Here is a 143,546-nt window from a genome sequence, read left to right on the forward strand (position 1 = left end):
TTTTTCTTTAATTTTTTTTATTTATTCAATTTCAAGTGATCTTTTTTTTAATATATGAAATTTATTGTCAAATTGGTTTCCATACAACACCCAGTGCTCATCCCAAAAGATGCCCTCTTCAATACCCATCACCTACCCTCCCCTCCCTCCCATCTCCCATCAACCCTGTTTGTTCTCAGTTTTTAAGAGTCTCTTATGCTTTGGCTCTCTCCCCCTCTAACCTCTTTTTTTTTTTCTTCCCCTCCTCCATGGGTTTCTGTTAAGTTTCTCAGGATCCACATAAGAGTGAAAACATATGGTATCTGTCTTTCTCTGGATGGCTTATTTCACTTAGCAGCACACTCTCCAGTTCCATCGTCGTGGGAACGTCTAAAGGCCAGTCACCAATCGGCTGCCGGGGTAGCGGGCATGGCCCCAGCGCGCTCCTGCCCACGATGTCCCGCCTCCCGGAGGAGCTATCCCAGCCCCAAACAACCCTGAAGGCCTGGCCAGGGCATAGCGATTGGTGGGCGGCAGGGACCCCCGTGAATTGGGGTTGGCAGCCCGTCTCTAGTCCCTGGGCCTCTGGAAGAATGAGGCACCTCACTAGTTGCTCCTATTCGTGCTGAAGCCCAGGTCAGGGCTGGAGGTGATTCAGGTCCCCTGGCCTCAGGGTCAAGGGATCTCAGCTTTCTGGAAAGTGTCTCTGGGAGGCACAGGGACCCGCTTTATGTCCCACCTTTCTTTCCAGCTCCAGAGACTCAGGAGAATCTGCCTCCGCTTATGTTCCTGTGTCCAGGGACACACAAGGACCCACCACTCGATGGTCTTTACGTTCCCGCACCCTGGGACTCACAGGGACCTGCCACCCCTTCCATTTCTGTGTCCAGGGACACACAGGACCATGCCACGTGATGGTGTTTCCATTCCCGGGTCCAGGGACGCACAGAGATCAGCCTCCAATTCCATCCCTGGGTCCATGGGTGCACTGGGACCCGCCATGCAATGGTCTTTCCATTCACACGACCAGGTACCCACAGGGACCTTCCATTCCTGTGTCCAGAAATACACAGCAACCAGCCACACGACTGTCGTTCCATTCCTGCACATAAGGACACACAAGGACCAGCCATCCCCTTCCATTCCTTTGTTTAGGGACCCACAGGGACCCGCCGTGCAAGTTCTTTTATTGTCTCACCCAGGGACACACAGGACTCTGCCTCCCCATGTGTGCCTGTGTCCAGGGAACGGTATTGCCTTCACCCGCCAAGAGAACCACGGAGACGCGAATCCGTTCCATTCCTGTGTCGAGCAACGCAGAAGGATGCGTCACCAAAGGCTGATCGGTCACACGCACTGGGCCCCACAGCAACCTGCCTCCACTTCCATTCTCGTGGCCCGGAGGACACAGGTACCCGTTCGCCACATCCTTTCCATTTCCTCACTTCTTGGAAGCCAGGGACCTGCTGAAATTTCCAGTCCTGCTTCCCTGGATGGGACGTCCCTGGAGGGCCCACGGATGCCTTTCTCTTCCCGCCCTCAGGGACTCCCAGGGACCTGCATCTCCCACTCTTCCTGTGCCCAGCGATGCACAGGCGACACCTGCCATGAGATGGTGTATTAATTTCCCTGTCAAGGGACCAGCGGGACCTGCCGCCCCATCCATCCCTGTTTCCATGGCACACAGGAACACACGAAGCCCAAGTTTTGTCACTTGGTGAGCGCGAGCATGGTTGGGGACCAGCCTTCCCTTCCATTTCTTTGTCTAGAGGTGCACAGGGACCTGCCACGACATGGCCATTCCATTCCTGCACCCAGGGAAGCACAGGGACCTGCCACCCTTCCCTTTCTATTTCTGAGACGCACAGGGATCGGGTACACAAAAATCCATCCAAGTGCAGCACACAGGGATGCACACCCACAGACTGTCCTCTGCTTCCTTTCTGGTATCCAGGGGGACACAGGGGCCGGGCGCTTGATGATCATTCCATTCCCGCGCCCGGGTCCCCACTGGGGATCTGCCTCCCCTTCCATTCCTGTGTCCAGGGACACACAGGAACTCACCACAGGGCGGTCTTTTCATTTCGCACCCAGGGGCGCAAGGATCCTGCCTCCTGTCACATTCCTGGGTCGAGGGACACAAGGGGCTTCGCCACGCATTGGCCCTTCCATCCCTGCGCCCAAGGACGCACAGGGACCCTGTGCTGCCTCTCCCATTCCTATGTCCCTGGATGCAAAAGACCGGCCACGCGATGCTCTTTCTATTCCTCTGCTTTTGGACTCACACTGACTTGCACTCCCGCGTCCAGGAGGCCGATGGACATGCCCCCGTGGCGCTCTTTTCCTTCCCAAGCAGGGACGCACAAGGCGGCGCCCACCAGAAACAGCCTCCCTTTGAATGTCTTAGTGCAGGCACCGGAAAGGACCCCCCTGGCCCGGTTTCTCCATTTCCGCACCCAGGGACGCGCAGGAATCTACCGCCACTTGCATTTCTGTTTCCGAGGCACAAGCGATCCAAGCCTCAAAAGTTTTTATTGTTGTTGTTGTCTACCCCAGCCCAGCGATGGAACAGGAACAGGCTCTCCTTCCATTCCTGTGTCCAGGGATGAATCCAGGGAGGCCAGGCGAAGGTCATCCCATTCCCGTGCCCAGAGACGTACAAGGACCTGTCTCCACGTGGATTCCTGTGTTCCAAGAACGCACAGGGACCCACCCCGCGACGGTCTCTCCCTTCCCGCACCACGGGATCCACAGGAACCTGCCTCAACTTCCATTCACGTGGCCAGGGAGGCACAGGGCCCTGCTGCCACTTCCCTTACTGGTTCCCTGGATGCAGCGGGAGCGGCCAAGCATCGCCTTTCTCTTCCCGCGCTCAGGGTCTGGGGACCTGCATCACCTACTCTTCCGGTTTCCAGTGAGGAACAGGTGTGTTCCTTCCCGAACACTCCGGGAACAGCCTTCCTTTGAATGCCTTTGTTCAGGGTCTTGCAGGGACCCGCTCTGGCCTGGTCTCTCCATTCCCTCGCCCAGAGACGTGCAGGAATCTACCTGCACTTGTATTCGTGTTTCAGAGGCACAGGGGGACACAAGCTGCTAAGGTTTTTTTTGTTTTTTGTTTTTCGTTTTTCTTCCCCAGCCTGGCGACGGAAGGGAAGCAGGCTCTCCTTCCATTCCTGTGTACGGATGAATCAGGGTGGCTATGTGATGGGCATCCCATTCCCGTGCCCAGGGATGTAGCGGCACCTGCCTCCACGTGGATTGCTCCTATGCTAGGCCTGCCAGTCTGTTTTTTCCTTTCTTGCGTCAGACATGCATGTAGAGACGGTGACTTTCTCCCACAGGGACTCTTGATGTCTGACTCCCAGGTAGCTATCCCTGCCTCTAATTTGGATGCGGGGAAGGAGAGTAGGGCAAGAATATAACCAGCCTCCTACTCGCTACTTGGAGAACACAAATAGAGTTGGAAAGCAAGAGGAAAAATGTGGAAACTGGGCTCTGAGGTGATGAGAAGAGGGAGACCAAGCTATGTGAGAAAGAAAGAAAAACATTCACAGCTTCATTGCAAATTGTTGAGAGCTCACTTGGAAAAACATGGAGGTGGGTTTTTATTCACCGAGTAAACATCCAACGAGCACCTTTTGTGAGCCAGGCATTGGCTGTCGAGCAATGAATAAAACGTGATCCTTGCCATCAATAGACTGAGAGGTCCCACCAACTGAATAGTTGATGGAATTCGGTCTCTTAAGTACATCAGCAGTACTACCAAGTATTAACCATCCATCTTGAATTACGTAGCAACAAGTAGAAAGTTTCATAAAATTAAATCAAAGTAGCAATAGCCTCTACAAAGAATTCTGGAAGCAAAGAAGGTAAGATTTTTTGTGTGGGTTTAATGTGGAGGGGCTGACAAGAGCTGGGTGTTCAGCTCTTTAAAGCATTTTCAGCTTTCTACCTGAGCCAGGTTCTGGGCTAAGTATTGAGGATGAAAACGCTGGATAGAACACATTTACTCATAATAAAAGAGTGCACAAGAGAATGGAAGCAGACATGTCAACTAGCAAACGTATCTTATAAAATGTGTTCAAAATTTGACCACAGAATGTTACTGGAGCACAAAGGACATACTTAAAGCAAACTTGGAAGAAGGAAAGGGTTTCCCAAAAGACATGATGGCCCTTCAAGTGAGTTTCAGATGGTGCTGAAAAGGAGTTTATTAGGTTTTATAAAAGGGAGTGAACAATGAGGGGAGACATTTAGAAAGAAAGAATAGTTCTTGGACAAGGCAGAGATTTTCAACAATTGTCTTAGGGAGTTTCATGTGTCCAGAAGATATAAATACTTGCGGGTATGTGGAAAAAGATGAAGTCAGAGAAGAAGGCAGAGGCCAGGTCAGGAAATATCTTGTGCCCTAAACTAAGGCCATTGAACTTCATGCTGAAAGCATTGGAGATCTCTTGAAGAATTTTCAACAAAGACCATTTTCATAACTGTACCCTGTTCTACTCTGAAAATCAGGGTATAGGATGGGTTGGGAGAGGCCAGAGCAGACATAAAGAAATAAGAAGGCTAGAGTAGACACATGCTCTTTGTCCAACATCCTGGTCATCAAAATACCAGCCCTCTCCCATCCTAATATCCTTCTCAGCCCACATGACTCAGGTGGGGGCTCATATGCTTTCTTTCAACCTCAAGAATGGACAAGTGACCAGAGGCGTGAACAATCAAAATACCTCTTTATCATCTTACCCCTGCTCACTCTAGCCAGTCATTGGTCTGGGGTTGGGCCTGTAGCACAACCCAAATGATAAAACAGATTTTGCTGAAGCCATCAAAAAGGATGTTTTGCTCTTTTTTGGAAAGGCTAACGAAAAGGCTCATGTAGCCTTAGGGCTGCCAGTGACCATCTTCTGACTATGGAGAGCTGCTGCTGGAGACAAAGGGTGGGAAATAGAGTCCTGGCAACACTATATGAACCTTTGCATCCAGGAAAGCCTGAAAACATTTCTACTCTTCTGACTTCTCAGTTACATAAGCCAATAGATAATAATAATAATAATAATAATAATAATAATAATTCTTTTCATTTTTTGCTTAAGTTAGTTGGAGTCCAACTTCTTGGACTGAAAACCCAGAGTCCTGATTAATACCAGGTCTATCACAGTAATTCAGACCAAAAATAGAATTAAAATAATGCCACAGTGGATGAAGAGGGAAAAGAGACATAAGAAAAAAAGTAAGGAAGCATCATCTATAGGCTCTGGTGGTTGATTACATAGTGGGTGTGGAGAGGTAAGAGTCTTTGATAATGTCATACTTATTGGCTTGGAACACTGTGTGGCTAGTGGTGATGTCCAATGAGAAAGTGAACGTAGGTGGGAAAACAGGTTTCAGATGAAAAATAGTAAGTTCACTCTTGGATATGTTTATGGAGATGAGGGTCGGACTTGGGCTCTAGATTTAGGAGTGGTAGATAGTGGTAGATAGAGCCATCATTGTGAATATGTTAAGCCAGAGAGAATAAAGAGAGCAAAAAAGATCACTTTTCAGTGAAAAGAGAATGTCAAGGACACAGCCTAAGTGGATGACTGTTACATGATGGCACGCAGAGGAAAAGGAACCACAAAGGAGACTGAGGATAAGACACTGGAGAGGTTGTGTGACAACCAGGTCATGTGCCTCAAGAACTTTGACAGCAATTGAAGGAGTAAGAGTTTCAAGAGTGAAATTCTGTTCAATAGACTCTGTACTAAAAAAAAAAAAGAAGTGACTTATTTTCACTTCTGATTTCTAAAGTGCTTACAAATGATGTCCTTAACAATTAGCAAAATTTGAATGAACTGTATGTAAATCATAACCTTTTCTTATACTCCACTGAAAATTAAGGTTGCCGGGCAAACTGCCACCCTAACATCTAGGGACAGGCCAGGACAGACAATCACAGCCAGGGACAGTTTGCCTGGAGCCCAAGCCACTGGAGCCATAAACTGGTACGAACACTCAGCAGGTAACTTTGACACGTTACTGAGTCTGAGTAGGACTAGCAGGACAGTGAGGGATACTTGGGGGCTGCAGTCTTAGGAGGGTCATCACACTTTCAGGAGTTTTACCTCCAGAACCCGCCCCCCCCCCCCCCCGCCGCAAGTTTTCACAGGAAGACATAAGGAAAACTCAGGTTTCTGATAGACTAGGCTGGCGGTAGCATTGAACATTTTGAAAGACAGGCAGTACTTTCTCCATGACAGAGTTCCCCTATTCAGCAGGGGAAAACACTTTACCAGAGTTTTGCCATACCTGAGACCAGGGAAATTACTCAATTCTACCCCCTCTAGACTTTCAGCCTTAACTAAAAGGAGGGAAAAAAATTCTGAGACACACCAGTGAAGGTCACAGTCCAGGGACAGGGCCTACTAAAAGATAGATATTTAACATAATATTATAGAACAATTGGATTCCCCCTGCATCACACCACCACAGTAACAGGGTCTAGAATGATAGCAGTGGACTATTATACTGTTATACTGCAGTGCAAAGAGCTGTAAGGCCCAGATTCTTATTTAAGAAGGAATTTTTAGGGGCACCTGGGTGGCTCAGTCGGTTAAGCGTCCGACTTCAGCTCAGGTCATGATCTCACGGCTCGTGGGTTCGAGCCCTGTGTTGGGCTCTGTGCCGACAGCTCGGAGCCTGGATCCTGCTTCGGATTCTGTGTCTCCCTCTCTCTCTGGCCCTCCCCCACTCACACTCTGTCTCTCAAAAATGAATATACATTAAAAACTAAAACAAAAAGAAGGAATTTTTAGGGACGACCAAAGACCACAGGAGAGTTACAAATAAGGATGCTGGAAGAAATTGAAACCTTGGCACTTACAGCTAGACAACTAGAACAAGCACTAAACAAAGCCCAACTCCAAGGCAGATTGATAACACCTTACACCAAAGGCCTACTTCCTTAGCTCCTATTATCCAGTATATCATTCCAGCTTTCAATAAAAATGACAATGTATGAGACAAGGCAACAATATGCAGTCTGAGGAGACAAAGCAAACATCAGAACAACATTCAGACATGGTATAGATTTTAGAATCATCAAACAGGGAATTTAAAATAACTGTGATTAATATGTTAAGGGCTGGGGCGCCTGGGTGGCTCAGTTGGTTGAGCGTCTGACATCGGCTCAGGTCATGATCTCATGGCTCGTGGGTTCGAGCCCCGCGTCGGGCTCTGTGCTGACAGCTCAGAGCCCGGAGGCTGCTTCGGATTCTGTGTCTTCCTCTCTCTCTGCCCCTCCCCCTCTCTGTCTCTCTCTCTTCCTCCAAAAAAATATGTTAAGGGCTATAATGTGAAAAAGCATAGGCAATGGGCAAGAACAGACAGGTAGAATACAGAAGAGTGACATCAGCAAAAATAGTAGAGTAGGGAATTTGAAGGGTCTGTCCCTTCACAGAAACACCAGAAAATGGGCAAATACTATCTGAATTAACTTTGTCAGACTCTAGGAAATAAAGTTTTCTAGCAACCAAGTGAATGCGGAAAAAAGAAAAAAAAAAACAAAGAAAACTGAGGATAGGAGAACTCTGTGGCATTTTGACTGAGCCTCAGCCCACTCCCCTCCCCTCTGTGACAATAGTCCTGAAGACAATAAGCTGGCATTCCTGGTGTGGGTACCCTGTTCTGAGGGAGCAGAGGAGATCTTGTTCCCAAGGAATTGTATTTGTCTACTTTAACCTGTCTGGGGTTTCCCTGAGGACCGATGCAAGGTGCTTGCTTTTTTTTTTTTTTTTTTTTTACCTAACTCCAAACTCTCTGGTGGTGACAGAGTAGCTGGATAAGGACAAAGAGAATAAGAACCTTGAAAGCAGCAAGAAAGCGAGGGCACCTGGGTGGCTCAGTCAGTTAAGCATCCAACTCTTCTTTTTTAATTTTTTTTTACATTTATTTTTGACATACAGAGAGACAGAGTGCAAGCGGGGGAGAGGCAGGGAGAGAGGGAGGCACAGAATCCGAAGCAGGTTCCAGACTCTGAGCTGTCAGCACAGAGCCCTATGCGGGCTCGAACCCACGAGCCGTGAGATCGTGTCCTGAGCTGAAGTTGGTCACCCAACCAACTGAGCCACCCAGGCACCCCTAAGCATCCAACTCTTGATCTTGGCTCAGGTCATGACCACACGGCTCATGGCATCGAGCCCTGTGTTGGGCTCTGTGCTGGGATTCTCTCTCTCCTTCTCTTTTTGCCCCTCCCCCACTCATTTTAGGCCCAAAGACAAAAATAGGTTTAAAGTGAAAGGATGGAAAAGATATTCCATGCAAATTGTAATCAAGAGACCTGAGGTGGCTATGCTAGTATTAGGCAAAATAGATTTTAATCAAAACATGTTACGTATTGATAAAAGAGTCACATTATCAAGAATTAATACAATTATAGACATATTCACACCTTACAAGAGAGTCCCAAAATATATGAAGCAATGTTTGATAAACTAAAAGGAAGAAATGGGTTTACAATTGTCAAAAACTTCACTTCTCACTTTCAGTACTGGATAGAACACCCAGACAGATCAATAAGGAAATAGAAAACTCGAACAACACTATAAATCAACTTGACCTAGCAGACATATATTCCACCCCCAAACAGTGGAACATACATTTTCACGTGCACATGGACTATTCTCTGGATAGATTATATGTTAGGTCGCAAGTGCGTAGCCCACTTTTTGAGTTATTAGCTTTTTGCTGTTGAGTTGTAGGAGTTCCTTATATATTTTGAACATCAACCCCTTATCAGATATATGCTTCACAAACATTTTCTCTCATTCCATAGGTTGCCTTTTAACTCTGTTGATTCCTTTGCTGTGCGGAAGCTTTTTAGTCTGATATAGTCCCACTTCTCTATTTTGGCTTTTGTGGCCTGTGCTTTTAGTGTAATAGTATGAAAGCATGGCCAAGACCAATGTCATGAAGCGTTCCCTCCTATGTTTTCTTCTAGGAGTTTTATTTTAAGTCTTCCATTTGTCTTGAGTCCATTTTGAGTTGACTGTTGTTATACAAGATGTAGGGTCGGATTTAATTCTTTTGCATGTGGATACCCAGTTTTGCCAGTTCCATTTGTTGAAGAGATTATTACTTCCCCATAGCAAATTCGTGGCACCCTTGTCAAAAATCAATTGACCATATATACATGGACTTATTTCCAGGCTCTCTATTCTGTTCCACTGGTCTATATGTCTACTTTTATGCCAGTACCATACTGTTTTGACCAGCTTTGTAATATATTTTGAAATAAGGAAGAATTATGCCTCCAGTTTTGTCCTTTTTTCCTCAAGATTGACTTGGCTATTCATTGTCTCTTGTGGTTCTATATGAATTTTAGAATTGGTTTTTTTCTATTTCTATTTTTAAAAAGTCAGTGGGACTTTGACAGGATTGCGCTGAACCTATGGATTGCTTTGGGAAATATGGACATTTAAACAATGTTAAGTCTTCTGATCCATGAACATGGGGTGTCTTTCCATTTGTTTGGGTTTTTAATTTCTTTCATCAGTGTTTTGTAGAAAATGGGCTAAGAACTTGAACAGACATTTCTCCAAAGAAGACATACAAATAGAACAACAGATATATGGGGAAAAAATGCTCAAAATTATTAATCATCAAGGAAATGTAAATCAAAACCACAATGAGGTATCACCTCACACCTGTCAGAATGGCTATTATTTAAAAAAAAAAAGACAACAAGGGTTGGCAAAGATGTGGAGACATTGGAACCCTTGTATACTGTTGGTGGGAGTGCAAAATAGTACAGTCGTTATGGAAAATAGTATGGAGGTCTCTCAAAAAATTAAAAATAGAACTATCAGATGATCCAGTAATCCCACTTCTGAGTATTTATCCACAGTTGCTGCAATCAGGGTCTCAAGGAGCTATTTGCACTCCCATGTTCATTGAAGTACAATTCACAACAGCCAAGATATGGAAACAACCTAAATGTTCCTTGATAGATGAATAAAGAAAATGTGGTATATACATGCAATGGAATATTATCCAGCATTAAGAAAAGAAGGGCGCTCACTTCGGCAGCACATATACTAAAACTGGACCTATACAGAGAAGATGAGCATGGTCCCTGCACAAGGATGACACACAATTTGCAAACTCTTCCCAAGAGTTTCTCAAGAAATGCCACGCAAAAAAAAAAAAAAAAAAAAAATTCTGCAAAATGGGACAACATGGATGAACCTTGAGGACATTATGCTAAATCAAGTAAGGTAGTCACAAAAAGTCAAATGCCATACTATTCCACTTATATGAGGTACCTAAAATAGTCAAATTCATAGAATCAGAGTGGAATGGTGGTTGCCTGGGGCTGGGGGGAGGGGGAAACAGGGAGTTGCTAAGCGATGGGCATCAAGTTTCAGTTAAGCAAGATGAGTAAGTTCTAGAGATCCACTGTACAACGCTGTACTTATAGTCAACAATAATGTAACATCCACTTCACAATTTTAAAGGGTAGGTCTCATATTCAGCATTTTGCTAAAATAAAATTTAATTTAATTTTTTTTAATGTTTTTATTTATTTTTGAGACAGAGAAAGACAGAGCATGAGCAGGGGAGGGGCAGAGAGAGAGGGAGACACAGAATCTGAAGCAGGCTCCAGGCTCCGAGCTGTCAGCACAGAGCCGGACGCGGGGCTCAAACTCACACACCGCGAGGTCATGACCTGAGCCGAAGTCCGACACTCAACCGACTGAGCCACCCAGGCGCCCCAATAAAATTTAACTTAATTTTTAAATTAAGCCCCAGTAAATTTTAAATGATTGATATGACAAAATATTTTCTCTGACCACAACAAAATGAAGCTGTAAGTCAGTAACAGAAGGAAAACTGGAAAATTAACAAATACATGGAAATTAAATAACACCCTCTTAAAAACACTGATTCAGAGAAGAAAGCAGAAAGGAAATGAGATGTATGAAATTAAAATCACAACATGACAAAACTTATGAGATGTAGCAAAGAAATTCAGAGCTGTAAATACATTAAATAAGAAGAAATATCTCAAATCAATAACTTAACTTTACACTTTAAGAAACAAAAAAAAAAAGATCTAACTAAATACAAAGCTAGTAGAATGAAATAAATAATAAATATTGGCTGGGTGGGTGGGTGGCTCAGTTGGTTGAGCGTCCAACTTCGGCCCAGGTCATGATCCTGCGCTTTGTAGGTTCAAGCCCCACATTGGGCTCTGTGCTGACCACCTGGAGCCTGCTTCAGATTCTGTGTCTCCCCCTCTCTCTGCCCCTCCCCCGGTCTGTCTGTCTCCCAAAAATAAACATTAAAAAAAATTTTAAATAATACATATTGGAGTGAAGATAGAGAATAGAAAAATATTACAGTGAATCAACAAAACAAAAAGGTAACTCTTTGAAAAGACCAACAAAGTTGACAAACATTTACCTAGAGTAACAAAGAAAAAAAAGGAGGAAAGATTCCAATCAGAAATGAAAGTGGCAACCTTACATAAATATAAAGGATTATAAGAAAATACTATGAATAACTGCACACCAACAAATTAGGCAACTGAGATGAAATGGACAACACTGTACTGGAAGTTCTGGCCAGAGCGATGAGACAAATGAACAAACCAAAAAGTCCTCATATTGGAATGGGAAAAGTAAAACTATATTCACAGGTTCCATGATCTTAATGTAGAAAACCCTAAAGAATTCACACACAAACTACTAGAGCTAATAAACAAATTCATCAAAGTTGCAGGATAAAATATCAACATGCAACAATCAGTTGTATTCTTATATAGGAGTAATGAACAATGTGAAAAGGAAGTTAATAAAATATATTTACAGTAATAGCAAAAGGAATGAAATACATTGGACCAAATTAAGCCAAGGAGGCACAAAAGTTGAAACAAATACTACAAAACATTACTGAAAGAAATGTTAAAACACCTAGCGGGAGAACCTGGGTGGCTCAGTTGGTTAAGCGTCCAACTGTTTTTTTTTTTTTGTTAAGTTTTATTTATTTTTGAGAGAGAGAGAGAGCATGAGCAGGGGAGGGGCAGAGAGAGAGGGGGACAGAGGATCCAAAGTGGGTTCCACACTGACAGCAGCAAGCTCGATGTGGGGCTCAAACTCATGAACCGCGAGATCATGACCTGAGCTGAAGTCAGATGCTCTACTGACTGAGCCACCCAGGTGCCCCATTGTCTAACTCTTGATTTCAGCTCAGGTCACGATCAAGCCCTATGTTGGGTTCTGTGAAGACATCCTACGTTTATGGACTGAAAGACTTATTGCTAAAGTGGCAATACTACACAAAACAATCTATAAAATTCAGTACAATCTCTATCAAATGTCCAACAGCCTTTTATGCAGAAACAGAAAAACCAACCCTAAAATTGATATAAAATTGCAAGGCATCCCGAATAGCCAGAACAACGTTGAAAGAGAGGGAAAATGTTGGTAGATTTCTACTTTCTGATTTCAAAATTTATTAGAATCAAAACAGTGTGGTACTGGCATAAGGCTATATACAGACAAATGGAATAGAATTGTGAGTCTAGAAATAAGCCCATACGTTTACAGTCAACTGATTTTTGACAAAGGTGCAAGATCGTTCAGTGAGGAAAAATTGGCTCTTCAAAAAAATAATGCTGAGACAATTGGATATCCACATGAAAAAGTATGAAGTTGAACCCCTACCTTACATTATACACAAAAATTAATTCAAAATGGACTAAAGACCTAAGTGCTCAAAGAGCTAAATGATCGAGGAGTTAAAACTTTAAAATTCTGAGGAAAACACAGGTCAAATCTTCATGACCTTGAGTATGGCAGTAGTTTTTAAAAGATGACACCAAAAGTATAAGCAACAAAAGGAAAAATAAATAACTTGGACTTCAGTAAAAGTAAAAACTTTTGTGCATCCAGAAAGAGATGCATTTCTCCAGAATGGGAGAAAATATTTGCAAACCATATAAATGATAAGGGCCAATTATCCAGAATATACAAAGAACTATTACTATTCAACTATAAAAAGACAAACCACCCAATTAACAAATGGGCAAAGGGCTCAAACAGACATTTCTTCAAAGAATATATACATATGGCCAACAAGCACATGAAAAGATACTCAACATTATTAGTCATTGGGGAAATGCAAGTAAAAGCCACAAAACCTCACACCCACTAGGATAGCTATAATTAAAAACAATGGAAATTAACAAGTCTTGGTGAGGCTGTGGAGAAATTGGAACGCTTGTACATTCTGGTAGGAACGTAAAATGGGGCAGTTGTGGAAAACCATTTGGAGGTTCCTCAAAAAGTCAAAAAATACAATTACCAAATGACCCAGGTGTATACTCTACCCCAAGGTGTATACCTGAAAGAATTGGTATTTTCAATTATTTTGAAAACAGCCATCCAAACAAATACTCGTTCATGAATTTTCATAGAGCACTATTCACAAAGCCAAAAGATGAAAATAACCTAAATGTCCTTCAGTGGAAGAATGAATAAACAAAATATGGTATATCTATTCAATGGAACATAATTCAGCCTAAAAAGGAATCAACTGATACATGCTACAACGTGGGTGGACCTCACAAACAAGTGTACAATTAAGTAGCATTTAGTACCTTCACTATGTTGTGCATTCATCACATCTGCTTTGAAAACATTCTCATTACCCCAAAGGAGACGCCCATCCTCCCCAGCCTCTGGCAACCACTAATCTGTTTTCTGTCTCTATGGATTTACCTATACTGAATATTTCACATAAATGGAACCATATAGTATATGAGCTTCAGTGCCTGGTCAGCATATTGTTTCTTGAGGTTTGTCCACGTCGTAGCATGTATCAATATTTCATTCCCTTTTCTGGCCAAAGAATTATCCACTGAATGGATATACCACCTCTTGGGTATGAAGTCAATTCCAGATGAATTTTATATCTAAATATATAAGGTAAAATAATATGACTTGTAAATGAAAACATAGAAAAATATCTGCATGACCTTGGCGTAGGTGATTTTTTCCTAACCAAGACTCCAACAGCACTAATGATAAAGGAAAATACCAATGAACTGGAAGACATTACAACTGGCAACTCTTCTTCAACGGACATCATTAAGTGAGTGAAACAGCAAGCCACAGAGTGGGAGAAGACATCTGCAGCACATGTATCCAACAAAGGATTCAAATTCAGAATCAAACACATCAGTAGCAAAAAAAGAACCCAATAGAAATACGGGCAAGAGACTTAACAGGCACTTTGCAAAAAAAAAAAAAAAAAGTATATTCAAATATTCACTGACCATGTATTCTACATAGGAAAAGGTGCTCATCTTAATTGATCATCAAGGAAATGCATATTAAAACCATAATCCTACTACTCACCAGGATGGCTGAAATGAAAGAGCCAGCCAATTTCAAAAAAAGTTGAGAAGGACAAGGGACAAGTGAACCCCTCATACACCACCAGGGGGAATGCAGATTGTACATTTTGAAAAACATTTTGGCAGTATCTAAAGAAGGTGAACGTATATAAACCCTATGACCCAACCATCCCACTCCTAATGTGCTGGTAATGATCTTTTTCTTGATCTGGGTGGTGGTTACAAAGCCATGCATTTAGTGAGAATTCATTGAGCTATACACTTAATAGTTGAGCATTTTTCTGTTTGTGCATCATGCTTCAATAAATTTCTTTTAGAATACATACAAAGAGGTGGGAAATGTCCTATAACCATGAGGCTCTAAGTGTTAATGTGTTTCTTTTGATTATTATTATTAAACACTATTGATTAAACAAATATATTATAAATTTGGGCGCTTATAAACAAAACATGCTTATTGAATATCCCACTCCTAATGGTACAAATGAATTTCTTGAAATTAGTTCATATCATGAATGAATATTAGTTATCTCCCGAATGAGATCTGGCTCATCACCAATTATATCTCTATTTCCCATTTTCCAGAGATGATATGTCAGTGAGCACAGGCAGAATCTTGTTATAGCAGGGTCGCTCAAAACTTTTAAATTTCCTTTAGAGTTATATGGCTTAAATCAAATACTGAACTATCACCAATTTTTTCCCAATGATCTATCAGCTGATCAATTAATTAATAAATCCTTCTTCTGGGACGCCTGGGTGGATCAGTCAGTTAAGCATCCAACTTCAGCTCAGGTCATGATCTTGCGGTTTGTGAGTTTGAGCCCCGCATCGGGCTCTGTGCTGACAGCTCAGAGCTTGGACCTGCTTTGGATTGTGTGTCTTTCTCTCTCGCTCTGCCCCTCCCCTACTTGCGCTCTCTCTCCCTTGCTCAAAAATAAATAAACATTAAAAAAATTTTAATTAAAAAAAATAAATTCTTCAATTCTGTCTAAAAGAAAAAACCCAGGAAACTATTTGATATGCAGGATTCCCTACCTAGTCATTCGTCATTCAGTTCCCCAGGCAGGATGGTTTAAAGCCTCTTTGGCTCCTCGGATGCCTTAAACCCTGGGGCAACACACCATGGCAAGATCAGAGCAGGTAGGAGTGGAGGCTGGGTGGTGATGAAGGCGAGGTGGGGAGGGAGAACCTCCCTCAGAGTTTTCCTCAGGATCAGTTTTAGGAAGAAGAACGTATGGAACCAAGGACTTGGAAATAGTTGCCTTTAAAGCTATTCATGTCCAATCTCCCTTGGACAGTCTTTACGCAGCCCTGCCAGGCATGAGCGAACCTTGGTCCCTAAAGGACCCCTCAGAAGCAGCTCCCCAAGACTGCATCTCTAGGAGGCCTCTCTGGGTCTCGGGCACTCAGCCTGCCACTGATCTGCAGGCCTCAGTGAGGGTGCAGGGTCTCCCTTACTACACTAATTGTCCAGTTCACCTCTGAAGTGCTGGGTGGTTTTTGCTCCCACCCATGTCCTGCATGAGGAAGGAGTTAGAGCACTCAGAGAAAGGCGAATCTCCCTAGGGAGAACCAGGCCGCTGTGCTTCCCTGTTAATCCTTTCGGGTTGCTCCATGACTTCTGCCAAGGTCGGCTGTCAGCGTGGACCCGCATGCCAGATGGGCGGAGTTGCAAAGGGGCTGGCAGGCAGGCAGGACAGTGGAGGAGACAGCACCAGGGAGGAAGAAAACCAGTTAGCAGAGATGCCTCTGAGGTGTTTCCGTCAAATCCACTCCCAGAGGTCACCAGATCCCAGAGGTCCTTGCAGTGCAGCCAGCTTCATGGTGACCGATGTGGGCCCATGTCCAGAGAGCCGGCAAGGAGGCCAGGCACGCTGGCAGTCCCAGAGACTGAAATACACAGGGAAATCAGGGAGACAGGATGGAATCCTCAAAACTCAGGGAACACGGAGAGTCTTTTCGGCCACACTTAATTTTTGGTAGTGATTTGCCAATTACATGAGAGTAAAGTGCATATTAAGTTCACATTTAACCCTAAACTGGTCAGCCCCATATGTTCAGGGAGTTTATATGGATATCCAGTCCTGGGCGAGCCTTTGCTAGTTACTGAGGTTCTAAGACCATCTCTGGCCACAGGAGAAAGTACTCAAGAGGTATTCTAAGACAGCAGTTCTCAAAGGGGGAATGCTGGAAAATCAGCATCATGCGGTAACTTGTTAGAAATGCCCGTTTTCTGGCCCACTCCAGGCCAACTGAGGTAGAAACTCTGGGGGTGGAGCCCAGCAATTGCTGTTCTAACAAAATCTGGGTTTTAAAGGCTGTTCTAAGAGGAAAGTCAGTATGGAGTGAGTTTGGAGAGCCAAAGAAGGAAGATGTGATATGCCATCGAAGGAAGGATTAGGACAGGCCGGGAGGCAATACTGGGAGCTAAAAGCAAGGAATAATTGAAGGCGCATTGGCAGCTTGACCCAGCACCGGATCTGTGAGCTGGGGGACAGGAAAGAAAGTTGGCTGTCACGGAGCCAGATGAACGGCCTAGAAAACCAAGGAGGGAACAGGACATAAAGGATGTGGGAACTGGGGGCTACCAAAACCTCGATGGAAGAGTGACTTGGTGACCACGGTCGTGGAGGAAAATTAATGAATGTGTAGCACAGAAATAAGGAGGTGGGTTGTTTTGAGGAGAGGCGGCCTCTCCAGGAACATGCCCCCCATGTCCAGCTTTCCTGTGACTCTCCTACAAGTCCCAGACCCCTTTGGGCTTGAGACTGGGTAGAAGGGGGACAGTTCCCTGGTCCTAGTCTGTGTACAGGGACAAGACATACTTTTGGAGGCCTGGCACCCTCTGTTAACAGGGCAGCTCTTTCTTAAGGAGCTCAAAAGTGGAACTTCCCGGCTGAGGGGTTATCTTGAGAGAAAAGGGTTTGGAGCCCTCCAAGAACAAAACAGATCATGGCTGAGAAGGGATTCCTCGCTCCACAGGAAACAGCTAAGAGGTTTAAGAACAACACTTCCCGAGTGGCACCTGGGTGGCTCAGTTGGTTAAGCGTCCAACTTCACCTCAGGTCATGATCTCACAGTTTGTGAGTTCGAGCCCCACGGCTCTGTGGGGGCTGTCAGGCTCTGTGCTGACAGCTCGGAGCCTGGAGCCTGCTTCAGACTCTGTGTCTCCCTCTCTCTCTACCTCTCCCCTGCTCACGCTCTGTGTCTGTCTCTCAATAATAAATAAACTTTAAAAAAAAATTAAAGAGTGACACTTCCAGAGAAGCCATTGCCAGGAGTTGAATATATCATGTCTGGAGAGAGACCAAGAGTTCCAAGGCCTGGGTGTTGGGAGACTATTTCAATTCCTCCCTCTGCCACAAGGGCCCTGGGAAGGAAAACCCCCTAAGCTCCAATTGAATCTTCTGCAAAATAAGAAGCATGGTCTCCTCGGCTTCCAAGGGCCTCTTCAGCCCTGGTAACTGGAGAAAGTAGGGGATACGGCTTTAAGCGATTACAGCAGTAATTGCGGAGGGACCCCAACAGGCTCTTGGGTAGAGGCCATGTCACTGTTTGCTGAGGGGGGAGAAGGTAAAGGCCTGAGTCCTACATGAACAGGCCTGAGTCCTACATGAACTGGCCTGAACCCAGTCAGCCAGGAAGCCCAACTTCTAAACCCTGTCCCACAACCGCAGGGACAAGAACGTCCTTTCTTCCTGGAGCCCTTGTATTCAAAGGGCAGCAGAGTCCGAATTCAGAACCAGGAATCAATTCTCTTCCTGTTTCTGCCCATTTGCACCTAAAGGCCTGCCTGCCACTTGCCTTCAATAACTGATCTCTAAAACAGGACCCATGTTTCCTGGTTTTGACCTCTCCTGGGGATGCCAGCACAGACGAGGACCTCCAAGATGAGCTTTCAAGCTAACAGGTTTTATAACAGATTTTGGCAACTTGATGAACATGGAGGCCTTATGCTGACTCATTTTCAGGAATTTTGAGGAATCTCTTAAATGGGCAGTAACTGCTTGCTCCATTGATACAGCACTTCCTTCAATTTTTGAGTCAATCTCCTCTTTCTAAATGCTACATTAATAAAGGTCCTTTGAACAGTGATACAACAGTAGGTGTCCAGGATGGTACCAAACACATTCACACAGTGACTGCCCTCTGCAAAAAGTTGAATTTCCCCTTAATTCCAAGGGCACAATCTCAGATGGTTCTGGAAGGGATGGTGGGGCAGTCTCCAAGCCTTCAGGAACATGATGGGATTATTTCCTTCCAAATCACCTTCTCTGGCCTTAGTGCTTGCATTCGTTTCAGTGGCCATTCCAGTCACTTCCTTCCTTTCCCATCAGTTTGAGGATACACCTAATAGTGTAAATACTGTCCACAAATAGTCCACCCCTAGCCATCACCTCCCCTCCCCGCTCTGCAGGTATCTCAAATTGGGGGCATCTAGTCTATTTTGATTCTGTTACTCATTAGCAATATATCTAGCTGAATGGGGACATTAGTTTATTGTTTCCCAATGACTAGAGAGAAGTATCTCTAGAAAGGAATGTCATACCAGGCTACCCTTCTGACCACCACTAGCAGACTTATAAAACAGCTGGGAATGAAGGAAACACCATTAATTAATTAAGAATGCTTAAAAGCTGGATAAGTAGACAAAATTGATTTTCTTTTTAAAATAACTACTTGGGGGGGGGGGGGGCGCCTGGGTGGCTCAGTCGGTTGGGCGTCCGACTTCAGCTCAGGTCACGATCTCACAGTCCGTGGGTTCGAGCCCCACGTCGGGCTCTGTGCTGACAGCTCAGAGCCTGGAGCCTGTTTCGGATTCTGTGTCTCCCTCTTTCTCTGACCCTCCCCTGTTCATGCTGTCTCAAAAATAAATAAATGTTAAAAAAAAATTTTAAATAACTACTTGGAAAGAGCACCTGGGTGGCTCAATCGGTTGAGCGTCCGACTTTGGCTCAGGTCACGATCTCATAGTTCGTGAGTTTGAGCCCCGCGTTGGGCTCTGTGCTGACAGCTCAAAGCCAGGAGCCTGGAACCTGGGGCCTGATTTGGATTCTGTGTCTCCCTCTCTCTCCGCCCCTCCCCCACTCCCGCTCGCTCTCTCTCTCTCTCAAATAAACTTTAAAAAATGTTTAAAAACATTTTAAAAAATGTTCAAAATTACCAGCTGAAAGACAAAGGAAAAATGTTCCAAATGTTTGTGGAACACCCACTGTGGCCCATCAGTGTGAGGCATGTTCACATCTCATTTAATCCTCACAGCTGCCCTGAGAGTACATAATTATTATCTCCACTTCGCAAACCTGATAGCAGGCTCAGAGGGGTCTCTTGATGGAAAAAATCTCTGGAGATATCTATTCCAAAAAAGTGACTGACTGCCATCTCTGGGTGATTCGGTAACAATGGAGTTTTAATGTTTAATACGAAACAACATTCCATTTTATTAAAAGGTAAAATGTTATGAAATAATAAATATGTAGGAGCCTCGGCCAACATCTTAAACTAGGATCTGACATAGCCATAATGCCCTGTCTTCCAACTTCCCTGCCCTTCCCTTGACATCACATGGTCTTCTCAGGAGATAAGCCCTGGGGCTGATGGGGAAGGAAGAGAAACCACCAACCTCAAAAACCAGGTTCCATCTGACCTGGCTCTCACTGGGGCCATCACTCTAAGCCACAGGCCTTCTTTTGCTCTGACATGTCTCCCTCCAGGTATCCAAGGTGCACTAAGGCTATGAAGGCCACAGGGCTCACCTTGCCATTCTCAGTAAATCACTTTATAAAATGTCCAGACTTTCCTGCAGAGCATCCAAAGTGTATGGGGTCGTGGCTAAGCTTCCATAAAAATGGGCTTCCCTCTAGGCCCTGGAGCAGTGTGGCACCAATCTGAAAGCTTCTAGTTCACACAGTGAAAAGTCAAAAAAAAAAGGCCATTTACCACGGCCCTGGGCTTTCCACAAAGAGACAAATTAAGGGATGAGGGCCCAGACTGCCTCCATCATCGTTTCATTCTATGTACCTCAATGCTGAGAGGAGCGGCAGGAGAGATATCAAGTGCTTGCAAGGTCCCTAGGTCTGTGCTGGCATTAAGGCCTTCCCCTGCAGCTTGGGATGCCGTGACAGAAAACACTGTGGCGGCGAGGGCTCAGTGGGGAGGCTGCTGGAACGGGGGCACTTTCCTGTTGCAGAATAAAGTTCCCTCAGCCCTGGGCTTGGTTGTTCCTGTCGACAGAATGCTAGCCACAGAAACTCTGTCCGGCTTAATAATTTTCTCTGAGCTCCCTTCGGAGGACCTGAATACTCTTCTTTTCCACCTCTCCCGAGAGAGGATGAGAGTAGGACCCAAGACTCTCACATATTTGCTGAGCACCCGATACTTGCAGAATTTAGATCACAGAGGGTGGGGAAGCTGGGTAACCAGACAGATACACAGAGAGAGAGAGAGGAGTAGGTAACTATAGGTATTTGATAGCTATATTTCCACTCGTTTATTTAGCAAGTACTCATTGTGTATCAGTCTCGTGCCAGGCGCTGAAGATACGATGCTGAACGAGAGAGACAGCTTAGACTCCTTTCTGTGACGTATGGCGTGTACCCCTCCAAAATGTCCCGTTGGTGACAAATTCTTTATCGTGGGTGCCTCACAGTTTTACGCTCTTCCATCGTCTCTGGGGTCAAGGGCCGTACGGTGATTTTCTTCAGACCGGAGACCCTGGACAGGCTTCCCTTCTCCTGTGGAGCTTCTGGTGTCTGAGGAGGCTTGACCGCCTGCTGAAGCTTCTCCGGCATACGCTGCAGGTATACGGCTGCTCACCCGTGTGGGTTCTCTGGTGTTTAATAAGGTGAGAGTTCTGAATGAATCTCTTCCCACATTCGTAACATTTAAAGGGCTTCTCCCCTGTGTGAATTCTTAGGTGTGTGTGTAGATTTGTATTGTGACTGAAGCTTTTGCCACACCATGAGCATCTGTAGGGTTTTATTCCTTGGTGTGCCATTAAGTGCTTATTAAGATCTGAACTCCATCTAAACCTCTTATCACACTGTTGACATTTGTAGGGTTTCTCTTCAGTGTGTATTCTCTGGTGCTTAATAAGGTCAGAGCTAACCCTGAAGCTTTTCTCACATTCCTGACACTTAAAAGGTTTCTCTCCTGCATGGCCTTTCCCATGAAGATCCATTTGTTTTGGAAGCTCTTGTTTACAAGTTGAAAGTTTCTTTCTTTTCCTCCCTAGGAAAGCTCGATGCCGTTTCCGCAGCCTACGTGTAGCACCGTGATTTTCTTTGCCTGTTGTTTTCTGGGCAACTTTCATTCTGGCCTTTCTTAACACTTTGCGTCCTGACGCTTGTATTTCTAATGCAGAAACAGATATAGGTTGGTCATTTCCAGTGTCATTTTTGAGCTTTAACCCTGTTGGAATAAACAGAAGAGTCAGCCATCTGTGTCCCAGAACAAGAAAACTATAGGCATGGAGAGAAAAATCTATGATGACTGCTTTTTCAAAAACACGGGAACAAGTGATTCCTGGTCCGATACGGGCAAATGGCATAGACGCATTTCCTCCGGATCCTCCTGGCTAGGCACAATAACGAACCAGTTAAAGAATGCAAGCCACAACCAACAGAGAGTTCTAAAAGATGCTAAAAAGAATGCAAAATGGTTTGGGCTCCCAGGACTAGCAGAGTAACACAGCAGAGTGTCTTACGTCCCCACACCCACCGGAAGATGGCAACCCTGATCTAGTGTTTTCCCACCGTCAACCTAGCAACAGAAGGCTGCCTGGATAGGCTTATCCCTGCACCGGTCTGAATGGGAAGCCTGCCAACATCAGAACCCCAGCTAGGAGACTCCAAAGTGGGCAGGCAGAACTAGCAAGAGGCACCTAGCCACAGTGGCCTGGCCCAGAAAGCCTCTTCATCCCTGAGGGTCTGAGATTCCCCTTTTCCCACAGAGAGGCACTCTGTCCTCCGAAATACCTTCCTCCCCCACAAGCAACACCAGCAGGCACACATGGGAGCCCTGGCAGGAACACGAAAACCAAGGAAACCACAATAACACTGTGAAGCCTCTGAAAATTAAACTGTCACTGGAAGCATAACCCACAAAAGCAGCAAAGAACCTATGTGCTAAACTAAAATAGGGGGACTGCTCATTAAATTAAAATATTGAAATGTGACCCAGACTCTCCTAACGTAATAGATAAAATGATCAGGATACAATCAAAAATCACCCGTTGGAGCAAGAACAAAAAAAAAAAAAAAATCACAACTTCTCACAACAGTGACAAGAGGCAATCTGACAAAAATGGAATCAGACCAGAAATCAAAAACAGAAAGAGGAAAATCTAAAAATATGTGGAAATGAAATAATACACGTCTGAAAGTTCTGTGGTTCAAAGAGAAAGTCTCCAAGAAAATGTAAAAAGACACAGTCGAATGAAAATGAAATTATAATATATTAAAATACGTGGCACTCAGAGGAAAAGGCATAGCCCTAAGCACTTCCAACACTAAAGGAGAAAGGTCTCCAATCAATACTCTGGGTTTCCACCTCAACAGACTAGAGAAAAAAACTAAAGTAAACCCAAAGCAAGTTGAAAAAGGAAATAATAAAGATCGGAGCAAAAGTCACCACCATAGGGCTTGTTCTTCAAAGCCATTGGTAAAATTGAGAAACCTCTATCACAACTGACAAAAATAAAAGGAGAGGGAACCCAAATCACCAATGTCAGGAAGGAAATCGGGTCCATCACTACACATTCTGCAGCAACTAAAACGATGGTAAGAAAATACCATAAACAGCCTTATATTCGTGTCTTTTAAAAGTTGGGAAAAAATGAAGCAGTTCCTCAAAACCACAAACTAGACCAACCAACACGAAATAGATCATCTGAACAGCACCATCACCAGTACAAAGTGAATTCATAGTTGAACTAGGTCTCCTCCAAATCCAGGCCCATATGGTGTTACTGGAGGGTTCTACCAAATATTTATAGAATTAACACCAATGTCATACAATTTCTTCCAGAAAAGAGGAGGAAATACTACCCAACTCTTTTTATAAGGCCAGTATTACCCTGACAGCAAAATCATATCAAGTCAGTACTAAAAAAGAAACTACAGACTAACATCCCCCGTGAACTTAAATGCAAAAATCCTGAACAGAATATTGGCAAACTGAATACAAAAATATGTAAGCATTATATACCATGATCAAGAAGGATTTATTGCAAGTAGGCAAAACTGGCTCAACATGTGAAATCAATCAACATAACATACCATATCAACAAGCATTTAAGGATCATACTCCTATCAACGGACACAGAAAAGTATTTGACAAATCCCCCCATCCATTCATGATAAAAACACTAAGTTAGGAATTGTATTGACTTGATAAAAGAGTATGAACAACAAAAAAAACCATACTAACATTAACAGGTGATGGTGAAAGACTTAATGTTTCCAAAAGACTGGGGACAAGGCAAGGGTGTCTACTCTTCCCACTTTTATTCAACACAGCAGGAAGTTGGAGCTATTCCAACTAAGGCAAGAAAAAGTTAAGGCAAGAAAAAGAAATCAAAAGGCACTGCGGATAATGTGATGACCTAGGTATAAGAATCTCAAGGGATCTACAAAATAACTCTTAGAAATAATAACTGAGTTAGTAGGGTCGCAGAAGACAAGATCAAAATACACAATCAGTGGCATCCCTGTATGAAGAGAGTGCAAGAAACCAAAATTAAAAACAATACCATCTCCAAATACTCCAGTGAAAATGAAATGCTTTGGCACGTACTTCACACAACATTCAGAGGATCTGTGCACTGAAAATTACAGAAAGTTGATGAAAGAAATCAAAGACCTAAATAAATAGAGACTATGTTCACTGATCAAAAAAAATGTCAACATAGTAAAGATACCAATCCTCCTCAAACTAATACGTAGGTTTAATGTAATTTCTAGCAAAATCCCAACAAAGTTTCTTGTAGACATTGATAAGCTTACTCTGAAATTTACGTGGAAAGACATAGGCCCTAAAAGGGCTAAAATAAAATTTTATTTTACAAACAAGAATAAAGGGGGAAGAATCCGTCTACTTGACAGATATTAAGTCTTTTGTATCATATAGCTACAGTTACCAAGACAGTACACTGTTGGCAGAGGAACAGACAAAGAGCTCAACGGAACAGAATAGATACATACAAATATACCCAACTGATCTTTGAGAAAAGTGCAAAGACAATTCAGTGGAGGATCTAGGGTTAGTCAGAGTTCTAGCTTTGACACCAAAAATACAACGTATAAAAGGAAAAAATGAGAAATTGGTCCTCATGGGGCGGCTGGCTGGTTCAGTTGGTGGAGCATGTGACTGTTGATCTCAAGGCCATGAGGAGGAGCCCCATGTTGAGTGTAGAGATTACTTAAATAAATAAAAAGTCTTTAAAAAGTCGGTCCTCATTGGGGCACCTGGGTGGCTCAGTCAGTTAAGCGTCCGACTTCGGTTCAGGTCATGATCTCATGGTCTGTGGGTTTGAGCCCCAGGTCGGGCTCTGTGCGAACAGCTCGGAGCCTGGAGCCTGCTTCGGATTCTGTGTCTCCCCCCTCTCTGCCCCTCCCTGCTCATGCTCTGTCTGTCTCTCTCTCTCTCAAAAATAAACATTAAGTAACATTTTTTTAAATAAAAACTTGGTCCTCATCAAAATGAAAAACTTTTGCTCTATAGAAGCCCCTAGGAAGAAGATTGAAAAGACATTATACAGACTGGGAGAAACTATTTACAATCTGCATATTCAACAAAGCGCTAGAATCTATAATATATAAAACACTCTCGGGGCACCTAGGTAGCTCAGTCAGTTGGGCATGACTCTTCATTTCGGCTCAGGTCTTGGTCCCAGGGTTTATGGGGTCAAGTCCCTAGTCAGTGGTGTTGGGCTCTGTACTGACAGCGCAGAGCCTGCTTGGGATTCTCTCTCTGCCCCTCCCCATTCACGCAGACCTGCACACACTCTCTCTCAAAATAAATAAACATTTAAAAAAAAACACTTTGTTTACAGGGGCGCATGGGGGGCTCAGTTGGTTAAGTGTCCAACTTGGGTTCAAGTCATGATCTCACAGTTCACGAGTTTGAGCCCCACATCGGGCTCTCTGCTATCAGCACAGAGCCCACTTCTCTCTCTGCCCCTCCCCTGCGCACATGCATGTTCTCTCTCTCTCTCTCTCTCAAAAATAAACAAACATTAAAAAAAGACTTTGTTCATAAAAATATATATGTGTATATATATATATATATATATATATATATATAAAACTCTCAAAACTCAACAATTAAAAAAGAATCCAATTAAAATACGGGTAAAAGACATTTCACTGAAGAGAATACACAGATGGCAAAAAAGCACATGAAAATCTATAAAACATCGCTGGCCACTAGGGAAATGCAAACCCCAAACCACAATGAGAGAACACTACATACCTATCAGAATGGCAAAAATAAAATGGAGACAAACCAAACACTGGCAAGGATAAGGAGAATCTAGATCACTCATTCATTGCTGGTGGGGAATGTGAAATGCTACAGCCACCACAGGGAAACAGTCGGGCACATTCTTGTGAAATTAAATATGTAATTGCCATATGAACCAGCAATTGCACTGTTAAGACATTTACTCCAGAGACATGCAAACGTATCTCTGTAAAACATCCTGTACATAAATGCTCATGACAGCTTCATTCACAATAGGCAAAAAATGAAGACTGCAAAGATATCTTTTCAATGATGAATGGTTAAACAAACCGCGTTCTCTCAGTATCATGGTGTGCTACTCAGTAGTGTTAAAAAAAAAAAAAAAGCAACTATGATACACACAACAATTTAGATCAATTTCCGGGGATTTATTCTGAATGAAAAAAGCTAATGCCGAAGAGTCACACACTTTATGATTCTATTCATATGACATTTTGAGATGGCAAAATTTTAGAAATGTGGAACGGATCAACAGTTGGCATGGGTCAGTGATGGGGTGAGATGTAGGAGACAAGTGTGTGTGGCTCTAAAAGGGCAACAAGAAGGTCCTTGTGGTGGGGCGCCTGGGTGGCTCAGTCAGTTAAGCATCCAACTCTTGATCTAGGCTCAGGTCATGGGCTCAAGGTTCTTGGGGTATGAGTCCCAGCCTCTGTCAGTGCAGAGCCTGCTTGGGATTCTCTCTCTCCCTCTCTCTCTGCCCCTCCCCCTGGCTTGTGCATACGCGCTTGCGTGCTCTCTCTCTCAAAATAAACTTTTTTTTAAAAAAAAGAAAGGCCTTTGTGGTAATGTAACTGTCCAGTATCTTGACTGCAGCGGTGAATATGCAAACTTACACTTGTAATAAAACTTTCAGAACTAAATACACACACAAATCAACACAAACTGAAAATATGAAGGTCAGAAGACTATATCAATATCAACATCCTGGTTGTAATATCATATGATACTGTTGCAAAAGTTATCATTGAGGGAAACTGGGTAAAGTGTCTGTACACAGCTTCTCTTTGTATTACACTTTAAATCTGCATGTGAATCTACAATTATCTTAGTAAGAAGTTCCGTTAAAAATACACAGGAGTAGGGGCACCTGGGTGGCTCGGTCGGTTAAGTGTCCGACTTCGGCTCAGGTCATGATCTCACGGTCCGTGAGTTCGAGCCCCACGTCGGGCTCTGTGCTGACAGCTCAGAGCCTGGAGCCTGTTTCGGATTCTGTGTCTCCCTCTCTCTCTGCCCCTCCCCTCTTAATGCTCTGTCTCTCTCTGTCTCAAAAATAAATAAACGTTAAAAAAAAATTTTTTTAAAAAATACACAGGAGTAGAATCTTGGGATATTAATCTCCTGTAAAGGTTCTTATCAAAGAACATTTCTCCCCTTCCCATGTATATACTTACCTGCAGGAGACCCTCCAAGATTGTCCTTGAACTCTTGGGGACCCTGGGTCTGCAATTTTCCCCACTGTTCTAAACAGATTACTTCAAGTTTAGGGGGTTAACAATAATGTTCTGAGAAGAAAACCTTGAGGTCATGGACTACTATCATAATGCCAGATTACTTTCAGGGAGAGTGAATGACTCTTTCATACTTTCATTTACTCCAGGTATTTAAATGGGCAGAATCTTAGACTCAGTACCTTCTTTCTAGTCTCCTATGGTTGTAAGTAGACACACAAGGAGGAAGCTGAGAAGGAAGCGCCAGGCGCGCACGTGAAGCAGTATGGGGAAGGGAAGTCCCATGCTGCTGAAGCAGACACGGTCAGGGATGATGGCAGCTTAGACCAGGACGGTGAGAGCAGAAGACGGGGAGACATGACTGTAGTCAGGATCTATTTGGAATGATCCGGATATGTCTTTCCTTTCCCCCACACCATCCAGTTGAGACCCAAGCAGCTACTGGAACACTGGGACTCCCCCATAGGAGATGATTTTCCACAAACTGCGGCCAGATCACTCAACTTCCACACAAAGGAAAGGAAGAATCTTTACCTAGAGAGATGACAGTCTCGTAGTTTTCCTGCATGACATCATTGTAAAGGATCTTCTGAGCAGGGTCCAGTAATTTCCACTCTTCCTCAGAAAAAGACACGGCCACATCTTCAAATGTCAACAAGCTCTAAAGAAAAGAATGGGTTTGGGTTCAGTACTTGCCACTATAGAAGCCGCCCTTTCACTCATTTCTGAATTACACAGCAGGCCAGTCACCAAAGAAGAGTATTAAGATTTAGAGGGAAAAAGGTGAGATGGCAGGAAAGGAAAAAGCCAGAGATCGGGAAGCAGCGTGGGCAGGGCCCAGTCGCCACCGTGCCCAGCCTAGTTACCTAGAGGTGAACATCCGAGGCTAACACGCCTCAGAGCACCCGCCGAGCACTGTGGGTCATGGGCAGCAGAGAAAAGCACAGACAAGGCCATGTTCAGGCTGCCTGAGAAAGCTGGAAAGTACAGCTCACCTGGAACTCAGGCAAGATGAGCTCAGACGCCATCTTCCAGTTTGGGGTGCTTTTCTGCTCAGAAAAGGCTAGAATCTGTTGAGCAGGCAGCGCTGTGGATGGAAAAGAGCCAGAGAAAATTTCTCTCTTTTAGGTTCACAAATACCCTGAGTTGATTTCTACACCACAGAACATCAGGAGTCCTTCAGTAAAGATGGCTCACCTTCACAAGTGTGTGTGTGGTGCCAGAGTGGCCTTCTCCTTGTCAATAAGAACCAAATATCCACCGCTCCAAAGAACCGGTTCCCCGGTTCACTGTTCCCCCAGATTTCATGAGAGAACTTGACAAAAGGAAAGCCATTATGTTTTTTTTCCCTCTCACCAAACACATCGTTTACTGGGGTGGGCAAGAATTCGAGGTGGTTGAAAACGAAAGGCCTGGGTCCTCTAGTGCAGATGGTGTGTCTCATACTGTGTTTCTTTCCGGTGCGCCACTCTTCCCCCCGCCCCCCCGTTCTGTCATGACAATCTATTTCTGACCCCAGTTTCTTCCCTGACATAAGACGTGTGAGATGATCCCTCCGTCCCTGTTCCGTCTTCTCTCCTCTCAAATTTCTAAGGAGCAAGGTCCACGCCATCAATACCGGGGTTCTGTGGTTTGGACATTTCTGTACGCCAAGCTGACCCTCACCGCCGCCCACCGTTAGCCTACTGTACTCCCAACTTGAGAGACGTCCGAACAGCCGGCCCGGCTGGGCACCTGGCAAATTCCCATGACGTTCCAGCTGAACCGGTTACCGTCACAGCTCCCAGGAGAAGAGAATTATTATGAAGCTCCTCACCTCTTTCATATACAGGCTGGGTTTCTTTGTGAGTATTCCAGCCCAGCTGTTCCTGTAGTACCCGGTATGTATTCCAACATTCTTTCTGGAACACACCCATTGGTTGGGGCTCTGCGGGCTTCCACTTAAAGCCTGGGGCCACTGCTGTTCCTCCCAAGGGCACTGCCTCCTTTCCCCGATCATGGGCTGTGACCTAGAAATAATCCCCATCCTCATTAGCACAGAACTTACTTTTGGTTTCGGGGTGGTGGCGGAGGGATGAACAAAAGAGCCCAGATTCAGGAAAGGGCGTGGCACTCAAGGAAGTAACAAAAAACCTAAAGCGATATTGCGTCACCATTTCCTCCCAGAGAACCATATACATCTTTGGGGGAAATTAGTGTAACATGAAATGAGCTGTGACTGCTGCCAGCCTCCAGCCACACAGGCCACGAGCAGGGTGGGGGCAGGCTGCCTTCACGAGCTTGCTTTCTGGACATGGATCCTCATCCAAGGGCATTTCTATCTTCTGAGTTTTTCTCTAAATAATAATGAGTTGGATTAAAAAAAAAAAAGATTCTCAGATTTTTTCCAATCCTCTCATGGCCAGGGAAGGATGTCATGGAGAAAGGGGATGCGGGAGAGGAAAAACCGGGGGAAAATTTGGACTCTAACCTCCCTCCGTAGGATCCAGTTTAGAGAGACACCAAAAATAGACCCTGCCTTGTGTTCCTCAAGGCGGGCTCCCCATGGAAAGGAAGGGTGCTGCCTTCTCCCGAGGGCATATCCTGATTCCCCACTCCCCAGCAAGGCCAAGGGTAGACCACTAAGGGAGAGTGACGGAAGGTCTTTTCTTCTGGCCCAGAGATACGTGCACCCACCAGACAGGGCACTACCCTTCAGCATCCTGATTCTGTCCACTCCCCTGTTGGCATTGTCCCTTTTTTTTTTTTTTTTTTTAGTCATTTTTCTTCTTTCTGGATCCTTGTTTCACTTTTTCCTTTCCATTTCTCCTCTTCCTTCAGTCCTCCCAGAGCTGATTGATACTTCTATTAACCACCCTCTCTCTCCTTTGCTAAGTGCTATGCATTTTTCCCCCGGATTTTTCCTCCTTTGCCTACTCGGTCTTGCCTTTTATTTCTCTGCCTTCACGAACTCAAGTCCTCTCTCCTTGGCCATGCCAGACTAGGCCCACCAACTCTAGTTCACCCCGGCCCGAAAAAGGGCAAAAGGCATTTCTTTTTTCTAAGGCCCAGAAAGATGGCCAGAACTCTGAAACCTGCCGTCTGTGACTGCTGCCCGCCTGTGACTCCAGACCCTGCCTAGCTGTCCTAAAGGAACAGAAGAGTGGCCTAATCCACCCCATTCCCCCCCCTAGATATATCCACCTTTACCCTATTTTATTGTACATGTAAGGAATCCTCTCACCTCATCACTTATTCCACCAGGTTCCCTCTGAAAGCGCTCTACCAGGGCCACAGCCTCCTTGATGCTCTGTGGATGATACTTCTGCACCCAGCTCTGGGTGCTCCTGGGCAGAATGGTCAGGAACTGCTCTAACACCAGCAGTTCCAAGATCTGCTCCTTCGAGTGGATCTCTGGCCTCAGCCACTGGTGGCATAATTCCTGAAGCTGGCTGACAGCTTCGTGCGGCCCAGGTGCTTCATGGTAATAGAAGCTCCGGAAGTGCTGGTGAGCGCTCTCGGGACCAAGACTGTCCATTCGTGGGCTGGATTTCTTCCTCTCACCAGAGCGTTCTTTCACGGACTCCTTAGTCTCCCATAAAGCCTCCATGTGGGGGTACAAGCATGCCTTCACCTCTAGATGTCTCATCATCATCTGCTCTAGGAACAGTTTTACTCCTATGTGTGACATCCTCCTGGGGCCTTGGACAACTGAGGCCTTGTCAGGTTTGGTATAAAACCAATGAGCGGATCTTCTCAAGGGCACTGAAGGAGGGGAGAAAAGAAGTACGTGTCAAGAAGAAAGCCACATGGCACACATTTACTTGCCATTTACGGTTATAAGAGAAGAATGAACAGAAAAGAACCTGTCCAATCTCCCTTTTAAAATCACCCGCCACGTATTAGAACACTCATGATCACAGATTACTTCAGGATGCACATTTCTCTCTTTTTTTCTCTTACTCAGCTTTGACACAAAGCAAGGCTCAGAAAAAGCAAATGTCAACTGATAACTTTCCTTTTTGAAAAAAAAATTTTTTAATGTTTATTTTTGAGAGACAGAGACAGAGCGCGAGCAGGGGAGGGGCAGAGACAGGGAGACACAGAATTGGAAGCAGGCTCCAGGCTCAGCTGTCAGCACAGAGCCGGACACGGGGCTCGAACCCACAAACCGCGAGATCACGACCTGAGCTGAAGTCAGACGCTCAACCGACTGAGCCACCCAAGCGCCCCAATAACTTTCCTTGTTTTGTTAAAGGTCGAGGAAAGGCTGGTGGGTGAAAATATTGGCACCCACTCGCTAAAAAGAGCTTTGAGAGTAGCCAATAGTTAATCTGTGTGCTTCCTGTCCTATCTTCACAAACAGGGCATGTCCAAGTTTCTCTAAACGTTAACAAATCATCCCAGTCTTTTGTCTTTAGTTAGGTGGAAACAACTTCTTTGCCCCTTCATCCTCTTAGAAGACTGAAACCTTTACTTCGTGGAACATTTGATATTCTCCTTCCCGTTGTATTAATACTGGCAGGAGAACTGAGACAACCCTATCAGAAAGAAGTAAAGCATTTAGGGGAAAAAAATAACCTTACTCCCCTCAGCAAATACCCCCAACTGAGCAACCAGATGTCAACATTTTGGGGGGTACTTTTTGGGAAGACTTAAGGGCACGGTGCAATTCTGGACCTGTGTATTCGTTTTTTGCTTACTTTACCGGAAAGCCAAGTCGGCCCTGTTTACTAAATACAATGTCGGCTTGTAAACATAGAAAAAGAAAGGGTGATGATTAAGGCTCTTCTGAGACAGGAAGGGTCCTAGTAAAGGTAGCCCTTCTCTTGACTTTACATTTCCTCAGGGTCAGGGTCGTATAGATCTTTAAGTAGGGCTAAGGGTGGCCTTGAGAGACCGATTTTCCCCGAGGTATGCCAGCAGAAACAACAAAGTTCTTTTGAGGATGCCACGGGCATTCAAACAAAAGCTTGGTTCCCTGCTGCCTATCCAGGCTCAGAGGGTACGGGGGGGGGGGGGGGGGGGGGCGCCTCCTCTATTTCTGTTACTAGAAGCTAACGTCTTTGAGGCTGGGATGCCCCTTCCTCCGGCGACCCAACCACCAGCCGGCGGAAACGCGGAAGTCTCGCGGAGCGCAGCGCAGACACCGCTGCACCACCCCCACCACGAGTCCGAGACGTCCTCGGGCCCGACCGCAAACGCGCCCCGGAGCGCTCCGCGGGTGGCCGGCCCCCAAAGGTGCCCGGGGAGCATCCCTGGGTTGCACGCGCACCTGGGGGACAAAGAGGTTGCCTGCGGAGGCGGGACGCGGCGGCCGGAGCCCGAGGACCGGCCGGGCCGAGCCGCCGCGGGGCTGGGACCAAGCGGCGCGCGCCGCGGGAGGCTGCCGGCCCCGCCCCTGCTCGTCGCCGGGGGGCGGGGGGGAGGGGGCTGCCACTGGCACGTGCCGCCCCGCAGCGCCGGGAGCGCGCCGGACCGAATCCCAGGGGCGACGCGGCTTCTCCATTACCTCCGCCCAGCTCTGGCTTCCGCGGACGCCACTTCCCTCTTCCTCGGCTCGGCTGCAAGGTCGACAGGCCTCCCCGCCGCCCTAGGGGAGGAGGCGCCCGCTTCCCGCTCCTCTCCGGGCCTGGAGAGTGGAGCTCCGAGCTCCGGAGCGCGGGGCCCTGGGAGGACCGGTCCCCCACTTGATCCCTCTAGCTCCCTGACCCCGTACCCTGACTCGCCATTTTGGGCTCTGTGGACCGGGCCCAACCGGAAAAGAAAGGATGCGCTTCCGGTGGCTTTGTGACAGCCACGCCCAGCCATCCCCCCTCTCTCTACCTGGCGCCGCCGGGCGGGAACCGAGCCGCTGGTCCTTCCCACCCGAGGCGGGAGCCGGCCGTCTGCTCCGGCTCATCCCCGGGCGCGAACACGCCTTCTCCAAGCCGGCTGGAGGCCTAGGGGAGCCCCGTAAGCTGTTCGTCGCCTGGGAGCCGTGTAGCCTACTGACTCCAGGTGCCGCGATCTTGTGGCCCTGATCGCCAAGCGCAGATCGTGCCTGGTCTCGTTCTGGCGGCCGGCAGCCCTTTCTACTAGAAACTCCCCAGTGAGGGCCACCGCCCCGAAAGTCGTCCCTAGACCTGTCCTGAGCCTCCTGAGATGTAGGACGTGACGTCCTCAGGGTCACATAGATTGCCAGCGGCTGATTTTAGACAAGAATTTAGGTCTTGCTGCTTCATCGCATGCTTTTTCTTTTTCTTTTTTAATTTTTTAATGTTTTTATTTATTTTTGAGAGAGACAGAATGTGAGCAAGGGAGGGACAGAGAGAGAGAGAGAGAACGACACAGAATCTGAAGAGGCTCCAGACTCTGAGCTGTCAGCACAGAGCCCGACGCGGGGCTTTAACTCATAAGCCGTGAGATCAGGACCTGAGCCGAAGTCTGACGCTTAACCCACTGAGCCACCCAGGCGCCCCACCGCATGCTTTTTCTACGGCATTATGCTTCTCTGTACGACAGGACCCTCGTTTCATTTGTGTATCTCCTGTAATGTTCAGCATAGTCCTCTGGATAAGTCATCTTTCTAAGAATCTGTATCTTGGGTTGTCAGTATCCACATTATCAGTGTTTACCTAGCGTTGAGCCGTTTGGACGAAAACTGTCACTGTGAATCAATAGAGGGGAAACTGTAGCTCAGTAGGGCAGTGAGGATGAAACTGACATCTTTTGAAAGTCACTGCCAGTAACTACTCCGGCAGGCAAAAAAGAGACCTGCGTGCCTAGGAGAAAAATAACACCTATGCAAAAGCAGATGAGACTCAAGCCAAGGTCAACCCCCATTTGAAAAACAAAGCTGCCCCAAAAGCGTGCTAGAGGAGACAGTGCCATTATCTGTGATATATAACCCTAGTAAATATGTTTGCCTCAGCAGAGAAACCATTTTAGAATGGTTCTTTCAAAGCTATGTTCCTGAAGTCAGGCATTCTCACCTAATGTTTTTTGACAATGAAGAAGTCAAGGCATTGTTACTTGTGAACAATTCCTGGGCTTACCCTTCAAATTGAATCACTCACTAACCTATGGGGGCAGTTAGATGAAAGACATTTTCTTTTTCTTTCTTTGTTTTTTTAAATCGTAAGTTTTTAAACCATATGGGGTTTATATATTAATCTGCACAAAATTATTCCTTGTAATTGTCTTCAATAGAAATTATCTGTAGATTAACAGCCATTTAGAATGACTATAGAAATAAGTATAATGCTCTCTTCAACCTACTATGGTTTGTATGCTTCAAAGAGAAGAATCTTATTTAAAAGTACTACGGGGCGCCTGGGTGGCTCAGTAAGGTAAGTGTCCGACCTCAGCTCAGGTCACGATCTCACGGTTCAGTCGTGGGTTTGAGCCCCGCGTCGGGCTCTGTGCTGACAGCTCGGAGCCTGGAGCCTGGAGCCTGGAGCCTGGAGCCTGGAGCCTGGAGCCTGGAGCGGGGAGCCTGCTTCAGATTCTGTGTCTCCTTCTCTCTCTCTCTGCTCCTCTCCTGCTCGCACTCTGTCTGTGTCTCTCAAAATAAATAAACTTCAAAAAAATAAAAATAAATAAAAGGACTATAGACTCCAGGAAGACAAGTTGTAATTTACTTAAAATACATTTCATTACATATTGTTAATATTATTAATAGGAAAACCATACATTGAGCCATGTTCTCTTTTATAAAACTGCAAAATTAAAGGTTTCTAATTAACCCCTAACACCTAGATGTCATTTATAGTTAAATTTTGGCCGATATGTTTGAAACACTAAAAGAGAAACTATGTAAAATCTATAAGTCATTTTCCTTCCCTTAAACACTTCAACCTTGATTCACCCAAGGAATCAAGGTATGATCCTTAACTGGAAACAACTTGAAGAAAGTCATAATTTTGAATAAGATTGCAATGAGCAAGACAAGGAAAAGGAGTTTCCAGAATTAAAATCCACAACACAAAAATGTGATTTTTAACTGGGCCAAGAGTTGAGATGAAGTGAAACAAATAACTATAGCAGCTTCCTAAGAAATCTTTATAGAAAAGAAACTGAATAGGGTCTGAAAGGCTTTGAAGAGGACAGTTGTAGATAAATTCTTGAGAAATGTGGAGAATTAGAAGCCAACTTGGAAAAAGATAGGATGTGGCTAAATGGGAATGAAGACTACAAAGGCAGTTGTCCAGTAAAGACAGACTAATGAAAAACAGACTCCAGAATTTCGAGTATCTACTGTAAGACAGTGGACTATCTCCTTGATTTTGTTGACACTACAAATGAATTCCAAAGGTTTCATTTTGCGCTGAAGGAGATGCAACAAGCAGTAACAAAAAACAAAACAGTTGTGGGGCATCTGGGTGGCTCAGTCTGTTGAGCCTCCAACTCTTGATTTTGGCTCAGGTCATGAACCCAGGGTTGTGGGATCGAGCCCTGAGTCAGGCTCTGTGCTGAGTGTGGAGCCTGCTTGAGATTCTCTCTCTCTCCCTCTCTCAAAATAAAATACATCTTTTAAAAAATGGTTGCAGAGGGGTGCTTGGGTGGTTCAGTCGGTTAAGCATCCAACTTCAACTCAGGTCATGATCTCGTGGTTTGTGAGTTCCAGCCCCGCGTCGGGCTCTGTGCTGACAGCTCAGAGCCTGGAGCCTGCTTCGGATTCTGTGTCTCCCTCTCTCTGCCCCTCCCCCACTCATGCTCACTCTCTCTCTCTCTGTCAAAAATAAATAAACATTAAAAAAAATTTTTAATGGTTGCAGAGTAGATTCCGTTCTAAAATTGGTAACTTTTGAAACTGAGGCCTGACAATATTAATGAGCTATTAAACATGACTTAGACTTCTGGTTCTAGTAATTAGATTTTGTAACAGCTTTACTGTGCTATATCTCACAAATCATACAATGCACCCATTTAAAATATGCTAAAAGTCAGTAGTCTTTAGTATATTCACGGAGTCGTACCACCAACGTGGAAAGTGATTACAGAATATTTACATCACCCCAAAGAGAAACACCAAACCCTCAACCTATAACTCCTCATTTCTTGTAATTCTCTTCCACCAACCAGAGCAACCAATGATCTATTTTCTGTCCATATACATTTACCTATTCTGGATGTTTCATATAAATGGAATCATGCAACATGTGGCCTTTTCTGTCTAGCTTCTTTCATTATGCCTGACATTTTCAGGCTTTATCCATTTTGTAGCATATATCAGTACTCCATTGTATTTTACTGTTGAATGATTTTGTATAGCTATGCTATACCATTGTATGGATATATCACAGGGTATGAATATATACACTGAAGTGTCCAGGAAAAAGAAGATGCCTTTAAATTTTTCATACTTTCTCCTTTTACTTCGTGTTTCAAAATGTGGTATATCCATACAATGGTATGGATAAACAAAATGGACCAGTTAAAGGTTATTGGGGTCTTTCCCTACCTTTTAGCTACTATACCTAATGTTGTTAGGAACATTCATGTACAAATTTTTGTTTGGACATATGTTTTCATATCTTTTGCATATATATGTAAAGGCATGATCGCTGGATCATATGGTAACTCTATGTTTAACCCTTTGAGGAATTGCCAGACTGTTTAGCAAAGGGGATACACCATTTTACATTCCCACCAGTAGTGTATGAGTGTTCTAAATTCTCCACATCCTCACTAACACTTGTTATAATCTGTCTCTTCTATTATACTCATCACAGTACTGTGACATAGTACCTCCCTGTGGTTTTGATGTGCGTTTTGCTGATAGGTAATGACATTGAGCATATCTGCATGTGCTTACTGGCCATTTGTATAAGGATATTAATGTTAACTACAAGATTTATCAACTATTTTATGGGTGTGATATGAGCAAATTTTCAACAGCCATTACCTAACATTAACTTCCCTAGGTCATTCCTACCTGCCTCCCTTCTATGTACCTGTGTCAGGCAAGAGGCGATCTTAAACCTTTCTTCTTGTAGAAGAAATGCATATAATCCCTTCTTTGTAAAGACTTACATGATCACAAGGAAATGAGTCTTCTTTTCCAGAATGGAAGTCAATTTTTATTCAAAAGTGCTTGTAAGCTAGATTGAAGGATAAAGGAATAATGCTTCAAAACAAACGTTTTTCCTTTCACTGATCTTGATCTTGATATGCTTGAGCTCCTGGGGAGACAGAAAAGTTAGAAATTCTGTTAGTGCTAACAAATTTGCTAGTTGGTTTTCTTATAACACATATTTAAGACTTAACCGTTTCAGGCACTTGCAAAACATCTAGATAAACCGTGGCTCCTAAGCAGTGGTGGTGATTTCGCACATTCCAAAAGCATATAAATTGATACAGCGATTCCACTGTCAGCTCTGAAATCTTTCTCAAAAGGACGCTAACTCTGGGCACTGGTGCGGCTCAGTGGGTTGAGTGACTCTTGATTTCAGCTCAGATCATGATCTCACAGTCATGAGATTGAGCCTCACGTTGGGCTCTGTACTGAGTGTGGAGCCTGTATAGGATTCTCTGCCTCCCTCTCTCCCTGCCCCTCCCCTGAGGATCCTGACTTTAAATCCTCAAATTTCTTATTACGATGTTTAGAACCATATGGTCCTTTATTACAGCAGTAAACATTTTAAAGTGATTTCCTGGAAGAAAAAAAACCAATTCGGTTATTGTTGTTATACAAAAATATAACCTCCCTGCCCCAGGTCTGGTACTAGGACTTTGTTTCCATCAGTGTAGAAATGCGGCACTGATTCTCTACCAAGCAGCCTTCCGCCCCTCTCTCACACTACCTCTGCTGCAAAGAGGCAAGGCTCCTGCTCAGGGTCGGCTCACATCTCACAGACACTCTTTTGTGGCCCCTGTGGTCCTTACTGTCCCCAGCATCAACTTCACTTTTGTATAAAACCAGTTAAAATCTGTTCTGGTTTCCTTTACAGACATGTCAGAGCATAACAGCGTGTAGTACGTGATGTAAAAGTAGGAACATAAAAGGTATGAACTCAGCTGCCTCTTTGCTGTGCAGTGGTTTGGTATTATTTCAAATCCACTTGCTTCTGACAAGACAAAAAAGTTGTTTTGAGAGAAGAATGGGCAGATTGTGTTGGGACGTCATCATCTGTCTGTTCTCACTGATAAGCACGCAGCGGCTCAGCTGCTGAAAGCCCTCGCTGGGGGCTTATCTATAAAAAACATACGAAGAAGCAACATGTCCAGATAAGGGGACATTTTGGCTATCAATACGCAGAGTTTGGGAGGGCAATCCAAAAGTGTTTGGCCTGGGCCAGGCCACACTTGGCTGATCTAAACAGTTCTCCAGAGACCTTGTGGGCAATTAGCTACTGCCACAGTAAAGGCGCCTCTTTTCCCAACAGTGATGAAAGCCACCCACTGGCCCTGGGAAGGCCATCCTCTTGCCCAGCGACACCGGTAGCCACACTGGTTCCCTAGCAACCTGCTCTAGCCACGGGGGCTTTTGCTTTTGCGGTGGTAGCTGCATGTCAGCTGTCAGCCGGCTAAGTCATCTCTGCCTAGTACCAACTCATAGAAAGGTACAGCTCAACTAAATCTGCGCTCGGTTCCTCTCATCTCCCTTACCTGGAACAACAGTGTGATCGATTTGGATCATGATGCTTCTGTATTCATTTATTAAGAGACATTACCCTGGGGGCACCTGGGGGCCTCCGTTGGTTCAGCGTCTGACTTTGGCTCGGGTCGTGATTTCGTGGTCAGTGAGTTCGAGCCCTGCGTCCGGCTCTGTGCTGACAGCCCAGAGCCTGGGGCCTGCTTCAGAGTCTGTGGCTCCTCTCTCTCTGCCTCTCCCTCATTTGTGTTCTCTCTCTCTCTCTCTCAAAAATAAATTTAAAAAATTTTTAAAAGACATCACCCTGTATGTGAGTGGCTTATGAAATTCCCAAGCGAACCCGTGTTAAATACATTGCTCAGTCTCTGAGCACAACTTGCTTCCCAAAACAAAACACCCTCGCAGGGACCTCATGGGATCCTCCAGGAAGGGGCTTGGGCCTGCTGTATGAAATACCACTACGAGAGCATGGGGCCCATCGATCCTGCCTTCCCATAGCTGGTTATCACCACAAAGTCCGGCCAGTGTTATCTGACATTGACCCCAGGGCCAGGGACTAATAAGAAAGGAAATCGGCCAGCTTACTTGTCCCCGGTCAGTACAGACACACGTGTGCACCTGGCCCATGTTTTACGTGTGATGTTTCGTAGTGACATCATCTCATGAAAACAGCAGAGAATAGCTACGCCGGTGACGTTTGCCAGCAGCGGCACAAGATTGGGGCTGGGTGAGGCCTCTCATCCGGGTGACTTTCTAGTGCCTCTCAAGTATCTGGGGCTCCTCACTGTTCTAGTTTCAAGACACAAGGCCTCAAGGAAGAGCCACATCAGTTTGATGACAGGGGAAGGTCTGCCTGGGGGAGGCGACAGTGGGGAGAGACGGTACGTTCCTTGAAGCGTGGGTTTAATATAATAAAAGAGCCTTAACTCTCATGTGTCAATATCAACCAAAACTGTATGTGACTGGGAAACTCCAGAAGGAGAAAAAAAGATGGGTAACCAGAAAAGGACCTGGGGTTCAGAGGAAAATGAGGTCAAGAATCAAAACTCCAACTGGTGTGTGCTATGCTACAAAGAGAAACAGCAAAGCCTCCCTCCACCGCCTGCAGACAGAGACTTCGGACAAGCCCGATGGCCAGAAGCGGGGATCTGGACTCCCCTCCGTATCTGGTGCTCCCTGAAGGGGCTGGGCTCCACCTTGGGCACCGCAGCGGTTGAAGAGTGACATGGTGACAGTGGAGATGGTCCCAGTAAAAGGAAACAGAAACTAACTGTGACCCCTTTGCAGAATTAGTGTCGATGTTTTCACAGTTGTGACCACTTCGTGTACTTGATGCACGAAAGCAGGTTGAAGGGTGATTCTTTCTTCCCCTGTACTTCAATGTGCTTGTGATCATAAGGTACACAGGTCTTGTTTTATGAGGTTTCCCCTTTTTTTGTGTGTGTCCCTGGGTGGGCACGAACCATGGTATTTTTAAAAGACTTTCCCCAACTCTTTCTCATGAGGATTGTCTACACACAGAAAAGTTGGAAAACTTGGACAGTGCACAGTGTGTGCCCTCCACCAAAATCCAGGGATGAGCTTTGTGTCATATTTTACATTTCTGCATAACTGTTCATCACATTGCTGCACTGTAATTAATTCAGACGATCTCCCATTTTGGATATAGTCCTCGGTTCCAAATTTCCCAAACTATAAGTAACGCTTGATGAAAATCCCTAAGCACACAGAGCCTCCTTCCTGCACTTTTAAGTCCCGTGACAGCTGATAAGATGGAACATTGAGCCAGTGCCCCTAAAATTTTGTCATTGAGAAGGTGGGTAAAGATACTAATGGAGAATAGAAATACAAGAGAATTCAGAAAAACAAGGACCTTGAAATTTTAAGGAGTCAAAAACTTAGAGCAGGTGCGGTATCTTGGATGCTGTGAATGTGTGCGTGGTGCGTGTTTGGGGGTGCCAGTCGATTCTACTTTTTCTGCCGTAGGAAATCCACTATAGTGCAGCCTCCTTCCTTCCACTCGGCCAGCTGAGGCTTGAGTCCAAGGCTACTGTGCCACTTGGCAGATGTTGAACTGACCCTACACAAGGCAACATGAGGTCAAGGGATGCCTCTGGGCAGAGCCATGGAACAGAGTTTAGCGTTAAAGATAAAAAACTGCCAGTGACTTTACCGGCAAAAGTTGGGTTTATTTGGGTATCACAAGGAATTGCAATCCAGGACAAACAAGCTAGGGCAAAACCAGAGGCCAGTCTGGGGAACAAAGAAGAGGTAGGCTTTTTTAAAGAGAAAAGGGGTAAATTGGGAAGGCTGTTATAAACTAAAAGTCCATTGGGGTAAACTGGGAGTTCCAAGTATCATGCCTGAGCTGTTGGAAGGTGGGGTGGGGGGGGGGTGGAATAAGGAAAGCATCTCTTCTGGCCAACTCAACTTTGACAAAGCAGGAAAGAATATCCAATGGAATAAAGACAGTCTCTTCCACAAGTGGTGCTGGGAAAACTGGACAGCGACCCACAGAAGAATGAACCTGGACCACGTTCTTACACCAGACACGGGAAAGCAGCTATTCCTGTGGCTGCAATCATAGCATAGTATCCATGTGCAAGTTCAAGTCCTCGGATGGTCAAGTCCAGCTATTCCGGTTGGGTCTGCAATTGACTAGAGGAAGCAGAGGGTGAGAGTTCCCCTTGCCGAAGCCTCCCGACCCTGTTTTAGTGAGGTTTCCTGTCACTGATTTTCACAAGAGGGGCAATTATGGACCTGCTGAGAACAGGTTTCACAGGGGAGAAGGGGAGTGGGGCTACCTTTATGATGTGGGGGAGAAAATGCAGAGGGTGCAGGCGACACGTTTCAGTGAGAGACAAAGAACCATCTGCAAGTGGCAGGAAGGGTGCCTACCAAAGGAACACGCAACAAGGAGGAAGGGCACCGGGCAGGGGGGGGGGGGACACGGTAGCATCTTCTGTGCCACCTGGTTCCATCATCTTGTCTTCCATGGCCCCCTCAGGGGAAAAGAGAGAAAGTCAGAGGACAGATAATGATGAAGGTGATAGAAGTCCCAATGACGACAGCATCCCTACTCTGTAGCACCCGATAAATTACTACAATATGGTATGCCTTCCCCCAAACCTGGTCCCTGTTCCTTAGGACTAAACACTCTAAAAAGAAAAAGCAGGATGCCTGGGTGGCTTGTCGGTGAAGCGTCCGACTCTTGGTTTCGGCTGGGGTCATGACGGCATGGTTCGTGAGTAGGAGCCCCGCATCGGGCTCCATGCTGATGGTGTGGAGCCTGCTTGGGATTCTCTCTCCCTCTCTCTTCCCCTCCATTGCTTGTTCTCTCTCTCTCCAAATAAATAAACTTAAAAAAATGAAAGTAAAAATAAAAAGAGAAGGCAATGGAGGCTTAATATTGGAAATGATGGGGACGGAGTAAAGGAATAACACTCTCTGCCTGCTGGCCTGCAGTGCTCCAAGACTCCTATCCTCTAGCAGAGGGTGAGAGTTCTGCTGACCTTGAAAAGGACTCTACTTCCTACCAAGTTCAAGGCTCCTGACACAGAGACCTGGCAACTGGGCCACAGGCAAAGGACATGCCAACACGACAAGCACCCAGCCGAGGAAGCACTCTCCTTCTCAGTCTAGCCTGAGACTCCCAGCTCTGAGTCAGAAACACCCTGAAACCGAGGGACACCAGTAAAGGGGGGTCCCACCTCAACAAGGTGCCTGGCTCAGGAACCCTCCCCTTCATCACTGGGCCTGAAAATGCCCTCCCCCACCCTGAGACGCTCTGCTGTTGGGAGGCACCAGCACAGGAAATCAGGCCCCAACAAGTTCTGGGCCCAGAATGTCCCCCCCCCCACCCCCCCGCTACTGGCAAGGGGGCAAACACCCAACACTGGAAACATTGCTTTCTCTGAAGGCAGCAGATTCTTTCCCCCAACGAGAATCATAAGGTAGGTTTCTTCTATTTTCTCAAGCAATATCCACAGGGACAAGTTGAGGCCCCAGCAGCAGCATAAACCATGCCTACCAAAATAGCACCACATAGGGGCACCTGGCTGGCTCAGTCAGTGGAGCATGAAACTCTTGATCTCCAGGACTGTGAGTTCAAGCCCCACGTTGGGTGAAGAGATTACTTAAAAAAAAAAAAAAAAAAGCACCACATAGGCTCTGAAAATCATCTTATCGTTACAATCACAGCCCTTAACGGTAGGCCAGGACCTGCGTGCCAAACCTAAACAGGAGGACTCCTTGCTAAAATACAAAGTTTAAATAGAACCCAACATCTCCTAACAGAATATCCAAAATTTCCAGGACACAAACGGAAAATCATCCTTCATACAAAGAACCAGGAATTGCACAACTTGAATGCGAAAAGACAATCAAGTGATATTAACTCCAAAATTAATTAGATGCCAGAATTATCTGGTAATGATTTTAAAGCACAGATCATAAAAATAACAATCACAACAATGCACGTTCATACCAGCTCCTTCGTAATAGTCAACAGCTAGGAACAACCCAGGTGTCCTTCAGTGGGTGACGGTTTCAACAAACTGTGGTATATCTATACAGCAATAAAAAGAAACAAATATTGTTTCACAAAATGACTTGGATAAACCTCCAGGGAATTCTGCTGAGCAGGGAAAAAAAGCCAACCTCAAAAGGTTACAGATGATATGATTCCATTTATAAAACATTACTGAAGGGGCGCCTGGGTGGCTCAGTCAGTTAAGTGTACGACTTTGGCTCAGGTCATGATCTCCCTGTTCATAAGTTCGAGCCCCACGTCAGGCTCTGTGCTGACAGCTCAGAGCCTGGAGCCTGCTTCAAATTGTATCCCCCTCTCTCTCTGTTCCTCCCCTGCTCATGCTGTGTCTCTCTCTGTCTCTCAAAAATAAACATTAAAAAAAATTATAAAAAAAAATACTGACAAATTATGACAAAATTACATAAAGGGAGAACAGATTAGTGGTTGCCAGGGGCCAGAGGGCAGGGAATGGGTAAAAATTGTTAGATTGGCAGGACAGCATGTGGGGAAGTCTATAAAAGAGCAACAGGAGGTATCCTTAACAGCGATGAACGGTTCTGTATCCAGACTGTATTCCTGTCAATATCCTGGCTGTAGTATATAGGTTTTGCAAGACGTTACCATTTGGGAAACTACCTAAAGGGCAAAGGCCACCGCTCTATTTTTTCAACTACATGTCAACCTACAATCATGTCAAAATTAAAAGTTTAATTTAAAAAGGGACTCTACGAAGAAACTCTCCCTCCTCCAGGAAAACCCAAACCACCATTTCGGAGGTCCTTCATTCCGTATTCAAGAAACTTACTTCAGAAATTCTCTCTTATTGGAAGCTATGCTCTGCGCTGCTGGTGTCAGTAAGGCCATTCCAAAGCCCTTCTCCCCTCTCACCGGCCCATTCTATTCCTCACCTGTCTCCTTTACTACTAGCCGGTTCTTTTGGCGCTGAGGCTTAGAGGCTAATGCAGCCCGGGGCTTCCCTGAGCGTCCTTTGGCTCCAGCTTCAAGGTCAGTTACTTTCATGCTGTTTCCTGAAGCAGAGGCTGCTTCAAAAGCATTTCTGTTCCCAGCCCATTGCTTGTGACCTAAAAGCCAACCTGCCATCACTTATCATAAAAGGGCCAAACAGCAAGGGAAATTATTACAGGGATCTGAGGACAAATTTTCATAACAGACGACCGGTTTGTCACTTTGGACCCAACGAGAGTTTCAAATGGCTTCAAGAGTGGAAATGTGTGCATGTGATTGTATGTGGAGCGTGTGGGGAGACGTTCCCAGCGCACACCTTCCCCCCATACATCTTCCGATGTACTCCACTCCCTCTTTCCTTCCCCCACCAGTTCTCCCATTCCTCACTGCTGGATAACCTGACTTGGGGGTGGGGGTGGGGGTAATGACTTCAGTGCCTCAAGCCAAACTGCTTTTCTGGGCTCACCGTCAACTGAGACCCAGCTCTGCGGACGGGACCAGACTGCTGACCCTAACGTAACAACGGCTAACCGTTGTGTTTGTTTAGAGACGGGTCTCCCTATGTTGCCCAGGATGGAGGGCGGAGGTCATTCACAGGCACAAGTCCACTGCTGGTCCACCTGTGAATTTTCACCTGCTCAGTTTCCGGCCTGGGTGGGTTCGCCTCTCCTCGGGTAACCTGGTGGTCTCTCGCTTCTCAGAGATTAACCAAAGAGATGGCGACCTTGGCCCACGCACCCCGCCAGCATAGCGCTCTCCAGCCCAGAACTCCCGCGCTCCAGTGATCCTCCTTGGCTCAGCCTCCGGGGCAGCTGGACCTACAGGTTTGGCCACCAGGCCAGGCCAGCTAACAGTTTTAAGCACCAACATGCCAGCAGTGCCGTCAAATGTACACGGTGCTCCCCCTTTAGTCCTCAAAACCACCACATAAGCCTTTGAGCCACGCGGGAAGCGAGGCCCAAGGGGCAACGGTCACCTGCCCAAAGTCACATCGTCAGTGGGCAGTGAGCAGAGCCAGGACCTGAACCCCTAGGATCTACCTCGAGTGGACACTGACCATTGTAGCAGCAACACTGCCTCCCTGTGGAACAGGCCCTCTTCCCCGTTCACTCTGCGCCTGGGGAAAATCTGCAGGATCACAGTTCCAGACGAAATGAGAAAAAGTCACTTGCCCAAGTAAGCTCTACTCAGGGGAATCAAGAAAATCCGAACGGGGAAGTAAGTCTCCGTGGTGTCCCAGTCTTCGGGGCCAACCAAACCAGATAAAAGCACTCTCTCTGTCCCTCTCTCTCACCTATTCCCTCATCTCTCAAGCTCTCTGCATAGACGCTGCAAGAGGCAGAAACAGCTTCTGCACCCGGCTGTGGATGTCCTGGGACAGGAGGGCCAGGGACCGCTCGGACACCAACAGATCTAGGGCCTGCTCCAGGGTGCGCGTCTCAGGCCAAAGCCACCCACCAGTGACACAGCTCCAGGAGCCGCCTGACGGTTTCCAGGGACCTAGCGCCAGGAGCCACAGAAGCGCAAGTGGGAGGCCACCAGTCTGGGCCATCAGGTGCGGGGGGCAAGGGGGTGGGTGGGCAGGGCAGGTCCTCACTGTAGGCACAGTAACTCCTGGGGTCTCACAACAGGGGCCCTTTTTGCTCCTGGGAGCCTGGGCTAGATGCCATGGTCAGGTTCCTAGACATCCTGACCCCGAAACCAGCCGCGACCTCCGGCAAAGGTGTCCGGAGCCCCGTGCGACAATAAACAGCATGTGCAGGATCCGCATGCCCCTGGCCCCCAGTCCCAGCCCACCAGCCCAACTCCGACCCGGGGGGAGCTGTCTCCAGGCCTCTGCGTGTTCGGGGCGGTGGGGCGCCTGGCCCCTCATCTCACTTCCGCCCAGGTCTGGGAGGCACAATCACAGGTGGCTCTCCGTCCTGGTCCCACGAGGGAAGTACCAGCTCTAAAGTCTGGCGTCCGAACACCATCAGTACTAGCTGATGACCAATGTGAGGGCTAGGTCTCCCAGAAACAGCATCGCCTCTGGCCTCGCGCCAACTCACCCAGGACGGAAAATGTGGCCCCAGCACGGGGCCCGCGAGGGACCAATCAGAAAACAAGAGGCAGGGCCACTGGACGAACCCAAAGTCCCACGAGCCCTCTAGTGGCGGCGGAAAGTAGAGACGAGCACTCGGGGTAGCGAGGTCGAAGCTCGGGGTGTTCAAAAGAAGAAATTAGAAAGGTAGCCCAAGGCCACTGTCACCCGCGAGACCAAGACCAGAGTCATAAGCCCAGGAAAGTTTATTAAAATGAGAATTCTTGAGCTCATGCGAGATGTAGTGCATCAGGGTGTCGGAAAGGGGCCCAGAAATCTGAATTTTTACCAAGATCTCCCAAGAAATTCCTGCCTCACAGAGAGGTTTGGGAATCCGTGACCCAGTCCTAAGAGTTAAAAGGGGTCCCCACCGTTCCGATTTCTCTAGGGCTGCTAGGATCAGAAACCGGGAACGTCGCACCCAAGCTCCCGGGCTCCAGAAGCGCTTAAGACCGGAAACCGGAACGCTTCCAAAGTGGCTGGGGGCCCGGCGGAAGCCAAGGAAGTGGCGTCCTCTCCCACGTCGGCTTGCTAAGGGAACCAGATGGCAGGGCGGACGTCTCGGGGCCTGCCGGGAAATGTAGTCCGCAGGGAGTGCGGGCGCGCGCCTGCGCCCTGCGCAGCTGCCGCGGGGAGCCTGAGAGAGCTTTGTGCAAAGATGGGGAGTCCCTAAGTGGCCACAGGGCGTGGTCGTCCCGCGGGCGGTGGGAAGGGGCTGGCCGGTCCCGCTGGGGCTTCACCTACTGGCCGCCGCCAGACCTGACCCGGTCAGTCGCCGCTGCAGCTCCCTGCGACCCGGCCGGGCCTTCCCTTGATTGTCTGGGACCGGGATCGGTCCCTGGGGATTGTCCCTCGGGGCGGCGGGACATCGTGGGCGGGAGCGCGCTGGGGCCATGCTCGCGCCCCAGGCAGCCGATTTGTGACTGGCTTTTAGACGTTCCCACGACGTGTCCCCCCTCTCCTTTCTCCGAGTGCCCGCTCTGCAAACACCTCTCTATCCGTGGGCCGGGTGAGAGCAGGCTCGCTCAGGCGGCTTTTGGGGAGAAGCCGTGAGTCCCGGGGTGCAGTGACGTTTCTTTGCGGAAGGGCGGACGGAGGGACAGCGGGACGGTCAGGGCCCTGGTGGACGTGGTGGAGAGTTCGGCGCGTCTGGGGAGGGCTGCGGGCTGCGAGGCCGAGCACGGTAAGGGCGGGTCCACAGCCCCAGCCGGCCGAGTTCCTGGATGCCCTCCAGCGACGGTTAGGTGCCTAGGCGGGACATGGGGAAGCTTTCTAGGAATCAGTGCTCGGGACAATAACCTTTCCTGAGTGCTTCCTCTGTGCCCCGCATGCTGTCGTTCGCTTCCGTGCAGTTGCATCCGACACAGGAAATTTTGTGAAATCGATGCTATCATCATTTTCATGTTACAGACAGAAGCGCTGGGTGTCAGGCTCACAAAGCGAGCAGGTTATCCCGCCTGGATGGTCTGCCGCTAAAGTCCAGGTTACCATCGAGATAAGGGGTGATAGGGTCACAGGGTACATTTGGGATGACTAGAAGGGATGATTTGGGATGATTAGGAAGATCATGAGTATTTTTTTCCTTGTCCCACTCCAGGGAAGAGGACAGGTACAGAAGACATCTTGGCAAATGCAGAGAGAGTACCCATAGCATAGGGTCGGTGCTGGTATTGAGACCCGTGTGTGACCACGTGGGTGGCCTCAGGGATTGCCCTAAGAACTTTTGGATGTTTTTAGACATGAGCATTGCAAGGGTCTATCCCTTCTAGCTTTGTCACCATTTTCCTCTGGCATTTCCTGGGTGACATGGGACAGTTTATTCAGTCCTAAACCTCTGTCCTCAGTCCCCTCATCAGTATTTAGGGCATAATACTAGTCCCCATCCCCTAGCTCTGGGTGAGGGCCACATGACCTAATATATGCAGGAGGCTTAGAACAGCACCTCGACAGAGAGCCACGAACGTGATCGGTGTCCTTTGTTATTAATGCAGAACAGATGGCTGATGGCCTGTCCTGATGCAGTACATTTTTCTCACGAGAAAGCCACTAGGCATGCCATAGCAGGATGAGGGTCATGCTGATATTGGCTGAAGTACACATGTCTTGAGTGGAGAAGAAGGAAGGATTTTGGATTTGCAGTCTTTGGAGGCATGGCTGTAGCCAAGATGCCTGTGATTCAAGGTGACCAAGGGTTACTCAGAGCCGTATGGACTTTCAGGGTATTTCCCAGTGTTTTAAGTATTGATCCCTATTTCTTTTGTGGCCTGTATATATTCAGAAACACAGGACAGCCCATGTTAGACTGGGAATGGGGTGACAGGCCACCAGATGTATAGGGGTTCATTTAAGGGATGGGGTTCTTAGCCTTGTGCCCATGGAATTTCAAAGCCCAGTTGTGGCTTTGAACTACAATAGAACTGCAGTTATGTCTATGGAACACTTGAAATGTGGCCAGTATGAATGAGAAACTGAATATTTTTAATAATTAATTTAAACTGAATCTGCCACATGGGACTTATGACCACCATATTGGGCAACACAATTCTAGAGGGTCCGCGGATTTTCTAGAACATTTTGTAAAATTTTTAACTTGGATGTGTATGTGTGTGTTTTTCTAGGAAGTGAGTCCATCAGCTTCTCGTAACTACCAAAAAGATTAGGATGTGCTGCTTTATGGTTTCAGCAGAACGTAAGCAAGTTAAGGGAGGTAACTATGGCCTCTGGTAACCACCGCTGTCCCTTCTTTCTCATTTTGTCGTGTCCTTAGCTGTGGGTGACTCCACATGATGAACCCCTATGTTGTTTACTTCGTCTTAGCAGGCTGGGACCAGAGGGTCCCAAAGTCCAAAGCCCACTGGTGTCAAACCCAAATTCTCATACATCCAGTTGTTTTAGATAGTCCAAAGAACATATTTCCAAAGCCATTTGGAGCCTACCTACTTTACATACTACACAAAACTTCACCCGTCATCTACCAACCACAGATAAGTCAAACACTGGAGCTACAAGAGACCCCAGACTGCTGCTACCCTTTGGAACCGCCTGACCCAGAGATTCCCCACTAAGCTGCTAAGAGACATGAAACCGTTTCCTCTCTCATTGTCCCTTCTTCTCTGGAAATTTCCTTGCCCCATTCCCCATGCGGGTGGTGGCCCCCATACCTCTGTCTCTGGAAGGTCTCTTGATGGGAGGGATTTCCCCTCTCATATAACCCTGTCCTTGTGCTGCCGAATAAGGTTTGTGTGCTACTCCCTCTCATTGTCCTGTGTCTTCCTTGATCACCAACCGCCACCCCCCACCCCCCCCACCCCCCCCACCCCCCGCCAAAATCCCTCTGCTCACCAAGCGTCCTTATATAAGGAAGAGGCAGGAGGGGTGGAGTTAGTAATAGGAGCTATTACCATGGAAGCAGTAGCTGGAGTGATGCCAGGAAGGGGTCATGAACGCAGGTGGATGCAGGTGGCCTCTGGAAACTGAAAAAGGCAAGGAAATGGATTCTTGCCTGAAGCCTCTGGAAGGAATGCAGCCCATTAACAACTTGAGTTTAGATTTCTGAACTCCAGAAGGCTAGGAGAAAAAAAAAATTCTTTTGTTTCAAGCCACTGGGTTTGTGCTAATTTGTTACAGCAGCAACAGGAAACTAACGTAACTTGTATATGCACAAATCTATAAATATTCCTATATCTATCCATTTGTGTCTATTAGAATAAATATGACTTTAGTCCGTTGCCACATGGGTCATCCTAGCCTTTCCTTCTTGCTTAACTGTAAATTTCCTCACCAGCAGCAGCTCCCACCATCCAGCCTCCGTAAACTATACCTGTACGGCCATTTCTGAAATGTTCATCTATACCCCCATGAGAATGTACCACGCTGAGGACAGTGCTTTGTCTTTAGCCAGTCTGCCGACTTTCATTTTTTATTCATCCCCCACCTTTTACATTTTGAAACATTTTAAACATAGGGAGAATTTGCTTTCTGCTTGGCAACCTTAGTGCTGTGAATGCCGCCTCTCTCTCTGCTCCACTGGTTCCCTCTGGATTTCAGTCCCCTTCCCCTGAGGAGCTCCCCAGCAGGGGCACTGCAGGGGTGTAGATCTGCTTGACCCACATCCCTACCCCTTGCCTCACTCCGCCACCCAAGCCCGTGGCTTTCCCAGTTCTGCCTGACTCCTCTCCTGGTGGCTTTGTGGCTCCCGTCACATCCCTCCTCAACCTCCAGGCTCTCCCAAGAGGTTGTCCCCAGGTACACACACCTATATAACTGTATGCAATGGTACTGGAGAGAAAAGGCTACTTGTTGAGAGACTTGGAAAGGAAGGGGAGAGTATCAGGATAGGAAACATGAACAGGACAGACATTCAAGACAGGTTGGAAATCCTAGAGCAGAATGGCACCTGGCCCCAAATTCTACCTGGAGCTCTGGGAGGGAGACACCCTCTCAGTGCCCCACACCAACAGAAGGAGGCAAGAGGAGGCCAGAAATGCCAGCCTGGCACTTAGGAGAGGCCTGAGATTATTTCCTTGGGTTCCGCATGGCTCATTTGTAGCATGAACGATTCCCGCTGCAGGCCTCAGAAAGACTCCATAGAGACGCCCAAGGGAGCCTGGGTCAACAAGAAGAGGCCTGGGGTAGGGAAGCGGATGGCCCAAGATGGACAGCTCTCCTTATTGGGAGCCACAACAGCAACCACAGACACCAGAATCAGATGCTGGTATGTGCTCACAGCCAGCCAGGACCAGTAATCCAATGGCCAACATTCAAACACCAAGGAAGACAAGAAAGCAAAGGGAATGAGTCTGTCCTTTGGCCACAATCATCTTGTGTAAGCATCTGTATCCAGATATCTTCTTGGGGAGAGAGAAGAGGGTGGGTAAGAGGGAGAAGATGGGAGGAAAGAGGAGGGGAAAAAGAAGAGGAAGGGGAAGAGTAGGAGAGGCAGAGGAGTAAAGAAGTCTTCTTGAAGATTTCAGTGCTGGTGGATACTGTGCATCACCTATATAAGGATATAACATGGTGTAGACTTTCCCAGACATACTGGTCAAGGGAGTACTTTGTTTACAGCACAGTTACTCATATCTCCTAGATCCAGTACTCCCTGAAAGAGTTTGGGAAATGTGGCTCTATAAAGAGGCGAACAGAATATCTGGGCCTAGGGCGCAGATGGGGGCGGATGGGGGTCCCTAATGGAGAGGCAGTGACACGTTGAAGACACTTGCCCCTCTCAAATTTGCTTTGAGCGCCCCTGGGCTGGTCATGGTCCCTTAGCCTGTCTTACTATAAACAGGGATTGCACTGGATCTCTTTTAAAGGGAGCAGCTCTTTTAGAGTTCATTCAGAGGGCAAGCATCTGGGGCCCTCTGAGCCACTAGGACTCCCCAGTCATTTACAACTGCAGCCTGAAGTTGTGATAGCTCTTAGGCACTTTGCCGACAGTTGATGACTGGTGGTACTGGAGACAGAAAAACAACAAACAAGGGAGCTGGACACTGAAAGCCTAATCTGAACCACGACGAAGATTCATAGCTGGACTCCCATCAAAGCTGAAGAGGGCCGCTGTGGCCACGTGGGACTGTGCTGGGGACCTAATGGAGTCACCATGGAGAACAGCCTTTCTGAGACCCCTGGGCCAGGAAGCACACACTAGGAGGATGCTAGGCCAGGGGTGGTCGTGGATGCGCCGGGGTGGGGGAAGGAGCAGCCTAAGAGAGGTTAATAACAAGGATATAAATACAGTTCCAGCTGCCATGGGAGACCAGGAGAGGAGGTTCCTGGCACACTCTGCACTCTCAGGAGCCCCTCACACAGGATGTCAGACGTTGCTGCTTGGGCCCCTCTTGACTGGATGGCAAGAACGGAGCTGCTGACATCCGCAGCCCAAGATCCTTCTGAGATCCTAGGGAGAGATAGGTGCCCACGTGCCCAGCAGTGCATATCTGTAGGTAGAACAGAATACAAAAGTCTTGCTCTCTTTTCCCCTGAGAGAAGATTTTAATGTCTGCAATGCAAACGTTCTTTAGACAGCTGAAACCTTACAACATTTTCCCGGACTGGGGCTCCTGAAACCCGATTCCAATTATAAATGCTAATCGGTTTAATGCATGATCAGCTTTAGAGAAGAAATGTAATTGCAGTTCATTGAAAACTTTACACAAACAGTGGATAGAATGTTGACATATCTAGGGAGCAGACTATGTCAAAAAGATTAGGACACTCACATGTGTTTTGATTCTCGCCTTTCAAAACCAGGTCTCACATCTATACCCACAAGGCCGCTTACTACAATCACCCATGATTCTCTGCCTGAGGGTTTTTTCTTACCCTTGGAGCATGCTGGACATGACCCAAGGCCACTGGAAGTGTCAGATATTTATTGCCTCTGTAAGTAGCGAGCCCTTTATTAATAATGGTGGGGGGGGGGCACCTGGGTGGCTCAGTCAGTTAAGCGTCCAACTCTTGATTTCGGCTCAGGCCACAATCTCAGTTTGTGAGATCAAGCCCCCATCAGACAGTATGGAGCCTGCTTGGGATTCTCTCTCTCTCTCCCTCTCTCTCTCTGCCCCTCCTGTTCTCTCTCTCTCTCTCTCTCTCTCTCAAAAATAAATAAAATAAACTTAAAAAAATAATGTTTGGGTATTTGGCAGCTACATACTCTAGGTTCCACGTCCCATACTTGGGATGGATGTGAAATGCATTCTACCCAGTCTCCCATAGTCCCCCCACTGAATAAGCTCCACTTGCCAAAGTGGTAACTTTCTAGATCATCCCCCCCTTAATTGGCTGCCTTCCTTGCAAGTCTCGCTTCATCACACACCCTTACCAGTGTTACCTGGTACTTCCTTTCAAGTAAGCTATTTGTACTGATGGTTTGCCTCAGGGTCTGCTTCCTGGAAACCAGGACTTGGACACCTTGTATATTAAAAATGTATGCAATTCAATAACACTGATTCAAAAACATATACGTTCCCCTATGGTTATTGCAGCATTATCTACAATAGCCAAGATATGGAAGAAACCCAAGTGTCCATCAATAGATGAATGGATAAAGATATGACATTACACATGCTCACACAACTCACACACACACACACACACACACACACACACAGTGGAATATTACTCAGCCATAAAAAAGAAGGAAATCTTGCATTTACAACAACATGGATGGACTTAGATGATATCATGCTAAATGAAATAAGTCAGACAGGGAAAGATAGAAGCCATATGAGTGTACTTATATGTGGAACCTAAAAAAACACTGAACAAACAAACAGAAACACATTCATAGATACAAAGAACAGACTGGTGGTTGCCAGGGAGGACGTGGGGGAGAGATGGGCAAAATAGGTGGAGGGAATTAAGAGGTACAACCTGCCAGTTATAAAATAAATAAGTCATGGGGATGAAAAGTGCCCCATATGGAATATCATCAGTAATACTGTAATAACTCCATGGTGACAGATGATAGCTATACTTCTGCTGAGCATTGAGTAATGTATGGAATTGTTTGATCACTTACGCTGTATACCTGAACTAACCTAATATTATATGTCAACTATACTTAATTTAAAAAAATTTTTTTAATGTTTTTATTTATTTTTGAGACAGAGAGAGACAGAGCATGAGTAGGGGAGGGGCAGAGAGAGAGGGAGACACAGAATCAGAAGCAGGCTCCAGGCTCTGAGCTGTCCGCACAGAGCCCGATGTGGGGCTCGAACTCACGGACCGCGAGATCATGACCTGAGCCGAAGTCAGATGCTCAACCAACTGAGCCACCCAGGCGCCCCAACTATACGTAAATTTATTTTTAAATGTGTTTATTTCACTCTGAAACTCATATATTCGGTTGGAAATAGAGTTCTACGCTCAAAGTTATTTTTTACCAATATTTGAAAGATAGGCTCTACACGATTCTTTTTCTCTCAGTCATTGCTGCTTGCTTCATTATCTCCCCTTTTCTTTTTCCCAACTGATGAAGTGTATCAGGAACACAGAAATGTATAGAACATATAGGGAATAGCATAATGAATGACTGTGTGAACACCTCCCAGCTAGGGAAATAGAACTTGCAACACAGTGAATCTATCTGCCCTGGGGTGAGCACCAGCCTGAATCTGGGATTTCCCATGTCTGTGTGACTGTTACATAGAGCAAGCAGGGGCCAAACCACGAACATGGTGTTTCCTGACCCCTCTGGATGCCCCAGCAAATCTCTGCAGGCCTCCTTCTTCTCTATTTCCCATCATCAACTGCAGGATCAGGCCTCATGATTTTTGTGATCACTATGCGGTGATAGAATGTGTTTGGTGAGCTTAGTATTCCACACGGTCAGGGGGTCAGGGTCCTGTCCAAGGTAATAACCACAGCTCTGATGGATTTTCCGAGTCAATGCCTCCGCTCCCTCCCAGCTCAGGCCTGGCCCAGGCTAAAGGCCTAAGTAGGAAAGGGGGACCAGGTGTGGCACGTTCATGCCACTGCGACTCAGCCAGAATATGCCTCCCTCCCCTTTTCCAACCATTAGACCCCCACATGGAGAACTGTCCCCATTCCCCCCAGTCACCCCCTTTCGAAACTTATTTGGATTCTGACTTCTTCCCACTGTCCCCCGCAAACTCTGAGACCTCCGAGCGGCCTCCTGCAAGACCCGTCTCCTTAGTAAGTTGGAGGTGTGAGGCCTTTTCGTTCGTAAACTCAGCAGCCTTTCCAGCTTCTCCAAAGGGGGCCCCTCTCGATTCCAAATCCCCCAGACGCTGCCGTGTTAGTTAGGAAACACCGTCTAAGGGTAAATAGCAGGACTTGACACGTTGGTGGCCTTTGGCTGGCACAGAGTCGGAAGCACGCAGAGCACGAGAACAAGCAACACACGAACCCGAGAGAAGTGAAATCAATGTTTCAACTTGAATGGTTTCATCAGGGGAAGGATTCGTGGACCCACACCATTTCCTGGGATTTTTCATGATCCCCAAGGATCTTGGGTGGGTCAGTCCCATGGCTTTTTGGCAAAGGCCACGTCCACCCTGGTGACCGTTGTGTCAGTGTCCACAGCCACCGGGTCAGAGCCTCATCCTTTTTTGTGCCTCCCCAGCTGCCGCCCCAGTAGAAAGCTCAGCACGTTTTAACAGGCCCAGGTGGGTTTCAGGTATTCATCTGCCTTCTTGATGCTCTGCGTGGGCGCGCTGGGACCGACTTCTCCGTGTCCTTTCTCCATGACTGGTTGACACCAGAGCCGGCTTCGGGAAGAAGCACGACTGAAAAAGCCTGTAAAAGTTGACGGGATCTAGAATTACCTCTAGGAGAGATAACAAGTGGCCCCAGAAGCTCCTCCGCACTTTAAGAATACACGCAACATGTGTACGCAAGGGCACGCGCGCACACACACACACACACACACACACACACACCAACTTAGTCATAAGATACTGCTTAAAGGTGACACCTGATGTGAAACGCCAGCTTTATCACTTACTTGATCCCCACATATATATGAAAATATTTCTAGACCCTCTAGTTTGTTCCACTGACGTGTTTGTCAATTCCTGTTTCATTGCTAATCCTATAGAGTAAGTTTTAATATCCAGTAGGGAAAACGCCCCCGTTTGGATAATCCCTCGCATTTTCTCTTCAAGGTCATTTTATACCCCAGGTACTGGTTCCAAGTATACACTCAAATTCCTGTTGTGGTTTATGATTGCGATCACACTGAAATCACACATTTAGAGGGGAATTTAGAGCAGAATCGACAACACTTCAAAGATTAGCCTTCCTTTCCCCCCCCCCCCCCAAAATAAATTAAAATGTTATTTCAGTGTCCAAACAGGAAGCTCATGAAAAGGTTCATGGACATTTTCCCTAGGTTTTTTTTTTTTTTTAAGTTAATTATATTTGGAGGTATTTTACAATGCTCATGACGCGTTTGAATAAGACGTTTTCTTTGTATTGTATTTCCTAATAGAAGTGTCTACAAAACTTATTTTCTTATGTGTTTAACTGATGTCAGTCAACCTTTCCTGATCTACTTCCTGGGTGTCTACTTTGGTTCTCCTAAGAAGGAAATCCATTAAGAGAAAGGCAGTTTTGCCACTGTCTTGTGTTAGTCGGACACTGATAATAGTTGCCATCCCTTTCTGAGGTCTTTTAGAGACTGAACTCCGTATCTTAATGTCTTGACGTGGTTCTACTCGGTTTGGGACGACAGCTTGGAGGCTGGGCCCTCCCTGCCTCTCAGGCAAAGGAGGTCTGACCTGGTTCTCCTAGTCCTCGACTGATCCAGGTGTCACTGAATGTGGGTAACAACTGACCCCCCTCCCCCGGCCCCGGCACCACTGGCCCACTTGCAGTTTTCAGCCGTGAACCAGTAGTAACCAAGGTGATCGTGTCCAGCGCTCGGAACTTGCGTGTGGTCAAAAGGTTCTGAGAGCCATTGTGAGTCACCGTGACACCTCTGGGCTTAGCCAGTCAGGCCCTGGGGCTCAGGGCAGGAAGGATAAGACGAGGAGGAGAAGAATCCTCTCTCTCACTCCTCGACCTCTCTTCCAGACGTTCCTGAAGCGAGAGCTCGGTGGTCTGAGAGGTAAGATATCCATATCCACCAATAACATGTAATGTTTCTTTGTGACGTTACCATGCCCACCCACCTGATGACCCCCAACCCTACTGGATAAAACGGGCACTGCGTCGGGTTCAGAAATACAGCACAAAGCTTTTGGGGGGGGCAGTCTGGGGGTCGTGGTAGGGATCAGGGGTGTGGGGGTCAAGGTCAGGTATTAGGGGTGAGTGCGGTCTCCAAACGCAGTTTGTCATCACACTCACAGCCCTTGTCCTTTGCTCCTCCGGGCCTTACACAGATCCTTTCCTTAGGAAAGGATCCTTTCCTTAGATTCCTAAGGATCCTTTCCTTAGATCCTTTCCTTCTTGAAATGCCTGGAGTGGATTCTCTTTAACTGTTCTTGCCTGTTGCAGGGAACAAGGCAGATAAAGCGATCTCTGAGGACTACCCTGGAAACAGGTGCATGTGGTGGGGGGGTGGCGGGGGGAAGAGGCCCCTGGGTCCCCTGGGTCCCCCGGGTCGATTGACTTTCATCATCTTTTCCAGGAGTGGTGCTCCTTCGTGAAGCCGTCTGTGGCGTCAGCGAGTCATGGAGAAAGAAAAACCTGAAGTGAAACCCAGCACACCCGCACCCAGCAACGAGGAGAAGACAACTAGACCCTCAAGACGCCCCAGGCCTTCCCAAAATATCCTGTGCTTTTTACTGAATAGGCAGCTGGGGAGGCACAGAAGTGACGTGGACCTGTCCACGTGGGTGTGGATGCTGGACTGAGCCACGCCCCGGTGCAGGTGGCCCCTTCCAAACAGCCATGGGTCTTGCCTGCTCACCCCCACCCCCGCCCCCACCTCTTGAAAATGCGAAAGAAAAATTGATTTAAAATAACAAACACCTCTCTCGTGTCAGCTCTTGAAATAAAAGCTGCGTTTTCCTCCTTTTGGTTCGATGTGTTCTTATTGCCCGAACAGCGTCCTTAGGTCAGTGACACTGGACAGGGGATCTTACTCATGGTCACACGGAGTGCAGGAGCTCTCCTACACCGGGGGATGGCGAGGTCACACTGCAGGGCAGGTCTCTTCCACCTTTAACCCGGGACAAAAGGGAACCGCGATGTGGAAGCAGGTCCCTCCAGGAAGGGAGACTCCTCTCCCTAGGCGGTTTTGAGACACCCTCTGGGTTCCCCTGGAAAACCCAGGTACTAGCCTAGGGACACACATTGTTTCAGAACAGGCCACCAGCAGGGCGGGAAGTTGAGGACACTCCTTTGGGGTTTCTTATTCTGATGCTCAGGAGATTATCATTTAGACACGACAGCATTGCGTCATTGTTGGTTCTAGTTCATATTTTAAAAGTCAGAGCACAGGGCATTTTAATATGGGAATGTCACACCCTCTGGGCCCCCTGAAGGGAATGGCTCTTCTCACTGTCCCCAAAGTCTGGACCGGCCAGGCCCTTATCCGGCCGGGTGGGGAAAACCTGGTAGGCAGTGGTGGCTGGAAGCCGAGAATGTACTGGACTGAAGGCCCCAGCCCATCTTGGCAGTACGGGGCCCTGGATCCCCTGCGAGAGCGTACAGGGCTCGACAGTCCCTCAGGGAAGTCGGATGGGAGTGAGAACATTGGGCATTGAGAAACAAGCTGAGGCCCAGGGGAGAGCGCCCTGGGCACATGGCCAGCTCAGGGCACCAGCCAGGGACCAGCGAGAGAAGGTGCAGGAGCAGCGCAGGTGCGGGAGCAGTGAGGCACGGGCAAGACTGTCCTGGGCAGTGAGGACAGCTGCCTGACCCCAGCCCCACTGCTGGTAGGGGAAGGCCCCCCACCTCCCCCCACCTGCCCGCGGGTAGGGGCGCCTGCTCCTCCCCTCCCCTCCCCTCCGACCTTGGGTTACGCAAGACAACTCAAGCCCTCTGCATCCCATCACCTCCGCCCCGAGCCTGTGCCCTTCCCGAGTGCAATCTGGCTCGGCCTCTAGTGTTCCTGGAGGGCGGCTTCTGGCATCCTACCTCTCACGACTCACAGCAAATGGAGTTGCTATGGGCCGTGAACCTTGGGACGCAGGGGGCCACGTTCCAACAGGGAGGAAACTCACGGATAGCACCTTGAGCGACAGCACGAGCGGCGCAGAGGGACGTCGCAATGTACCCTCTGGTGCCGGGCACCGTGGGTGCACGTGTGTGCACGCAGGTCTCGACCTGGTGCAGCAGGTGGCACTGTCGCTCCTGGGACTCGGGACCCCGTGCAGCAGCCGGCACCGCCTACCCGGCATCTCCCAGGGGTGCGTGAGCCAAGCAGCAGCCCAGCTGAGGCTCCACAGAGGCCCAGCCCTGGGCAGTGACACTGCGGTGGCAAATGTGACAGGTCCGCCACTGAGGGCCCTGCTGTGAGGGGGGAGGGGGGATGAAGGGGGGCCTTGGAGGTCAGAGAGGCCTCCCCACGAGCCCCCATGGTGTGCAGATCGTACTGGAGGGACATCCCTCCACCACAATGTTACTGGAGGGATGCATTTCAGCGTCATTTGTGTCTCCAGAAGTCAGAAGCACAAGTAAGACATCCAAAGGGGCGGCGGCGGGCAGAGAGAGACCGAGATGGAGGAGAGGGAGCCAGAAAGGGGGAAGGAAAGAGAGATTGGCCCCAGAAGTCGATCCTGGGCCCCCTGCACAGGACCAGCCCAGTCCACACCCATCCTCCTTAGGAGCCTCCCGCCTTCTGGTTTGTCCAGGGGCTCAGACCCTCTTCTAGAAGAGTCCTTCCTGGGGAGCTTGACAGCATCCCCTGTCCAGTGCCTGGAGAAGCAGCGCCAAATGGCCAGGGAAGACCCTCCATCGCTCCCAAAGGCTCTGGAAGAGGGGACACAATGCCCACCCCTCCTCTGTCTTCCTGGGGTGGGGACAGGAACAGGAAGTGAAAATGTAACCAGCAAGGGGTGGGCCACCTCTCTTTCCCTCTACTCAATTGGCTGCCCTCCTCCCCTCCCCCCCCCCCATTAGAGCGGCCGGAAGGAGAGAGGAGGCAGGGCTCCCTGATGTGTGTAAAGGGGCCTGTGCTCCGAAGGACACCAGAGACCCTTTAACAGAATGGTGCACGGACACGATGCTTGTGCATTACGAATACACTTATAATCCGAAGGAATCTTGCGAAAGAAAACATGCATCTGTCCAGGAACAAAAGTTCTATTAGCATCAAATACAGACTCTGACACTATGACTTCTGTCTGGAAGCAAAATTCCGTAAAAAGTACTTTGTTCCTTGGGACACGCAGTTCTCATTGACACAGGTCTCAACGTGAGGCCATCAGTCAAACAAACAAACAAACAAACAAACGCTGGCAACATACTTTTGCCTGTTCAATCTCCTACACATAGCACACTTAGAGAAACCTTTCAAAAAGTGTCCCTCTTCCCTGAAATAATTCGATTGTGGTTCATGAAATCACATTTACTGTTGTAACACTTTAGAACCGTGGAAGGCTTAGAACGGACTTCCTCTAACCCCTTCATGTTACACGCAAGGAAGCTGAGAACTGAGCAGGGCGTAGTGACTTGGGGCTGTCCCTGGTCTGTGGCTCAAACGTCCTGATGGAAGCACTCAGTCATGCTGCCTAGAGCTCTGTACTGTGTTCCTCCATGAGGTTTCAGCAGATATTTTTAGTTTCCCCAACTTGCCTCCCAGTGGCTTTTTGTAGAATAGCGAGTAGAGACTCATTGTGATAGCTGTGAGCCAAAAGTTAAAATACTGGGAATGAAATTCCATTTGCAATAATAGTAGGACTAGAATCAGACACAAACCACATATAGAGGAAGGATGCAGAGCTCTGACAAGATCTTCAGATATTATACAACGTGCAGATGTCATCAAATGCGAGAAGGGGGCGCCTGGCTGGCGCAGTTGGAGAAGCATGCAAGCCTTGATCTCGGGGCTGGGAGTTCAAGCCCCACGTCGGGTGTAGAGAGTACTTAAATAAATAAACTTTGAAAAAAAAAACAAGAGAAGGAGACATTAAGGCAGGCAGGCGGGCGGGCAGGGAGCCCTCTAGATTCTAGCGCCAACAAAAGCGAGCAAAATCGGGGGCGCCTGGGTGGCTCAGTCCGTTAAGTGTCCGACTTTGGCTCGGGTCAGGCTCTCAGGGTTTGTGAGTTCGAGCCCCCTTTGGATCCTGTCTCCCTCTCCCTGCCCCTCCCCCACTCGTGCATGCGAGTACTCTGTCTCTTAAAAGTAAAAATAAAAACATAAAGGGGAGTAAAATCAGAAGTGGGAATCACATAAGAACTACCTGTTTAACTACCAGTGACCTTCCCTGTGTTCACACTCCCCGCCCCGCAATCTGTCATTAAGCAGTGTCGGCTGAGTTAAGGTTGCCGTAACTGAAATCAAGTAGTAAGCAGAAGTTTAAATAAATGAGATGGGGGGTTGATGCTACCAGAAAAAAGTAAGACAGAAAGAAAGAAGAAAGGGAACAAAGTAACACAACAAAAAAATACAAAAGGCAGAGAAAGTGTCATTCTAGGGAAAAGAATCACTACCAGGTAGTGTAAGAGAAAGTTACGCATACTCTTTTTTTAGTAGCACTAAGAAATTTTAAATAATGGAAAAAATGAACATGAAATGAACACGAAAATAAAGGAGAAATGATAAGATAAAGAAGGAAATAAACAGATAACAATGAGCTGGCAAAGTTCATGTAAAAATAGGAAGAAATAGGGGCTCAGTCCGTTTGAGTGTCTGACTCTTGATTTTGGCTCAGGGCATGATCCCAGGGTCATGGGTCAAACTGTGCCTCTGGACCCCGTGCTGAGCACGGAGCCTGCTTGGGATTCTCTCTCTCTCTCTCTCTCTCTCTCTCTCTCTCTCCCTCTCTCTCTTTCTCTGCCCCTTTCCCTCTCCTGCAATGCTCTCTCTCTAAAATAAAAAATAAATAAATAAAATAAAATAAAATAAAATAAAAATACTTCTTAAAAAAACAGTAAGAAATAAAGCCATTGCTGAAATGAAGCCACATTAGAAACACCAGGAATCAGAATGAGCTGGTACAAGTAAATAGAATAGAAAAGAAAAAACACCTAAGAAACAACAGCCGCTTTAAAAAAGGCCATAAACGTGGAAGAAAAGAACAATGCGTTAACCTCTGGGTGTTTGTTATCCTTGCAACAATTGGGAACTGGGGAACTCAGTTTTACAAGGGGGAAAGAGCAGGCTGCTTTTTAAATTCTCTTCTGCGACTTGCAGCCTCAGAAGGTTCATTAGTTTGCCACAATCTCGGTGGAGGAAATAACAGAAACGTATGGAGTCACAGTTCCGGAGACGAGAAGTCAGAGGTCATGAGTGGGCAGTGTTGTTCCTTCTGAGGGCTGGGAGGGAGAATGTGTTCCAGGCCCTTGCCTAGCTTGCTGGCAAGATTTGGCATTTCTTACAGTATTATCAGGGTTCTCTGAAGAGACGGACCGAATAGGATGGACAGACAGACAGGTAGGTAGGTAGGTTGATAGAGTCAGATTTATCAGAAAGAATTAGGTCGTGGGGAGCCTTAATAAACAGTATTTATGGGATGCTTGGCTGGCTCAGTCGGTAGAGCGTGCAACTCTTGATCTCAGGGTCCTGAGTTTGAGCCCCACATTGGGCATGGAGCCTAATTAGAAAAAAGCATAAATTAAAACAGTAAACCAAAAAGCAACAGAAACAGAATTGGCTTGTGTTCTTATGGAGGCTGAGAAGTCCAGTCAGCAGAGAGCTCACGGCACAGGTGTAGGTTGTAGTCTGAAAGGCAGCGGGCTTGACACCCCAGACAAGCCAATGTTTCAGTCCAATTTGGAAGGCCAGAAAAGATCCAATTCATAGCTCAGGCAGGCAGGAGGAAATACCTCATATTCATAGGAGGGCCAGCTGTTTTTTTATCTTCAGATCTTCTATGGATTGGAAGAGGCCCACTCACATTAGGGGATAATTTGTTTTACTCAGTCTATCAATTCAAATGTTAATCTCATTCATAGCACTCTCACAGACACACCAAGAATAATGTTTGGCCACACATCTAGGTACCCTGTGACCCAGTCAAGTTGATACATAACATTAAGCATCACACTTACTTCTTCATCGCCGTGATCTCTGCCTTCACCTTCACATGTCGGTTTCCCTGTATACATACCTGTGTGCACACATCCCGTTTTGACAAGGACACCAGGTCATATGGAATTAGAGGCCCACCCAAGTCCAGAATGACCTCATCTTAACTAATTACATCTGCAACAACCCTATTTCCAATAAACTCACATTCTGAGGGTCTGGGGGTTAGGATTTCAACATGAATTGTTGGAGGCACAATTCAACCCCTAACAGAAAGCATATCCGTGAGTTTTTCAGAATTAGGAGGGTGGAAATATGTATTACCTTGTGCCTCTGGAGGCATCACCATTCTATGTGAATAATGCCCCCTGGGCTTACATAACAGGGTTGTTTGCCTATGTTGTAGGCAATAGAAAAACTTCTCAAATGTGCACTGGCGGGGGAAATGCAGATACCCACAAACCCGTCTCGCAAATTTGTCTTAAAGGCAAAGTATAGTCCATCATGACCTAAATCAAGGAAAATGATTTAGGACTGGATGAACAATTATATTAAAAGGAGAGTAGGATGGGAATCCAAGCTGGTGCAGTCACTCTGGAAAACAGAATGGAGGTTCCTCAAAAAAGTAAAAATAGAACTCCCCTACGACCCAGCAATTGCACGACTAGGCATTCATCCACGGGATACAGGTGTGCTGTTTCGAAGGGACACATGCACCCCCATGTTTATAGCAGCACTATCAACAATAGCCAAAGTATGGAAAGAGCCCAAATGTCCATCGATGGATGAATGGATAAAGAAGATATGGTATGTATGTACAATGGAGTATTACTCGGCAATCAAAAAGAACGAAATCTTGCCATTTGCAACTACGTGGATGGAACTGGAGGGTATTGTGCTAAGTGAAATTAGTCAGTCAGAGAAAGATAAAAATCATATGACTTCACTCATAGGAGGACTTTAAGAGACAGAACAGATGAACATAAGGGAAGGGAAACAAAAATAATATAAAAAAGGGGAGGGGGACACAACAGAAGAGACTCATAAATATGGAGAACAAACTGAGGGTTGCTGGAGGGGTTGTGGGAGGGGGGATGGGCTAAATGCGTAAGGGGCACTAAGGAATCTACTCCTGAAATCATTGTTGCACTAGATGCTAACTAATTTGGATGTAAATTTTAAAAAATAAAAAATAAAACAAGTTAAAAGAAAAAGAAAAAAAAAAGAAGCAGGAAAAGCACCTTTCCTCTCTGCCATACATCTATTGTTTCAACAGGAAGTCTCACAGACATGGTAATTGCTTAGCAGAACATCAACAGACGTGCAAGTAAGTCAGGTCACCCAGCGGCCTACACCCTTCTACTCAAATACATGTGTGAAAGAGAGAACCTTTAAACATATCCAGACAGATTCTTGGTCTTGTCCTGGTAACTTTACAAAATAAAAGTGCCAGTTATTTTACCAGCAAAATGGGTTCATTTGGGATTAGCAGAGAATTGCAATCTGGGACAAACAGGCTACAGTAAAACCATAGGCAAGTCCAAAGAACAAGTTAGAGGAAGACTCCTTTGCAGAGGAAAGGGGGCAGTTGGGAGGGCGGTTGTAAACAAGAAGTCCATTGGAGTAAACTGGGAGTTGGAAGTATAGTGACTTCTCATCGGCTGAGCTGTGACTGTCTCACAGTTATTTGCTTGCACCTAAGAAGCCCACACAGTGAGACAAGAGACTAAAAAGGTGGGTCGAGGTCAGATCATTCAGTGTTTGGAAACCTGGACTTGATTCTCTAGGCAGTAAGGATTCATTGAAAGTTTGAGCCATTTAGAAATATTATATAGGAACATTATTGGCAACGATTGGACGGTGTGAAAATTAATAAAGGGAAACCTCACTAAAATGGAGTCGGGAGGTTGGCAGGGGCAGCCTCTGACTCCCAACCACTCATCAGCGTTTACAGACCCAACAGGAAGAGAAGGACCTTGCATATGGATGGGCTTTACTATCCCAGCAGGAGCAAGGAAGGCTTCCTCCCACCCTGGCAACAGCCCAGGCAATTAGAGATAGTCACAGCTCAGCCAATGAGGAGCCACTATACTTGGAGCTCCCAGTTTACTCCAATGGACTTCTTGTTTACAACAGCCTTCCAGCTGTGCCTTTCCTCTAATAAAAGAGCCCTCCTGGCCTTAGTTCCCTAGACTTGCCTATGGTTGTGCTGTAGCTTACTTGTTCCAAATTGCGATCCTCTCCTATTCCCAAATAAGCCCATTTCCTTGCTGGTAAAATAACTGGCAGTTTTGTTCTTAAGGTTAACAAAGGACATATTAGAGGCAAAGGGAAACTGTTATGGGCTAGCACTCTATGAATCAATCCAAGTTTCCCAAATACCCCAGTCTGGAGCCTATTGGAGTGGTCCAGGTGAAGGATGATGAGGACCCAAATTAGGTTGATGACTGTGTGAAAAGAAAGAAAAGCACGGCTCAGTTGGAAGATTTAATTTTTGGATTTTTTTTTTGACAAGGCTTAGCAATTCATTAGATGTGACGATCAAGAAGGAAGTAGATAATGACTCAAATCAATTCTCGGCCTCACTGGCTGAAACAGTAGAAATTTTGTTAACTGAAGTAGGGCGCAGAAAAAGAGAAACAACTTTTGAGTTTAAGGTAGTGGATTAAGTTTTGGACAGACGTCAGTGAGGCAGTATTTACCAAGCACTTAAACAAAGCTACTATTTATAGAGGGTTTACTATGTGTCAGGCACTTTGCTAAGCACTTGACATGCATTACATTGCCCCAAACTCACGTCATCTTTGTGAGGCAGGTTTTGTTACCGTATCTCTCTTCTAGATCAAGAAAATGAGCCTTAGAAAACCTAAGTAACTTTCTCTAAGCCACATCCTTGCGTCTAACTGAAACAAGGTTTAAACCTAAACAATCTTACCATATGGCCCACCCAATTGGCCACCACCCTGTAGTAGCTCCCTCATATGTAGATTTGGAGCTTGGAAGAAAATCAGGGCTAACAAAGTAAATTTGGAAGTTTATTCCATAAGCCTTTATTGAACTCCTGCCAAAGTCCAAGTACAGCGCTCTGAGTTTCAAGTACACAAAAGCCAGTGGCATGACCCTAGAAGTGAAATTAAAACAATGGACTTGAATCAATAAGTGTGAGCAACAGGAAGGGAGGAGGCGAAAGCTAAGAATCCTGGGTTGGGCACATGAGTAGACAACACTCAAGAAGAGGAAAAATAGGTAGTCAGAGAAACTGGAAGAAAACTCGATCCAGGGGGCAAACGAACTGAGGAACGAGTGGCCAACTCTGTCAAGTGGTCCAGAAAATAATTAGATGAAAGAATATTGAGAAGAGCTGCTAAGTTTTATAATTTTTGGTGTAATTTAATTATCTTCCTAGCAACTAGCCTCTCTTGACTTTTTAAGAGAATGTGAAGGGCAAATGTGAAGACATACGTAAACCAATATACAGTTGACCCTTGAACAACATGGAGGTTAGCGGTGCCCACCCCTCTGTGAAGTGGAAATCCTGTGTATAAGTCTTGACTCCCCCAAGACTTAACTACAAACAGCTTACTGTTGACTGGAAGCCTTACTGATAACATAAACAGTCAACACGTATTTTGTATATTATCTGTATTATATACTGTATTCTTACAATAAAGTGACCTAGAGGAAAGAAAATGTTATTAAGGAAATCACAAGAGGGTGCCCGGGTGGGTCCGTTGGTTAAGCATCCGGCTCTAGATTTCCGCCCAGGTCATGATCTCACAATTCATGAGATCTAGCCCCACGTCAAGCCTTGCATCAGGCTCCACGCTGAGAGTGGAGCCTGCTTGGGATTCTCGCTCTCCCTCTCTCTGCCCCTCTCCCCTGCTCATGTGCTCTCTCTTTCTCTCTCTGTCTCAAAATAAAGAAACATCTTTTTAAGAAAAAAAAAAAAAAAGGAAACCACAAAGAAGAGAAAATACATTTACAGTACTGTACTGTATTTATTGGAGAAAAAAAAAATCTGCATATAGGTTGACCCACATAGTTCAAACCCGTGTTGTGCAAGGGTCAACTGTACTTCAAAATTCGGAGCATGAAAAGAAAAGCAGATACAAGAGGATGGCTTAAAGGAGACGCCGAAATTGAAGAGAAGGCTGTGTCTTTTTCTTGCAGCTTCACAGAACTTTTTCCTGATTCTACAGCCTGAGGCAAGGGTATTCTATGCAAAGTGAAAGCACTTTGTACTTACAAAGTCAGAATTGATGGGTAGATGATCGATAATTGAAAATGCAGATTCAAATGCAAAATCATATAAATAATGATACCTGCCTACATTAAGCATTTTATTTTAACTTTTTAATGTTTATTTATTTTTGAGAGAGAGAGAGAGAGAGAGAGAGCGCGGGCGAGCGAGAGCACAAGCAGGGGAGGGGCAGAGAGAGATGGAGACACAGAATCCGAAGCAGGCTCCAGGCTCTGAGCGGTCAGCACAGAGCCCCACGCGGGGGCTGGGACTCAGGAGCCGCAAGATCATGACCTGAGCTGAAAACAAGAGTCAGAGGCTTAACCAACTGAGCCACCCAGGTGCCCCATTAAGCATTTTATTTTAACCTGAAACATATAAATATTCATTTATTCACCAACTTTTTGCTGGGCAGCCAAGGCCACTGCTTTGTTTGCGAGCCTGCAGTTGTGTTTCCTCATTGTTTGCCTGCATAACCAGCGTTCATAATACAACCTCACCGTTTCCAGAGTGGGTCTCTTTAAAGGGAGGCAGACCTTATAGCCCCCGGGAAACAACTCAAACACAAAGGCCTCCTTGATTTTCTTTCAATCTTTTGCCATTTTCTTTGTCACACACAATTCAACAATTTTAGATGATGACTTTCCAAAGGCTTTCTTTTTTTATTATTTATTTAAAAATTTTGTAATTCCAGCGTAGTAAACAGACTCTCCAAAGACTTTCAATCTAGTTTTCATAAAAGGATCAACTCTCTTTTCACATAAATATTCCACCAGTTTATATATGGACTCAGGCCTGCACAAGGCCTCTAGCCAAGAAACTGGGGAAAGGGGTCAGCAGCAGAGTAGAGGGCCACAAGAAGGAAAAATTGTCCCGCCGTTGGGACTGCAGGGGGAAAAGAGAGATGTTTCCCAACCTGGGCTGAATGTGAGTGGGAGCCTTATTGGGTCATTTGGGAAAGGACCCTGAAAGGGCGGGCCTACGCCGGCCAACTCCATCTTGTTCTGTGTCCTTCACCTTGACCACGCCTCCTCCCCTTGAGTAACACCCCCCCCTCCCCACCTGCCTAACAGGACTCGGACCCTTCCCCAGCCAATCGGCTGAGGCCACAGCCATTACCTCACCAACTGCCCCTAGGCCCCAATAAAACCTTTGTCCTTTTGAAACTCGCTCTCTCTCCGGTATCTCGCCGCGGCACCGGTGCAGGTAGGGGATTGAGCTCGAGCTAGCTCGAATAAAGGCTCTTTTGCTTTTACATCGGACTCGGCTCCCTGGCGGTCTTTGGGGATCACGAATTCTGGGCATAACAACCCCACCCAAGACAACTGCCAGGATCAGGAAAAGCTTAGTAAAAACAGGCTGAAGGTGCACTGTCAGATACAGGGAGTGGGGGTGTCTTATGGGAGGAACAGAGGAGAGGTGTTGGCCCAGGTTCCCTGTTGAAGGAGAGGCCATCAGATGTCTCTAGAGGAAGAATCTCAAGGAAATCCATGAACGGCAACTCTCAACATCCCTCCAGACCAGACAGCATCAAGGCCAAGTCATGACACTAACTCTTCAAATAAGACTCTCCCATCCACAACACTCACCCTTCCCCCATCCACTTTGACCCTGGAGATGTGTGACCCCATTCAGCAAGCACAGGTGTAAAGAAAAAGATTGCGAGGCAGGAAAATAGATTAGAAGCCAACCACATCTCCACTTTGCTGCTAGAGAATTTCCAACTTAAGTAGATCCAAACTGGTACAGAGACATGACTTAATTTTGTGTATAGTGAAGGAAAGCAAAATTCCCCTCTACCCTCCAGGTCTTCCAGCTGGATTGAGAATTAAATTTATATGAGGGACACCTCGGTGGGTCAGTCGGTTGGGCGTCGGACTCTTGATCTCAGCTCGGGCCTTGATCCCAGGGTTCTGAGTTCAGGCCTCACATTGAGCTCTGCGCTGGGCATGAAGCCTACTTTCACAAACATGAATGAAATTTGTATGATACAAATTAACAAAGAAAAAGCCCCAAAGTTTTATTACATGCACACGAAGGCCCAATATTGAAATTGAGACCCTCAAAAATGACTAAGGCAGTTTTCCTTTTAGACAAAGAGACAGTAAGTCTGTGAGGGATTGACAGGACAAAGAAAACTTAACTTTGGGAGTTTCAGTTAGTAAGAAATTCTAAACAGAATTTGGGTTGGGGTAGTACATCAATAAAAGGTAACAAGAGTTGTTTCTACAGTCTTCTGGGCTCTGAATTTCCCCCCTCTGGTGATAAGTATGTCTCTTTACCTCCTGGTATGGGAAGGGCACCTTTCACATAAGAAATTTATTTCCTGTTTTTGGGGAGACAGAGGAGATTCTGAGTGTCCTTCTTGCATAGGCTGTCTCTTAAGCAACTTTTGTTTTAAATAATCAAGTGCCAAAGTGGCACATTTTGGGGAAGTCTGACTTTGGCCCCAAAAATTGTTTGGGATTATACAATAATCCCTACAAATAATAATCTGTTAAAAGAAACGGGACATTTTAATTACTGAAATTATCTTATCTGTATGATTATAGTGACCATAGAACTTTTTACTATCTAAAAGTAATCAAAATAATAAGAGTAACCACCACCACCACCATCATCGTCATCATCATCATCATCATCATCATCATCATTATCCAAGGAGTGGAGACCCAGTTCGGACCCACAGAGAAGGTTTAAGCAAATTTGGAGGTGAAATGTAGGAGGGGAGAATCAAGTTCTCTGCTTGCACCTTATATGGTTACCCTGTTCTCATGCAAAAGTTACAAATAGTTATCTCCCAGGGTGTGTTGATTCTAAACTGAATGATACTTTTGCTCTTTAACTTATCTTTTGTACTATGATAATCATTATTAACCTTAAAAATAAAACTGCCAGTTATCTTAGTGGCAAAAATGGGTTTATTCGAGAATAGCACAGAATTGCAGTCTGGAACAAGCAAGCTAGGGCAAAACCATAGGCAAGTCCAGAGAACAAAGCAGAGGAAAGGCTGTTTTATAGAGGAAAGGGGGCAGTTGGGAGGGCGGTTGTAAATAAGAAGTCCATTGGAGTAAATTGGGAGTTGGAAGTATAGTGGCTTCTCATTGGTTGAGCTGTGACTGCCTCTCATTGGTTGGGCTGTTGCAGGGGTGTAGGGATAGTAAAGCAGAAGCTATGTGCAAGGCCCTTCTCTTCCTGTTGAGTCTGTAATTGATTAATAATAGGTCATGAGACCTCTCCCTGCTCACCCCCAGACTCCATTCTAAATGAGATTTTCTTTAATTAATTTTCACATTGTCCTTCAGGATGAGGTAATAATATAGTCATTTAAATGTAAACATGGATTTGATATCATTCATGCAGGGTTTTCCTTTGTGAGTGATTTCCCTACTGTACTACTCTCTGAATGGCTTCCCCTCCCAATTATCAGGGATTGGAAACAGAGGTTTTACTTGGTTTTAGCTTTTTTTTCTATCTCCTATTTATTATAATATCCTTATTCATCCCATAAATAATCATCGCAAGGTATGTGCAAGGCCTCATAGAGAGTGCAGACATGTATAAACAGAAAAATAATGCCCAATCTAAATGTAAAATATGTTGAGTTCCTATGGTTTGCCTAGAGCTTAGCGGATGTTGTGTTCACACTGTCGTGACTAAACCTGTCTTTGTGTGAGGCTAAAGCTGCAGAGAACTGTTTCTGTCAAATGAAAGCGGTATCAGCACGTGCGTTCTGCCATTTGAATCCCTAACAAAGATGCATTTGTTTTTCGAAAGCTTATTACCACCCGGCTGACAATGAAATTTGTCCGTAATAAAAGCTGAAAGCAAGAGTGTAAAGCAATATATGGAAACCTCAAAAAAATTCATCTGTGCAGGCAAATCCATACATGCACCAAGTATTGTATGTAGAATAAAAACTCAACATGGCTTTGTAGAAATATATGGTCCTTTTTTTTTTTTACATTATGTCGATGCCGTTGTAATTAATAAAATAAAGCCAATTGGAAACAACAAAAAAGTCACCTATGACATTTGGGGACAGATGCAACTGATATTTTAATTGAAGACCCTTTTCCTAAACTAAATGTGATGCCTTAGAAGACGTAAAGAGTTTATAGTCATAATTTGGTTTTGACAAAGCAGAATACATAAAAAAATGAAGACTTGCAAGTTGCACTAAGCATGTAAATATATCCTTACCTTGTTCAAACACGTGATTTGAAGGAGTCGTGACAAAGTGTGCTCCCCCACATATACAGCATTTGTAGGCTGTCTCGTGTGATTGCTGAAGGGGCACGTGCAAGCTGTGCTGTGATCTTTTTTTTTTTAATGTTTATTTACCTTTGAGAGAGAGAGAGAGAGCACAAGCAGGGGACCGGGAGGGAGAGAGGGAGACACAGAATCTGAAGCAGGCTCCAGACTCTGAGCTGTCAGCACAGAGCCCGACTCGGGGCTCGAACCCACGAACCATGAGATCATGACCTGAGCCGAATTTGGACGCCCAACTGACTGAGCCACCCAGGCACCCCATGTACTGCGAGCGATCTTCTAACTGCACTCCAAATGCTCATAAATGCTCTCTTGCTAGGATTTATAGGCTTTGTGTTGCTTTACACTGTTTCATTCACTGATACTATTTCTGAGGTGGGTATAATAATCCGTATATCAATTCACTTTTCATACACTTTGAAGATTATTAAAACTGTTATTTGAGTCCATCCTTAATGTTAAAATACAAATCATACACTTTGATGTATACATTCATTTCCCCAATACCCAGCCATTGTAGTCCCATTGTGTGGAATACACTTTGCCTCTATGTCTGACCCTGACGTTCCTACCTGTATTTCAAGGTCCTTTCTTTCATGTTGTCCTTAATAAACATCTTTGGAATTTCTTTCTTAGTCTTTCTATGAAACAGTGGAAGAGAACACAGTGGAAGGTCACAGGAATTGAGTTGTTTAGAAGATGGATTTGGAAAAGAGGATATGAAGAGTCCTATGAATGGACTGATGAGGGGCTGATGAGGTCCAAGGGTTCTCCGGGTTTTTCTGTGGTGATTGATCTGAAGGTCTCGAAATAGATCATGGTGGTGAGGCTGGAAGTGTTGGCATGTAAGGCAAAGGTGGGAGTACTTGCCAGGAGCATACAGAGTTCTTGGGTGTCCTCCTCACCGTCTTGGGGCAGAGTGGACCTCCTCTGGATAGAGTCAATCTTGGGGGCTCTTACTTTGGGCTCAGAGCACATGAAGCTCTGGGGGCTCCTCCTCAGCTCCCAGGAATGGGTTGATGAGGGATTCAAAGAAGTGAGCCCAGTTAGGACAAGAACTGTGCCTTTTCATCTGTTTCACCAGCATTAGATGAGCATGTAACAATATTGCTTTAAAAAATTAACAAATGAGGGACACCTGGCTGGTTCAGTCAGTTGGGCACCTGGCTCTTGATTTGGGCCCTGGTCATGATCTCACAGTTCATGGGCTTGAGCCCTGTGCGAACCTGCTTGGGATTCTCTCTCTCCCTCTCTTTCTGCCTGTCCCCCGCCCCCCGCTCGCACACGCCCACTAGCGCTCTCTCTCAAAATAAATAAATAAATGAACTTTTAAAAGTAAATAAAAATAAAAAGTTAACAAATGAGGGGTGCCCGGCTGGCTCAGTCATGGAGTATATGACTCTTGATCTCAGGGTGGCAAGTTCGAGCCCCACGTGGGGCATAGGGCCTACTTATAAAAAAAAAAATAGTTAATGACAGGCTCCTGGGTGGCTCAGTCGGTTAAGCATCTGACTTTGGCTCAGCTCATGATCTCGCAATTCGTGAGTTCGAGCCCCGCTTTGGGCTCTGTGCCGACAGCTCAGAGCCTGGAGCCTGCTTTGGATTCTGTCTCCCTGGCTCTCTGCCCCTCCCCTGCTCATGCTCTGTCCCTCTCTGTCTCTCAATAATAAATAGACATTAAAAGGTTTTTTTTAAGTTAATGTATTCTCAGACAGTCCATGTCTTCCTTCATTCACTCAACTGGAGTAGTCTCTGCTTTCAAGGAGCTTAGAAATATGCTTGGGGAGCACAAAAAGTTAAACAAAAGAAAATAGAATAAAAGAGATACCACAAGGTCGGTTAATCACAAAATTAGATGCTGATGCCTGAAGTGCTTGTGGTTTGCTGAATGCATTCCTCACATCAGGGTTCACTGGGTTTTGTCTACAAAGTCTGTAATATATATATATATATATATATATATATATAAATTATATATATATATAATACAAAGTCTATAATAGTAATCCTTAGTTCTCTCCAAGCAGCAAATTTTTTTATTTTCTTTTTTCTCTTTTTTTAATTTTAGTTTTTATTTTTTAAAATTTGCATCCAAATTAGTTAGCATCTAGTGCAACAATGATTTCAGGAGTAGATTCCTTAGTGCCCCTCCCCCATTTAGCCCATCCCCCCTCCCACAACCCCTCCAGTTTGTTCTCCATATTTATGAGTCTTCTGTTTTGTCCCCCTCCCTGTTTTTATATTATTTTTGTTTCCCTTCCCTTATGTTCATCTGTTTTGTCTCTTAAAGTCCTCCTATGAGTGAAGTCATATGATTTTTGTCTTTCTTTAATTTCACTTAGCATAATCCCCTCCAGCTCCATCCATGTAGTGGCAAATGGCAAGATTTCCTTCTTTTTGATTGCCGAGTAATACTCCATTGTATATATATACCACATCTTCTGTATCCATTCATCCATCGATGGACATTTGGGCTCTTTCCATATTTTGGCTATTGTTGATAGTGCTGCTATAAACATGGGGGTGCATGTATCCCTTCGAAACACCACACCTGTATCCCTTGGATAAATGCCTAGTAGTGCAATTGCTGGGTCGTAGGGGAGTTCTATTTTTAGTTTTTTGAGGAACCTCCATACTGTTTTCCAGAGTGGCTGCACCAGCTTGCATTCCCATCCAAGCAGCAAATTTTGACTCTACTCAAGAAAGAGGAAAAAAATCTACTCTATTTATATTCTTCAGGTCAAAATGATAATCCACTCTAAGATGCATTTAATGTTGTATACCTCACAGCGTGGTGTTCACTATATATTTTAGAATATAGCTGGTCAGCATGTGTAATGACAAACTTGTGGTAATTACACGGAGTGTTCATGTTTCCTACAACTGTTATATGTGAACCAACTTAAGACATTAACTTCATTCTCCTAAGTTGTGTGCTGGGCCTTCAGCCTTTTGACTATCTTTGTTGTTGTTTGGTTATTTATTTGTTGTTTTTTTCTGATCAAGTTTTGGGTACTAGACAATCACAAAATTCTCTTGAAGTTGAAATTGGCTGTGCCAATGAGTAAGAAGAGGTATTCTCATTCCACACCTAATACAGAAAATAACTTAGTTTGTATAATGTGGTGGATTTTAGAGGATTTAGTTTACCGCAATCCAGAAAATGATTATTTAAATAACTAGAAATACAATTATTGTGAGTGAGGGAGGAATTTACTTAGCTTTGGCATCAACTAACATTTATGAACTTGGCACAGATGTATTGGATTGGATTGTGCCAGATGACTCCATGCACGTTGTCTCAGTGCAGGATATGGAATGTATTATATCACAGCCTACACGCTCTTCAGCATAGGTACATATGCAGGAAATTGAGGGTCCCTATATCGGGAAAGGCCCCTATACCTTGGTAGAGACATAAACCAGCAAAGTAATCAGAGAATCCGTATTATAGAAGAGGTAAGGAAAGTTTGGATCAAAAGATATAATATGTCTTTCTCACTGTCTGTGAGGTGAGAGGATTCTCAGAGGTTCTTCTTTCTCCCCTTTTATATTAGAAGAGAGCAAAAAAGAAGTATCATCTACCTGTAACTCCTAGGTTTTAAGATATACATGAAAGAGAGGCACAAATAAAATGATAGCACAACGAAGTAACTGGCCAGACCCAGAATGTGGAAGATTCTTCAAGAAAAAAGAGAAAAACTTACTCTTAAAACAAATCAATAAAAAGGGGTGTCAGGAGGGGACTACTGAATAAAAGATATGTCAGAGATATAAAAAACAAATTAAATATGTGGGTATTATTTGGATCTTCCTTTGAACAAAACAATTGAGAGAAATTTGAACATGAAGTTGGAATTAGATGAAATTAGATGATTTCTATTCATTGGCCTGGGAATTATTATTTAATTGTGATTGGTATATCCTTATGGTTTAATGACACATAATACGGTGACCGTGGGTAAAATAATATGTCTTGAATTTGTTTTAAAATACTTCAGTCAACAGGTGCCTGAGTGGCTCAGTCAGTTGAGTGGCCAACTCTTGATTTTGGCTCAGGTCATGATCCCAAGGTCGTGGGATCGAGCTCCGTGTCACGCTCTGCACTGAGCGTGGAGCCTGCTTAAGATTCTCTCTCTCTCTCTCTCTCTCTCTCCTCTCTCTTTCTCTCTCCCTCTGCTCCTCTCCTGCACTCATGCACTCTTTCCCTCTAACATAAAAAAAATTAATAAAATAAAATACATCAGTCAAATGGGGCACCTTGCCGGCTCAGTTGGCAGAGCATGCGACTCTCGATGTTGGGCTTGCGAGCTTGAGCCCCATATTGGGTGTAGAGATTATTTAAAAATAAAATCTTAATTTAAAAAAATTTCAGGGGAAGGGCTCCCAAACTCTGACCATGCTTTTGAGGATTGAATGAGATAGTGGATATAGGTTGCTAGCCCAATGTTGTGAGGATAGAGGGCAGTCAAAATTCATGACCTTTGCTCTCTGCACATCCTGAGAGCAGAGTCCTGGTACCATTCTCATAGCAAATAGCCAGCATTTTTGAGTCTTCATCATATTTTCCGGCTGATGTCGTGCAAATAGTGCTCTTAGATACTATAGGAAGGTAATATAATGTATGGAACTTGGAACTAATGAACACTTACTTCCTTAACTGATATTCTGAGTAAGCCTCTATTTCACATTTAGGTTTGCCTTTGGCCTGAAACAGATGGGATTTTTACAAGCAACAGTGGAATTTTAAAGAACATAGAGATAAGGGGCGCCTGGGTGGCTCACTCAGTTTAGCGTCCAACTCTTGATTTCAGCTCAGGTCATGATCTCACAGTTGTGAGATCGAACCCCACCTTTGGCTCTGCATTGAGTGTGAGCCTGCTTGGGATTCTCTCTCTCTCTCTCTCTCTCTCTCTCTCTCTCTCCCCCTCCTCTGCTCGTGCTCTCTCTCTCTCTCTCTCTTTCTTTCTCCCTCTCTCAAAATACATAAACATTAAAAAAAAGAATATGGAGATGAAATTCTAGAAAAAAGTGAACAGCATCAACAAGAGTAAAGCACAAGGAAAGCACAAGGCATGATGTAAGAGCAGTTCGTGTCCCCTTTGGATGACATTTGCCGGTCCTGCTCACCAGGACGTGGAATATAGCTAGTCCAAGGTGTAGTTCCAGAGATGGATGGTGAACAATGGTCTTACGACACCTGAGTTTGAGCTCAAGATGGATTGCAGTAGGCGAACGGTCACACATTTTAAAAACTTAAGCAGCACACCTAGGTGGGAATGGCAATTTGAAATTCAGATCGCAAGGGGCATCTGATGCCATATGTGTGGCCAACTGAATGCAGGTGGGTCTTAATGTTTATAGGGCTTCAGAACCGCTTGAGGAGCTGACTTTAAAATGTGTATGTGACTCTATCATTAAGGTGAAATGTACAATCCAATTTTTATTCCTGATACGCTGTGTTTTCAAGAGGGAGTGGAAAGGTACGAAAATTAAGGTGGTGGTGATGGCTGCATACCACTGCAGATGTACTAGAAACCACTGACTTGAACACTTTAAATGGGTTAATGGTATGTTATGTGAATCACCTCTCAACAAAGCTGTTTAAAACAGGCACGGGTCAGATTTGGCACACGGGCTGTAGCTGGCTGGTGCTGCTCAAGAGGACTGTCTTTAGTTTCTTTCCTCCATTTGTAAAGATGCCTGAATGAGCGGAGGGGAATCTGTGCATCAGCACATCTGCTACTCACTCCCAGCACACTGGTCGGGAAGCTCTACCACAGAACACTGGAGCCCCAGAAACTTGGGGTGGCAGGTCCCTGTGTTTTCATGTGACTTATTAAAACCTTGTTTCCAACACAACTCAGATGGATACTTCCTGCTCCCCAGTCCTATTGTCATGACGTCATCCATCCAGGGAGACCAAGGTGATGCCCTGACGGGGGTGAGAAAGACGATCGAGGACCGTGGTAAGCCACTGTCGGTGTCAAGAACACTATCCCTCACATCAACCCAGCGGGAGACTACGGTGGGGAAGTGGGAGAATCCACAGCCCCTGTGTCTCTCTGGTCCAATTGCGGGCTTCTCTGTAGTTCCCACAGGGTGTGGTGCTGCTGTAGCAGGACGACTTTCGTGGGGACCTGGAGCCGATACTGCCCCCAATTGCTCCTTTCTGTCCTGTGACCCCATGACTCTGGGAGCCAGATGGGCATTAACAGAAGGCAAGTTCCATCAGGGCGGCCTTTGTGTTCAAGGCTGTAACCCCTACGTGCACCTGGCATGTAGAAGGCAATCACTATTTCTAAAGTGAATCAACGAGTGAATACCTAAAATCTAGAAGATATTGACTCCACTTATTGACCACAACGTGGGGGAACTAACTACAACATGGTTGGGTGATCTCAAGGATCTGTAATGTAGACTCAGAATATTTTTTTTAAACCATGATGCACACTGTGTCTTAAAAACAAAGTTTCTGGGGCGCCTGGGTGGCTCAGTCGGTTAGGCGGCCGACTTCGGCTCAGGTCATGATCTCGCGGTCCGTGAGTTCGAGCCCCGCGTCGGGCTCTGTGCTGACAGCTCAGAGCCTGGAGCCTGTTTCAGATTCTGTGTCTCCCTCTCTCTCTGCCCCTCCCCTGTTCATGCTCTGTCTCTCTCTGTCTCAAAAATAAATAAACGTTAAAAAAAAATTAAAAAAAAAAAACAAAGTTTCTTAGATGAGAAACTGTTCTAAAGGTGAAAAAACTCCAGAGGATGTAGGTTAACTTAAAAAATAAACAGACCCACTAAAAGGAGAAAATCACAAACAAGATTATCACAAAGAGTTACGATGAAAATGTCTTTAATCAATAACGAAAACTGCTGACCACTATCCAGAAGGTACACTCCACTGAGCCAACCCACACAGGACTTGAAAGGTTGCATTTGAATTAATTCCTGAGGTTTACTGAACTATTTATCACAAAACACTTTCAAACCAGGCTCTTTACTGACAAGAGAAGAAAAGCTTCACAGGGACTACAAATGCTGTTTTCTCATTACCACCTTTTCACTGGAGTCATGGAGATTGCTCTCCACATATAGCAGGACTGACTGCTCTCCACCACGACAGCATTAACAACATCATATATTTGAGGTGTGTATCCAACGGGAAGCTTCAGAGATTCCAAGGTGAAAAAGATGCTGTCATCTATCACCCCATTTCTTCCATGTAGGCTAGTAATGTAGGCCTGTAATTACAGATAACAGAAACGTTCATGTAAAAGCTTTGTACGCTGTAACAAGGTCCGCAGCTCCTCTCTCTGGCCTTAATCTGTAGGTCACTCTAAATCAGTGACTCCCAGCCTGGCCACCATATTTGTCACATCCGGAGCACTCTGTAAGACTACCCATGCTGCCAGACCCCACCTCACATCAGCTAAGTCAGGTTCCCTGCAGGTGGGGCCCTGGTCTAGGATTAGAAATACTGCTCTAAATATAACACTCAATGTCCATTAAACTTTCTCCTAATGGTTGAGAGAGTGAAAGGGGTAGAGTGAGAAAGAGATGTGGTGGCCAACAAATGTCACTGCCCTACTTCCTGGGTCACATCCCAAATGCCATCTGTCCTTTTCTGCAAACTGACTTTCCCACGCATTTCCCATCTCCACTACCTAAATCACACCCAGCATTTACTGCAAGCTCTGGTCCCACAAGCTCTCCATTCATTCTTCCCCAACAATTCCCTCAACATGATTTGTTTTCTATTATGGTTGCTCTCAGAGCACTTCAATACCTCCCAAGTAAACTACCTAATTTAGATTTTAATTACATGTGTGTTCCATAGAATTCCTGAATTCTTTCCCTTCAGAAGCACGGTCCATTCCATGAAAAAATAGAACCCTCTATGGCAAAGAATGGTTTTCCCAACACACCCCACGGGATCACGAGCAGCAGCAATAATCACTAGTGGGAGGAGAAGCAGAAACAGACGACAAGAGCTACATGCAAACGAACTACCTCATGCACATGCTTATGTCTCAGAGGCTTCACCGACAGGGCTCTTCTGCCCAACGTGTCTGATTGGGTGGAAAACTCAACTTCTACTCGGTCTCCTTGGTAAGGCTCAAAACCTAAAACAGCCATGGAGAGAAGTCGAGTTGGAATATTCTTGGTAATATTATGCTTCACCATTACTTTGACGTTGTAATACCCTAAGATAGTTTCTATTACATTGAAAGCACACTTTGAACCTTTTAAAACAAGTAACCTGTAAGTATTTCTGTCAGAAAGGATGTTTATAACCCTTTATGCGTTGATTTTCTCCCTGGTTTAACAAAGTCTTTTGGAGAAAAGCATCAAGTGGGCATCACAGGGCAATCTCTTTGAGAGCACCATGGGATTTCTTCAAACATTGGTCACATTCACAAGTCTTTCTGGATAGGCAGGGAAGTACATAAGTCAGGGCACAAGTATGAATCCGGCCGCCTCGGTTCAAACCTTGACGCTGCCACTTACTCAGCTTGCAACCTTGGTCAAGTTACTTAACCTGTTTGTACCTTGACTTCTTCATCTATAAAATGAGAAGCATAATTGTAGTACTTACCACAGAGAGTAAAGGGACAACCGTCAGTACATATAAAACTCACAGAACAGTGCCTGGCACATAATCAGCCCAAATACATGCCACAGCCTAAAAATGGCAAGATTCTTCCAAGCTATCAAGTTGGGAGGACCACTGGGAAATGTGAGACACCCTAGGTTATGTTTACATGAAACATTAACAGGAAAACTCAGCTCAGATATCTTGTGATACACTGAATGTTCCTGTTATAGTACAAATCTATAAGTACTTATCTGTTTAATAGTTTGGTAACCCCTTTTTTTAGTTTTCAATAAACCTTTTTGGCAGCAATGAGCAAAAGAATGAATGTGTGCTTAGGGAAAAATGAGTAATGAATTAATTTTCCAGGAAAGTTGATGAATACATGAACTATGTAATTCATCTGTGCTATGGACTGAATGTCTGTGCCCCCTAAAATTCTTATGTCGAATCCCTGACCTCCAGTGAGGCTGTATTTGGAGATGGGCCTCTAAGGAAGTAACTAATATTAAATGAGCTCATAAGGAGGGGCGTCTGGTTGGCTCAGTCAGTAAAGCACGTGACTCTTGATCTTGGGGTTGTGAGTTCAAGCCCTGTGTTGGTTGTAGAGATAAATAAAAATAAATAAATAAATAAATAAATAAGCTCATAAGCAAGGGGCCTTAACCCAACAGGATTTGTGTCCTTGTAAGGAGAGACACTGAGAGCTTGTGCTCTCTCTCTCTCTCTCCCTCACACACACCAAGGAAAGGTCACATGAAGACTTGGTGAACTGAGGGGCACCTGGGTGGCTCAGTCGGTTAAGCGTCTGCCTTCAGCTCAGGTCATGATCTCACAGCTCGTGAGTTCAAGCCCCACATCAGGCTCTGGGCTGACAGCTCAGAGCCTGGAGCCTGCTTCAGATTCTGTGTGTCCCTCTCTCTGCCCCTCCCCCACTCGTGCTCTGTCTCTCTCTGTCTCACAACAATGAATAAATGTTAAAAATTAAAAAAAAAAAAAAAAAAAAAAGACTTGGTGAACTGGAAGCTGTAAGCCAGAAACTGTAAGTCAAAAAGAGTTCTCACCAGAAACCAAATTGGCTGAAACCTCAGTCTTGGATGTCCAGCTTTCAGAACTGTGGGAAAATAAATTTCTATTGTTTAAGTCACTGAGCCTATGGTGTTTTGTTACAGCAGCCCGAGTAGACCAAAACAACATTTGGTCTGTCAACATTTACTCTCCACCATAGGGGCCATAGTGATATCACTATCCATAAGAAAACCAGAGGACTAGATCCCCTGAAGCTTTTACCTTACAACTTAGTAGATATTTTAAGAAACAGTGCCCAAAGACCACAAGTTAACATGAGAAGTTACAAAAGGTACATTGACATATAATTCTATGATGCATGACTTTTCTTTTATCAAATAACTGCTCTAACATAATTTCAACAATGTTGTATTACAATTTTTCTTAGGTACATTGCAAGAGTTTAACAATAGCTGTTAAGATCTTAGGTCCATTAGGAGAAGAACTTCACAAATGATCAAATGATGCCAGATGCTTTAAAGAAGAGTTAAGTGAATTCCAGTAATGGTTTGATTCCTTCCATCCAAATCATGGAATCAAAGTAAGAGAGAAAATGATCAGCCTCTAATGTCCAAAACTAGTCACAGCTAGACCTCAGTATTATAACTGTAATAATATTATAATATTATACTATGATAATTAGAATTCAATATCATAACTATTAAGTGTGGTCTGACACAGCCAGGCCATTTTGCTTTCCTGTTAGACGTAAACAATCTCATAGGATACAACCTCAGATAAAGTCACCCTGAGACTATGACAAAATGAAATAGAACAAAGCCATTTCATAATTTTGTCTAAGCATGAAAAAAAGCAAGGCTACTGTGCCACCCACAAAATAACCAATCACTGACAGCATCCAATTTAGGGTTAACCCTCGCTTCCTTACACCCTCCCCCAGATCACCCAACTAAATCTCAAAGCCTATAACAGCTTCTTCCTGATACCCTGTAACTGAGACATGCCATGGTTCCACCATGGTGTGTGTTCTCCCCTCTGAGACAAGTACTAAGCCTAACTTGATCTTTGCCTGAAGAGCTTCGGCAAAAGTTGTGAAAGTTCTCTCTGGCAGAGGCAAAATAGCTAATATTAGTACAAATGCTGTTACAAATTCAGTATAAAAGTCCTACACTGGGGTAGCATTATCAACAATAGCCAAGTAATGGAAAGAACCCAAATGCCCACCAACTGATGAATGCATAAAGATGTGGTATATGTACAAGGGAATATTCCTCAGCCATCAAAAAGAATGAAATCTTGCCATTTGCAACAACATGGATGAAGCTAGTGTGTATTATGCTAAGTGAAATAAGTCAGTCAGAGAAAGACAGCGTATGATTTCAGTCATACGTGGAATTTAAGAAACCAAACAGATTAACATAGGAGAAAGAGAGGAAAACCATAAAACAGATTCTTAGAGAACAAACTGAGAGTTGCTGGAAGGGTAGTGGGCATTAAGGAGGGCACTTGTGATGAGCACTGGGTGTTATATGTAAGTGATGAATCACTAAATTCTACTCCTGAAACTAATATTACACCATATTTTAACTAACTAAAATTTAAATAAAAACTTGAAACATAAAAAAAGCCTTACACTGGGAATATACTCTTTTGTTTTTGCAGTGTTTTTTTTTAGATTAATTTATTTTGAGAGAAAGAGAGCACAAGTCAGGTAGGGACAGAGAGAGGGAGAGAGAAAGGGAGAGAGAAAGAATCCCAAGTAGGCTACACACACCAAGCTCCACGCTGAGCCCAACATGGGGCTCAGTCTCACGACCCTGAGATCATGATCTGAGCCGAAATCAAGAGTCAGAGGCTTAAGGGACTGACCACCCAGGGGCCCTTGTTTTTGCAGTGCTAACATAATTACAAATTTGGAACAAAGTATCATAGTAAACATACTGTTCTTGGAAAATTAAAAAATTGATGGGGGGCACCTGGGTGGCTCAGTCAGTTAAGTGTCTGACTTCGGCTCAGGTCATGATCTCGCCATCTGTGGGTTCCAGCCCCACGTCGGGCTCTGTGCTGACAGCTCAGAGCCTGGAGCCTGCTTCAGATTCTGTGTCTCCTCTCTCTGCCCCTCCCACACTTGTGCTCTGTCTCTGTCTCTCAATAATAAGTAAACATTAAAAAAATTTTTTTAATAAAAATAAAAAACTGATGGAACAGAAATGTAATTGGAATTGGTTGTGGTGCAAGCATAATTCATACCCGCATCCAAACATCCATGATATTCAACCAACTGAAACCAAAGCTGTAGTAATCAAAATTTAGAAGACATGTGTGTACGTGTGTAGACCTGTGTGTATTTACATATTCAAAATAACAGAACTACAAACCTCTGGGACAAAGTTAATACTGAATACAAAAAGATAATGACTCAGCAGGTCCCTGGCTGGCTCAGTCAGCAGAGCACATGTCTCTTGATCTTGGGGTCATGAGTTCAAGCCCCACCTTGGGGGTAGAGTTTACTTAGTAACAAACAAAAAAAGATAATGACTCAGAATGGTGACTTTTCTCTTTTTTCTTACTACTTTCTTCTGTTTCTTATACAGATCAATCAGATTTGAGCCTCTGAAGGACTGTGAAATCAGCCCAACTGTCTTACTATGGTAGTGATTTTTTTTTTTTTTTTTTGGAAACGAGTCCTTTTAAGTTTGGTTACAGTCTGTTTAAAATCAGTTGGAAGCCTTTAATAAAAAAATTCAACCAACATAGTGCCAAAATTCAGGTTTGGAAGGTTTTGGAGAATTACATTTACCCACATGAAATTTGCAGGGAGAGAGGTCAAAAATTCCCTCCCCTCAAAAATGGAAGAGTGAGCAAATTGAACCATCAGAGCTCAACTGCTGTACAAATTTGAAATCAGATGATTATATTTAAGAACATTTCAGAGTGTGGCAAAAATCTTCATATGCAGCTCTTATTTTGTATTGGAGATATTTCTATCCATAGCAGGATGGAAGGAAATTAAGAAAACCTACAAATTTGCCACTGGATCACAATTTGATGAAACATTCAAATGTTTCTGTTGATGGACTCTGAGACGTTCTTTTTTAGAACTAATTTTGTTTTTGAAAGATGTATTAATACTATTTTAAATGTCCAAACTTAAAACCAATTTGTTAGTCATAGATAAATAACTCAAAAGCTGATTTAATTTTAATTAATTGTAACACCCCATTTTAGTCTCAAAAAATGACTCAGATTGGGGGTCCCTGGGTGGCTCAGTTGGTTAAGAGTCAGTTGGTGACTCTTGGTTTTGGCTCAGGTCATGGTGTCGTGGTTCATGAGTTCGAGTCCTGAATCAGGCTGTGTGCTGGCAGAATGGAGCCTGCTTGGGATTCTCTCTTTCTCTCTCTCTCTCTCTCTCGCTCTCTGCCCTTTCCCTGTTTGCACACACTCTCCCTCTCTCAAAATAAATAAACATTAAAAAAAATTTTTTAATGACTCAGATTGGACAACAGAGGATATGGTCACCCCCTATAGCTATAGCTGAAGGAGAGAGTTGCCCTACAAAAGCTATGGCCTTTGGTAGATGTATAAAGTCATTGCCAAAGTACAGCCTGGAAATGAGGTATCTAGGGAAATAAATATTCCATCTCCCTGCCCACTCCAGTCTCCTAAATTCAAGCATAAGAATGTCAGAAGCTGAAGGACAGGGTTTTTTAGTGACTATTGGTCACTATAGTGGCATATTGAAACAGGAAGCTACCTCTGACCTGAGTAAGACATTGTACAGTTGGACACTTCAAGGCATGAGGGAAAGTCCAAAAAGGGATAAGAAGGTTACACAGAATTTTTTTTTAATCTTTCAAGTGGGCACTCAAGCCAATATATTCTGAAAAATAAAGAAATAACCTTATTTGTGACCTCAGGTTTCTAACTCAGGTCGCACTGGTTACATAAGGATATGTAGGATGATATAGGACCATATTAACACATAACCTGAAAAATAAAGGGGAACGAAATCGCAACATTATGCACTTGGTAGGCCCCCCCCTGCCCTGAGGGTCTTGAAGGCTCAATTCCATTTTAGTATCCTTCACCAAAATGGTTAAGATTTATTGTTTATTCACATACAAAATACAATCATGGACCCAATACTGACATTAACTATTTCCCATGAGTAACACTCATGGACCTAAACCCTCAAATCTTGTGTGCATAATGGGGACTGATCACCACCATCCTGTGAGGCAAGTCCAAACAAATGGGATCTTGGGCCCCGAAGCACCCATTAGAGCACCTCTCACTGACACATAAACACATTCAGGCTGTGCCAAGAAGAACACACACTCTCAGCTGCTCTCTTCCACGCTCCTGTCCCACAACGGTCTCCATATATTCACTTCCCACTCACTCCTCAACCTGCTTACCACTCTTTCTGTCACCTATCCCATCTGATTAGAACTGACCGCATCAAGGTTATCCCAAAAGGTTCTCGACAGGAGTAAATCTAGTGTAAATTATGCCCTTCACACGGGACCAGGTTCTATCCCATTTGGATCCTACTGGCACTTACAACCTCATCTCAAACCATTTCACATTCGGGTCATACCACACATACTCACCACCCTCCCGCCACCCTCCCGCCACCCTCTCCTCCCTTCAGTTCCCATCGCAGGCCCCTATTCCCTGACTCCAAATATTTTCCCCAGCTGGCTCCTTCTTCAGGTCTCAAGTATCACTTCCTTCCCTAAATTGCTGTCTATAGCAAACCCTACCACACCGTACCCTCCTGTTGTACTATTACAGCACCTAGTTCAAGTCCTAGACGGTAAAGAACAACCTGGAACTCTCTCTCTTTTTGGGGGGGTGGAGGTTACTTGCCGATTGCCTGCGATCTAGCTCCTTAGAATGCAAATATTAGGAAAATAGGACCTGGAACAGAGCCAGACGTTCAAATATTTACTCTGTTGCATGAACATCAAGAAGAGAATCCACACTGATTTCCCATTGTGTGGGACCAAAAACTTTCACTCAATTTTTCCTTTTTTTAGATTCCCATTATGCTTTTATTTTTTTTTATTTTTAACATTTTTTATTTATTTTTGGGACAGAGAGAGACAGAGCATGAACGGGGGAGGGGCAGAGAGAGAGGGAGACACAGAATCGGAAACAGGCTCCAGGCTCCGAGCCATTAGCCCAGAGCCTGACGCGGGGCTCGAACTCACGGACCGCGAGATCGTGACCTGGCTGAAGTCGGACGCTTAACCGACTGCGCCACCCAGGCGCCCCCCCATTATGCTTTTAAATTGGAATTGTCTTTTGCCATTTTCATTGGGTTTCATAATCACATCAACAGCAGCTGTTTTGACAATTCTAACCATGACTGATTAGGTGCTCAGGTCTTTTTAATCTACCCACTTTCTTACCCTGGAGAAGTCTATTATTCTGATTCACTTGATTTATTTTGTAGCAGTAAATCCCTTCACCCGTGATTTGGGTCCCGGCCTCTATTTATGCCTCAGGGCCCTGGTTCCATCAGTCCTTCCTGCTCTCTCCTGCACCTTCAATCAATCCCTTTGGCATTACAAACATGTTCAAGTGTTTCCCATATTGAGAAGAATTCTGCTAGCAAGGGCTACTACTGTTGGCAGTGACTTCCAGTTGGCATGGTTATATGAACCAGGAAGTTGACTTTGGAGCTTAGCAATCACAGGGGCCTTTTCTCTTAGAATTGGGTATTTCTAACTAAACATGTCTTAAAATCCTAGCTGCCACCAGATAACCATCTTTGGGGACTTCCATGGTTACCAACTAAGGTCAAGTCCTGGCTTTTTAATCCAAGAAAAATCAAATGGAAAGATGCAGTGTGGCTGAACTAACTTCCCCTTTTGTGTTCAAGCTAAACAGCATCTGGTTGGGCTTAAACAGGTACAAAATTTTTACTTCTATTCATCTTTCAAAACCCAGCCTGGCAGGGGGTTGCAGGGCTGTGGAGCCCAGCTGGGAAAGCATCTCACCCAGGCAGCCTTCCCCAAGTCTCCCTGTAGCAGTCATTTTCTCTCCTCTGCTCAGTAGTGTTGTTTTCATCATGTTCTTTTTTTTTAATGTTTTATTTATTTTTGAGAGCAAGAGAGAGAGTGTGAGTGGGGAGGGGCAGAGAGAGGGAGACACAGAATCCGAAGCAGGCTCCAGGCTCCAAGCTGTCAGCACAGAGCCAGACGAGGGGCTTGAACCCACGAATTGTGAGATCATGACCTGAGCTGAAGTCTGACACTCAACCAATGAGCCACCCAGGCGCCCCTCATCATGTTCTTTTAATGTATCCACATGTCTATCTCTCCCAGTTAGACTGTGAGCTCTTTGTAGGCGTGGTTTAATAAAGTCTTACTTATCTTGGTCTTGCCGATACCAAGCACTCTATCATGTGCTGAGTTAAACTCAAATAACTTAAACAAATTAACAAATTACAGCTTTAGGCATAAAACAGCAAAATGTTGGGGCGCTCAGTCAGTTAAGCACCTGACTTCGGTTCAGGTCATGATCTCACGGTTCGTGGGTTCGGGCCCTGCTTCAGGCTCTGTGCTGACAGCTCGGAGCCTGGAGCCTGCTTCAAATGCTGTGTCTCCCGCTCTCTCTGCCCCTTCCCCGCTCACGCTCTCTCTCTCTGTCTCTCAAAAATGAATAAACATTACAAAAATTTTTTAAAAACAACAAATTGTTATACCTGATAATTACCAAATAGAATTCAACAAAAGTACACACACACACACACACACACACACGGAAAATGCTAAAGGAGGTTATCAAGAGGACATGACCACCAGTTGACCCATGAGCTGGACCCCAGGTGGCTGGAGGCTCTTCATCACCCCCCTCCCCTGTCTTTGGAATGTTATGTTCTGCCCACCACCCCCACAGCTGGAGGACATAGCATTTAGAGATCAAGGTTTTGCTGAGACCGCCTGGACAGTGTATGTAACTGAACGCAATTAAGGCATCTATGTAAATTTTTAAGATTCTGGAAGGTGGGTGCAGAGATCTATTCACTTGGTGTCCACCCAAGACAAGCCTTGTATGTAAGTTCCCTTGCTTATTACACTGGCCACCTACCAATTGGGAGGGGTTTGCCTGTTTCTTTGATCTCTCCTTGCCCTCCATGTACAGGGGCCAGTTTGCAAGCCAACGGAAAGGTACAAGGCTATCTCCAAATTTATTTTAAAGCATTTAAAATATTTTTTAAAAAAGAGCATCCCTTAATGTTTTTCTGTTAGATTATAAATTTTATGCCTATATGAATGGAAAAATTACAAAAATACTAGCTGTTGCATCTAATAAATGAAATGGTAACAAATGGTAGCATGAATTCTTAAGAACATTAGGTATCTGTCCCTTGTTGCATGTTATCTTCAACTCCAAAGGTCGATCTCAAGCATTAAAGAGCCTCTGATTGGAGCCAAGGATGCTAGAGAAGTAGTTCTAATGTGAAAATCCTCTTGCCAAGTAGCGTGTTTGAAATTTGACGCTGGAAATGATGCCTATAACCATCTGCAAATCCAATCTATAAAATGAAAAAATAGATAAAACCTAATATTAAATTTTAAAAGATGTAAATTGTACCTTTACAAACAACATCTAGTGAGAAGTAAGTTGTATGATCAATGTAGTCAGCCCCTTCCTCTGCAGAGGTAATAGAGGCAAATGAAACTCTAGCGTAGGAGTTGGACATTCCATTGCCATGGCAACTATCACAGAGAGCAACCACCTGCAAAATAAAGAAACAATTACTGCAAACATAACACAAATTTAAAAAACAGAAACACACTTTAATCATTGTCATTCAAGAAGTGATTTAAACAACTATAACAAACAGTGGTGAATAGATTTCACCTGACAAACATATGATAGACATGAGATGATGATAAAATAATGAGTGAGCTTTATATCTTTCATTACTTTATTTTTTAGAGAAGTTTACAAAAATTGAGCAGAAATTTCCATACATTCCTCTCCTCCATTCTTAGTTTGCCCTATTACTAGAATCTTGCATTTGTTTGATTGGTACATTGGTTCAATTGATAACCCAATATCGACACGGTATATTTAATTAAAGACCATTGTTTAAATTTTTTTAACATTTATTCACCTTTGAGAGACAGAGTGAGACAGCGCGAGCGGGGGAGGGGCAGAGAGAGAGGGAGACACAGAATCATAAGCAGGCTCCAGGCTCCAAGATGTCAGCACAGAGCCTGACACGGGGCTTGAACCCACGAACCATGATACCATGACCTGAGCCAAAGTTGGACACTTAACCAACTGAGCCACCCAGGCACCCCTTAAGTTCATTGTTTAAATGAGGGCTCACTCTTTGTGTTGTTCTGTCATATATTTTTTTAATGTTTACTTATTCTTGAGAGAGGCAGAGCACGAGTGCGGGAGGGGCAGAGAGAAAGAGAAACAGACAAACAGAATCTGAAGCAGACTCCAGGCTCTGAGCTGTCAGCACAGAGCCCAACCTGGGGCTCGAACTCACGAACCGCGAGATCATGACCTGAGCCGAAGTCAAAGGCCTAACCGACTGAGCTACCCAGGAGCCCCATGTCATATATTTTTAAAATGTGTCTAAAAACACAATTTGTGTACCAACCAGGTTTAATGCACTGATGGTACTAGATTTGAAGGTAAAAGATACACTGTTCCTGCCCTCCAGCAAGTCACAATCAAAGAGGAGTAAAAGACAAAAATCACTAATTCAGTGCAAGTTGTGACAAATGGTAAAACCAAGTGCAAATGCTGGCTGCTGCGAATTCCCAGCAGGGAGGGAATTTCAAACTGAAAGAATATAGGACAACAGGGTGCCTGTCTAGCTCAGTCATGATCTTGGAATTGTGAGTTCGAGCCCCACATGCATGTAGAGATTATTTAAATAAATTTTAGGGGCACCTGGGTGGCTTAGTAGGTTAAGTATCTGACTACTGGTTTTGGCTCAGGTCATGATCTCACGGTTTGTGAGTTTGAGCCCCACATTGGGCTCCATGCTGACAGTGTGGAGCCGCTTCAGATTCTCTCTCTCCCTCTCTCTCTCCCCCTCCCCTGCTCACTCTGTCTCTCTCTCTCTCTCAAAAATAAATCAATCAATAAACTTAAAAAATTTTTAATAAATTTTAAAAACTTAAAAAGAAGAATATAGGACAACTTCCTGGAGAGAGTGGGATTTGATATAGGCTGTGAGAAAAGAGAAAGATTTTTACCTGGCAAATGTGTGTAGGGTTGAGGACAGGGGCAGGGAAATGACAAGGGAGGAGAGACAACACATCTCAATGTAGAAGAACAAGGAAGAAAACTAAAAGATTCCAGATCAGTGCCCCCAGAGGGAAAGAGCATGAGATAAAGTTGGGAAGATAATGGGGGAAGGAGGAAGCTCTAAAAAGACAAACAGAGCTGCCTGGGTGGCTTAGTCTGTTAAGCATCTGACTTTGGCTCAGGTCATGATCTCCCAGTTCGTGAGTTCAAGCCCTTCGTTGGGCTCTGTGCTGACAGCTCAGGGCCTGGAGCCTGCTTTGGACTCTGTGTCTCCCTCTCTCTCTGCCCCTCCCCCACTCGTGCTCTGTCTCTCAGAAATAAACAACAGATTAAAAAATTTTTAAAAAAGTCTTGGAGGAAATACTGGCAAAACGTTCATAAGATAAATTTTCTAACAAAGCTCTAATTTCCATAACGTACAAACAGCTCTGATGCTCCTACTAGAAATAGCTCTAAGAAAAAAAAAAAAAACATTGTTGTACTCTCCCCAACACTTAAAGAAATGCAAAATAAAATTATGAGACTGCCTTTTTTTAAAGATTGGAAAAGATTTCGAAGATTGAAATATTTCCAACCTTGTCAATATTGGCAAACAGGCATTTTCACAGCCTGCTGTTGACAGTGCCAATTGGTACAATAAAGCTGAAGCATAATTTGACAGTATCTATTAAAATGGTAAATGTCTACATTGAGGTGATGATTGCATGACTCTGTACAATTTACTAAAAATGTCATCGAACTATGTCCTTAAAAATGGAGACTCTTGGGGTGCCCGGGTGGCTCAATCAGTTGAGTGTCAAACTCTTGATTTTAGCTCAAGTCATGATCCCAGAGTCATGGGATCAAGCCCCAAGTTGGGCTCTGCCCTGACCATGGAGCCTGCTTAGTGCTTAGAATTCTCTCTCTCTCTCTCTCTCTCTCAAAATAAATAAACAAACTTAAAAAAATAAAGTGCATGTCTGTTCACCTAGCAATTACATTTCAGCAAAGTCAAAAATCCTTTACTTGGGGGAGAAAAGGAAGTTGCAGTATAATAATCTAGACTCTAATAATTATTATTGTTAAATAGTTTTAGTGCTGAAGAATAGATATACAATTTCTACTTTTATAAATAGAAAGCACTACAAAGATAGGAACAAGTGTACCGCACAACACAGTGAATTGGAATTCAAATTCCACTGTACCTCTGCCATGCCAGGTCACTTTAGAGAGGCTGAATAAACAGAAGCAAGGTTGAAAGCCCCCCAGGAATAAAGATGGCCCCCAAACTCATACTAATCTTACTTTGATCGCTTTCCATCCATATGTTTTATCTTCTTCCACAATGGCAGTGACTTTTTGTCCCACGTTCAGAAACACACTGTCAGTCACAACATCACTACTGAAGTAGATCAAGTCATCAATCAAGCCGTGGTCCTTACAGACCTTTGTCACAGCTCCCTGTACAGTTTTTAATGTGGTGTCACCTAAGAGAGGGGTAAACAAAACGTTTCATTAATCAGTCTCCAAAGTAAGTACCCATGAGAAATAAAGCCTTCCAGGGGAAGATATGGTAGACAATGATCTAGCTACAGAAATAAGCTGGACTTAGTTTGAGATGCAGAGGGGCACAGTGATTAAGTGTTTGGGAGGCAGAATGCTCATGTTAAAAGGTTGGTTCCACCATTTCTCTGTAAGGCACAGCAGCCCAATGCACTTGGCAGTGGAGCTTTGCCATAGAGGGCGCTGGGTCTGGAACCAGACTCTTTGGCTGTGAACACAGTTCTTCCCTTTACCATCTGTGTAACCCTGGGCACATTTCTTAACCTCTCTGAATTTGTTTTCATCTGTAAAGCCAGGGCAATCTTAATGTCTGCCCAAGAGAAGAGATCTTAAATGTCCTCACCACACGCGCACACACACACACACACACACACAGGCACAAAGGATAACTATGTAAGGTGATGGATGTGTTCATGAACCTTATTGTGCAAACATTTCACAATATACACATATAACAAGGCATCATGTACACCTTAAACTTAAGAGTGTGATGTGGAAATTATGTCTCAATAAAGCGGGGGGGGGGGGAGGGAAGGGTTGTTGTAATTATTAATTGACACGTACATGTCAAGTGCTTAGCACTGTGAATGTCTCCCACAGGTTAGAGCTTACGTGTTCGTTGTTATCATGGCTTCTGCGTCTAGAGAGTCTTTAAACGGCCATTATTGTTATAGAATTTTATCATTATCAGCGATAGCAGCAGCAGCAGCATCTAGAGATTATTCAAACATCTCACCAGACAAAACACATAAAGAGATCTGGGGGTTTAAATCTAGTCCAAATGTGCATCCCAAACGCTCAGGTTTATTTTTTTCTGAACAAACACACCTAGTAAGCCATAATTTTGGATTGAACCTAGAGACTAAGCCTGCAGAGCCCACACTATGAACCACAACACATTAGGTGCCCTCTAAAGTGAGGCTGGGAGAAATATTGATTATAATAGATTATGGTTTCAGGGGGGCACATGGGTGGCTCAGTTTTTTAAGCACCCCACTCTTGGTTTCAGCTCACATCATAATCTCACGGTTTGTGCCTTCCAGTTGGGCTCTGTGCTGGCAGCGAGGAGCCTGCCTGGGATCTCTCTCTCTCTCGTTCTCTCTGCCCCTCCCCTGCTTGTGCTCTCTCTTCTCTCTCAAAATAAATAAACTTGAAAAAATAGATGATGGTTTCAGAAGCCAAGAAAATCCTGGAAACCTTTTTTTTTTTTTTTTTTTAAATGGGTCAAATTTATCAAGTGAAATCATAAAACACAAAGAAGGGGCACCTGCCTGGCTCAGTCGGTAGAGCATAAGAATCTCGATCTCTGGGTTGTGAGTTTGAGCCCTGGGTTGGAGATTAGTTAAAAATAAAAAATATATATATAAGATAAAACACAAGAAGGGGACGGGACAAGAGGGCAACTGCCACTTAGGCTCATGAGAATATGTCAGAAGTTCTGCATTGTCCCTTCGGCAAAAACACAGTTAACGCACGTGGCAGTGAGAGCTTCCCGCTAAAGCTAAGCCGCAGGCTTCTGTGGCCGACTCAGCTGAGACTCCTCCGGGCACCAGGAAGGCCGGGTCCCAGCTGGGAGGATGACGCTGACCAAACACACACTCACCCCGTGGAAGGAAGTGCCTCCGAGCCCGGGCACACACGTCAGGGGGTGGCTGCTGGGCCTCCGGGCCTGGGGGAGACCAGCCGGGGCCCCCTCTCTCGCCTGCTCGCGTCTCCCTGACCCGGCTGTAAAGCGGACGGGACAATACTCTGACTTCCCCCGTGAGGGCTTTCCGAGGATCGAATGGCACGAATGCCCCTTAAGGCCCCGAGCCCAGCGCTTGGCACACACAAGCGCTCAGCTCGGCGGATGAACTGCGGCGGATGAACTCGGCCCTGCGGCGCAGGGACGCCGGCCACCCCGGCACGCCCTCTCGGGCTTCACGGGTGCCCAGCGACACAAGGGACGTCTGCACCGGGGTCCCCTGAGTCATCCACTCAGGGCCCGACCCTGGGGCGGGAGTTCAGGACACAGAGGGGAGCGAGTTACATGTGGCCCCTGGCCGCGGACCAGCGACAGACATAGGACTTGACCACCTGGCTTCAGATACACGCGTGTTTGGGAAACAAGATGAAATGCAATCTCAAGTCAGGGAGATCCACTACTACTGAAAAGATGAAAAGGAATCTGGTGCACATTTCCACATTTACACCATGTAAATTCCAACAGCACTTGGGGAAATGCAAGGGCCGGGCACAGCTCCCCAGGGGCCTTCTCTGTCTACACCACTATCCCCTAGGACAGGAGAGTTCTGGGCATGCAGGGACTCTAGGATGCCTGTCCTCACAGGGAGGCATTGCCAGGGGCATGCGGCGCCCTTCTGAGCCAGGAAAGGGGAGCACCCTTAGGTGCAGGCCCCTGGGAGGGAGGAGACGAATCGAGTACCTTCCAAGAGCTTCACATGCTGCTCCTTCTCGGCCTCCGAGGAGTCCACCCTCCGACGGAAGAAGGCAAGAGCCTTGGAAATGAAGCGAAGCATGGTCCCGTTGTTAGGGCAGCCTGTGCCCCTCAGACACAACACCAAGCTTGCTTCTCTGCCTCCCACAGAGCCGCTCAGACGCCACGGCCACCCCTCAGCACCACCCGACGTCCAGACAAATGCCTATGAGAGCCTTCGTTCAGCCTGCCACACGAGGGGCTTTAGCGGGCTCACCATCCAGCCAATGGGAACACAGCGGGCTCAGTGGAAGCCACTGAGAAGCCGTGAGCTGATGGGCGGGACTTCATGGCTCCTCCTATCAGAGGTGAGAGCGGAAATGTGGTGGCCAGCCGGAAATCACTTCCAGTGTGATCCCTTTTTGCGCCTCTCCGAGAGTAGAGGGTCTCTGTGGGCTTCTGTAGGGAGGGCCTGATGCCTGTCTTGGAAGGTGGCACAGCAACTTGCCCCGAGGACCTTGCTCCCAGATGTGTAATCCCCACTCCTCACGGCCTTCTTTTCTCTTCCTTTGTCGCTAGGCGCCCTCCACACACCACCACCCCCACCGCCACCCTACCAACACCACCACCTCACCCCTATACTCACTCCACAGAGAGATCAGTGAGTGTTCAGCTCTAAGCAACGGCTTTCTGTTCAATGTTAAACGATACCACAGATACTGTGGGAAAGCTGAACTTGCACGTCTATATTTGTATCAAAACAGGCTGTGTCTTGCTCTTCTTGGAAGGGAGCCAACTGTGCCAAGGCACTCACTATGCACTATGGTCCCAGGAGCCACTTTTTTTTAAATCTTTTTTTAACTTTATTTTGAGAGAGAGACAGAGAAGCAGAGAGAGAGGGAGAGAGAGAATCCCAAGCAGGCTCCGTGCTACCAGCTCTGTGCTATCAACCAAGAGTTACAGGGGAGAGGAATTTGGGATGTGTGGTTTCGAAGGAAAGTCATTGGAGGAGAGTGAGAGTCCAAGGTTGTGATAGCCTCTCATTGGCTGAGTTGGGGCAGTTTCTCACTGGCTGAGTTGTTGCTGAGCGAGGAGGAAATCTTCCTTCCTCCTGCTGGGGTAGGAAAGTAAGTTTCTTCCCGTTGGGGTCTGCAGATGTTGTTGACAAGTGGTAGTGTGTGAGAGCTCTCCCTTTAGGGCTTTCCCACTCCATTTTAAATGAGGTTTCCTTTATTAATTTTCACATTTTCCCCCTTTTGATCATTTTCCTCTAAAACATCACTGATCAAGAGTCAGGTTTTCCACATTTACTGCTTTTGTCCCTCAGTGCCAGGAAGGACCCTTCATGGTTGCCATATCTCACATTGGAGGAAAAGTACACAGGTTGGAAACCGTTAAGATCACATTTAGTAACAAGGAAGGGTAGGAAGGAGAACTCTCAGCATTCACATCTAGAGTGTATATCTTATCAGGGTTGTAAGCATTGGAGATCATCTCAAAGCATTGGGCTAGTATCACCCTGTTCCACATGTTGTTTCTACAAAGGTTTATCAGGTTCATATAGAAAGCTTAAAAATAATTATACAAAGCAGAGTTGAAAGTAATATGACAAATCCCATTTGAGCAATGGTTCTAAACTCGGAACCGCAACCTGAAGGTAATCAGCTAAAGAGATCAAAGGACCATGGATCGTTAGGTTAAATTCATTGTAGCCAATGTGCTTGTTCTCTCATTTTGTGCAATTGCGTTTCTACTTCCCCAGAGTGTAGTACGTGGTTTTGACTATCACGCAAGCACTTTCTTGTTCAGCAAGTAGATGATCAAGGGCTGCGTGATTACACCAAACTATTTTAGCCAGGGAGTCAAATGATTGTTTCTGAGCTGCCACTGCATTGGCTGTGGAGTCAGCTACCTCTCCTAATGTAATGGAGAGATTTCTGATCATGTGTTCATTGGCACTTACTCTGACCCAAGGAAGAAAGGCTCTCCTTATGGAGGCAAACCCAGAGTCACATACATCTCCTGGAAGTTCCCATGTAAGGCAACTGTAGAGGTTTAATGGGATGGACCAATGAAAGCTTCTGATTTGTTATGGATGTTGACAGGGACAGCCAAACATCCCAATAAACACTGACCTCCAATTCACCAGTTACCTGAACAGTTAGGTCCATGGGAAATGCCATCCACTGCAGACAAAAATGAAACCAGGTGGAACTCAGACTACTCTGGCTGGGGTCTGGTTATTGACAGATCCATTAGCCAGAATTTTCTGATTGACACTTTCAAGCCAGGAATCAGAAGAGTTGGGATAACATCCTCTAAGAAGCCATCCCATCCTAAAACAGTCCTTTCTACAAATCTTGCAAAGAAAAATTAGCTGATTTGTATTTCCCTTGGGCTCAGGGAGACAGGACACACTTAGATAAGGAAAAGAACATGGAAGGTGGTGAAGATTACACAATTTGCAAAGATGGAGGGATTTAACTGAGCTAATATAGTTATGACTGAAGAAAGATGGAGACAAGGTATGGGGACACTGGGCCATAATAGCATAACTTGATAAGTAACACCCATAAACTTGTAGGTATAATTGGAAGTGGCATTTGGGACTAAGAACAAATTGGTTACAGGTAAGACCAAGGGGTCTCTGACACCATGAACAGATCCAGAAGGCAGAAAGGTTTCCTCCTTTTGCAATGGATTTGGAAATGTGGATAAGAGCATTATTTTTCCAGGAATGAGAGGGAGAAAATAAGGTAAGAAGCAACAGTGAGAAAATGGTATGCTGTATACATGATAACTAATCATAGCGTACTGACATTGACAATTTAAAGCACTTCCAGGGAGGTATAGAAATCGTACTTCCATTTAGGTCTATTTAACCTTTTCACTTTTATAATTTTTTAAAAGTATATTTGTTTATTTTGAGAGAGTGGGGGGGGGGCAGAGAAAGGAGAGAGAAAATCCCAAGCAGGTCCACAGTGTCAACGTGGAGCCCAATGCGGGGCTCAAAGTCACAAACCGTGAGATCACGACCTGAACCAAAATCAAGAGTCAGACACTTAACCAACTGGGCAACCCCGGCACCCCTAACCTTTTCACTTTTAAATATAAATGTCAAGTATTTCCTCCATATGAGATGAAATTCTAATTTTTGCTTCAACCATCAAAATAATTTTGAAATCTCAAGAAGAAGATAGTCTATTATATTTTCTCTTCTTTTTACCCATTCCAATGACTCTTTTTCCTTCCTAAAGTGCCATCTTCCTCAGGTGATCTTTTCCTTTCCATTTAGGAAACTTCCCTGAGCCATTCTTTAAGGATATATCTGCTGATCAAAATTTCTCTTAATTTTTTTCCATCTGAGAATGTCTTTCTTTCCTATTATGAAGGATGTATTAACAGAGATAAAATTTGTGTTTGGGTGGTAAAGTGAACCACCCATTAGTCCTATTCCCTACCACCTCCTTCAGTTTCTTTGATGCTTCAGGCTTGCCTTGTTTCCCTTTACTATGTAGGTAGGAATTGCCAGATCAGTATATATGGATTTGCTGAGTTCCTTACGCCATTATAGAGATGCCACAGAGATGTTCAAGTGTGGTGGTGAACAGGCATTTTGAGAGAGCCTAAATACTCAAGCCAGCTCTCCTTGTGAAACTGGGATGGGGTCATTGTGAATCTACTTCTTGCAGACAGCTTTTTTTTTTAATGTTTATTTATTTATTTTGAAAGAGAGAGAGAGAGAGAGAGAAAGAGCATGTGCACTCATGAGTGGGGGAGGAGCAGACAGAGAGAGAGGGAGAGAGAGAATCCAAAGCAGGCTCTGCACTCTCAGTGCAGAGCCCGACTTGGGGTTCAATCTTACCAGTTGTGGGATCATGACCTGAGCCAAAATCAAGAGTGAACAATCAACAGAGTGAGTCACCTAGGCGCCCCCAGACAGCTTTTTTGAAAAGTTATGTGTATAGGGGCACCTGCATGACTCAGTAGGTTAAGCATCTGACTCTTGGTTTCAGGTCATGACCTCACAGTTCATAGGTTCAGTCCCGAATTTGGGATTCTCTCTCTCTCTCTCTCTCTCTCTCTGCCCCTCTCCCACCCTCTTTCTCTCTCTCTCAAATTACATAAATAAACTTAAAAATTAGAAAATAAAAATAAAAGTTATGTGTATAAGCAAGCATGACTATTTCCACAATTTATTAAATCGCCTTTAATAACTGATCAAGTTTGAGTTGGATTTGCCTTGGAATAAAGATTAGGGTGAAACCACAGAAGTGCTTCTAAGCACACCATTAAAAAATGCCATGAACAAGGGCAACTGAAAACCTGAGACGATCCTGTACAGTATCCAGGGCAAACAATAGATTAAGAGGAGTGGTTAGAAATCACCATGTGATTTGAAGGACTTCGGGGCACACCATGCCAAAATATGCCACTTAGGCATATTATTTTGAGCTAAAAGCACTTGAAACATAGCAAATGCAGGGAGAGGCTTTCTCTGAAATCTCTGTGAAAATTCATAAAAGGAAACCTCATGGGAGACCAGAAGGGGACCCCTTATGTCCTACCTACCATTCCTTGTATATTGCAGACACTGAGAGGAAGAGACATATCTTTCAAATAGATACTACATTAGCTATTACTACCCCAGCAGGAAAAAGAAAGATGTTTCTCCTTCCCTCCCTCCCCAACAAAAGCCCAGCCAATGAAAGACAGTCACAACCAAGCCAATGAAAATCTACTATACTGGAAACTCCCAATGTACTCTAACGTACTTTTTGTTTATAACAGCCATCCCAGCCTCCCCCTTTACTCTATAAAAGAAACTTCCTCTCTTGTTCTCTCGACTTGCCTACCATTAAGCCATTGCTTGATTGTCCTGGGTTGTAATTCTCTCCTATTCCCAAATAAACATGTTTTTGCTGGTGAGTTACTGATAATTTTATTTTTTATTAAAATTTTTTTAAACGTTTATTTATTTTTGAGAAAGAGGCAGAGAGAGAGTGCGCGAGCAGGGGAGGGGCAGAGACAGAGACGGAGACACAGAATCTGAAGCAGGCTCCAGGCTCTGAGCTATTAGCACAGAGCCTGTCATTGGGTTTGAACTCACAAACCACGAGATCATGAACTGAGCTGAAGTTGGACACTTAACCAACTAAGCCACCAGGTGCCCCTGACGATTTTATTTTTTAGGTTAACATCCCCTTATGGGCCTAAAGACAAATCCTCCAAAAGGAACTCAATTCTCATAAAACCCCTCCTAAGAAATTTCATCAACCAGGGAAACTGATTCTTACCACAAGGGGGAAACCTAGAAATCCACACCACATCCAAAATCTTTCACAAACTATCCAATCTCCAGTCCGTTCTACTAAGAACTCACTCATGTTTCCTAAAAAAATCACTTAGTCTCCCCTAAATTGCCTACATCTCCAATCCCCTTCCCCGATTAAGATGGTATATAACCTCTCAAATCACACTGCCTTTCTGGGTGTTCACATTTTTTTTTACCTGTGATGTCCCTGGACAGGTAATATTAAAAATTAATAAAGGTGTATACCTTTTCTGCTGTTAATCTGCCTATTGTCGATTTATTTCATATACCTAGGAGGTGTATACATATAGAAACTAAGAGTGTAGAGGGAAAGTTTTCTTTCCCTACAGGTATAAGAATGAGAATGTGGGGGGAGGGGGGTGCCTGAGTGGTTCAGTCAGCTAAGCATCTGATTGATTTAGGCTCAAGCCATGATCTCACAGCTCAAGAGTTCTAGCCCCACTTCCAGCTCTGTGCTGTGTCAGTGCAGAGTCTGCTTGGAATTCTCTCTCCCTCTCTCTCTCTCTGCCCCTACCCCACTCATGCTCTCTCTCTCTCTATCTCAAAATAAATAATTTTTAAAAAAAATTTAAAAACAAGGACAACAGGGCAATTCAATAAAGAAATACACATGAGCAGCAAATATACCAGAGAGGAAAAATGCGCCTGTGGCTTGGGGAAACTCTGCTGAGTTAGCAGAGAAATGTGAATTAAAGAAAGATCCAACAGGTCGCCCTGCGGGGTTTTCGGAGGAGATGGCGGGGCAGGGGATAAGGTAAACCGGGGGAGCCTTCCCAGTGGGCCTTCAATACAGAATCGGTATAGCGATCCAGACCTTCCGGCCCTCCCCTCCACTCAAGGATACTCGGCAAAAGCAATCCCTGGGCAGCACCACCTTCCAAACCACTCACGCCCTCGGGCTCTGCCCTTGGGAGCCCAGGAGGAGGAGGGGCTTGCAGGCGGGGCGGTCCCGTAGGCGGGTCTATGACAGCGGCGGCAGCTCTGTAGCGCCCGGGAGGGGTGTGGCCAAGAGGGGGGCGGGGTTATACTGGCGGCGGCCTCTGCGGCAGCCGGCGAGGGGCGGAGCTTTCTGTGGGCGGAGCTCTCTGCGAGCTGCTCAGAAGGGGCGGTGGCGGAGGTGGCGGCGGTGGGGCATCCCGGGGCCAGCAAGGGAAGAGGTGACAGAGGGCGGCGCGGGGCGGGGCGCTGCAGGCCTCGCGTCCACCTGCCCGGCCGCTCGCACTCGTGTCGGTCGGCGGGGCCCGCGCGGGCCCAGGCCCATGGCGGCGTCCGCGGCTCTGTCGGCGGCGGCGGCGGCGGCGGCCCTGTCAGGCCTGGCGCTGCGGCTGTCGCGCTCGGCAGCGGCCCGCGGCTCGTACGGCGCCTTCTGCAAGGGGCTCACGCGCACCCTGATCACCTTCTTCGACCTGGCCTGGCGGCTGCGCATGAACTTCCCCTACTTCTACGTGGTGGCCTCGGTGATGCTCAACGTCCGCCTGCAGGTGCGGATCGAGTGAGCGCACGCCGCCGCAGCCCCGGCCAGAGGGACCGGCGCGCGCGGCCCAGACGGACAGGGGCGCCGGCATGGAGGACGGCCGCCGGCACGCGGCGGGGGCAGGAGGCGGGGCGGCCGGGGCCCCCGAACCCTAGACCTCCGCGGGAGGACGCGGGCCACCGAGCCACCCAGCCGGGCCCCGGCCGCGACCCGCCCACACGCGTCGCGACCGGTGACCCATTGCACAGAAACTCACCAGACGGGTCCTTTCCGTCGGGCTCGAGAAAGAAAACACCATTTGACTGCGGCCGACCTGTCGCCTCACGTTGGCCGGGGTGGGGGAAGCAGAAAGGACAAATTCTGCAGCAGGGACTTGACTGGCCCTGACCAACAAGGTAGGAGGCCAGAGGCTGGGGCTTCGGGCCGGCGGGAGCGCTTGCCATGACATCGTGGTGGCCGGCAGGAACTGTGCCCTGGACCCGAGGGAGCCAGCCCCTGAGCTGCCCAGGGAGGGGCGGGGCGGGGCGGGGCGGGGAGAGGGGGCCGCAGGTGCCCAGGACTCCCTGGGTCTCATTCCCAGACGGGTGAGGGGCGGCGGCGGCCTGGGCATCTCGGAGGGTCGGCCCATCCCCGCCCCGCTGTCCCCTGAGGCCCCTATGCTGCCACAGGAACCCCAGGGAGTGAGCTGGGAGAGGCGCCGGGGAAGGCTCTAGAAGGAAAAGATGCTGCCATCTTTCACCCCCTTGTGGGGCCAGACAGGAAGGGTGGTTGTGTTCTTGGCCAAACCCCTGGTCGGTCCCCTTCTCAGGCCCCTGGGGTCTCCACAGCTCCCGCCCAGCCCTTGGCAGAACTGCCTCCTGTCCTGTGTTGGGGGCTGGGGGGCCGCTCTCGGCCTGTTCCCGCTCCCCTCCCCCTCTGAGGGCATCCTGGGGCCGGACGTTTGGACGTTTGGAGACCTGGACGAGTGGGAAGGCTGCTCCGCCCTATCCCTGCCCCCACAGCCTTGCTCTTCCGCCATCGCAGCCACGCTCCACGCTCCCTCCGGCCCCTACCTCTGCCGGCCAGGTGGCACGGAATGCCGCCTCCAGCAGCCCCTGTGCACCCAGAGGAGCTAGGGCAATGGGGATCTCCTTGAGCAGAGGGCAGCTCTCAGGCTGGGGTGGGGAGAGCAGGTGGAAGAGGGGCTTGTAGAGGAGGCAGCACTTGGGGAAAGGGGAGGGGGTGTTCTGGGTGAGGAGGCACTGTCAAGTCTCCGTCTCTTTCTGTCTTTCAGGAACCAGTGTTTGTAGGTGGTGACCCGCCCCTTCTCTGGCCTTGTCAAGAGACTCAAATCCCTGCCCAGGGGCGCCCCTGGCCCTAGAGCTGCCCCCGGGAGCTGCTGGGCAAAGGGCCTGGCCCAGGAGGACAGGAAGGGCCTTCCAGGCAGAGGCACGGAGGGGTGGGGTACCCAGCGGTCCAGTTCTGGCGTGGGGAAGGACGAGACCCTGTCACCTCCACACTAGACCTCCTAGCAACACTTTGAGGGCGTTCTGTTCTCCCCACCCCATGATTGGAAAAGTGGGCTCTGAGACAGGAAGAGATTTGCCCTTGTCACACACATAAGAAGTGGTGGGGCTGAATCTGTCCCCTGTCTTCCAGAAAACCTGGCAGGACAGATTGGGGTGGGGGAGGGGACCTCAAGGCCCTCGGGGCACCTAGGGGGAGAGAGAGGCCCAGGGTAGGGAGTGTGGGGAACTGGCTTTCCTTGGATGGGGGGGTGGCAGGTCACAGGGAAGACAGTCAGGGCTGAGATGGACACGGGAGACAGTCCCAGAACCCCTTGTGGAGCCGAGGCCTTCATCTACACAGCCTGGCCTCCCCTGCCACCCCACCCCAGGCGTGACCAAGGACTCCTCAGCAGTCGAGCGGCAGAAGCCTCTCAGTCTGGGTGGCAGAGTGGGGGTGGGGGGTAGCGTGGCTCCTGGGAACGTGATGGAACCAGGAGGGTGAAGGGATAAAGCTGGTGTGGGGGACGGGGCCGGGACCCACGCATAACCCCATCTCTCTGTCCCCAGGCTTGGCCCCCCGAGCCCAGGATCACGTGAGAGAACCTCCTCTAGATGGGCTTGGATGGTCCTGGAGGCCCCGGGTGTGCTGCTCCCCCTGTACCAGGATGGCCAGGCTCGGCCCCGGGGGAGCCAGGAAAGACCCCGGTCCCACAGCCGCTCTGCCGCTGGCTGCTCTCGGCCCCCAGTGCTCCGAGTTCCTGGGACTGAAAACCGAAGTGGTCTGGTCAGCCCCAGGGACAGAGTGGCCCAGGGTCACACCACCTGCCCTCCTCTGCCGTCCAGCTGGAAGCCCGGTCCTGGGTGAAGGGCTCTGCCTGCCTGGCCCTGGGGACTGAGGCCAGACGAGGCCACCATGTATCCCCTGCAGTTTCCCCGCAGACAGGGTGTACTGGCTTCCTTCCTTGTACCGAGCGTCCTGGGAGTCCCGGTCCTGTGGCCCCTCCTGCACCCAATCCCCTTCCACCCGGAACCACTTGTGGGAGCCTGCCAGCCTGCTGACTCCATCCACAGATCTGTGGGGACAGCCTGCGAGAGCCACACGGGCTGCCTGAGAGGAGAGGACGAGGGGCCTCCTCGGGGCTGATCCACAGATGTGCCCCATTCAAGCCCAGGTCTCACCCTTGGGGTGACCTTCTCCCCGGCTCCAGCCTTGTGGCTCAGCTGGAGCTGCCCGGGGCCTATGACACCTCTTCCCAACAGGGAGAAGTGTGGGGGGAGCCTCAGGGCCCCTGGCCCGAGACCCCTCCTCTGCAGGGACGCCCCGCCCCCGTGGGTCCCCGGTCCCGAGGGCGCAGGAAGTCTCAGCGCGAGGCCCGGGGACTGGGGAGGGTCCGCACATCTTCAGCATGTGTTCCTGCCTCTGCTTTTCTGACCATTTTGGCCTTGAGTAGTTAGCGTGCTTCCTCCCCCACCTCTCCCCTGTCCCCCCGTGGGCCCTGGCTGCCTGATGGGCTCTCAGTGCACTTTATTTATTTGCAGTCTGTTTTCCAGGCAGCGAAGCTTCTACAAAATCAGAGACACGGGCTGAGTAAGATGAGCGTCACTTTCCTGCGTGTGATTGTACTGGTCAGCATTGTCTGCTGAGAAATCTTCTTGCTTCTGGTATTGTCAAATCTTGTCACTCTAAGTTCAAAACAAAACCAAACAAGACTCCTTGAGTTCAATAAAATAAAATAAGACCAGAGGCCTCCTCTCGTGGTGTGGGGCAATAGCCCGGAAGCCCCCCTTGGAGGGCCCGGAGCGGGGGGAGGGGGACCCACTTGGGAGGGCTGCAAGGGGGGTGGGGCTGTGGCAGGGATGCAGGCCTGCTCAGAAGATGCTCAGAGGCCCGACTTGCCTGGGCCAGTGCCCCTGGAGGAGAAGGCAGGAGCGCAGGCCTGACTGGGGGCAGTTTGTCCTATTCACAGCCTTTGTTTGCATAACCGAGTACCCAGTACCCGAGTCTTTTCTTCATTTTACAGCCTGGTGTCAGAAAGCACTTCCTGCGGTCAGTCTTGATGGGGAGATGGGGGAGGTGGGGGGAAATGGGTTCTCTGCACCGAATTTGGGTCACCTGGAGGCCCCTCTACAACAGCAGAGCGAAGTCCCCCTTGGCTCCCTGCCGTCCAGGTGGCCTCCCAGCTTTGGAAACGATGAATCACGGGGACTGAAAGCCAGCACCCCTTCTCCCCATCTTAGACCCGAGCTGTCCCTTCAGTGCTTCCCCAGGGAAGCCTGTCACGGGGTCCGAGGCTGCAGGGCTAAGGATGGGCAGTCAGGCAGAGAGAGGGCTGGTGAAGGGGGCCCGGGGAGGACCGCAGTGGCCGAGGTGAAGAAGGGAGGCCCACCGTCCCCAGGGCGGAGGTGTCCTGAGGATGCAAAGTCACGGTCACGCTGAGGAGCACAGCCTGGGTGTGCTCCACCCGCCGGAGCACTGTGACAAGAGCGACCCTTCCAACACCTGCCACCACAAGAGGGATGGACCCCAGTCCCTGCCAGCACCCTGAGCTTCCCCCTGCTTTGTCCGGATGGTCCTGTTCAGTGCCTGATGGTCCTGAACTCAGACGAGGGATCAGGTAGCCTGTCACAACCAAGATGGGAGGGTCAGACCGGGGCTCAGGGGCCCAGGCACACTGGTGAGGGAGGACCACCCTTCCCTGCCACCTAGCAAGGCAGGCAGCTTCCTCTCTGGTTAAGGGTGGCGCCCTGAGTCCAGCTCTTCTGACGACCACTGCCTGGCCCCAGTCTGGCCACATGTATTCATGGGTCATCAGTAGGGAGCCTTCAAGCTCCCTGAGCTTGAGTGGGAGCCACTGAGCATTCAGTGGGTTCTTGGCTATTCAACATTTGTCCTCAGGTCTCAACTGTAGCAGCCTTGTCACTATGAGGAGAGGAAACCAAGTGAAGGCAACTGGCCGGTGACAGGTGGCGAGAGCCTGCCCGGCAACAGGTGCCATGCTGGGTGCTTTGTCCCCCTAAGCTCCCCATCATCCCCGTGGCCGTCTTTGGAGGAGGTCATGGTGAGGATGTGGTCCCTGGTTGACCCGCGAGCTTGAGCCGGGCAATCAGAAGCTCCTCACCTCCTTCCCTGTCCTTGGAGTGCATGTTGTACCCACCGTCCCCTCCTGGGAGCTGTTCCCGGCTCGCAGCCTTCCGAGACTGAGGTGTTGCCGGGCCTCTCTGGACGGTATCTGTGAATGAAGGTTTTGGGGTGCCTGCGTGGCTCGGTCAGTTAAGCATCCAACTCTTGGTTTAGAATCAGGTCTCACTCCAGGTCGGTGAGATCAAGCCCCAAGTCAGGCTCCGCGCTGACAGCTTGGAGACTGCATGGGATTCTCTCTCCCAATCTCTCTCTGTGCCCCTCCCCTGGTCTCTCTCTCTCTCTCTCTCTCTCAAAATAAATAAATAAACTTAAAAAACAATGAAGGTTTTCCCTCATATGGGAAAGTGCAGGATGTCCACTTTTGCCATCTCAACTCCACATAAACTGGAGGTTCTGGCCAGTGGAATAATCTCCCCGTCCCACCAGAATAAAACCATTCTGATTGGAAAGGACAAAATAAAGCTATCTTTATTCACGGATGATCCTATATGGAGAAAATCCCAAGAAATGCATGCAGAGAAAAAAGCTACCAGATCCATAAACATTTGGCAAGGCCACAGGACACAAGATCAATATTAAGAGAGCAATTGTATTTCTATATACTAGCAACAAAAACTCAAAACATGAAATTGAGAAAAGAACCTGGGGCTCCTGGGTGACTCGGTCGGTTAAGTGGCCAACTCTTGATTTTGGCTCTGATCATGATCACTCCTCAGAACTGATTTTATTTTATTTTTTAATGTTAATTCATTTTTGAGGGAGAGAGAGAGCGACAGAGCGTGAGCATGCAGGGAGCGAGGCAGACACAGAATTCCAAGCAGGCTCCAGGCTCTGACTAGTCAGCACAGAACCCAGCATGGGGCTCGAACCCAGGAACTGTGAGATCATGACCTGAGCTGAAGTCGGACGCTTAACTGACCGAGCCATCCAGGCGCCCCCCTCAAAACTTATTTTAAACCACAGTAATAAAGACAGTGTGGTATTGATGAAACGATAAGTGCATAAATAAGCAGAACAGATTGAGAGACTGTAAACAAATCCCTACATTTATGATCCATTGATTAGTTAATTCTGGCAAAATACAAATAATATGTAAAAAATTACAAACACATGTGGACAAAATACATATAATATCAACAGCGCATGTCACATTTACCATTGTAACCATTTTAAAATATACAATTCAGTGGCATGAAGTACATTCACAATGTTGTACAACTGTCACCAGTATCAAGTTCCAGAACATTTTCGTCACCCCAAAATGGAAACACCATACCCGTTAAGCTATCAGTCCCCGTTCCCTCCCTACCCCAGCCCTTGACAACCAAAAATATGCTGTATGTGTCTGTGTATATGCCTCTTCTGGATATTTTATAAAAATGGAATCATACAAGTGGTGACCTTTTATGTCTGGTTTCTTAACGTAGCATCATGTTCTGGAGGTTCCTCCACATTGTTACATATGTCAGTCCTCTGTTCCTTTTCAGGGGTGAATAATATTCCATCGTGTGTCTACACCACTTTGTTTATCCATTCATGTGTTGATGGACATTTGTGTTGTTTCTACCTTTTGGCTCTTATGAAAAGGGCTGTTATGAACGTTCATGTACCAGTTCTGTTTGAACACCTGATTCCAAATTGGGGGGTGCATATCTAGGAGTGAAATTCCTGGATCACATGGTCACTCTACATTTGACTTATTGAGGAGCCCTCAGACGGGTTCACATGGAGGCTGCACCGTTGTATATTCTCGCTAGTAACATAGGATGGTTCTAATTTTTCCGCATCCTCTCCAATACTTATTTTCTTTTTTTAAACTATGGTCCTCCTAGTGGGTGTGAAGTAGTCATTTTAAGTTGCAATTCCCTAATGACTAAGGCTGTTGAGCATCTTTTCATGTGCTTTTGGCCATTTGTGTATCTTTGTAGAAAGATTAGTACTTAGGGATGAATTTGACAAAAGCTATGCGAGGCCTGTACCCTGAAAACTGCAGAAGAAATTAAAGAATACACATAAATGCAGAACTACACCATGCTCACAGATTTGAGGACTCCGTATTGCTGTCCACACAATGTAAGTGATGTATAGATTTGCGAATTTCCACTAAAGTCATAGCAGAACTTTTTTTAAAGTGTATTTATTTTGAGAGAGATCAGGGGAGGGGCAGAGAGAGAGGGGGAGAGAGAGAGAATTCCGAGCACTGTCAGCACACAGCCCCACTCAGGACTCAAACTCACAAACCGTTAGATCATGACCTGAGCTGAAACCTAGAGCCAGATGCCCAACCGACTGAGCCGCCCAGACGACCTGGCATAGCAGGACTTTTTAAAGAAATTACTAAGGTGATTCCAACACTTATACAGAAATGCAGAAGACTTAGGACAGCCAAATGATCTTGAAAAAGAACAGAATTGCAGGACTTTCACCGCCTAGTTTCTTTAAAAAAATTTCTTTTTAAGTTCATTTCTCTTGAGAGAGAGAGAGAGCACAAGCAGGGAGGAACAGAAAGAGAGGGAGAGAGAGAATCCCAAGCAGGCTTTGCACTGTCACAGTAGAGCCCGATGCGGGGGCTTGAATTCATGAGCCATGAGATCATGACCTGAGCCGAAATCAAGAGTCAGTCGCTTAACTGACTGAGCCACCCAGGCACCCCCTCACTACCTAGTTTCAAGGCTCAGTGTAGAACAGCAATCGTCCAGAAAGATAGAGCTCAATGAACAGAACACCGAGTTCACAATATACTCATAACTCTATGGACAAGTGAGTTTTGACAGGGGTGTCAAGGCAATCCTATAGAGAAAAGATATTTTTCACAAATAGTACTGGAAGAGCTCATCTGTAAAAACGAAACTTGACCCTTACCTCACATCATATACAAAAATTAGCCCAAAGTCAGGACATACATATAAGAGACCAAACCGTAATAAATGCCACCTGCGGGGTACTTCCGTTCTTAGCTACACTGCTGGGGGTGCTTTCCCCCATGTCAAATTCAATGAAAAGTCAGACCACATCACCCTGGGAATCCCAGTGCAATGGCTAAGGCAGACGCTCTGCAGCCTCACACTGACACCCACGTACCCCACGCCCTTCCTGTGTCCCGAGACCTCTCTTCCCTTCCCCTGACCAAAATCTGCCATGCACCCTGACTGTCCCTCTGGCGGAAGGCCATAGCAACACCCCGAGGGCTTTCTGATGTAGTTCAAGGCAGTCACCAGTAGATGGCGCTGCTCTGTTAGCACAAGCCAGAATAGGGCTGCGGCCAAGAGCGTTTCGTCCAGCCTTGACAGAATTAGCTTCCTGTAAATGAATACACCATATGGACGAGATACATAGGTATTCGAGTTACACGAGGTGCATGATCTTGAGCAAATAAGAATCCACGAACGGATTATGTGCTTCCGACTGCATGCACGCTACAACCGTGATTCTCAAACACGGTGTGGGGAGCAGGGCACCCCCACGTCTTCAGGGTCTTTTCAGAACGTCATTGACATTGGGAGATGGTCAGTCCCATGTGGACACCAGGCGCAGTGCGGCTCCAGCAGGGTTGGGAGGGGGCAGCCAGGTCTGAACCCTGAACCCTGGCTCTTCAGGTTGTGAGCAGGTTTGGAAGAGGTAACGTCTTCTGGGTATGAGTATGGCCCGGCCCCTCACTCTCTGACCTTCACTTCCTTCATCTACACAAGGATTCGTAATTCAGAGGTTCAGTGCAGAATCCGTGAAATAATACGCATCAACGACTAAACACTGAGCCCCGGTGCCTGCCTCGTGGAAGGGGTCAGTGAATGAGGACTAGTCTTTATCAGCTATTAGCCTTATTCCGTAGCTAGTCATCCAAGCTGTTCAGTCTCGGGGACCCCAAAAGGCAGCATTGTGTCAAGGCCACAAACTTCTTCGTTAGATAAAGCTGCCGTGCCCCTTCGCAGGGGCCGTGGGAACAGCACTCGCTACCCGCCCCCCCCCCCCCAGCCCTGGCATCCTGACTGATAAAATTCGCATGTGCAACATCCTCCTCACAGGTTGTCATGGGGACCAGATGCCGCGGCGCTGGCAGGTGCCTGGCACATAGAGAGGGCCCCACGGGTCACGGCTGCTGTTGTGGCATCCTGCACGCCAGGAGCACCACCCACAGCGCACCGGCCCACGGAAACAACTCCTTCCTTCTGCCTTGTCTACACCTTGTCCATTACGTCTCCTCCGCCAGCACTCAGACGCGTGGGGGCGGGGAGCAGACGTGGACAAGGAGAGACAGGAAAACATAAAACAGAGGGGATTCCATCCATCCACATGTTTCCAGCTTTGGAAAAGACAGCCATCCGTGCCTTTGATGGCTGCATTGCAGCTTCAGTCCGCAGTGAGATCCCCGAAGCTCCCAGCTTTCCTCTGCTGGCTCCCAGCTTTGCTGGAAACGTCCTGAGTCCTAGCAGCCACAGCAGCAAGACTCTTGGGGCCATTTCTCATCTCTCTCGCCAGTGCCTCTGGGAGAACTGAAGGGCGAGAGCCTGGCCACATCCCTGCCTTTGCTCTGTTCTGCCTTCAGCCTCAACTCATCCTTCTGTATGGTTTTCTGTCATCTGTGTCTTCCGAGGAGCATAGGGACATCCCCAGCCTCTAGGCTACAGAAGGCTTAAAATTGAAAAGTCAGCCACGTTTCTTTCTCTGGAACCCTCACGTAACGTTATACTACTATGCCTGACCTGGGGCTCCTGAGGTCTTTATGTCCCCACTACCCAGTGAAAATATACCTGTCCTGGGATCCCCATCCCATAAGAACACCTTCTGCTTTCTAAATTCATGTTGGTGGTTTATCCTGACAATTTATAGTTCTCAATCATGAAAGGTGATTGGCATGCTTGTTTGTAAATCAATCTCTGGTGAGTTTACCTCAACTCTTGAGTCTTGTAAAAATGAGATCATGACCCTGTGATGGTGAGGAGCAGCCCTTAGACACGGTAACCAAGCAGGTTGTGATCACAGATCTAACTGCCTATGGTACACTCAAAGGTTCAAACTCAAAGTGTTCCAAGTTGAACTCGTCTTTCCTACAAACCAAAAATACCCTTCTTTTCTTCCTTGGCTTCCTATATTGGGTGGTGTCACCAAATACCCACCCAGAATTCAGAAGTCATCTGAGTAGACTGCATCCTTCTCCCTAATGTATCCAGTTAATAAGACTCCACTTCCTATGGCTTCAGGAATGCACCCCCAGTTTCCAATCCCCATCAGCCTTGTCTTGGTTTACATACAAATTATTTCCCCATTGATTCTCTACAAATGTCCCATCATTGTCTACCTTTTCCCAGGTTTTCAGCCCCACCCCTGCCAATGCCAAATTCATCTTCATCCCTTATAATGTGATTCATGGAAAACATAAGTATGGCCATGCCCCTCTCCGCTCAAACATCTTTCAACAAATCTCAAAGGACCTGGATTTGCGTTTTCTCTCCAAGGCTGATCACATTTCACAAACCTCATGGAAATGTCAAACATGGGGAAGTTGAAAAATAACACAGAGAAACTGCATGTTCCCATGATCTATGTAGAATAAGTATCAACTGATAGTCAATCAGGCTTGATCTCTGCCCCTTCCCCTTTCCTACTACCACGGGATTATTTTTAAATGAATCTCATACATTATAGATGAGTATGTATAGGAAATAGTTTTCAAAAAGAGGACCAGAAAGCCTTATGAATAACTCCAAGCATGCAATTTTTGGATCTGTTGTATTCATCCAGATTGTATCGGCTTACGAAATACTTCAGACATTCCCAAAGCCGGGATGGGGCTGGTGGGGTGGCTGATACAGGGATCATTTTTTGAGTTTCTAGGCATGGGAAAACTATCCAGCCCCATAGGAGAAGAAGGCACCACATGTGAGTCTGGCTGTGATGCAAGCAGGTGTAGCAGGTGGTATGATACAGTGCATATTGGGTTGCTCTATGAAGCCTGTGGCAAGCCACAAGATGGGATTGTTCCTGCCGCATTCTTCTAGGGGAAGCCTGTGCTCTCTTCACCTTTTCATCACCTCCCTTGGACCCATACTAGACTCTGCTACTAGGAGACTGAATGCCCCCCCCCCATGAGATACCAGGTGCCCTAAGCTACCCTCCCCAACTGGTGATACCTGAGGCATAACAGTTTATTAAGAAAAGAAAGAAGGTAGGTAAATTAATACCTCTCTATGAGAAGTGATCCTCTGGGCCACTATGTGAAGGCCACAGATACATATTTGGGGGTTGTAGGGGTGTTGAGGGAAATCTCCTGATCCTGTTAAGGGTAAGGCAGAGGTAGGGTGACTATAGTCACCTATGGTCCTAGAGAAGATCACATAAGAAGACAGGAGGATATGACACCAAAAGGAAAAGCAGCAAAAGCAAAAATAAACAAGTGTGATGACATTAAACTCAAAAGCCTCTGCACAGCAAAGGAAACCATCAACAAAATGAAAAGGCAACCTACTGAATGGGAGAAAATATTTGCAAACCATGTACCTGATAAGGGATTAATATCCAAATATATAAAAAGAATTCATACAACTCAACAGCAAAAGCACATAATCTGTTTTAAAAATTGGCAGATCTGAATAGATGTTTTTCCAAAGAAAGCATACAGATGGCCAACGGGTACATGAAAAGATACTATACATCAATGGAAATCAAAACCACAATTAGATATCATTTCATACCTGTTAGAATGGCTATTATCAAAAAGCCTAGAAATAACAAGTGTTGGCCAGGATGTGGAGCAAAGGGCACCTTCGTGCACTGTGAGTCAGAATGTAAATTGCAGGGGCGCCTGGGTGGCTCAGTCAGTTGAGCGACCAACTTCGGCTCAGGTCATGATCTCACGGTTTGTGAGTTCGAGCCCCGCGTTGGGCTCTTTGCTGACAGCTCAGAGCCTGGAGCCTACTTCAGATTCTGTGTCTCCCTCTCTCTCTGCCCCTGACCCACTCGCATTTTGTCTCTCTCTCAAAGGTGAGTAAACATTAAAAAAAAAAAAAAAGAATGTAAATTGCAGCCACTATGGAAAACAGTATAGAGGTTCCTCAAAAAATTAAAGATAGAATGACCATATGATCTAGTAATTCCACTTCTGGGAAAACAAAAACACTAATTTGAAAAAATATATGCAGCCCCACGTTCATTGCAGCATTATTTAAAATAGACAAGATACGGAAACAACCTAAGTGTTCACTGCTGGATGAATGGATGAAGAAATTGTGATATATATTCAATGGAATAGATACACATGTATATACATACATATGTACATATATGTATACACTTGTACATACATGTATACACATGTATATACATACATGCATATATACATGTATGTGTGTATATACACATACACACAATGGAATATTATTCAACCATTGAAAAAGAAGGAAATCTTGCCATTTGCAACATGGATAGACCTCCACTGTGCTAACTGAAATAAGTCAAAGAGCAGAAGACAAATACCGCATGATTTCTCTTATATGTGGAATTGAAATATACATGCACATAGTAATATACATATATAGTAAAATATATATTTAGTAATATATATACATATATATATATATATATGTATATATATATGTATATATATTTGTGTGGCTCAGTCAGTTAAGCATCTGACTCTTGGTTTCGGCTCAGGTCATGATCTCATTGTTCGTGGGTTTGAGCCCTGCATCAGTCTCTGTGCTATCAGTGTGGAACCTGTTTGGGATTCTCTCTCTCTCTCTCCCTCTCTCTCTGCCCCTTCCTTGCTCACTTGCTGTCTCTCTCAAAATAAACATTTAAAAAGAAAAACTTAGCTCATAGATACAGAGGACAGATTTGTGGATGCCAGAAGCAGATTTGGGGTGGGAGAAATGAGTGAATTGTTTGGGGGTCTTTTTTAGTTTACATAAATTGGAAAAAAAAGAAGTAATATGTATTTTAAAGTACAAGAATTTGGTAGTGAACACTTTAAGGCAAGTGGCAGATGATTGCACATGAGTGCCAGCCATTGGGGCCTACTGACTTATGCACTCTTTCCTCCAGATGGGTATCTAAGATCCCTGGTAGGTGAGAATTCATTACACAGGGTGTTTTTGTAAATCAATCTAAGGTCTTATGTGCAAAATGAACATTGTGTTAATGAAAGAAAGGGGAAAAAACAGACGAGAATGAGACCTTTTTTTTTTTTTAAAGCCCTAAGCATATATACTTTTCTTTACTCTCATATTTAGTGAGTCAGGGGTGAGGAGGGCACCATTTGAATTCCAGTAGTTTCCAAAGGGGATCTCTCTGTCTGTTTTTTTCCTCTTAACCAGTTGTGTTTCTTGATAAAGCAGCTATATTACCAGGGGAACTTCTTGAAGTATGGAAGTCGTAATTCTCAAGCTCAAATAGAGTTGAAGGAGTAATTTGAATTGTTGGTTGATGCATTCTACAGTGTAGATGAGCACAGCTGTTGTTCAGCACTAACTACTATGAAGATGAAAAGTAATCATAAAAAACAAGCACGACACAAACAAACAGACTCGCAGAGTCTACAGAGAACAAACTGGTGATGGGCAAATGAGGTGAGGGGGATTAAGGGGCACAAACTTCCACTTATCGAAGAAATAGGTCACAGAGGTGAAAAGTACAGCATAGGGAATACAGTCAATAATATTTTAATAACGTTATACGGTGACATTTGTGATGAGCCTTGAGTAACACATAGAATTGTCGAATCAAGATGTTGTACACTTGAAACTAACATTACATGGTATGTCAATTATATTTCAATTAAAAGATAAGCACAATGGGGCACCTGGGTGGCTCCGTCGGCTAAGCGTCCGACTTCAGCTCAGGTCATGATCTCGCGGTTTGTGGGTTCGAGCCCTCATCAGGCTCTGTGCTGACAGCTCAGAGACTCGAGCCTGCTTCAGATTCTGTGTCTCCCCCGTCTCTGTCTCTCCCATGCTCATGCTCTGTCTCTCTCTGTCTCTTAGTAATAAATAAACGTTAAAAAAAGGTAAAAGATAAGCACAATTGGGGCACCTGACTGGCTTCGTCAGTGGAGTATGTGACTCTTGTGGCTTTAAGCTCGAGCCCCACGTTGGGTGTCAAGATTGCTTAAAAATAAAATCTTTAAAAAACACAGCCCAATGAACCAGGGGCACAATATTAAACACAGGACTGCACTGATGAACATGAAAGTATTAGTTTCAATAATTGTCATTAGAAAGAAAAAAATCTTAGAATTGACATGACTGAGATTTCTTTTCTTTTTTTTTTTTTTAAGTGTATTTATTTATTCTGAGAGAGACAGAGAGAGTGAGCAGCGGAGGGGCAGAGATACAGGGAGAGAGAATCCCAAGCAGGCTCCACGTTATCAGCTCAGAGAGTCAGCTACTCAATGGACTGAGCCAGCCGCCCAGGCGCCCCTGAGATTTACTTTCTTAATGAAATTAAATTTGAATTCATAGTATCATTAGCAGTATATATTGGAATAGCGAAAATTTATATGGTTATTGTTATTAGTACATTTGTGACAGATAACTGCACTGGATTGCAGGGTGTGACTTTTTTTGTCCGGTTTGAATCCATGCAAATCAGCCTTTTTCTTGGTCTCTCTTCAGGTGACATCTACTGATTTGGTGCAGCGTGGTTCAATGGTTTGTTCGGAGAGTTCTAGGAACAGCGAGGCCAGCCTTTTAGACTCCTGCTTCTCCTAACACAGACAAGCCTTGGAAAAGTGCATCAAGTGATATTTTTCGAACTCTAACTTGTCATGTCGACACAGCTGTGATTTTCACTTGAATTTGGCAGTCGTGGAGTTTGTTTTTCAGGCTTTATATAAAATCATCCAATTCGCAGCTCCAACAGCATAGTTGGGACTAATATTACAGTGAACAAGTGTACTCAGGGCAGGATGAATCAGGCAGAGTTGCTGGAATCGCTACAATTTTCAATTATACTCTCAGCTTCCTGAAAATTTAAAAACTGCTCCTTGGAGCACCTGGGTGGCTCAGTCGGTTGAGTGTGCGACTTCGGTTCAGGTCATGATCTCGCAGTTCATGAGTTCGAGCCCCGCGTCGGGCTCTGTGCTGACAGCTCAGAGCCTGGAGCCTGCTTCCGATTCTGTGTCTCCCTCTCTCTCTGCCCCTCCCCAGCTCGTGCTCTCTCTCTCTCTCTCTCAAAAATAAATAAACATTTAATTTTTTTTTAAAAAGGAAACACCTGAAACTAATATAACATTGTATATTAATTACACTTTTAAAAAACCCTCCAATTTCTTCCCTCCATGAAAGAACTTTTTTTTATGTTAATAAACTAACATGGAGGGGCACCTGGGTGGCTCAGTTGGTTGAGCATCCGACTCTTGATTCTGGCTCAGGTCATGACCCCAGGGTCATGGGGTGGAGCCCCCCATCAGCCTCCATGCTGGGCATGGAGCCTGCTTGAGATTCTCTCTCCAGCAGGCACCTCTTCTCTGAGAACTGCCCACTCCGCACACACCCTTGTGTGACAGTCCCCTGGCCATAGCTATTTGGTTTGATACTGGTTGCCTCACCCTAGTTGAGCCAATCATAGTCTTCATCCTACTAATTTTAGAGTACTGAACTAGACCCCCAAGACTGAGTGATTTCCTGCTAAGTCTCATTAATGCCATTTCTTTTGAGAGTGTTACTTAGGTGACCAACTGGTGATTTCTCCCGAGCTACCTTTGTTCCTGTTCTTGTGACACTTGCTCGTTGGTTTGCTTTCTTAGATTTTGTAAAAATACTTGTGCTCCTCTAGTGACATTTTGTGTTGCTGTTGGAGAAGCTCCCACTTGTAGATTGTTATCATTTGCAATGTATACAAATGTGATCAAGGAAGTATGTGGTATATACATCAAGGGTGTATACCAGGGCACAGCTCTGAGCTCTGTAATTGGAGGCACTGAGGTCAGGGGGTTGGTAGCAGGTGTAAGGGGTCTCCAAGCCAGAACTGAAGTTCTCCCCTTGCTGTCAGGAGCAAACAAGGAGCAAACCTTGGTAAGGTAAGAAAGGTAGTAGATAATCTGACACCTTCCTATGAAAAGTGGCCACTTCATAATGATTACAAATACATGTTCAGATATTGTGGGGGTGATGGGGCATCTTCTGTTCCTGCTAGAATAAGGCAGGGGTGGGATGACCAGCCTGGGTCTGCCCAAGATCAATTCTGAAGTCACGAGAATCAAAAGTAGAAGCAGCAAGCATGCAGTTAATTCCTGGTCAAGCCTGTAATAGAACCTTGGTCCACTAAGTCTGAAATATTTCTCACTGCACCACACTACCTGGTCTTATAAAGTCTTAGTAAGGGCAGAGTCCAGAGAGGCAGGCCAGTGAAGATTATTTGTACACTGTCCCTTAAAAATGTCAATACATTTCCCACTACTTGTGTAAAAGTTCCAAAGAACTAAAACTGCATGTCCTCTGTAGGATTTAAACATTCATCAAATAGCCTTATCATTGTCGTCATTAAAATCTCCACTGATGGGAAGGGAGAGTAAGATTGTGGCAGTCTGTTCTCTTTTTTTTTTTTCGATTTTTTTTAACGTTTGTTTATTTTGGGGACAAAGAGAGACAGAGCATGAATGGGGGAAGGGTCAGAGAGAGAGGGAGACACAGAATCTGAAACAGGCTCCAAGCTCTGGGCTGGCAGCACACAGCCCAACGCGGGGCTCAAACTCACAGACCGCGAGATCATGACTTGAGCCGAAGTCGGACGCTTAACCCCCTGAGCCACCCCGGCGCCCCTGTGGCAGTTTGTTCTGATGAAAGATGTGTCCCTCTGGGCAGGGGGGCACAGGTCTCTCCCTGGGATCTCATAAGGATCTTGGGCTTCGGGTGACAGCTCTGTTCTTGCCGTCCAGGCGAGAGGGGCCCAAGCTATAACGTCTCCTGTCCTGCCCACAGAGCTCCTTAGCATGCAGAGTGCTCCGGGTCTCCCGTGGCAGCTGGAACTGTATTTATAAACAATCCCCATCATTACCCTCTCTGTCTTAAGGAATGGGTTGTCCACTGGGCTGCGAGCCACCCTTACCCAGCTACGCTCACCCTCACCTCAAACAGTACACTGGTCCCCATCGTGTGTGTCCCTGTCCCCAGGGAGTCTCAGAAATGCCTTTCTGGGTGGCGAGCAGTTTGCAAGGGACTGAGGGGTTACGTGAGCAGATGGCCAGTGACATGTGGGTATTATTACTAGCGAGACTCTATATTAGCACTGGCACAGCCACAGGTGGCAACAGATGGCCTTTCCAAGCTTGTGATGAGGATCCAGGAATGAATCTTTGTCAAAATTCAAATGTGGCATGGGTGCCTGGCTCCGTTGGCTGCTCAGTGATAAAGGAAATTGTCAACTTTTAATGTTGCTGCTCCTGGGCTCCCCGGGAAGCTATACTAGGTCAAAATGACTTGGCAAAACCTCAAAGCATGGGCTCTGTCTCTGCCCTGAACACACATTATATGTCTGATTCATTTTTAAAAAAAGAAAAAAGCGCATTCCAAACACAAAAATAAGAAAAGCAACAACAACAACAAAATCCCTCCCTGGTTCCCATAAGATTATAATCATACAGCCTTGCATATATGAAAAACATTGAAGTCTGTAAGTTTCTGGAATGTTCTTCCTCATGATGACTTGTGACTTTATATAAAGAACATGTATAACCCTGCACCAAATGTTCTTTCCCCAGAACGCTCTCTTCTTCGTGAAGATTGTGTAGCTTGGGCAGCTGTCCTAACGTGGGCTGGAATAACTCTTTTCCTTTCTCTTCGAAAATTTCGAAAAGGGTGTGTTTATTTTGCATTGATACCAGCCAAGCGTATGGTAGCTTCCTTCAGCTGTCAGAGATTCTCTGAGCTGTCACCATCCACATAGCAGGGAATACTTAAGGTTGGTTCCCCCTGCTCTAACTCCCCAAAGAGATTTTCAGTGGCAATGAGAGGCCCCAGCCTGGATGGAGGGGGTCTGGACCTGGGAAAGAGACATTCCGGGGGTGGGGGGTGAGTGTATCAAACACCCTCAATAGGAAGATAGGCTCTCCAGGGCAAGAAGCTCAAGAAAACTATGAGAGACGTGGAGATTTCTCACATCTGCTTTCCATTTGAGATCAGCAAGTATAAACAAACAGAACCCCCCCCCCCCGCCCCGCTCCCGCAACACACACATAAGCACACAAACCAACAAATAAAACAGGCAGGCTGGGGTGTTTGCTCCTGACAGCAAGCTGAGGCAACCCCCAGGGTTCACCTGAGGGGCTGTTTCACCCTTAGGGAACACTACCCCAGCTGCTTAAGGTCCAGTGCCAGAAAACTATCATTTTCTGATTTTTAAATGTTTTCTTTTCTTTTTTACTTGTGAGTAATTTTGGGTTAGCTAGGTCCACGACGGATATGTTGCCCGTGAAAGGTCATGGGGACCCAGGCGCTGGTGCGACTCAAGCAGGTGGAGGCAGATTTGTTGTCACCTTATTGGTATGCGGGAGCGGCTGGCTCTGTAGCTCATGCAGTTCCAGCTGGGTCAATTCTTTGACCTTCTCACTGAGGCCGCATGGGCACCTCTCCGGGTACCACCGCAGTCCACGTTTCCTCACACAGGGAAAACTAACATCCGTAAAGGGTTGTACCATTCTGTATCAGACCTGGCCGTGCATTTCTGCTTGCTTATTTATTTTTTTTTTGTATCCTTCTTTAGCATTTAACAATGTTTTCAAGTGGCTTTTACAATTATTGGAGTATAGTACAAGGCACTGTTTCTTTTTGATTGCTTTCTTAGAATTGAGTCATTAACACCACTATCTACTTTAACTGGTTACTTTCTCCACGTATGAAAGCTTGTGACGAATTTATATTAATTTTGTACTCAACAATACAAGTGAAATCAGATATAACCTGTAATGGTTTCCCTTCCTTCAATCGGTTAATCTCTCAGTTATTCCTTTCCTTACTCTTCCGCACGGAAGTGTGCAACGTCATTTTTGGAAAGCATTCAACACCGCTCACTTTTGTCTCTTTGTTTCTATACCGATAATCCTCTTTTGGTCTCCTATATATCAAATTAAGAGATTTCTTATCATTTAAACCTCTTTACATTAACTGGTCATGGAACATCATTCTTTGAATACGGGGTTCTAGATAACATTTGCAAATATTTGGGGCTTTCCCATTATGCTGCAAAGCAGCCATATTTACAACCTGCTGTACAACGCTTCTCTAGCTGAGAAATGCATGATTAAGCAGGAAACTGTGTTCGAAAATCCTCCCTCAAGTGATGTCCAGATACGAGAGTCCGCAAATACGGACTAGATACGCCTAGATACGCTAGGCTTGAGGGGCTGAAAAGGTGAGAAGGAAGGACTCCTCAACCCCCAGAAAAGGACCCCACCCAAGTTCACCTGTAACAAGCCCTGCCTGCACCAGGTAGAGCCACAGATCCTGGGCTCCTCCCCCAGCCTCGCCCCTCACCAGCTGCCACCTTGAGAACCTTGGGCCCCGCCCCTTCATTCTGACCCTGCCTCCCTGCAAAGCCATTAGGCCTGACCCTCCCCCCCCCCCTGCTCCCCTCGGCTAGTGCCCTAGGGCACCCACCCCTCCGTCACCCATGAGCCCAGAATAGGGTGTTTAACAGCATTGTACATTTTATCCGATTGTTTCCTGTATATATGAAAGCTGGTGATACATTTATATTAATCTCGAATGGCAAACTTCCCCGTATCCTTTCCAATTTTTTATTTTTTATTTATTTATTTTAATTTTTTTAAATGTTTATTTATTTTTCAGAGAGAGAGACAGAGCATGAGCAGGGGAGGAGCAGAGAGAGAGGGAGACACAGAATCTGAAACAGGCTCCAGGCTCTGAGCTGTCAGCACAGAGCGCAACGCAGGGCTCGAACTCACAAACCGTGAGACCATGACCTGAGCCAAAGCCGGACGCTCAACCGACTGAGCCACCCAGGCGCCCCCCTTTCCAATTTTTTAAAAGTAAGCACTAAACCTAACGTGAGGCTTGAAGTCACAACCCCGAGATCAAGAGTTGCATACTCTGGGCTGCCTGGGTGGTTCAGTAAGTTAAGCATCAGACTCTTCATTTCAGTCAGCTCAGGTCATGATCTTCCAGTTCATGAGATGGAGCCCCCTGGACTCAGTGCTGACAGCGTGGTTCCTGATTGGGATTCTCTCTCTCTCTCTCTCTCTCTGCCCCTCCCCTGCTAGCTCTCTCTCACACACACACAATGAATAAACTTAAAAAAAAAAAAAAGAGTTGCACACTATACTGCCTGAGCCAGCCAGGTGCCCCTTCTTTCCAATATGTTGAGATCTTACTCTTTTCCCTTTTTCTTGATGTACGAACATGTATAAAGTCATGGTTGGAAAGCATCCAACCACTCTTTTATTTGTCTTTCAGTTTCCATACTGATTATTCTCTTTCTGCCTCTTAATATAGCATATTAAGAGATTTCTTAACTTCAAACTCTTCTTACATGCCCCAGTCCTGGTGCATCATTCTTAAATATGTTCTCTGGATTATGATAGTTAAATCAACATCAGCAGCCTGGGTGCCAATAAACTCTGGACGACAAGATGTATAAGCAGCAAAAAGTGGCCCCAGCAGCTCATGCAAGGGGCATCCAGAGGCAATGGGTCGGCGAAGGAACTCGAAAGGGCGGGTGGCCTGCAGGCACGGTGTGCACCAGAAGCACTCCTCCAATAGGAAGCACTTGGCTCGCCCTTCCCCACGTGCAGCAGACTCCCCGCTCACCAAAGAAGACCTGCTGTCCTGGGCTCCTCCCCTGGCCCCGCCCCTCTCCCACCGCCCTCGGCCCACCGCCCGCGAGGACAACCTCGGCCCCGCCCCTCCATTCTGACCCCGCCTCCCCGAGCGGCCTTTAGGCCCGACCCACCCGGTGCGCTCGCGCCCTAGGGCACCCACCGCTCCGTCACGCCTGCGCCCTGGCGACCACCCGGCCTCGTGGGCGGAGCCGGCGCCAGTCCCGCCCTCCGCCCCCCCTCCCCCGCCCCGGGCCCGGGCCCGCCTCCGCGCACACGCACTTCCCGCCACGCCTCCCCGCCCAGCACAGCCCCACCCCGCCCCGCACAGCCCCGCCCCGCCCCGCACAGCCCAGCTCAGCCCAGCCCAAGTAGCGCGAGCGCGAGCGCGAGCGCGGCGCGATGGACGGCCGAGTGCAGCTGATCAAGGCCCTCCTGGCCCTGCCCCTGCGGCCCCAGACGCGGCGCTGGAGGAACCCGATTCCCTTCCCCGAGACCTTTGACGGCGACACCGACCGCCTCCCGGAGTTCATCGTGCAGACGGGCGCCTACATGTTAGTGGACGAGACCCTGTTCTCCAGCGATGCCCTGAAGGTGACGTTCCTCATCACCCGCCTCACGGGGCCGGCCCTGCAGTGGGTGATCCCCTACATCAGGAAGGAGAGCCCCCTCCTCAATGACTACCGGGGCTTCCTGGCCGAGATGAAGCGGGTGTTTGGCTGGGTGGAGGACGAGGACTTCTAGGCCGGGAGCCCCTCGGGCCTGGGGGCGGGTGCTCGGGGGAGGGTGCGCTGCGCCCGTCGCCGCCGCGCAGATGGCCGCGGGCGGCGCCTCGCCGCGCCTCGCCCTCCCTCCCCCTCGCCGCGATCGAGCGGCCGCGCTCTCCCCCGCGCTGCTGTCCCCTCCCGCGTAGTGCTTGCCTTTGTTCCAGGAATAGCGCTCCAGGTCCCCGCTGCCGCCGCCGGGCCCCGCTCGGGAGCGCGCCGCCGCCCCCTGCGGCCAGCCGGGCCCCTCCCGCGCAGCACACTTGGCCTCGGGCCGGCGCTCCAGCTGCGGGCCGGGCTCCCGTTACACGCCGGACAGACCACCCACAGCCCGGCCGCTGCGGGCCGCCTCCGCCAGACTGACCGCCAGGCCTGCGGCGCCGCGCGCGGAGACCCGCGCTGAGGCCGGGCCGCCGTCGCCACCCGGCGCACACCGCCGACACACTGCGGCCCGCGGCCATCTGGACTCAGCCGACAAGCGTCTGAGCTGGCCACGGCCCCTGGCCCCTGGCCCCTGGCCCCTGGCCCCTGACCGGCGATTCCAGCAGCTCGCCACCCACCGCGCCCCGGCTGGAGGGCCGGGCCAGCCTCTCACCTGCAGCGGGACCCACTCCCTCCCACCTCCCGGAGACCTCTTCTGCTCCTGCCACATGGCCGCCGGGTCCCAGGGGTGCCTGGCAGCCAAATCCAGTCACTCGTTTCCTCCTGTGGACCTGTTAGTTTTGCCCACAATCCGGTTCTCTTCTCAATTCGCAGCTGTCTCTCTGACGTGTGCCTTTTGTTCAACACAGTCATTAAGCCCTGCACTCTGCCCAGCTCTTCTACACTACCTGGACAAACGTCTTTTCCTTCTTTTCAATAAATGTCAGACGCTGTGCAAAAGAAATTGAGTCTCCATGAGTGTGGCACCTCTCCCTCCCTGGTCCAGTGCGTGGGGTCCGTGGCCCGTTGAGCAGGCATGTGTGTCCCCTGTCATTCTGTGGCCGACGTCGAATCCTGCATGATGCAAGCGAGCCGACGGTCCTGTGCTGGTCCCGGGGATGGGCACCCCACTGGTGGCCGTTGGGGCCCAGAGGCTGCCTCGTCCAATCCAGTCGGCTGCGTGCCCCTTAGGAAATGGACCTCGATCTGAGTTTGGCCAAGGCGATAGCAGGAAAAGTCGACTAGGAGGCTTCTGGAAAAGAATTCCTCATTTCCAGAATGCTGCTTGAAAGCACAACAGCTTTTTGTGGCAAATCAGGAATCCCACACATTTGTTGCTGAACACCTGTCAAACTGTATTTAATTCATTATTCAGGGAATCAGCAGAATGACAGGTTCTTTAGAAAAAGCACTTACATTTACAAAGCCTTGACTGGGTGAGTGGTAGAGAAGGGAATGCACAAGTGGCATTGTTCGTTGAATACAAACCTGGTTGAGGAGCCTCAGGACAATAAAATTCTAAGTTTCTCTGAAGGGCAGAATAGGAACAAAGACATTACTTCTTACTGTTTCTCTGTATGCTAACCTCTGAAGTCTGTGCGGACAATAGCCTCTGCTACCTGGTCTATGGCTGGAAAAGTTAAATATCCTGATAGAGTCAGATAAAAGGTGGGCTTATAGAGGAGCACTCAATCAGCTCTGCCTCATTTCTGATTCGGGAATCTGTAAAATTCCAATAGATTCTCAACCCAAAGAAGTTGCATTCCAGCAAGAAAAATTACATATATGGTTGTGTATTATTTTGCCTATGTGGCCATAGCAAAGCACCACAACCTGGGAGTCTTAAAGACCAGTAATTGCTTGTCTGACAGTTCTGAAGGCTAGAAGTTGAAAATCATGTTGTGAACAAAGTCGGTTCCTTTTTTCAAACTTTATTTACACTTGAAATAAATTTAAAGGGGAGGGGCAGAGAGAGAGACAGAGAGAGAGAGAGAGAGAGAGAGTCCCTAGCAGGCTCCATGTTGTCAGTGCTGAGCCAGAGGCAAGGCCTGAACTCACAAACCCGTGAGATCATGACCTGAACTGAAATCAAGAGTCAGACTCTTAACCTACTGAGCCACCTAGGCGCCGAGAAGTCGGTTCCTTTTGAGGCCTGTGAGGGAAGGCTCTGTTCCAGGCTTCTCTCCTTGCATGATAGATGGCTGCCCTCTCCCTAAGCCTCTTCATATTATCCTCCCTCTGTGTGCATCTGTCTCTTTAAATTTCCCCTTTTTATAAAGAAACCAATCATGATAGACTAGTGCCTGCCCTAATGACCTGATATAACTTGGTTACCTCTGCAAAGACTCTATCTGTACATAAGGCCATGTTCCAAGGTACTGGGGGTGAGAATTACTACACACCATTTGTGGGGAGACAATTCAACCAATAACTGATTCCATGTTCATATCAGAGTTTTCAAGAGAAAAAATCCCTGCCCTGTTCTGTCCACATGGCTTCTTTTATTCTAGATCATGTATGTCATTTCACTCTGAAATGAGTAGAAGGTGCGAGGTAATTCACCACCCTTTAAATGGGAAGAGGCCCTTGGCTCCTTTCAGTGCAGCAGGTCTGAAGAGAGCAAAGTAGCGACAGGGAGGCAGAGGAAGAACGAAAATTCATCTCCGTGCAGTTCAGACCTTTAACCTCTGTATGGGCCTCAAGAGCATGTACACATTTTTTTTTCTGGCTGGTCTAGCACAGCTTTTCAGAAAACATTTTAGATCAGTCGGCATACTCTGTTGTCCTCTCCTCCCCAATCAGAAGTGTCCCCTGGTGAAATAAGTCAGAGAAAGATTGACTTATGATTTCACTTATATGTGGAAACTCAAAACTAAAATAAATGAGCAAACAAAACAAAATAGAAATGGACTTATAAATACAGAGAACAAACTGATTTCTTTGCCAAAGTGGGGGGGTGACATAGGTGAAGGGGATTAAGAGGTAAATTTTTTCAGGGTACCTGAGTGGTTCAGTTGGTTAAGCACTCTTAATTTCACCTCAGGTCATGATCTCACTGAGATCTAGCCCCATGTCAGGCTCTGAGCTCAGCTCAGAGCCTTCTTGGGATTCTCTCTCTGCCCCTCCCCCACTCATTCTCTCTCTCTCTCTCTCTCTCTCTCTCTCTCTATCTCTCTCTCTCTCTCAAAAATGAACATTAAAAAAAGAAGTACAGGGTACACCTGGGTGGCTCAGTCCATTAAGCGTCTGACTTCAGCTCAGGTCATGATCTTGCAGTCTTGTGAGTTCGAGCCCTACGTCTGGCTCTGTGCTGACATCTCAGAGCCTGGAGCCTGCTTCAGGTTCCGTGTCTCTTTCTTTCTCTGCCCCTCCCCCACTCATGCTCTGTCTCTCTCTCTCTCAAAAATGAATAAATGTTAAAAAAAAGAGGTACAGTTGTTGAGTTATAAAGTAAATAACTCAGAGATGTAACCTACAACATAAGGGATATAGTCAGTAATATTGTAACAACTTGGTATGTGACAGATAGTGACTGGATTTATTGGGGCGACCATTACATAATATATATAAATATGAAATCACTATGTTGTACACTTGAAATGAATACAATATTGTATGTCAGTTATCCTTCAGTTTAAAAAAAGATTTGTCCACTGGTTAGTAGATCTGTATATTGGCCTGGGGACGTGTATAGTTTTTGGAGTTATGAATTGTCCTAATAATTTCATATACATTCTGAAATCTCTACATGACATTATAATGTACAGACACGAGAGAGTGCTGGCAACACAGATACGTGTTTTTACAGCAACATATTTGAAATTTGAAAAATTATTGTATTGCTGGTGAATTACATTGGTTCATTCAGCCCTCCAGTCTTTATCAGATTGTGTGTGTTAGTTGGTTAACATATGATGTGCTTATCATGCCTGATATTAGTATAATGATTTCACAATTCATTTGCCATCCCTTTTAATCTTCTCTGCAAGACCTTGATTAATTGACTTGTTCACTCATTTGTAAGTCAGTCACTTATCATTTATTAAGTAATTCCTGGGTCCTAGGCACCTTACTATGAACTATGGATACATCAGTGCAAAAGTATGTCCAAGTCTTCCAGGAATTTAGAGTCCATTTGGCTGTACTGGGAAAATAACATGTTTCTGGAATCTCGGTTTTGGATTTGATTAAGAAGGGCTTGAGTCCATTCTTGGTCACACCAGCTGTATGATGTTATACAAATTTCGTAACCTTCCTAATCCATTATTTTCTCATTTAAAAAGTGGGTGAAATGATACATATATATTGGGTTCCTTATGGGAATTCGATGAGATAACAAATGTAAGGTCTGAGTACTCAATAAATGGGACTTGCCATAACTCTAATAACAATAATCATTTGTATTATTTTTTAGGGTATGATAATGGTTTGGTGCTTGTATATGGCACAGTGGGACTATAGAATAAAGAACACTTAAATCTGCCCTTGTTAAGACAGGGACCATCTCAATAGAGGAAGTAGTAAATGCATGGAGACTTGATTCCAACTTAAGAGGGCCACTTCTGTCTGAGGTTCAGAAGAATGAGACAGTGTGATTAGTATATAAAAGTCAGGGACAAGACATGGTGGGACAGAAAGAACGCTACATCCTGATAACTCTTGTATGCCATGCAAAGTCATATATCAATTATCCTGTAGTCACCAGGGAACAATGGAAAGAAATTGACTGGACCACTGATATGATTAGATTCACATTTTAATGTTCACTCTGGGGCTGACGTTGAGTAGAGTTGGGGGAGGATGGGTTGTGGGTCAAGTCCAGTAATGAGCATTTTGCAGGTGAAAACTATTGAGGGCTTCAAGAGCCTCAAAAGCGGATGGGAAGATAAACGTGACGTTTAGATTTATTAGAACTATTGGTAATTATTTGGGAAGTGGAGGTTGGGGAGAGGAGGAATCTGGGATGGGCCCAAGTTTCTGGCTTAGGGATTGGGCCATTCTTGGATCTGACATGGACCAGGCTCTCTTTAGCTGCTTTATTCCTTTGTCTGGGATATTTTGTGATTCTTCTTTGCTTTCCCATAATTTTCACCAGACGAATAAGACTATTTCTTACCCACTAGACCTGTTCACTTCAGTTAGAAGTTCTCCCTGAACTACCACGTCCACCTTAGTAGCTCCCCTAATAGGCATCCCATATGTCCTCAAACTTTCATATGGCACCATATTGAAATAGGATGAATCTCATTTAATTGTGGATATTCAATCAATTTTTGTGACAGATCTAAAAATCAACTTTAAGGGCGCCTGGGTGGCTCAGTTGGTTAAGCATCCGACTTCAGCTCAGGTCATGATCTCACAGTTCGTGAGTTCGAGCCCTGCATCGGGCTCTGTGCTGACTGACAGCTCAGAGCCTGGAGCCTGCTTCGGATTCGATGTCTCCCTCTGTCTTTGCTCCTCCCTCGCTTGTGCGCTCTCTCTCTCTCTCTCTCTCTCTCTCTCTCTCTCTCTCTTTCTCTCTCTCTCTCTCAAAAATAAACATTAAAAAAATTAAAAATCAACTTTAGATCAAGCTATAATTTACATGCAATAAAATCACCCATTGAAAGTATAGGCTTCACTGCATTTTGAAATACATACAATACGTGTGTTTGAGTGTATGAGTGGCTTTTCATTGCCTCCCATTCACCACGTTGGTTAGGGAGTGATTTCTGCCCTAGGGTTATGGGGATGGCTAAACATAGAGCACCTGACACCGGACACTTTTCAGCTATTGGGCCTCTGGCAAATTAATTTCCCTTGCTAAGCCTCAGTTTTGTCAAATATAAACTGTGCTTACCTTGTGGGAGATGTCGAGGATTAAGAAAGAACATCTGTGTAAACATCCTGGGACATAGGAAATGCTCAAAAATCCCCAGCCATTTTGTTATTGTATAGGCCTTTCTCTCTAAATCAAGAACATCCTTTAAGTGAAAGAAAGTTGGCCTTGTGAAAACTGAAAACAAAATACTATAGATTTAAGAGGTTAATTTGTAGAAACATAGTAAGAAGTGGTATTTTTTTTTTTTTCTGGACATCAACCAGGCTTGTACCTAAATTAACAAACTCTAGTACTGCATTCCGTTCTCCACACCGTTTAAACGATTCTTTGAACTAGCACTGTCATTCTGCTGGTTTCCTGAATAATACATTCTTTTCAGAATGGTCAAGTTTATTGTAATATATTCATACAATGCAATAAGCAAACTATAATCACACACAAATATATGGTCCAATCCTACAGAGTTTCGAGTAAAACAAGCCCAACTCCAAATACTATAGATTGTATCATTCCATTTATAGAAAGAACAAAAATAGGCAAAAGTGATGTGTGCTGTCAGACATCAATTTGGAAGCACCTTAAAGTGCTAGTGAGTGTAAGGGGGCATGAGAAGGATTTCTGAGGTCCCTCTAATGTTCTCTTTTTTGATCTGGGTACTGGTGAAACATGTGTGTTCTGTTTGTGAAAATTCTTCAAGTGGTATGGTCATGATATAGGCACTTTGCTGTATACTTCTGAAGTACATATACCTCAATAGAAGGTCACGGAACACTAATGGATATAGTATGAAGTCAAACTCAGTAATAAATGAGACTTTGACACTTGTCCCTCACCAAGCTGTGTGACAATTATGGTCGTAACAATTTGAGAGTTGCCCTTTCAAGCCAGTTGTTTTTTTTTTTCAAATGTTTACTTATTTATTTTTGAGAGGGGGGCGTGGAGGGGCAGAGAGAGAATCTCAAGCAGGCTCTGTGCTGTCAGGCCAGAGCCTGATGCAGCACTTGATCCCACGAACCGTGAGATCATGACCTGAGCGGAAATCAAGAGTCAGATGCTTAACCCACTGAGCCACCCAGGTGCCCCTCAAGCCACTTATTGAGTTCTCTCTACCAAGATTGTCCTGCAACCCAAGATCTCTGGACACTAAACCAAAGGTCACTTTGTCCTGTGTCTACATATTACATTTTTTTGTCCACATGAGTCACAAAATTTGTCTCATGTTATCTTAATTATGGACTTCAAGTCAGTATTAGTTGGGGCTCCAACCACCACCACCAAAAAAAAAATAAAGGGGGGGCATTAATTTCCTTTTCTCTCTCATGCCTCCTATATTCTTTTTTTTTTTTAACGTTTATTTTTGAGACAGAGAGAGACAGAGCATGAACGGGGGAGGGGCAGAGAGAGAGGGAGACACAGAATCGGAAGCAGGCTCCAGGCTCTGAGCCATCAGCCCAGAGCCTGACGCGGGGCTCGAACCCACAGACCGTGAGATCATGACCTGAGCTGAAGTCGGACGCTTAACCGACTGAGCCACCCAGGCGCCCCTCCTATATTCTTTTTTAAAAAATCAGTCTTTTAGGGGAGGCTGGGTAGCTGAGTGTGTTTCCCCCTCCCAAATCCGTATGTCAGAGTCCTACCCCCACTATGGTGGTATTTGGACGTAGGGCATTAGGAGAGGTCATGAGGTGTAGATGAGGTCACGAGGTTGGAACCACCATGGTGGGATTAGTGCCCTTATAAGAGGAAGAAACCAGAACTCTCTCTCTCTTATGACCATGTGAGGATACAGGCAAAAAGGCAGCTGTTTGCAGTCCTGAAAGTGAGCCCTCACAAGACACCTAATGTATCAGTACCTTGACCTTGCATTTCCCGGCCTCCAGAACTATGAGAAATGAATGTTCTGTTGTTTAAGGCATCCAGTCGGTGGTGTTTTATTACAGCAGCCTGAACTGGAACTGAGATACTAATGCAAAAGAACCTCCCTTCTTCCCTTACAAATACCATTTCTTCCTTCTCTTCCTTTATGGAGTCTTGTGAGAATGTTCATGATTAATTCTTGAGAAAATGCTCGTGTTTAATTTTTTTAATGTTTATTTTTGAGAGAGTGCAAGTGGGGGAGGGGCAGGGATGAGGGACAGAGGATTGAAGCAGGCTCTGCACTGAAAGCAGAGAGCCCAATGAGGTGCTCGAACTCCCGCACTGCGAGATCATGACCCCAGCCAACGCTGGACGCTTAACCAACTGAGCCACCCCAATGCCCCTCTCATGTTTAATTCTTGAGAACTGTTAACCATCTCCCAGACAGATGTATCACAATAAAGGACTGAGGACGATACAGCTACTGTAGACTAAGGTACGATCCTAAACAGAGCCACACTGGCAGGAGGAAGAAGACTGCAGGGCATTTTTGTTGAGGGAGGAAGAGGGTTATTGACATCATTCAATTGATGCCCAAAAGTCCCTGCCCTGTCCTACCTCTAGAGCCAGGCAGACACAGGTCGTAGGGAATATGCTGGACCAACTCCATGAAGTGTTTCCAAAACACCTTTCAAGCCACTTTAGCAGAATCTATGTTTAAAACCGAACAGCGAATACGCTGAACACAATCGTGTTTTGTACCCATCCACAAAGGCCACCTGCCAACACCTTGAATTAGAGCCTCATAATTAGCCTGCTTGCAACTATCTTAAGAACGGTGTGAATCATAAAAACCTCATTTCATTAAGCAATTCAAATTTTTCCTCTGACTTGAAGGCTTTGACCTGTTATGTGCCAAACTGCATGTTAACGGTGGTCTCACTATTTGGAGGAACCAAAAAATAATAATAACAACCAAGGCGCATAATGCAGGTTATGTACCTCCAGCTCAATCACAACATATGAACGACAAGAGCTTACCCGTTCAAATGAAGAAAGAGTTGGGAGACAAATAAGAAGCCCCCAAACACTGGTGTGTTTTATTCTACCCTCCTGTGTTCTGGAAAATCACCAAAACTTAGAAATGAGGCAAAAAGTTGACGGTACAACCTTAAACATTGCACCAGAGAACTGCGTATGAGCCTTCCTATGGGTCATCTGACTCAGGGTATTTAATTTTGATGACAATTCGTGAGGGAGTACAGGCTTTTTATAGTACTATAAATATAAATGGTTAAAACTGTAGATAAACAAGGAGCAATGACTTTTTTTTTCAGATTATTAGGTAAATTTATACATTTATTGCCCTACAAGTCATCAACCAAGTTTGTACATAAACAATCTCATTTCTGCATGCTTTTCCCACCCCCAATACCCACATAATGGAGGTTCTATAAATGTTTTTTAAAGCACCTATATCATTTTGCTGGTTTCCTGAAAAATGGGTTAAATAAAACTGTGACACTGTTCACCATCTATGTGGGATTAATGGTCTTTGACAATTCGGGTGCATTCAAATGACTTTTTTGGAAATGATAAAAACCTTTTCAGAGTAGCCTCCTGGTTGACTTCTCACATCACCTCGGCCAAACTACAGATCCATTTCTTAAGAGGCTTGGAACAATCCTTACTAGTTCAAAGGAGTCATCATCTGGGATTGACAAATTACAAGTGAGGTCTCTATCCCCACCATCTCAGGATCCTAACTTTGACGTTTTATAAGGCATGAGTCAATGGAGAGAGTTTCTAACATTATTCATGGAATGGCAAAGGAAAGCCCTTCTGAACAAGACATGGACCCCTTTTACGGGAACAGGGAAGAAGAAGTGCCATGTTTATTGAGACATTTCTTTTTTAAGTGTCTGACATTTGTTGAAAAAAAGGAAAAGACGTTTGTCCAGGTAGTGCCAGGAGTTGTGTAGAATGTGGGAGTTAGAATGATGACCAACAAACACATATTTAAGAAATTAATGCGAATTGAGAAGAGAACCGGATTGTGGGCAAAACTAACAGGTCCACAGGAGGAAACGAGTGACTGGATTTGGCTGCCAGGCACCCCTGGGACCCGGCGGCCATGTGGCAGGAGCAGAAGAGGTCTCCGGGAGGTGGGAGGGAGTGGGTCCCGCTGCAGGTGAGAGGCTGGCCCGGCCCTCCAGCCGGGGCGCGGTGGGTGGCGAGCTGCTGGAATCGCCGGTCAGGGGCCAGGGGCCAGGGGCCAGGGGCCAGGGGCCGTGGCCAGCTCAGACGCTTGTCGGCTGAGTCCAGATGGCCGCGGGCCGCAGTGTGTCGGCGGTGTGCGCCGGGTGGCGACGGCGGCCCGGCCTCAGCGCGGGTCTCCGCGCGCGGCGCCGCAGGCCTGGCGGTCAGTCTGGCGGAGGCGGCCCGCAGCGGCCGGGCTGTGGGTGGTCTGTCCGGCGTGTAACGGGAGCCCGGCCCGCAGCTGGAGCGCCGGCCCGAGGCCAAGTGTGCTGCGCGGGAGGGGCCCGGCTGGCCGCAGGGGGCGGCGGCGCGCGCCCGAGCGGGGCCCGGCGGCGGCAGCGGGGACCTGGAGCGCTATTCCTGGAACAAAGGCAAGCACTACGCGGGAGGGGACAGCAGCGCGGGGGAGAGCGCGGCCGCTCGATCGCGGCGAGGGGGAGGGAGGGCGAGGCGCGGCGAGGCGCCGCCCGCGGCCATCTGCGCGGCGGCGACGGGCGCAGCGCACCCTCCCCCGAGCACCCGCCCCCAGGCCCGAGGGGCTCCCGGCCTAGAAGTCCTCGTCCTCCACCCAGCCAAACACCCGCTTCATCTCGGCCAGGAAGCCCCGGTAGTCATTGAGGAGGGGGCTCTCCTTCCTGATGTAGGGGATCACCCACTGCAGGGCCGGCCCCGTGAGGCGGGTGATGAGGAACGTCACCTTCAGGGCATCGCTGGAGAACAGGGTCTCGTCCACTAACATGTAGGCGCCCGTCTGCACGATGAACTCCGGGAGGCGGTCGGTGTCGCCGTCAAAGGTCTCGGGGAAGGGAATCGGGTTCCTCCAGCGCCGCGTCTGGGGCCGCAGGGGCAGGGCCAGGAGGGCCTTGATCAGCTGCACTCGGCCGTCCATCGCGCCGCGCTCGCGCTCGCGCTCGCGCTACTTGGGCTGGGCTGAGCTGGGCTGTGCGGGGCGGGGCGGGGCTGTGCGGGGCGGGGTGGGGCTGTGCTGGGCGGGGAGGCGTGGCGGGAAGTGCGTGTGCGCGGAGGCGGGCCCGGGCCCGGGGCGGGGGAGGGGGGGCGGAGGGCGGGACTGGCGCCGGCTCCGCCCACGAGGCCGGGTGGTCGCCAGGGCGCAGGCGTGACGGAGCGGTGGGTGCCCTAGGGCGCGAGCGCACCGGGTGGGTCGGGCCTAAAGGCCGCTCGGGGAGGCGGGGTCAGAATGGAGGGGCGGGGCCGAGGTTGTCCTCGCGGGCGGTGGGCCGAGGGCGGTGGGAGAGGGGCGGGGCCAGGGGAGGAGCCCAAGTCACCAGGTCTTAGGTGAGGGCGGAGTCAGCTGCACGTGGAGAAGGGAGGGCCAAAGTGCTTCCTATTTGAGGAGTGCTTCTGGTGCACAGCGCTCCTGGGGGTCTTTCACCTGTCCCCTGGGTTGAGGGTTCCTTAAATTTTACCCCTTCCTCCCCTCAGTCTCAGTCCTGCTGTGTCCTTTGCGGACCTTGTCTCTTGACACCACTCGAGTGAGATTCTGTGAACACATGTTCCTGCTGATTTGTGCTTATTCGTGCACTGCTCAACCAAAGAAGTAATGCATCGCTGATTATAGATGAGGTTGCCTTGCAACAAAAAGGGAAAACCCCAAATTCTAGCCAACATAATCCAAAGAAGCATATTTAAAGGATAATGCACCTTGAGCAGTTAATATAACAAAATATAATAAGAATCTCTTAATTTGGTTTCAAGCTTGCAGGTAATTCTGTGCTGTGTTGCCCTCTCCACAGGTACTTCAACACTGCAGCTTGCTTCTTCATGGCCAGTGGGAGAGGGAGAGCGACTCAGTTTGCAAAATAGAGACATGTTTAATGTAACATAATCACAGCAGTGACGTTCCATCACCTCTGCCATATTCTCTTTTTTTAGAAGCAATTCACAATCCCCACCCACACTCAAAGACATCATCAGGAGGTCGGGATCATGTGATCACTTTAATGTTAGCCACAGTATGGATAAATGTATTACAGTTTGGGGATCCATTCATCTGTTAAAGGACATTGGGCGTGTTTCAGGTTTTTAGCAATTACAAATAAGTCAGCTATAAACATTCACGTACAGATTACTGTGTAAGCATGTTTTCATTTCTCTAGGGTAAATGCATTGAAGGAGAATTTCTATATTATATGGTTCTTTTAAAAACTCTCATCAAACTGGGAATAAAATAGAACTCCTCAATCTAATGAAGAGCATCTACAAAACCTACAGCTGACATCATACTTCCAGGTGAAGGCCAGAATGCTCTCCACTCTTAGATCAAGAACAAGAGAAGCTTGCCCACTCTCACCACCTCAATTCAATATTGTACTGGAGGTTCCAGCCAGTGCAATAAGGAGAAAAAGAGAAAGAAAGAAAGAAGAAAGAAAGAAAGAAAGAAAGAAAGAAAGAAAGAAAGAAAAAAAGAAAACCTAGATTGGCAGGGAGAAAGAAGGCAAACTTTTGTTATTTGCAGACTACTTGATCGTGTGTGTAGAAAACAGATTCTCTAGGATCTAGCATCAACAACAACAACAACAAACTAGAACTAATAAGTGAATTTAGGAATGTTGCAGGACCCAAGGTGAATGTTCAAAACAATCAGTCATATTTCCAGTAACAAACAAGAGAACATTGAAATTAACAAAAATTTAACACCTTAGAAATGTTTAAAACTTAGGGATAACTATGACAAAAAATGTTAAAAACGTGTACAATGAAAACTACAGAACATTCTGGAGATAAATTACAGCTGATCTGAGTAATGGAGAGATATATGTTCATGGTTTGAAAGGTCAATATTGTTAAGATGTTAATTCTCCCCAAATTGATCTATAGATTCAAAGTCACAACAAAACATTTTAATATATAAAAAGTAACTGATTCTAAAATCCATATGCAAATAAAAGAACATACAATGGAAAAACTATATTGAGAAAGAACTAACTAGAAGGACTAGTACTATTTGATTTCAAGATTTGTGATAAAGCTATAGTAATTAAGACAGTGTAGTTTTGTCATAAACAGACAAATAGATTAATGGAAGAGAATATGGAATCCAGAAATAGACCTACACACATATGGACAGCTAAGTTCTGACAAAGTTGTAAATGCAGTTAGGTGGAGAAATTCCTTTCCAAAAAGATACAGGAAAAATTAAATATCCATCTGCAAAAAACACATTGCAATCAATACCTCATATGATATAAAAATTAACACAAAATGGGGTGTGCCCAGGTGGCTCAGTTGGTTAAGTGTCTCACTTTGGCTCAGGTCATGATCTCACGGTTGGTGGGTTCAAGCCCCACATCAGGCTCTGTGCTAACAGCTCAGAGCCTGGAGCCTGCTTCAGATTCTGTGTCTCCCTCTCTCTCTGCCCCTCCCCTACTTACACTCTTTCTCATTCTCAAAAATAAATAAACATCAAATTTTTTTTAAAAAATTAACACAAAATGGTTCATAATTCTAATGGTAAAACCTAAAATTATAAAACTAGGAGAAAACAGGATAAAAGCTTATACAACCTCAGATTAAGTGATGATTTCTTATCTAGGACACCAGAAGCATAATGCATAAAAGGAAAATTAGGTAAATTGGACTTCATCAAGTTAAAAACCTTGTGTTCTTTAAAAAATACTTTTAAGAGAATGAAAAAAAACAGGCAAAGTCTGGGGGGAAATATTTGTAAATCGCATATCTGATTAAGACTTGAATACAAGGAGCGCCTGGGTGGCTCAGTCGGTTAAGCGTCCGACTTTAGGTCAGGTCATGATCTCGCTGTCTGTGAATTCGAGCCCTGTGTTGGGCTCTGTGCTGACAGCCCGGAGCTCAGAGCCTTGAGCCTGCTTCGGATTCTCTGTCTCCTTCTCTCTCTGCCCCTTCCCCACTTGTGCTTTGTCTCTCTCTATAAAAAATAAATAAATGTAAAAAATGGGCAAAATATTTGAACAGACACTTCATAAATATATATGGCAAATAAGCACATGCACCAAAAGTGTTCACTATCATTAATAATTAGGGAATTGCAGGGGCGCCTGGGTGGCTCAGTCGGTTAAGCGTCCGACTTCAGCTCAGGTCACGATCTCACGGTCCGTGGGTTCGAGCCCCGCGTCGGGCTCTGGGCTAATGATGGCCCAGAGCCTGGAGCCTGCTTCCGATTCTGTGTCTCCCTCTCTCTCTGACCCTCCCCCGTTCATGCTCTGCCTCTCTCTGTCTCAAAAATAAACGTTAAAAAAATATTTTAAAAAAAAATAATAATTAGGGAATTGCAAACTAAAACCTCAATGAGTTACCACTTCACAGCTATTAGAAGGGCTAAAGTAAAAACAAAACAGAACAATGAAAACTTGACAGTACTAAGTGCTATTGAATTTGAAGAGCAAATTAATCTCATACATGGCGGTGGGAATACGGAATGCTGCTTTGGAAGCATTGGAGATGCTCTTTGGAGATCCAAAGAGTTGCTTTGGAAAATATTTTTGGCATCTCATTAAATTCCTTCATGCAACTTTACAGACTCTAATCACCCCTCTTCTGGGATAACCACTATTCTAAATGCTACAAACATTAGTTTTGCCCATTCTTGGCATTGATATAAAAAATAATCATGAACTTATATACTTTCTTTTAAAAAAAAATGTTCATTTTGAGAGAGAGAGAGAGAGAGACCAGGGGAGGCAAAGAAGCCTGAGAGAGAGAGAGGGAGAGAGAGAGAGAGAGAGAGAGAGAGAGAGAGAGAGAATCCCAAGCAGACCCCACACTGTCAGGGCAGAGCCAGACTCGGGGGCTCAATCTCATGAACTGTGAGATCACCTGAGCTGAAATCAAGAGTGGGATGCTTAACTGACTGAGCCACCCAGTTGCCCCTATACTTTTTTGTGTTCACTTCTTATACTGGATATATTTTCTGTAGCAGTCATCCATATTGCAGTGAGTAGTTACTTTTTAAATATTGTCTATGGGTGCCTGGGTGGCTCAGTCATTAAGCATCTGACTTCGGCCCAGGTCATGATCTCATGGTTCGTTGAGTTCGAGTCCCACTTCAGGTGAACACAAGCCCTGCTTTGGGTGAGCCCCGCTTCTCTCTCTCTCTCCTTCTCTCTGTCTGGCCCTTACTCACTTGTGCCCACTGTCTCTCTAAATAAATAAATAAATAAATATTCTCTAGAATTCCACTGAATGAATATATCACTATTTATCCCATTGCAATCTAGTAATGTATTTTTTAAAAAAATACCACATCAAAATTAAGTGTAGTCTATCTCAGAAATGCAAGGTTGTTTTATGAATTGAAAATCAAATGTAATTTGCTATACTAACCAAGAAGAAGAAGGTAGTATACAGAATAATGGCCCTTCAAAGATGTCTGCATCCTAACCCCCACAACCTGAGAATATACAGCAAAAGGGAAATAAAAAAAAAGTTGCAGATGGAACTAAGGTTTCTAAGCAGTTTATCTTAAAATGCTGAGATTGTCTGGGAATATCTACTCCGGTAAAATCTGAACAGTGAAAGAGGGAGACAGAAGAATGGGTTAGAGAAATACGGTGTGAGAAAGACAGAACCCATTACTGTTGACTTTTAAGAAAGAGGAAGGAGCCCAGGAGCCCAGAAAGCAGCATAATGTGCCAATACTATGATTTTTGTTTGGAAATGCCCATACCAAACGTCTAGCAATGCAGAACTGTAAGATCATAAACTTGTGGTAATTTGTGATCAATATGTGATAATTTGGAAAGACAGCAATACAAAACTAACATAAAGAGAAAAATCCAGATCACCTGTATGGTTCAGTGGATGGAGCATGGGACTCTTGATCTCAGGGTTGTAAATTCCAGCCCCACCTTGGGTGTAGAGATTACTTAAAAATAAAATGTTGAGGGGCAGCTGGTGGATCAGTCGGTTGAGCGTCCATGTTCAGCTCAGGTCACGGACTCACGGTTCATGGGTTCAAACCCAAGTCAGGCTCTGTGCTGACAGCTCAGAGCCTGGAGCCAACTTCGGATTCTGTGTCTCCCTCTCTCTCTCTGTTCCTCCCATGCTTGCACTCTCTCTCAAAAATAAAGATTAAAAAAAATTTAATAACATAAAATGTTAAGAGAGAGAGAGAAATCCATGTGATCATTCCAAGAAACTAAAAATATGTTTGACACCTTTCATTTCCTACTATTAAGGAATAGATAAAATTCATGGAGGGCATCTTGGGACTTTTGGAGTCAAGAAATATATTTAGTTGCACTGGTAGGATTGTTTTATTGAAAAGCATGTATGGATGCAGGCAGAAGTCATACTATCCGGCTCCTCAGACCCTGTAACACAGCAAATCAAACTGTGTTCAAAGCATCGATAGCAAATAAGGAATCATGGTACAATCACCACTAATAAAATGCATTGACACAACTAGCCCCTTGATATGCTGGGAGAGACACAATATCTTTTCAGTGGCAAAAATAACGAGAGCAAAGCAGAGACACTTTTCACAAGATGATTTATTTATGACATTCCAAAGTGTCAATATCGATGCTGGACGAAGGAACACGCCGGGAGAGGTGCATGGACTCCAGAGGGGTGTACAACGGGAGCACACCTCAGCTCCACATGCTGGGATTTCTTCCTCCTCCTGCACCTGACCGCGCCCTCACCAAGAGGACCTGGGTCTGGACCCCTCCCCTGTCCCCGCCCCTCGCCTACCTAACCCCAGATGGAATCTCGGTCCTACCCCTTCACTCTGACCACCCCCCCCCCCACTACCAGGCCTTAGGCCCATCCCTTCCCACTCCTCTCAGGCCCTAGCGATCCCACCCCGCAGAGCACCTGTGCACCCCGCCTGTAATATGCCTGCGCCCTAGCGACCATCCGGTCTCTGGGTAAAACCTGCCAAATAAATTCCTTTCCTTCCTTCTCTTTTTTATTAGTCTGGAGCTCCAATGAAATATCATCTTCTCCTTTCATACGATCCTCTATGTGTCTTACTTAATCTGTATTTTTCATGTTTATCTTTCAGTGTTTCATTTTGGATATTACGACACATCTTTTGGTCCACTGTTTACCTCTTGAGCTTGTATCACCTATGCTTAGACATATCCACTGAAGGAGGGAGTCCCTGTCACCGACTCCTGGGTCAGTGTCTGCCAGCCTGAAAGGCCAAAGCCCAGAGGGTGGCTGAGGCTTGCTCCTGTGTGGAGCCTGGGAGAGAGGAAAGGACTCTCATCCTGGACGTGTGGGGTTAGCTCTCCAGGCTCCGGGCAAGAGGATGACGGTGTAGCCGTGAGGCAGGCAGGCGGAGGTCCGCTGAGGGGAATCTGGGTGCAGCAGGCTCTAGTGAAGGAAACAGCCTCACAGTACAAGCATGTGGATGTGACAGACCAGGTTGAAAGTCCCCACCCAGACCACTGTCACTATTTCACCTGGCACAGATCCCTGAAAAAGTCCCCTTCCAGGACATTGTTTATTTCACCAGACTGGGAGGTAGGTGTGGGAAAGCCCTATCATCAGGGATTTCCTGGGAGAACAAAATCAGAGAGGATTGTTTCACAGCAAGGTCACCTGAGGTCGCTGGCATCTTGTATTGTAGGTGGGGTAAGAGATACGAAACACCAACTAGTAAATAATAACATATTTTTGAATATCTGTTAAAACACCGCATTGCCCTTACGTTTCAAAAATTTCCACACTGATTTTGGGTCTTCATTGCTCCATATGAACGTCAAAATCAACTCATTTAATCAAAAATATCCTCTGCGTTCCTGGTAAGATTATTTGGGGGGAGGGGGTAGCGAATGCTGCACATAATTGGATTAAACGCAGTATTCGCACATAGCCTGACCCCATCACTAGGCACGTGTTGGAAGTATAATTTAACTTAGGGAAATTTAATGTCTTTAGGATGTGGAGTCATTGTATCCCAGATCTGGGATATCAGTCCATTTGTTAGACTATTATTTTGGATCCATCTTTAGCTTAAGACACTTCCTCATGCGTTTTCTTTACAAGTAAAAAATACATTCCTGGTACTACTAACATTGAATTATTCTGAATAGGGTGTTTAATATCATTTTACATTTTATCCAATTATTTCCTGTATATATGAAAGGTGGTGATACATTTATATTAATCTGAAATGGCAAATCTCCCCGTATCCTTTCCAACTATTTAAAAGTACACCCTAAGCCTAAAGTGAGGCTTGAACTCACAACCCTGAGATCAAGAGTTGCATCCTGTGGACTGCTTGGGTGGTTCAGTCAGTTAAGCATCACCCTTGATTTCAGTCAGCTGGCATCATGATCTCCCAGTTCCTGAGATGAGCACCCCCCCCCCCCAACCGGCTCGGTGCTGATAGTGTGGCTCTTGATTGGGATTCTCTCTTTCCCTCTCTCTGCTCCTCTCCTGTTCGCTCACTCTCTCACAATACATAAATAAACTTCAAAAAAAAAAGAGTTGCATACTATACTGCCTGAGCCAGCCAGGTGCCACTCTTTTCCAATTTGTGAAAATCTTACCTATTCTCTTCCTTTTTTCTTGATGCATGAACATGTAAAAAGTCATGGTTGGAAAACATCCAACCACTCTTTCACTTGCCTTTCAGTTTCCATATAGATTACTCTCTTTTGGCCTCTTAATATAGCATATTAGCTTTCTTCCAACTCTTCTTAGATGCCCCAGTCATGTCATATACGAATCGCTAATATACTAAGCAAAGGCCTCTCGTAAAATCAAATGATCCCTCATTTTTATCTTTTCAATATCTGTGAAGGTGACATGAGTTTCTCCTGGTCTCGCGATACAGCAAATTCAGCGATTTCTTAACATGGAATCCTCCTTTCGTCCCCTCATCATGGTGCATCACTCTTTGAATGTGCTGCTCTGGATTCTGTTGGCTAATATTTGGGGTGTATGTTGCCTAACATGGGGGTTAACGCTGCAGGCAACATCTGCAGCCTGGGGCCAAGAACCGCTGGCTGAGAGACACATGAATAAGCAGGCAAAGGTGGTCACAGAACCTCACTCAAGGGGCGTCCAGAGGCCGAGAGTCAGCTAAGGAATTACAAAGGCTGAGACAACAGCAGGGACACCCCAGCTCCAGAGGTTTGGGACCTCCCCCTCTCCACGTGTGGCAGGCTCCGCCACATCCCGGAGGACCCAGGGCCCTGGGCTCCTCCCCCAGCCCCGCCCCTCGCTGGCCGTCCAACGCGGGGGGGACCCTCGGCCGCCCCTCGATTCCGAACCCGCCTCCTCTCGCGAGCCTTAGGCGCCCCCGCCCCGGTGTCTCTGGCCCTGGCGCACCTCTCTCGTGTTGCGCCTGCGCGGCGCGCTAGCTGTCTTGTGGGCAGAGCCTGCGCAGACGTCGGGTACCGCCCATAACCTCTCCCCCAGTTCCTGCCCTGGTCCCTCGTCCGCGGAATGCACTTTTGCGGATGCCTAGCAATGTAGTGCTGTACTAACGGGATGTCGTGGTGTGTGGTAAGGTAAGAGTGAATAAATGCCTCAGGTAAAATCATACCCTCCACCTGAAATAGGACCAATGGGGATTGGGTCCCAACCTAATGTGAGGCTCATTATGTAACACAAGAGAGGATCTTACAAGGGGTATAAAGTTCAGCTGTAGGTGGAGAAAAGGAGAAGTGATTTAAATTCCGCGTACCGCTGAACCTCTCAGGCAGGACAGTGAGACATTGCAGCTTGGGCCCCTCTAGACTGGATGGCAGGAACAGAGCTGCTGACACCTGCACCCAAAGTCTTTATGAAACCCTAGGGAGACACGTGTGCCCAACCACCCAGTGTATTTACAGACAGAACAGACTGCCCGGGTCTCGATCCCCTCTCGGGAGATTTTAACGACCACGATGATGTGTTGGGTTTTTAAAAAAATATTTTATTTTCGAGTAATCTCGACACCCAACGTGGGGCTACAGACTGAGCCAGCCAGGCGCCCCACAGAGATGTTTCAGCCGTGGTAAGCTGTGTGGGAGACACGCAATGTTAGCTACTGGAAATTTTATACAAGAACTGGAAAGTGTGCATGTGTTTAAAGAACAAGCTGCCAAAAAACGTTACTACCCACTTAACTAATTTAACTCTGCGTTGACAGAGCCTTTAGAAGTAAGACCCATCATGAAAGATGCCCCAGATGCAAGGGACCAAGATTCTACTGCTGGCTTCGCCAGGCATTCACTGTGTGCTTGCTGCTTCTAGTTTTGGTCCTACTGATTTCTGGACTGACCTTCTGTACAACCATGCTGGTCCTGCTCCTTCTGACTTACCCTTGGGAGTATCAGCAAATTCCCCCACAACTGCCACAATCCCCACATACGTGCTTATGGCCTTCGTGAAGTGCCCGAAAGGGTCACTTTTCCTAGGGAGGTAGTAGATTACCTAATCGCTTGAGGGGACTACTTGCATGAAAAAGGGGAGACCTTAACAAAGACAGGGAACTTCCACTGTGGCCTGGAGACCCCGTTCCCCTGGCACCAAGTCCCTGTTGTTAATGCATCAAATTCCACACTTCAGAGCTCTGCCCTGGTTCAGGCGATGATGCACACAGCAGAGCTACAGACTCTGTGACCATGCTGGCGTTCATGTGAATAATAAAAGAATTCTACAAGAGAGATTTTCTGAAGCACATAAATTTTATTGGAAGAACACAAGTATTTTACAAAATGCAAGATACTTAAGCAAGAAATACATTTTAAAGACGGAAGTGAGCATAGCTCAGGGAAACTCAACAGTATGTCTTCTCAATGATATTGCTTGCAGTGAAAGGATATTAACTAGCCTTTTCAAGATATCACTCATTCGTGGGGTGCCTGGGTGGCTCAGTCGGTTAAGCGTCCGACTTCGGCTCCGGTCATGATCTCACAGTCCGTGAGTTCGAGCCCTGCGTCGAGCTCTAGGCTGACAGCTCAGAGCCTGGAGCCTGCTTCGGATTGTGTGTCTCCCTCTCTCTCTCTGACCCTCCCCCGTTCATGCTCTATCTCTCTCGGTCTCAAAAATAAATAAATAAACATTAAAAAAATTAAAAAAAAAGATATCACTCATTCTTTTTTTATAACGATATTTGTTTACTTATTTATTTAATTTAAGCTTCATGCCCAGAGTGGAAGCCAAAATGAGGCATGAACTCACAACCCTGAGATCAAGACCCTGAGATCAAGAATTGACCTCAGATCAAGACTTGGACGCTCAACCGACTGAGTGACCCGGGTGCCCCTGTAATAATTTTTTTTTGAAGTAATCCCCACACCCAATGTGGGGCTCGAACTTAACA

At 46.3% G+C, this 143,546-nt stretch overlaps 3 protein-coding genes, 2 long non-coding RNA genes and 1 other non-coding gene across 9 annotated transcripts; 4 read left to right on the plus strand and 2 right to left on the minus strand.

Moving 5' to 3' along the window:
• Positions 1 to 10,031: 10,031 nt before the first annotated feature.
• LOC145714723 (U6 spliceosomal RNA) lies at positions 10,032 to 10,138 on the plus strand. Its single transcript, XR_014136941.1, has one exon. It is a non-coding gene; the product is annotated as a U6 spliceosomal RNA (small nuclear RNA).
• A 9,653-nt stretch (positions 10,139 to 19,791) lies between these two features.
• On the minus strand, positions 19,792 to 33,106 carry ZNF75D (zinc finger protein 75D). 3 transcript variants are annotated; one of them, XM_081793363.1, is made up of 6 exons: positions 32,846 to 33,105; positions 30,578 to 31,098; positions 29,171 to 29,363; positions 28,350 to 28,441; positions 27,889 to 28,015; positions 19,792 to 21,793 (listed from the first exon to the last, which is right to left on the minus strand). In XM_081793363.1, exons 2-6 carry the CDS (start codon positions 31,022 to 31,024, stop codon positions 21,084 to 21,086), a joined length of 1,569 nt encoding a protein of 522 aa, XP_081649489.1. In that variant the 5' UTR covers positions 31,025 to 31,098; positions 32,846 to 33,105; the 3' UTR covers positions 19,792 to 21,083. The 3 variants fall into 3 exon arrangements, with proteins under 3 accessions (XP_081649489.1, XP_081649490.1, XP_081649491.1); XM_081793364.1 differs by lacking the exon at positions 32,846 to 33,105 and adding an exon at positions 32,609 to 32,812; XM_081793365.1 differs by lacking the exons at positions 28,350 to 28,441; positions 29,171 to 29,363 and having other exon boundaries at positions 32,846 to 33,106.
• Positions 33,107 to 46,828: 13,722 nt separating this feature from the next.
• Positions 46,829 to 56,612, plus strand: LOC145714536 (uncharacterized). Its single transcript, XR_014136876.1, has 5 exons — positions 46,829 to 47,255; positions 49,107 to 49,195; positions 51,059 to 51,313; positions 52,225 to 52,416; positions 55,628 to 56,612. It is a non-coding gene; the product is annotated as an uncharacterized LOC145714536 (long non-coding RNA).
• A 44-nt stretch (positions 56,613 to 56,656) lies between these two features.
• On the plus strand, positions 56,657 to 57,626 carry LOC145714535 (uncharacterized). The gene is made up of 3 exons (XR_014136875.1): positions 56,657 to 57,058; positions 57,448 to 57,493; positions 57,581 to 57,626. It is a non-coding gene; the product is annotated as an uncharacterized LOC145714535 (long non-coding RNA).
• Positions 57,627 to 78,418: 20,792 nt separating this feature from the next.
• Positions 78,419 to 102,546, minus strand: CT55 (cancer/testis antigen 55). 2 transcript variants are annotated; one of them, XM_081793791.1, is made up of 5 exons: positions 101,525 to 102,546; positions 91,786 to 91,967; positions 88,819 to 88,963; positions 79,599 to 79,711; positions 78,419 to 78,829 (listed from the first exon to the last, which is right to left on the minus strand). In XM_081793791.1, exons 1-5 carry the CDS (start codon positions 101,709 to 101,711, stop codon positions 78,638 to 78,640), a joined length of 819 nt encoding a protein of 272 aa, XP_081649917.1. In that variant the 5' UTR covers positions 101,712 to 102,546; the 3' UTR covers positions 78,419 to 78,637. The 2 variants fall into 2 exon arrangements, with proteins under 2 accessions (XP_081649917.1, XP_081649918.1); XM_081793792.1 differs by lacking the exon at positions 101,525 to 102,546 and adding an exon at positions 94,469 to 94,960.
• On the plus strand, positions 100,865 to 104,499 carry SMIM10L2B (small integral membrane protein 10 like 2B). Its single transcript, XM_081793793.1, has 2 exons — positions 100,865 to 101,663; positions 102,542 to 104,499. The coding sequence occupies exon 1, from the start codon at positions 101,054 to 101,056 to the stop codon at positions 101,288 to 101,290; it is 237 nt and encodes a 78-aa protein (XP_081649919.1). The 5' UTR covers positions 100,865 to 101,053; the 3' UTR covers positions 101,291 to 101,663; positions 102,542 to 104,499.
• The last annotated feature ends 39,047 nt before the right edge of the window (positions 104,500 to 143,546 follow it).

This window comes from Panthera onca, chromosome X (assembly GCF_046562875.1).
Source record: "Panthera onca isolate mPanOnc1 chromosome X, mPanOnc1 haplotype 2, whole genome shotgun sequence".
Lineage (NCBI taxonomy): Eukaryota > Metazoa > Chordata > Mammalia > Carnivora > Felidae > Panthera > Panthera onca.

Excerpts from the sequence above, each read along its gene's own strand:
- ZNF75D (XM_081793363.1), bottom strand. The coding sequence starts at position 31,024 with ATGTCACACATAGGAGTAAAACTGTTCCTAGAGCAGATGATGATGAGA. Across the intron at positions 28,016-28,349 it reads TCATCTTGCCTGAGTTCCAG|AGCTTGTTGACATTTGAAGA; the intron begins GTGAGCTGTACT and ends TCTTTTCTTTAG. Across the intron at positions 21,794-27,888 it reads CGAGACTGTCATCTCTCTAG|GGTTAAAGCTCAAAAATGAC; the intron begins GTAAAGATTCTT and ends TTATTCCAACAG.
- SMIM10L2B (XM_081793793.1), top strand. The coding sequence starts at position 101,054 with ATGGCGGCGTCCGCGGCTCTGTCGGCGGCGGCGGCGGCGGCGGCCCTG.
- CT55 (XM_081793791.1), bottom strand. The coding sequence starts at position 101,711 with ATGGCAAGCGCTCCCGCCGGCCCGAAGCCCCAGCCTCTGGCCTCCTAC. Across the intron at positions 88,964-91,785 it reads ATGGATGGAAAGCGATCAAA|GTGGTTGCTCTCTGTGATAG; the intron begins GTAAGATTAGTA and ends TTTATTTTGCAG. Across the intron at positions 79,712-88,818 it reads ACTAGATGTTGTTTGTAAAG|GTTTTGAGCCTTACCAAGGA; the intron begins GTACAATTTACA and ends TGGCTGTTTTAG.